Below are 118,056 nucleotides of genomic sequence, written 5' to 3'. Positions count from 1 at the left end.
GGCGTCGGCATCGTCCTCCTCCGCGTCTTGCCCCTTGCGGCGCTTGTCCACCCCCAGCAGCATCGCGCGCAGGCGCTTGGGCGAGAACCCGCCGCCCTGCAAGCCATTACACAAGGGCACAACGGTGTCAGCAACCGCTCGCATTACTCATCACCACGGACAGAGAGAATCTGGAGGAGGAAAGGCAGGGCAGCTGCAGCAGGGGGTCAGAGAAGGGAGTTCGTGCCTGGGTGGGGAACGGCTTCTCAATGCGCTCGTACTCCATGGCGGCGGCCCCCGGGAGGCGCCGGCCGCGGAGATCTGCGGCGTGGAGGTGTGGGAGTGCGGTGAAGAGAGAGAGAGAGTGTGTGTGTTAAAATGTGGTGCTCGGGAGTGTGTGTACTTTTGACCGCCTTTTGACGGGCTTCCAGATGACTCTTCTAGCCTTCCCTCTTCGCAGCAATTTACGGGAGGATGCCACTGGCCGCGAAGTAGAGAGCGCGGGGGAGCGCTGGGGGGCAAGATGGTCAATGGAGGGGCTACAGGATGAGACGTGAGGTGGTGATTACCTCACCGGCAACGGCCACCTCGCTTTCTCTCTCTCTCACTCCTCGTCATGGTTCCTCGCGCCCGGTCAAGCACGCCATCCTCTCTCACCCAGAGCTCTTCTCCCACCCACTCATGCACGCCGGGGGACCCCTTGGCCGGACCCACCTGGAGGTGGGTGCGGGTCGCGGCGCGCCGCGTGGCGGGGTGGTGGCGGACGCGGCCGCGCCATGCTGGTGGTGGTGATGTGCGGTCGCTGCCTGGTGGGCCACCGCCGCAATCATGGTGTTCTTGTTCGTATCCTCGCTTCGCAGCATGCCAGCATCCAGCAGCGTGCATGTGACCGGAATCCGGATTGGCTTCTGATCTGCTTTGATGAGTTGTGGTATGCGAAGTTGCCACAGATTAAAGGCTCTGGATCCACCGGCTAGAGTATAACACTTTGGATCTAAACAGGGCAGTTAAAATTCAGCTAAAGTTCAGCACTTTAGCAAGTTTCAACTAGCTAAACTCAAAGTAAGATGTTTAAAGACAAAATTACCCCTTCACATCCTCGATAAAAACATGCTAACCGCGCGCCTCCCTCCTTTCCTCCCGTGCGCTCATTCCCAATTCCTTTTCTTTCCCTCCCGTACCGCCACCAGGAAACCTAGCGCTCCTCCATCCTATCCCACCACGCTGTCAGCCCTCCCCTCCTCTCCATCCCACAGGTCCCCTCCTCCCGCCGCCGCCAGGCCACCTACCGCCGCGAACCCTCCCATCCTCTATGTCCCGCGGCTCCCCTCATCTAGCGGCGCAAGATGGTGCACCCTGAGATCCTCGGCAAGAACGAGGAGTTCTGGGCAACGAACGCTCCGCCTCGTACTCCGATGGAGAGGGAGTTCTTCTCCACATCGGCCCCAACTCTTGGCGCGGCCTCCTTTACCACGTTGGGCGGGTTGTGGGCGCTCTCAATCTGAACTCGCAGGCCGGCGCCGTTGACGACATGTCCTTCGTGGACATGCTAAATGCTTCGTCGGTCGAGGTGCTCGCAGCAACAGAGGGATTTGGGGCTTCGTCAGCCGAGGAGGGAGGCTTCTCTTTGGGCAGCGGTGGTCGTGCCGACGGTGGCGGCCATCTTGCTGGTGGGCACCGTGGGCGAGGTGCTGGTGGCGGCCGAGGTTGTGGATGTGCTGATAGCAGTGGACGTGGCGCCGGCAGTGGTCGTGGCGCCATTCCTGGCCGTGGAGCTGCGCCGCCCCATCCTCCTGCGGCCCAACCGTATCGTGCTACTCGACCAACCGGCCGAAACTCGAAATCGGCTGGAACAATGCTGGTAGCGGGCGTGGTCACATTCCTGCTGCTCCATCAGAGACTTTTGGCGCATCACCGAAAGAGGACGACGATGTTGAAGAGGTTAATGGCTATGGAACTCAGGTGACAAACTTTGGTAAGTTGTAGTTTGTTTGTGCTAGTTTAGTGAACTATCATGATTCATTGTTATAGTGTTGATTTGAATTGTGAAATCAGTGAGACATATGAGTGTTCTTTTGAAATGTTAAATAAGTCATCATGATTCATTGTTGCAGTGTTGATTTGAATTGTGAAATCCGTGATACATTTTAGTGTTCTATTCAATTAGCATGTTACATATGTGAGTTGTATCAAACATGTCCAGTAGCTCTCATTATTGGTTGTTTCTGTTACAAAACCTTTACTGCCTTGCAATTGTATGTTACGCAAAGTGCTCATACTATGTTAATGTCAACCTGCAATAGAGTGATAACTTTTACAAGGCTAACTAGACAAGTTTGAACAACAATGTGGTGTTATGTGAGCTTTGTGTTGAGCAAATAAGAGCTGGAAACAGGAGCAATGGAACTATGACTAATAGAGCATACAACAACATAGTCAGCGCTTTCTATGTTCGGACAGGCTTACGCCACTCAAAAAATAGTTTAGAAATAGATGGGCTCAGCTTAAGAGCCTTTTTACATTCTGGACCTATTGTAACAAATAAAGTGGGCTCGGCAAGACTCCTAATGGGGGTATCATAGCAAGTGAGCAATTTTGGAAGAACAACACTAAGGTACTTGTCTTTATTTTGTTTTTCTTCTCAATTGTGCAACATAATGCCAGTGACCTTATTTTTTTTTCAGAAACAACCTGAGAGGAAGAAGCTGACAGAGGTGATGATACCAGTCCTATGAGTATTGGAAGTTTGAAGAGTTGTTACTAGCCCGAAGAAAAGAGTGAAGAGCCCTTTGGTGAAGATTATGCCAGTCCAATATGTTGTTGTTTCGGCAAAATATAATGTTGTTTGGTCAATTATGAATATGATTGGTTATTAATCAAAGGTTCAATGGCACGTAGATGAACTCTTCTTCAAGTGATGGTGATAATTCTTCAAGTGATGTTGAGGATGATACAATTAAAGTATTGGATCAGTGGTGCCACATTCAGCAATTTGGTGAAGTTGCATGCATGCTCAGTACGTATTATTAAGCTACTTTCATGAACAAAATCAAGAAGTTAAAAACTGGAGAGACGGGAGAGGAATGGGTTATGAGGACTCTTGACCATCCAACCTCTTGCTACAATATGTTAAGGATGAGTAGAAAAATCTTTTTATATGCTTCATGATGTGCTAGTTGAATCTTATGGCTTGACTACATCAAACAAAATATCCTCAGTGGAGTCTTCAGTAATGTTTCTATGGATTATTGGTGCCCCACAATCCCTCAGACAAGCTAAAAATCGCTTTGCTAGATCCACTGAGACTATGAGTAAAAAGTTTGATGATGTTTTACATAGTGTGTACTTGCTCTCGGCAGATGTTATCAAGCCTAGAGATCCAAAATTCAAGACAATACATCCTAGACTCCAAAGTACTCGTTTCTCACCACATTTCAACAACTGCATTGGTGCTATTGATGGGACACATATACCTGTTGTAGTTCCATCTTCAAAGTTAATCCAACATACGGGGTGCCATGGATACATCTCAAAATGTATTGGCTATACGTGACTTTGATATGAGATTCACCAAGATAATCCTTGCATGCATGGCACTTCATAACTTCATCTGAGAAATTGCTCTTGGAGATGAGGACTTCGACATGTGCGATCAAGATGAAAACTTTGAACCAATGGTAACGTCCACTTCATCTCAACCAAGAGGTGTATTCAATCATTTAGGTGATAAAGATGGAAACATGAACACGTTTCGTGACCATCTTGCTGATGCTTTGTTTGCCATGAGAGAGTGAGTGTAATAGACTATTTGTATGGACTGTGGACATATTATAATTAGTTTGAATATCCATGAACTATGAACATTTATCTTGTATTGTATGTCTTTAGCCTTTGAAATCATCCTCTATTTTTTCTGTGTACTCTATGCGAGATACATAGCAAGAGCAGCTCGTGGTGTTATTGGCGATCAACAAAACAAAGCAACAGTAGCTCCTAGCATGTACAGGAAAAGAAACAGAGCAGCAGAACGTTTTGGCGCCAGCTAAAAATTAACAGAACTTGGTCCTTGGTGCCATAAATCTGCAATTAATGAAGAGTAGCATGGGAACTTATTTTTAACAACTAACATTTAGCATTTTAGCTAGTGGATCCAAACACCCCTTGCTAAACTTTAGTTAGCTTCAGGATCACGGATCACGGGCGGAGGAAGAAAAAGAGGACCGCCCATGGGGCTGACCGTGGTCCCACAAGAACAGATTATTCAGATTTTAGATCCATCTGATGATGGTCTTTCTTGCAACCCGAAACCTTGTCCACAATATGAATGGCGTCTGATCCAATCTGCATGTCTCTTGGTTAAGCTGAGCTTCAGCAGCAGGCAGCAGCGCAACGAACAAGGTGGAAACAATTGCCCTCGGTGTGTCTCGGCATTAGCTAGTGACGCAAAGTAACCCGGTGGCTCTTATCAATGGTTAGCCTGCTGTGATAGAAATGGAGTATACATGCCATTCTGTCTATTTTGGTCCCAAATCATGGCCACTTTCTGCTGCTCGGACCTTTTGGATTTCACTATCGCCACTGTTTTTCTCGTAACAAAAAAGAAACGATTTGACGCAAAGTGAATACCCCTCGTTACAAATTTCTCTAACTACTCTTTTTTCCACAAATTGCAATAAAAAGAAAAGAAAAAAGAAAACACAACAGACTATACTCGAACAGGCCTACCACTGCAGGTAGAGTCGGCCCAATAAAGAAAGCCCAACAAGCATGCGGTCAAAATTGTCTATAAACTATTTTCTGCTCCCCTTCACTAAAGAGGACCGCCCGCGAAGGGGAGCAGAAAGTAGTTTGCTAAACTAATAACAAACAAACTATTGTCAAGCCAATCGTTGTACTACAAGTCTACATCCCATGAGCAAGCCATTTATAATCAGTTAAGCTCACGTAGCTCATTCCTTATCATTTGAGTGAGTAGTATTTCCAAATTTTTTATGCATATACCCCCTATTTTGTGTAAATTCATGAATCCAAATAAGTTTGATACGAAAACAAACTTTAAAAAGCTGCAGAGCAAATAACAACCTGATATGTATCGTTGTATCTGACATTGACTTTACGGCTAATTTAACCACCTCGCTCCTCATAATGGGCAGTGCATTTCTATCAAGCCACATGACATATTGGTATGTTATTGGGTATTTGCTTGGTAATGGGATATGAGTTAATTGGATATGTGCCATTGCAACTGTGACAATTCAAAGATATGCCATTAATATTCACGATATTAGAAATATGCCATTATAATTTCATGGGTCTTTGAGATGTACTGTTACCTACCCTTTCGATGCATTTCAAAAACTTTCCTGACCAAATTAACCCTATCTTCCTCCCCCTTAGTCCCTCCACGGCGCCGCTCCCCTCTCTCATGTCCATCTAGTGGCACCGCTCTTGTTGGGAGGCCACCTCGATGAACTCGTCTCCCATGACGGCTGTCGCTAATACACCATCACGAGTGGATACGCAGCAGGTCCCTCCCTCCTCCCATCCTAGGTATTAGGTACGGCGGCGCGGCTAGCACCCGCGTGCATGCAGGGCTGCAGGCAAGCCTCCCATGTCCTCCCTCAGCTGGCACAATGGTGGTTAAATCAATGGCATCCGGCCAAACTACGAGGCCTTCCTACTTCCCTGCGGTGCAGAATTGGATACAACTTTGGTGAAAATGCTACAAAAATGCTGGAGCAGTAAAAATTCATTAAAAATGTATTTTGAAGTAAAAAAAATTAAAATTTAGCACATTCATTGTTCATCTACAGAGTAATTTGTCACAAAAGTTGAGATCTAAATTTTTTTAGGAAAGTTCTTACGAAAATAATAAATTTCTCGTGACGAATTTCGTTACATTGTTGTACGAATATACCGATTACCGAACAGGATTTCACAAGAACCACCACTCTGAATTATTCAAACTAAATGTACCATTGTTAGTGTTGAGTTTTAGCATTTTTTAGTTATGCACCATTGTTGGAAGAGTTCCCTTATCATACAACTGTGGTTTCAACATTCAATCACACTATATATAAGCTATACATGTATATACACGCACTGATGTTACAGTGTCAGCAGTTACTGCATGAGCACGATCAGTGTGTTAAAATGGTCAATACACTTGTTATGTACCTCAAAACTTCAATTTTAGAAGAAGCCTTGTTCAATCTCGAATTGCATTACAACTTTCATCTCGGCTAGTTACAACCATCTATCTACGTTGTGGCTGGTCGGTGTGGGTGGACGAGCTCGGCCGAGGCGGCGATGGCGTCGAGCCACTCCACCACCTGCTGCGCCGTCGGTCGCGCCTTGGGGTTCTCGCTGACGCAGGCGCACGCCACGCCCAGCACCTTCGCCGCCTCCTCCCGGTGCCTCCCCTCGCCGACGCTGGCGTCGATCACCTCCTCGCCCCTCCCCTCCCGCCGCATCCGCACCGCCCACGACGTCACGTCCCGGCCGACGCCCACCGGCCGCGCCATGTCCACGGGCCGCCGCCCCGTGACGAGCTCCAGCAGGACCACGCCGAGGCTGTACACGTCGCCGCGGTAGGTGGCCACCGACGAGTGCCCGTACTCCGGCGGGATGTACCCGAGCGTGCCGACGAGGTCGGTGGTCACGTGCGTGTCCGCCGGGAGCACGAGCCTGGCGAGGCCGAAGTCGGCGAGCCGCGGCTCCATGCGCGCGTCCAGGAGGATGTTGCTCGACTTGATGTCGCGGTGGAGCACGCGCGGCTCCGACGAGGCGTGCAGGTGCGCCAGCCCGCGCGCCGCGCCGCGCGCCACGCCGAGCCGCGCCGGCCACGGCAGTGCGGCGGCGGCGCCGGGGCCCGGCTGCCGCACGTGGAGCCAGTGGTCCAGGCTGCCGTTCTCCATGTAGGGGTAGATGAGCAGGCGGTCCTTGCCGGCGCGGCAGTAGCCCTGCAGCGGCACCAGGTTGCGGTGGCGCACGCGCGACAGCGTCTCCACCTCGGCGCGGAACTCGCGCTCCACCTGCCAAAACTCGCCGGAGAGGCGCTTCACCGCCGCCTCGCGCCCGTCGGGGAGCGTCGCGCGGTACACCATCCCGAAGCCGCCGCAACCCACGATGCGGGACTCGTCGAAGTTGCGCGTCGCCTTCATCACGTCCTCCACCGTCATCGTCCGCTCGCCGCCGTCGCCGTCGCCGTCATCGTCCGGGAAGAGCAGCACCAGCGTCGACTTCGCCGCCGACTCGAGGCTGCCGCTGCCGTCGTCGGCCGCCACCCTGGCGTTGTCCTCCTGCCGCTTCGACCACACCCGCCACGTCACCGCCGCGGCCACGGCGAGGAGCAACGCCGTGCCCACGCTGATCGCCGCCACGACGCCGGCACTGGTGGCGCTCCGCTCCTTGCCGCCGCCGCCATCCGCCTGCGGCGGGTCCTTCCGCGCACACCGCGCCACGTGGATTCCGCAGAGAAACGGGTTCCCCTCAAAGTCCGCGCGCGAGAACGTGGAGAACTGCCCGCCGACGGGGACCTCGCCGGAGAGGTTGTTGTGCGAGACGTCGAAGTGGGAGATGAAGCTGAGCTGCGTGAGCGACGCCGGGATGACGCCGTAGAGCGAGTTGTGCGACAGGTCCAGCGACTCGAGGCTCGTCATTCCCGACAGCTCCGGCGGGATGGAGCCCGACAGCTTGTTCCAGCTCAGGTCAACGATGTGCAGCTTGGTCAGCGCCCCCAGCGCGGCCGGCACGCCGCCGGTGAGGTTGTTGTGGCTCAGAAACAGAGACGGCGGGAAGCTGTCCACCTGGTTGTACTGCCGCCCCTGCACCGACGTGTTCCGCCGCATGAAGAACGGGAAGTCCTGCACCCTCGCGTCTTCGTCGTCGCCGCCGCCGTGGGTGCCGGCGGCGATGAACCCCGGCATCCGCGTCAGGCTGCCCGGTATCTCTCCCTGGAGGGAATTGTTCGATATGTCGAGGTAGAAAAGGCGGTCCAATTGCCCAATCCACGGTGGGATCGGGCCGGCGAGCCGGTTCCACGACAGGTCTAGCACTCTGAGCTTCCGAAGTCCGGCGATCCACGACGGGATCGCGCCGTGGAGCTCGCAGTTGGCGATGACGAGCACCTGGATGCTGGGGAAACCGGCGATGCCGGCGTCGTCCGACGGCATCTCCTCGCCGCCGTGGAAGTTCTTAGTGAGCACCAGGCTCGTCAGGTTGGGGAGGCTCTGCAGCGTCCGGAGCGCCGACGACACGTTGGAGAAGGTGTTGCCGGTGAGCGAGAGGAAGGACAGCGAGGTGAAGTTGGCGAAGGACGCCGGTATCTCTCCGGTGAGCTTGTTCCGGCCGAGGTTGAGCGCGGTCATGCCCCTGCACTTAGGGAGGCTCGCCGGGATGGGGCCCGTGAAGCTGTTGACGCCGAGGTCGAGGTAGGCAAGGCTCCTGAGCGAGCGGAAGTCGAGGCCGATGTCGCCGGCGAACGAGTTGTTCCGGAGGTTGAGCACGCGGAGGCGGCGGCACCGCGAGAGCGTGGGGAGCTCGCCGGAGAGCTTGTTGGAGGGCGCAGAGAGCTCCTGGAGATCGGCGAACGCGTCGAACACGTCGGGGAGCGGGCCGGAGAAGGCGTTGAAGGAGAGGTCGAGGCGGACGATGCTGCTGAGGTTGCGCAGGCGAGGCGACAGCTCGCCGGAGATGGCGTTGGTGTGGAGACTGAGGAACTGCAGCGACGCCGCGCCGAAGAGGTCGTCGGGGAGGGTGCCGCCGATGCCGTTCCCGTCGAGGGAGAGCTCGGTGAGCGACCGGCATTGCCCGAACCCCACGGGGAACGCACCGGAGAGCCTATTCATGGAGAGCCGCAGGACGCGCAGCGCCGGCGACTCGCCGCACAGGGCGACAGCATCGACGGGGCCCACGAAGCTGTTGCCCGACACGTCGTACTCCGTCAGGTTAGCGGCGCCGGCGAGCACCGGGTGGCTGCCGTTGAACGCGTTTCCCGAGACGTTGAACACGCGCACCGCCGGGAGCTCGATCTCCACCCCGGCGGCGGCGCCCAGCCCACCGGCGAGCGCGTTGGCGCTGACGTCGAGCACCTCGAGGCTCCGGAGCCTGAGCAACGCCGCTGGGATCGCGCCCCGGAGCGCGTTGCTGGAGAGGTTCAGCACCCGGAGCGCGGCGAGGCCGGCGAGCGACGCGGACACCTCCCCCTGCAGCGTCCGGTTGGGCAGCACCAGCCCGACGACGGCGGCCGTGCCTCCCCCCGCCGCCGCATCGCACGCAACTCCGGGCCAGTCGCAGCACCCGTCGTCCGACGCGTTGGCGATTGGCCAGCCGTCCACCGCGGCGTCGAGGCCGGCCGAGAACCCCCGCAGCGCGGCGAGGTCGCCGGCGCCGCAGCGCCGCGCGGCGGCGTTCTCGGACCGCGACAAGAGGATCACACACAGCACGAGCAGTGGTATCACCGCTCTGCTCCTGCTCCCCCAGGCCATGCCTCGAGACAGGACAAGGTGGTGGTTGGCGATCGATCGATCAGCCGGTTGCAGCTAGCTCATGATCATATAATAAAGAAGCTCCAAGAATTCACATCTTGGGATCATGGTCCAATCTAAGCTCTGTCTGCTCCTGTTCTTCAATCTTGCTTGCTCTTCCTGTTCCCTTGCAGGAAGGAGAGAGGAACAGAGCAGCTAGAGGACTGCAAGACAAAGGGAGTGAGAAGGAGAGGAGAGAGAAGAGGGAGGAGAGGTGGTTAATCACTCTAGGTTTGACTCTGCAGCTCAAGTTTAATACTTGTCCTAATTCTTCAGGTGAGTGATTATAAAGTAGTAGATGTCATGATTTGTGACCCATCTCTGGAAGAAAAAAAAATAGTATATTTTGTTGGATGCATTTGGACGCTGCAGCTAATTACAAATGCAAGAACAACTGATCTTTCAGTGTGCCATCATCTTCCACTTTGCTTGCACTGTCTCATGCTGTTAACGTTGTTAGTTTATTTAATGGCAGCTGGAGGAGACCTCCTGTAGCCGCTGATTAAGGGGGGGCTAATTGAGGTCAACGGCTGCCTGAGAGTGACACGTGGCGGTCAAGCCTACAGCTGGAGAAGGCATCTTGTCTTGCCTGGGCTTTGGACTGGAGAAGCATCAGCCGTTGATCACGAAACGGAGGGCTTTGACCGGGGGACAGGGTTGACAAAGTTAACACTGAGATGAGCAGATGAGGACAGGCAAGTCAGCAAGTCTACCGCGCATCCCGGCGCCAAATAGAAAGTCGTTAGCTAACAAAATTACCAGTACAATAACAGTGGTAGTTTAGCAGTAAACTACTGCCCACTGGTTATACTGTTTGAAATCATTTGACTTAAAAACGGAGAAACGTTACCGTCATGCTGATTCTGTGAAACAAACAATCGTAGGCAAATTTCATCTTAATTTGAAAATCAACTTGAAAATTTGAATTTGCCTTTTTTTTAAATCGAGTTTGGAAAGTTTACCGGTGCGATGGCAACCCACTCTAACAGAGAACAACTGGCAGAGATGACATTCTCAGATTACACAAGGTTAGTTAGCAGCCTTTGTCATTGCGTGCATATGATTATAAATCTGCAAGAAGTCAGATCAGATGGCATGATCTTGATAGAACTTTATCTGCAATCTAGCGTGTTTCCATGTCGGCTTATAATTGTTTGTGGTACAAGCCAGGAGCTTTCGGTTCAGGTGAAACCTAAGAATAGTTTAGCTTATGGTTGACCTCTGAATAAACAGCAATGGAACATGTAGTAGTAGGTGCAATGAACTGTTCATAATTAATCACGTTTCTGATTATTTTTTTGTAAAAAAATCAGCAATGTTATCACTAGAAACATCAGCTCCTTTTCAATTTGTTCTAGAGATTGTATGATTTTCATGTTCACGGAGCAGAAACCCTTTGACGTGATTGAAAATAATCTAGAATGGTGAATGGTCAGAAACTCAGAAGTCCAGACCCCATGTCTGGGTAGAAGGTCGCTTCCTGAAGCAACCAAGAGGTCCTTGCTTGCAATTCAAAGACTATCACAATGGACTTTCGGTGCTTGAAGAACTGTGGCCGGGCAATTGTTCCATTTCTATTCAAATGATAAACAAAAAATGAACGAATTTCAAAGTCATAAGTCTTGAGATACACGTTACTTGTTGATTGACCAAAATCAATTTATTTTTTAAGCTTAGGAATGAAATGTGTACAATCCAGTCATCACAATAGAAACTCTTACGCATGAATATTTTTCTATGTTCAAATGATGTGTTGCGTGGCCTGTGAGAGCCGACCCACCATTTGCAAAAAAAAAATAAAATAAAAACGGGTCAAGGTAAAAGAGTTTATAAATGGACTGCCAATTCAAAAATAAAACATGAATGAAGTGTATGGCAACATGTAAAATAGTTTAAGACCAAATTTGTATTGTGTAGTCTATCAAAATCCACGAGCAGCGCTTCAATTGCACTTCAGGTTCCGTCTGTACCAGCAACAAGATCAATAAGCGTTTCGCCAAAAGAAAAAAAAATCGATGAGCAGCCAAAAAAGCAGCATGTTCTAGTGCTGCACAAGTAAGTTTCAGTGTTCTTGGATCACAAGGCCAAAAGGCATGCTTCACGACTACTCTGGAAATAAAAAAGGCATGATTTGCAGCTGACCAACTCACCTCAGTAAAGTGGCGGTTAGTTATCACCATTTGGCCTCAAGATAGCTGCACTTATTGTTAACCTTTAGGTAAAACCCCTGCTTTTAACTATCTGCTGCAGCTTTATTTTCCACTCGACAGATAATTTCCAGCCACCTTTCTAATAATTTAATGAATGACCACCCATGGATTTGCAAAAGTCATCATCATCATATCAGACGGCCGAGTGCAAGGCACCACTGCAAAAAGATGCTTTTTTTTTTCAAGGATATGGTTAAAAATAGCATGATTTTTCAGGGTCAGCCACATCACTGTTGCCATGGAGGGATGAGGTATATATGGTGTTCCTTTTTTGTGTGTGTTTAACAACATCTCTGTGGTGGTGTTTTCTTTTTGGGCTCATTAGGAGGTGAGATGGTGGTGTCTTTTGCTTTGCATCCAGGGATTAGCTTTCTTTAATCTCATGATGAGCATTGGATCAGAAGCAACGGCTCACAGCATGTCAACCATTTGTACAGGCATAAAATATGTAGGTGGTGGAATCCACTTGTTGTCAAGGCTTGCTTGAGAAGCAGAGATATCAGAGGATGTTGCAAATCTTCTTGGTCACTTCACAATCTCCTGTCCATGCCTAGCTCCCGTTCCACTCAAAAAATTGGGCCAGCACTTGCCCTTTTATTTCTCTTCTTCTAATAAAACTCGTGGCAAAGCTTTTGTTGTCCTCTCGAAGAAAAAAAATGTCTGGAATTTTGTTTCAAAGTTGCCAATTGCTTTATGAAATATAGCATCTATAATTCCACTGTATGATTCTGAAAAAAGCCTACTCGTGTATATTTACATATTCGTCTATATCTCTTTTCCAATAGCACAATGGTATAGGTGCATCATAAGGTTAGTATACAATTAGGGAAAAATATTTGGGAAATAAATAAAAGCACTAAATTAGTATAGAAGATCAGAGCTAGCTCTTCATTAGCCTTGAAGTGGACTATCTTTTAATTGATTAAAGAAAAAAAAGTAAAATTTCGCTGCGATGACGAGACGCAATTAGGCGGTGCTAGTGGATCATGCATCTAGTGAGTAGCACCCAGCAATAGATAAAATTGCCCGGCACATTTCCAGGTGTTTGCAAGCCCTTGCACTCTTGTAGTTGGTGATAAAAAGGAGAGGGGAATCCATCAATTCCATTCCATCCATCCATAGAACAATTTGCTTTGTGGAATGGGGAAGGGTATAAAGCAGAGGCATGCAGAGAAAGGAATCTGCAGGAAGCACTTGGACTGATGGCAATTTCATTTTCTTTGAGGGTGAGTGGAGCTGGATGCCTCTCAGCCTCTGTGATCTCTCATATGTGTGTGTGTGTGTAGTGCATGTAGACAGGCATCATGATCAAGTGGAGGGGCAATGCAAAACACATTTGATTTGGAGGACCGAAAGTCCAAGGCCAGGAAGTTGCTCCCCTTTTTACCAGCCGAATAATCATGGGTCCCTGCAGATTAGGCCCCACTGCTGCTGCCGTTCTTTGAGGATTCGGGCCTGTTCGGCTGGACTTATAAGCTGGCTGAAAAGCTGAAATGGCTGATTTGTTGTGAGAGAAAAATACTGTTCGATGGCTGATAAGCTGGCTGATAAGCTGAAGCGAACAGAGAGATTGTGCATGCTGAAGGGCTAAGCATCTTCTAGTGGAAATTCAAACCATATCACTGTGGTTTTATATTCAACCATGTGTTTATGCTTGTGCCCTTTGTGAACCCAACAAATATATATAGGTGAATCTAGAACCAAATTCAATAAATACAAACTTGATAGATACGCAAAATGAAAAATCACTGGAGAGTTAAATTGCAAGATCACTTTTTTTTGTGCATCCAAATTCCGAAACAGTTTGAGATTTTGAATCTCTATATGGAATGCACAAAAAAAAATGTAAACATACGTCGCTGTGAGAAAAGTCAGCTCCATTTTTTCAGCTAGTCTCATGATCTGCTGAAAGGGCATCTGTTCCCTCAGGAAAAAAAAGGGGGAAAGGTAAAATGAAGGCACCAGGTAGTTTGCATGTCATGTCACACCTGATTTGGCCCACTGCAAGAAGTAACAGCCCAAAGCAACCGAAGATAATGGGCTCTAGTAAACAGCCCAATGAAGTCCAGGAAAGGCTATCGAATCCATCAGACAGGACCAGCCCACCACAGGATATCACTGTCAAGTCAGTGTTGACTCCACGTGCTGTGTGTCTGGTCGCCACAGGGCCAATCCTCCTGCATCTTTTGTGTCCCTTGTAGTTTATTATCTTAGCCATGCCACGTTCCGAGCGCGTGTTTCTTCCACACGCAGAGCCCAAGTGGGGAGTCACGTAACTTTCCTACTTTACCATCTTTACTTTATTCTATATAAAATCAAAAGGTATAGAGTATTAACTTGGTGATGCTTTCTAGAACATGTATATCTTTTTTTTTCCTTTTTAGATGTAATATCAATTGAGATAAACATACAGCAATGACGTAAAACCATCATAGTGATAAGTCATACTACATTGCCATATTTTCTTTGGTACCTTCGTGGCTCAATTTGATCACACGAAATAAGAAGGTGGCAAATAATGAGCAATATCTCATTGCACCAAACACATAAGATATACTGTTTGAATATTCGTGATGTAGTTTTATTTTTATTATTTATTGTACCACGTTATCGTATCTTCCCTATTGATGAGAGGTGGAACATATTTTTGATTTTTAGTTTTCGATGCAATTTATTATATTATTTATGGATCCATGTTCCACCGTCATATCTTCTTTAGCAACCTTTAAGAAGATAATTTGATCACGTAAAATACAAAAAGCTAGCCAAGAACAATGAGCAGGATCATTTAGCACCGAACACAAACTATCCATCTGCATAGAGAGATCAAAGGAATTTTGAAATTTTAGTTTATCATTTATATCTTTATTTCATTTTATAAAAATAAATTAGGGTTATAACTATATATAAATTTACGTTGTGCCTACATTTCATTCGTTTAATTTGCTATTTAGATACAGTAGCAATTGATAATATATAATGTTGATACAAAATATCACAAAGATAAATCATACCACATTATCATATATCTATTAACGATATCTGTAAATCGGAGCTGATTTGATCACGTGAAACCAGAAGACAGCCGGAAGCCATTAGCACTTTAGCAGAGCCGAGTGGCGTCCAACGTAGGCCATCCATCCACGGTCCAACCTTGTTCTTCACGTGATCATATCTCATCACTCTTTCCTCCATTCCAACCTCTTCCCAAACCCACGAGCTCTCCACCTACTCTGCCGAATCAGGTCCTCTAAGTTCCCAAAATTGCAAGCACACCCCTGTCCCTTACCCAAAGGAGGACCTGTTAACCAGAGAGGCCGCATCCAGGGTGCATTCTGCAAAGCGTGAGGCCCCCCATTCGTTCTCGACCTCTCGTCGCCCGACCCGCGGAACCCTAGCCGTGACCGCAGATTCCTCCGGCGCCGGACCCACGGCCGCGGCGGCGATGGACGGCTGCGTTGGCGGAGACCCCGTGGAAGATTTCCTCCTCGGTGGCGCCGGCGACGACGGAGATCTCGCCCTCTTCTGTGATGGCGTGCCCAACCTGGCCGGCGACGGAGGGTACGGCGATAGCAACCGGAACGATTCTTTCTTGTAGGTGTAGTACTAGATTGCTGTCGGTTTATGGTGTGGTTCGTAGATTTTATACTATCGCGGTCGTTGTCGCTGCGGATGGTTTTTTAATTTTGTGGGCGGTGTTAAATTATATGCTAATTGATTTGGGTGATGTAGTCTCAAAAAGAAAGGAGGCTTATGATATGGCAGGAAACAGTTTTGAGTCTCCGCAATTCTGTAACCTAATCTGCGGTCTTGGTTTATGCGAATTTGGGAATTTCTCTTGTCCTTGTGCCTGGGGGTAGATTGAATTTGATATGTGCATTTGATGCTTAGGTAACTGCGGTGCTAGTTGGTTCATAGGTGCATCTAAGCAAATCCTGTGATACTACATGTGAATGGTGATATTCTACATTACTTGTTAATTCTTGTTACAAGTCCGTAGATTTTACTGCTTATCTGCGTGCTGTTGCTGTCATCATTACAAGTCTTGCTAGCTACCTTGAAGCAAGCAATCGATGTTTGTGTGCTAGCTTGGATAGGCTCTTACGATGTTCATCATGCATTATATGATATATGGAAGTGATTTGCATAATTATGAACCTAGATGTGTGTCCCCTATCTTTCAATTGAAATATGAGCAGCAGAATCTTTTATCAGATACTTGAGCAGCCGCACTGCACTTGCACATGTTCTGTATGTATTCTCTGCTGTTGTATCCGGTACTTACCTTGTGATTGTGGCAGACTTGGGATTGATGGTGTCAGTGGAGATGCTTGTGGGTTTGAACAATCTAATTTGGGGAAAAGGTATGGTTTCTTATCCTTACTCTGAAGGATTTTTCTTGCACATATCTGAATTGTGGGAAGTCTCTATCCCTTTTTTTTGTGTATGTATTTGGGCCTCATGCCCATCCATTTCATGGGTTCAATCTCCAAATGGGTAACCAGAAACTTTACGGTTTCTAAATTGTTCAGAATGCGACTTTGGAACATTAAGCATGCAAATCTAACCAGATACTCGAGTAGTGACCCTATAGCATAAAGCTACAAAGTTTTTTCAATCTTAAAGTCCATGCAGCACAGTTTGTTTAATTTCTCATGAGTGGTATAAGTAGCACTACCAACATAGCATCGGACTTGTATTATTTTCTTGATCCACTTGTTTAACATAACCATTTCGATTTTGTGCAGGGCTAGAGATGAACCATCTTCATCTGGTCCAAAATCCAAAGCTTGTCGTGAGAAAATGAGGAGGGACAGGCTGAATGACAGGTACAGTGAAAGTGAAACTACACATCGCGGCCATTGCTCTAGGAAGAAAGGGTGCACGTACTTGCATATATCTTAGTTCTGATCTATTATTTGACTTGCAGGTTTCTGGAATTAAGTTCAGTTATGAATCCTGGTAAGCAAGCTAAGTTGGATAAAGCAAATATCTTGAGTGATGCAGCTCGTATGGTGGCACAACTTAGAGGTGAGGCAGAAAAGCTTAAAGAATCAAACGAGAAGCTGCGAGAGAATATCAAGGACCTGAAGGTATCTTGTTCATACAACTTATGCTTCTTACAAATGTTCCTCTGGATTTCAGAACCTTTGATGCTCTCCACATACTTCTTCATGTCTCTTAAAATTGTGTTGTGTGTTGAAAATGTATGATATTTTTGTTCTGCTTATACACACGAGTGTCCATGCAGGCAAGCTTAGTTCCACTGAATTCGTAGGCATGCCCACTTTGTGTATCCTGCAGCCAGCCATTGCTTAGTCCACGAATTAGTTTCTAGATATGCTATAATTAATATGCAAGTTTAGTGATCACTGGTCTAACCTCCTCTACATCTATATAGAGCCTACCAGTGAACCAATTTGTAGGTTTTAATTTACGGAATGCTATATTGTTTTTCCAGGAGGAGAAGAATGAGCTCCGAGAAGAGAAAGTGAGACTGAAGGCAGAAAAGGAGAGGCTGGAGCAGCAAGTTAAAGCAATCAGTACAGCTCCTACAGGATATGTTCCCCATCTCCCTCATCCAGCTGCATACCATCCTGCTGCTTTTGCTCCATTCGCACCACCACAGCAAGCTCCAACCAACAAAGGCGCCCCAATCCCTGCAGCATTCCCTGGGATGGCGATGTGGCAGTGGATGCCTCCTACCGTGGTGGACACAACTCAAGATCCAAAGCTCTGGCCGCCAAATGCTTAGGTGCAGCTACTGCATAATGCTGACTCATGGCGCCGTTTCATCCATTGGCAGCAAATCAGAGTGTCCGTTAGGTCCCTGGAGAGGAAAGAAGTTTGCAACTCCGGTCGTGTTTTTGCTGTTACTGTTATTCCCAGCAGCTGTTATAAACTCTTACTTGTTCCATTGAAGGGCGATGTCTGTAATTAATATGGATCTTAACCCTCTAGTTGCAAATGTTCCATTGTGACCTTGTCTCTGTCTCATCATCTGTGAGCATGATCTGCTGAAGCCTGAAGCTGTCTGGCTGATCTTGGTTTTCCAAGGTTCTGCTTTGAGCATCAGCAATTTTTGTATTGGCCTGCTAGTACTCGTCAGAGTTAGCATGTGAGCACATGCCCAGCGGAATAATAAATGTGACAAGTTAAATCATCCCTGGATCCCCATCTATGCACATACAGCTGATCAATGAGTTGGCTGTGTCTCCGATACTACAAATCAAGTTGTTCCCCCAAGAAAACATATCTGAACTTGGAGTGAGCTCACCGCAAAAAAATATATATATTGCTATGTTAACTCAGAATAGGTATCTCTTCAATTCTTGTTTCAAGTATAGCACTATCATTGATCAGTGATCACAAATAACAGGGGAAATGTATTTCTACAACTCTTTACAATATCCTTTTTGCGCAAATTAAAAAAAATCCTCCCCATTACCTCAAACTAGAACAAACATGCATAACTTTTAACAAACTCAGTTTTCTTCTCTCTCTTCCTCAGTGTGTTTTCCCCCTTCAAATTCAGGATCAGAAAGATACAACAAAGGTGCTCTAATCAAGAACAGGAACAAACCACCACTAACTGCAAACTAAAAGCGGTATGATTTGACTCTGTGTGATATTCTATTCTGCCTCCTGTTGACCATAACAACACTGAACCGATTCCCCAGCGATGAGCTTCTCCAGGGCATCTGGCGGAAGGCCAATCATCTCAAGTGTCTTCTCCCAAACCAGCTCCGACGTTTCAAGGTTGTGTGCCTCTTCAGATGCATTCATTGGATTGCAATCGTATGAGATGCAAGCACAGACAGGCCAGTTTTCAGACTTAAGCATCTCACAGTATTCTGGAACTTGGGGGTCAGATGCTGCAAATAGTGTACTCCTAGAACCTGAATTGCATACAAAACGTAATATTTATGTATATCAGAAGATGTACATGTTGTTAAATGACAGAAGGCGGCAGCAGAAGTTCAATAACTTCACCTTCTTGAGCATTAAATATGAAGTAGGGAATCAAATGATAGGCAGCTACAACAACCTTAGGAAGATCTCTTGCCTGTGTCGCATACAATGAGTGTCAACATTTTGCGAAGAAACAGACAAAAGAAAAGAAGAATGGTTTGATACATTGTACATGTGAACCACTTATCCAGTAATATATGCACCTTTTAAATAAGGTTTTTCTTCATCTGTCATTGTGTTCAATTAATCAAAAGGGATAATTCCAAGCCTTTATATATTTCTCAAATGTGAATGTTGGGTATGCAGATATGTTATAAGAATTCACCTCATGAAACAGCACAAACGATTGGAGGATTAGAGAAAAAACGAATTGGAAGTTGAACTCACAACATTCGTGTCGACGATCCCAGGGGAAGCACAAACAACATTGATGCCAGCTTCTGCAGGGATTCTCTTATGAAGCATGCTACTAAATTTTACCTGAGAGTGAAACAAAGAATAGTTCAGACCTAACCAACATGAAATAGTATGCATACATGTATAGGTTAAAGCACTGTTATGATAGAACGGATCAAGAGAAGAAAAAACAGTTGGAGAACAAAAAGGGAACGGCATTTTATTAGCAATCTATAAAAAAAATATGATACCTGCGCTAACTTGCTATTTGAATATCCCAACCAACTTCTATATTTCCGCTTTCTCAAGTTCATATCTTCAGCGTCAACAAAACCTACAGTGTGCATCTGTAATTGGAGGCATACATGTGGGATGCTGTTAGTGTACAAAAGAAAAACTGTAGAATTACAAGTTAGTTGAATTCAAATTGACATCAGAATTCAAAATGTTTGGGCTTGGATAAATATTCGATTGCATTCATGGTAGAAAACTGCACACTAGAGCAGAATTGGTGACAGAAGAACTCACAATTGAATTAACATTAACAATTCTGCTGGGAGAACCACGGAGAAGGGAGGGTATAAGCAACATCGCCAGTAATGCAGGTGCAAGATGGTTTACTTGCATGTGTTCTTCATGACCATCCTTTGAAAAACGCTGAGGTTCTACATGAAAGCGAAAGAGCTGGTTATCTCTGATACAACTCATCATCATAAACGAATCCTAGAAGGTCAACATCCAAAGGATTGTGTTAATGATGAAACATACCTCCTATAGCGAAGATTCCAGCATTGTTGATCAACACATGTAGGGGTGCCATACGAGCATTCCAAGCATCAGCAAATTTTACAACCGAATCAAGGGAAAGCAGGTCAAGCTCCATCACCTTAAAGAGTAATATTTAAGAAACATCAAATACCTTGTAGCTAAACCAAATCAATAGTTATGACAAACAAAGTTATAAGCATGCCTTTCGTCTTCACCAATAAAGGTATGCATATTTTGTGATTGATTATAGATGTCGAGTGTGAGCATAAATATAAGTCCCCCCCCCCCCCCCCCCGGCCCATTGGACAACATAAATGGTTAAGGGCATACATCTTGATACGATAAAATCAGAAGCTCAAATCAATGGCAGTGCATCAAATTGGAAAAGAAAAGCAATATGCCAGGAGGCAACAAAACAATCAGGTCACACTGTATAAAATATACTTAGCATGTTAAAAGCCCTCATCCATCAACCAGGACCCTATAGCAAGCACCTTTTCAAAATTACCTCAGCATTTAGTGGTGTTCCTGTTTCTGAATTTTCATTCTGCCATTTCTGAATCAACTCTTGCGCCACTTTGGGTCTCCTAACTGCCATAACAACATGTGCCCCAGCCTGTGCAAGTTGTCTGTTACGATCATGAAGGTAAAAAGATCCTGATTAGTATCACCTTCAGAACAAGATGCAATGCAAGCCTCTCACACTTGGAGCCTGCTTGCTGATTTACAGATTAGTACAATGTTTCGTGCAAGCACGATTTCATGTAAAAACTTCCACAGATTAAAGGAAAATGGAAGCTGGCAAGAAGACTAGTTCTCCAGTATGAAATGGAGGTGAGTAAATGGAGACACATTGCAGTTGAAAGATTGTTTTTTTCCTAATTGACTGAATGCATGAAAACAAGGTTTTAGATCAACACAACACAACAGAGCATTTTAAGCTACTACATAGCCAGATGCAGAGTAGACAAGTTGAGCGCAGTCAGATTGTGAAGTATTTGTTGCCAGGTGTCGTACCATCCTTTGTAGAGGTACCAAGAGTGTACCATCATGAAAACTACCTCGCACTTGTATTAATTTTTGGTGTACCAAGAGACTAGCATGTGCATAAAAGAGGAGACATGCGTGTACTAAAACTAGTGCACTTGTATTAATTTTTGGTTGGCACATAAGTGAATTAACGCTATTTTAAAGCCATGCAGTGCTGCTTGTTTTCCACATACATCAACAAATAAGCAACTTTTAGCACATAAGAAGAAGATACAAAAAGGTAAAATGACGGAAGGGGACCTCGCGATCTCGAGGCCGATGCCGCTGGTGGCGCCTGTGACGACGATGGAGACGCCGTCGAGCGGGGGCAGCTCGAGCGGGTTGGCGAGGTGGCTGGCGGCGATGCGCTGGAAGAGGAACTCCCCCACGATGGCCATCCAGCCGCGGCCCCACTCGAGCCACCCGAGCGCCTCCCTCTTCCCATTCCGCTCTCCCGCCCCCTCCTTGCCGTTATCGACGGCGGCGGCCGACTCCTCGGCGGGGGAGGCGCCCTCGTCCCCGTCCTCCGGCGGCGGCGCGCGGCGGTGGCGCAGGTCGCCGGCCATGAGGGGAGGAGGAGGAGGAGGGAGGGGCGACGGGAATCGAATCTTTGCGGAGAGAGGATGGCGGCGTGGCGAGGTGTGGGGGTGGACTGTGCAGTGGTGGGTCGAGATGGCGATCTCATCTGTGTGTGCTGCCGGCTGCCGCCACGGACACAGCTACGCCAGCTGTGCCGTTCGTGTCGGACCTGCCTCGTGGAGGATTGTTATATCATCTGACAGCAGGCTATTCATAAATTAATTTTTATGTCCAAATTTGGGGTGATAAAATTACTGTAGCAACAGTGTAGCGTTTCGTTTGTATTTGTGAATTATTATCCAAATATTGACTAATTAGGCTCAAAAGATTCGTCTCGCAAAGTACAACAAAACTGTGCAATTAGTTTTTGATTTCATCTACATTCAGTTCTCCATGCATGTACCACAAGTTTGATGTGATGGGGAATCTTCTTTTTGCATAGTGCTAAAGTTGGGATTTTGGAGTGAACTAAACATGGTCTTGGTCACATCAAATGCTAGAATAGCCTACGTTTGCTAATGATGAATTAATTAGGCTTAATAGATTCATCTCGTCCCATCTATATAATGAGTTTTGTAAATAGTCTACGTTTAATACTTCTAATTAGTATCTAAACATTCGATGTGACACGTGCTAAAAATAAGCAAAAACCAAACAGCCCCTATGGTTCATGGAAAGCATGTTAGCGGTCAAGTTCACCAGCTGCAGCATACTGATCAGGACAAGAAGCTGGGCATGTAGGGGGTGATCAGCTGCTGCACCAAGAATCTTCATGATCGATGTTCCCTTGCCGCATGGGCTCAGCTGAAGCAGAGCACAGCGCGAAACTCCGTGTCTGTATCGGCATTGTTGGTCTGGGGACTGGGGACTGGGGAGAAGGTACTTTGCTCAGCTGCTGCATCTTTGCTAGGTTTATCACCATGCGATTTGGTTGTTCTTGTGAACTGAAAGTATGCCGCAACGGACATGTTCATACTGTTCCCTGAACCCTGCTCGATAAGAACAGACATCTCTTTCTGTATGCGTGTTTTTTCGATTCCCCGCAACTATCCAAGAACCATGTCAAAAGATGTACGCCACGAACGGCTGGTAAATATAGGAAGTCCCTGGAGTTGACGTGACGTCCACTGCGTCTACTCGTCGCAGGCTGGTGACTGGAGCTTGAGAACCCAGCTGGCCATGGGCGGGTGGCAGTTCTTCTTGCTCACGACGGCCTCCATCGCGGGCAATGACCTGGACGGACCCAGGGGCTCTGGGCGCCAACGCCGCGGGCAGGGAGTTCAGCAGAGCCAAGGGAACGGAGGCCATGGCGGCCGTACGCTAGCTGCAACGCCGGAGAGAGCTCAAGGACGTACGCAAAGTGAACGGCCGGAACGCGGCGGCGCTCCGGCGAGCCGCGGCGTGGCGATCCCGAGGGTGGACGGCCTTTGCTGCCGCGAGCGAGCTCCGCGCTGGCCGTGCGTTCTCGATCATCTCCCGTCGTTGACCGCCCCGCCCCATTGGCCACGAAATCACCACCTGAGGGGAGGTAGGAGGATCTGGACTCTGGAGGGCCTCCTCGGCCATGGCGTCGTCGTTTCCATGGCTCCATGCTGCGGCTCCGTCAGCCCCGGGGGGATCCTGGCAGGCGGGGCGTCGGGCGGAGGCGGCCCGAGCACACGGAGATGGGCGCGGGGTCGGCAGACTCGGACGCTGGCGGCGTTCAACGTTTCTGCGAAAAGCCCCGTCGCGATCCACCCCGATCAATAGTCGCGATCCAATTATTTACGTAAACACCCCTACATATTTGCAGAATGGTCCCTCCGCCATGGCCGCCGGAGGTCTCCCCTCCCGGCGCGGCTCCGGCGACCCGCCACGCCGCCTCGCCGTCGCGTGAGGATCTACCCTCTTCCTCCTCCGGATTCCTACACCCCCCCCCCTCCCGCCGAATATCTCTCGCCTCGTCCGCCTCCCCCCGCCATTGCCATCGTCGGGGCGGCGCACGGGGCGGCCGTGGTTTGGCTGATGGATTCCAATGCTGTTGACATGGTCGTTGACTAGAACAATGATTAGTTAGCTGAGAGAAGGAAGCGGGAGCACTGCGCATCGCCCCTTCCGCCGGTCCTCCGGCCGCCCTCTGCTCAGAAAGGACACGGCGGCGGCGGCGGCGAAGGCGCGGGCCCCCACTCGCGAGCCGGTGCGCATTCCGCCATTCCCCGTGAAGCCACGTCGCCCACCGAAGCACGCATGCCCCTCGTCATCCACAGCCACAGGAAAGCAAAAAACATGCGGTGCAAAACTGTCCTGGCCCCTCCGCTCGGGATGTCCTCCGGACCCAAAACCAACCAGAAGCAGAGCGCCGCGCCGCAGCCAGCGCAGGCGCAGCCATGGCCACCTCTTCCTCCTCGCCGCTCACCACGCTCCACTCCTCCTTCCTCTCCCCCACTCCTCCTCCCTCGCCATGCAGCGTGGCGGCGCTGCCCCGCCGGCGGAGGCGGTGCGCCCGCATCCGGGCCATCGACCTCGACCAGAACACGGTAAAGACACGGAGCAACCGCGTCCTTGGTTCTCTTCTCCCCTCGCGGGGTCTGATTGATTTCTCTTTCTTGGTGGCTCCAGATTGTGGCCATATCGGTGGGCGTCGTCAGCATCGCCGTCGGGATAGGCGTTCCCGTCTTCTACGAGACCCAAATCGACAATGCCGTCAGTTCTCTTCCCATCTCGCTCTTCAATTAACTAGACTCTTTGCTTCACAAGCTCTTGTTCAACAAACGACTATGAATAGTGAAGCAAAATTTAGCTAGGAGACGATTGGCATAATTACTTGACTGTATATTCAATTTAATTCAATGAAAAAGTCAGTCTTTGATGCCTTGTTCTTCTATGCATGCAGTCAAAGAGGGAGAACACACAGCCGTGCTTCCCCTGCAGCGGCTCTGGCGCGCGTATGTCCTGATTATGCCCCAACCTTACAATTGATGCCTCGACTTTGCCCCTTACTTCTGTTTTCCATTTCAAACATACTATATGGTTAGTGTAATTGGCATTATGCATGCAGCTGAGTGTTGCAACACAATGTTGTGGTGGTGGTTACTTGAGGTCATGTGCCTACTTGGTTAAAAAAAACAAAAAAAAACCTAGTCATGGATTACATTCAGATTCAGTGAACTAGCCATGATGCATGAGAATAGATGATGCCTTGGGCATGGATTGATTGTGCAATACAACAGTACTGCCTTTTTGTAGCTATGCTGATTCTCTTTTTTTTATTACTATTTTTATTAGCATCCACCAGCAGTCCAGAATATTGAACAGAAAATCGTTGATTTTCCAGAGGTATGCAGGTTTTGCACTGGGAAGGGCATTGTTACGGTAGTACTTGGCGCAGGCGAGACTGAAGAATCAAAGTGTGTCAACTGCGATGGCATCGGCTCTTTGACATGCACCACGTGCCAAGGCTCAGGGATCCAACCACGCTATCTTGACCGCAGGTAATATGCTCTTATCCAATGGTTTTTTGATGTAATTAAGCATCTGTGTTTCCTTTTATAAATTGGTGACCTTATTGTTCGTGTTAACAAAAATGTGGGCACCATTTTTGAAATACCAAAATTAAAATCATGTTTCACACGTCCAAATTATGAAACCATACATCTCCATCACAAAAAGATGAAATTGTGCATGAGATGAGGCCCTCCATGTAGTAGAGGTGGAAAAATTTCATCTCTCAGATTAGCCCATATTGTTTGAGTGAATGGTGCGGAACTTGTCACTTCGTAGAGAAAATAAAAGCAGCTGCTGGATATTCAATTGTGGTTCATTTCCCTTTTTCCTTTGAAATGTGTCCATAAAAATTGAAGGATCCTTTATGTTCTTTCTTCTATGGCTAAAGTTTTGGTTAATAAATGATGTTCCAAATGAAAGTAGTTAAGTAGACAGTATGATGAAACTTTGATAAAGGAGATGTGTAAAGGTTTTTCACTCTTGACTGGCTGATCAGGGAGTTCAAGGATGACGATTGATTGAAGGTTTTGCTTAGTCTTGTGGTGGTGTGCCGAAGATGTTGACATCACTGCCTGATTTGAGGATGGCGTTGCTTATTCAGAAGAGGGTGTACTCATGAGGATCCATATGCATCTGATTGTTTTGTGTTGTCTTATATTTGTCCCAGTTTGGTAAATATGTATGGCAGTTAACCCTCCAGCGGCACAGATGATGCGAATACGAGTGTTGGACATTTTCCATCAGATGCAACATACCGTGCTCTTTTAACTTTTGGAGTTAATTAGCATTATGCTTGTGCTCGTGCTTATAGTTATATACTTATATGTAATGTGCATACAAATTCGAGTGACCAATATTGCCGTAATCTGTAAGTGCATGCTGGATTGCTGACAGAGAATGCTTTTACCGATCGTTTGTCAGTACGTGAAGCTTGCATTTGGGAAAAGGCATGTGTCTCAAAAAAAAAATGGCTTTGCGTGGAAATGAAGTTTGTTTTGTAGGTTCTCAAGTTGAGTGACTAAACTTCTGTTCTACGGGGTGTTGGTTATGGCTGCCTGACAACTTTGTGCCAACTGGTGCTGGTCTCATTCCAATTCATATTATTCAGGATAAAGGAGCTTCAACCATGTTCTTGTATCCTTTTTGCATTCCACTCTACTTTTTTTGTCTTCGTGTTTCTATTTTTTTTTACTTTGGTTTGTCATTTTGTTTGACAAACATGTCATATAACATTAGGTATCTAATCTTGGTATCCATGGCTGCGTGCAGCTAATTCTGCAGGAGAGTCCCTGGAACCGTGTCAGAGAAATTGCAAGTGTAACAAGGCAAGAATAGGTATTGTTCGATGAAAGGGAAAAATGTAGTAGATACAGTAGACATTCGTTCAAAAAGTATAATGGCTGACAAAACAGAAGGTATTAGGAAAAAAAGTAGAAAAACTGGCTTCGCCCGGACTTGAACCAGAGACCTTCAGTGTGTTAGACTGACGTGATAACCAACTACACCAGGAAACCCTCCTGATAAGATACTTTAAGAAGTTGATTAATTATTATACTATTAAAATTTTCGTCGCTAAGAAGGCAGCACGTACGCAGCCATGACCCTGCCAAAATTAGCAGCTTCACCACTGAACTGTAGGCATGCAGTGGACGAGATTGCATGACGACCATCCGCTTACTCGCCCTGGAAAGTGGCCACAAGAAACTCTTCATATTATTAGTTTATTATAAAAATAAAATTACAAGGGAAAAAAAATCAGCACTGTTCCTTGCAACATCTGGCTCTCAGTGCCTTGTTATGTTAACCAATGCCATTACCTTTTATTTCTTTGTTATCATTAGGGAAAGAAGTTAGAGAGACCTCTCAGCCACTAATTAACTCGATCCACTGCTAATCGTCGAATCCCCCTTCTGCATGCACTGCTCTCTCTCCTCCTCGATCAGCTCCTCCGGTTTCTTCGATCGTCCGGTCCGGCCGGCCGGGGGAATCGAATCGGACCCAATCCAATCATCCAGCAACGACACTGTTGCATTGCCGATCCAGCAACGAGGGACTAGGTGGGCGATCGATGGCGGAGGGGTCGTCGGAGGCGGCGGCGCGCGAGGCGCTGTCGACGGAGAAGGCGTTCGAGCGGGAGAAGCTCCCGGCTTGGTCTGAGCAGATCACGGTGCGCTCGGTGGTGGTGAGCACGGCGCTGGGGCTGTTCCTGAGCTTCATCGTCATGAAGCTGAACCTGACGTCGGGGATCGTGCCGTCGCTCAACATGTCGGCGGGCCTTCTCGCCTTCTTCCTCATGAAGACGTGGACCAGCGCGCTGGAGCGCTGCGGCATCTTCCCCAAGCCCTTCACCCGCCAGGAGAACACCGTCGTGCAGACGTGCGTCATCTCCTGCTCCAGCATCGCCTTCAGCGGTCGGTGCCGGCGCCGGTGGTTTTTTATCAGCATGCAGTTACATGTATGTATATTTACACATATGTATATATGCAACCATTGATGCAGGTGGGTTCGGCACGTACATCCTTGGCATGAGCAAGAAGATCGCCGAGGGCTTCGACGAGGCCAAGACGAGCATCAACGTGGAGGAGCCGTCGCTGGGGCGGATCATCGCCTTCCTCTTCCTCGTCAGCTTCGTGGGCCTCTTCTCCATCGTGCCGCTGCGCAAGATCATGATCATCAGCTACAAGCTCACGTACCCGAGCGGTTCCGCGACGGCGCACCTGATCAACAGCTTCCACACGCCGCAGGGCGCGATCCAGGCGAAGCAGCAGGTGTCCATCCTCTTCAAGTCCTTCGCCGGCAGCTTCCTTTGGTCGCTCTTCCAGTGGTTCTACTCCGCGGGGCCCGGGTGCGGCTTCAGCTCCTTCCCCACCTTCGGCATGGAGGCCTACCGGCGGCGCTTCTTCTTCGACTTCTCGGCGACGTACGTCGGCGTGGGGATGATCTGCCCCTACATCATCAACTTCTCGCTGCTGCTCGGGTCCGTCGTGTCGTGGGGCCTCATGTGGCCCTACATCGAGAGCAAGCGTGGGCTCTGGTACGACGCCGAGCTGCCACGGAGCAGCCTCCACGGCCTCAACGGCTACCAGATCTTCATCTCCATCGCCATGATCATCGGCGACGGCCTCTTCAACTTCCTCTCCATCCTGGTCCGGACGTCCTACGACATGTACCTCAAGCGGACCAAGCCCGCCGAGGCCGCCGCCAAGCCCTTCGCCGGCGTCGACATCAGCGAGCGCCAGGCGCTCAGCTTCGACGACCGCCGCCGGACGCAGGTGTTCCTCAAGGACCAGATCCCGACGTCGATCGCCGCCGGCGCGTACATCCTCCTCGCCGCCATCTCGGTGGTGGCCATCCCGCACATCTTCCGGCAGCTCAAGCCCAAACACGTGGTGTGGGCGTACGTGGTGGCGCCGGTGTTCGCCTTCTGCAACGCCTACGGCACGGGGCTCACCGACTGGTCCCTCTCCAGCAGCTACGGCAAGCTGGCCATCTTCATATTCGGCGCCAGCATCGGGTCCCAGGACGGCGGCGTGGTGGCCGGCCTCGCCGCGTGCGGGCTCATGATGGGCATCGTCTCCACCGCCTCCGACCTCATCCAGGACTTCAAGACCGGGTACCTGACCCTGACCTCGCCGCGGTCCATGTTCGTGAGCCAGGTCATGGGCACGGGGCTCGGCTGCATCATCAGCCCGGTGGTGTTCTGGATCTTCTACAAGGCGTACGACGTCGGCCTCGAGGAAGGGTACCCGGCGCCGTACGCCAAGATCTACCGCGGCATCGCGCTGCTGGGGGTGAACGGGTGGAACCAGCTGCCCAAGTACTGCCTCCGATTCTGCCTCGCCTTCTTCCTCCTCGCCGTCGCCATCTGCGCGCTCAAGGAGGTGGCCAAGGCGAGAGGGTGGTGGGTGCAGGACTACATCCCGAGCGCGCTGGGCATGGCGGTGCCCTTCTTCCTGGGGTCCTTCTTCACCATCGACATGTGCGTGGGGAGCATCGTGCTCTACCTGTGGAGCAAGTCCGACCGCGTCCGGGCCCACACCTTCGCGCCGGCGGTGGCGTCGGGGCTCATATGCGGCGACGGGATCTGGTCGCTGCCGTCGTCCATCCTGTCGCTGCTCAACATCAACCCGCCCATGTGCCTCAGGGTCTTCTCCGCGGACACAAATTACCAGGTCGAGGAGTTCCTCTGGACGCTCAGAAACCCAGCAGCCACATAGCTTTCCATTTCATTCCAAATCCTCGATTAATTTGCAGGAACGAATTGAATGAATGCGTACGTAGTTTTAGTTTAGTGCATTTTATTTGTAATTTTTATTTGCTAGTCTTGGTTGTTGTACTTGTACCTCAGTCCCTGTAGGGTTGCAGACAGCATGCTGTACTTTCTTCTTCATTTTGTTGAGCTGTTAACTGTAGAAGATGGAGATTGGTCTTTGTAAAACAGCATCATATTACTGTACTGTATGATGAAATCGGTTCGAGAAATTAACTTTATGTCTTCAGGTTTACAAATTATTCAACTCTAGGCTGAACGATTTGCTTTGCAATATGTTCAGGTTCTCTGCTTGGAAATTGCTAAAACAACTTAACCTGCAGTTAACATTATTCGATTCATGGCTGAACGATTTGCTTTACAGATTAACACTAACATTATGCATGACAAGGTTCACTGCTAAAAAAAAAATTGACCTGCAATTCAAGATCAATTTAATTTCAACTAGGAATTAATCAAATTGAAGTCTTATCTGCGAACAGAACAGACAGTGCTCAGACACGGTATATTGTGCATTGAAATTGCATTCACTTGTAAATTCGACCAGACTGAATCCCGATTACAAGTGCATGCAACACAACAGCTATGGTGTCCCCTAGGAAAAATTTACAAACATCCCAAGAAGGAAGAGGAAGCTGCTATGATATCTTTGGCAGTGTCGCCAGGAAGGCGTCCAATCTCACGTTGTCGCTGCTCGACACGAACTTGATGCAGATGGGCGCCCTGGCGTGCGTCAGCGCCACCACCGACGACAGCAGGATCCCGAGCCCGTCCCCGCAGATGAGCCCCGACGCCGCCGCCGCCGAGAACGCCCGCGCCTTGCGTGGGTCGGCACGCCTCCACAGGTACATGGCCAGGCTCCCCGTGAACATGTCGATGGGCATGTGCGCCGGCACCACGAAGGCGATGGCCACGCAGATGGTGCTCGGCAGGTACTCCGCCACGCGCCACCGCCTCCGCGCCGCCACGTCCCGGAGCACGCTCAGCGCCAGCGCCAGCGCGAAGAAGGTCCTGCAGAGCCACAGGCTGTGCATGGGCAGCCCGCGCTGGCCGGAGCTCAGCATGGCGATGCCGCGGTACACCCGGGCGTAGGGCACGTCGAACAGCTCGGACTCGTCGTCCTGCACCTTGTACAAGGCCCAGAACATGAGCGGGTTGACGACGCACCCGAGCGCCGTGCCGATCGCCTGGCTGATGAACACGGCGCGCGGCGAGGTCAGGGTCAGGTACCCCGTCTTGAGCTCCTGCATCAGGTTGTTGCTGCTGGACATGGTCCCCATCACGACCCCGCAGGAGACGAGGCCGGCAATCACGCCGCCGTTGGCACGGCCCACGACCGAGCCGACGACGAGCATAGCCAGCTTGCCGTAGGTGCTCGACAGGTTCATGTCGGTCACGCCGAAGCCATAGGCGTCGCAGAAGGCAAACACCGGGGCAGCCAGGTAGATGAGCGTCACATGGTGGGGCTTGATCTGCGGGTAGAGGTAGGGGATGGTGATGGTGGAGACCACCGCCAGGAGGATGTAGCAGAGGATGCTGACCGAGTTGGGTATATGGTCCCGGACAAACACCTGCGCCCTGCGGCGGTCATCGAAGCTCTGCATGGCCTTCTGCTGCTCAGCGGCGTTGAGGTTGTGGAACGGCAACTGCGTGTCACCGTCATCATCAACGCCACCACCTTGCATTGGCTGGCTGCGCCTGTTGTACATGGCGCACAATGTGCAGAACATGATGGATAGGAAGTTGAAGAGGCCATCGGCGAGTATCATGGACACTCCGATGAAGATCTTATAGCCCCTGATGCCGCGAAGGCTTCCGGGGCTAAGGTCAGCAGAGTACCAGACACCTGCCTTAGTTGCAAGGTATGGCGTAACAATCCCCCACGAGACAGCACTCCCGATGAATAAGGAGGCAGTGATCATGTATGGGCATAGCATGCCGATGGCGACATTGGTCATGCAGAAATCGAAGTAGAATCTGCCCAATGAAATTGAATGTTAGTTCCATACAACATCAAGGTGAAATGGCTGGCGGTGCTTGTTGCGTACCCGCGCTTATATGCCTCAAGGCCGAACGTGGGGAAGGCTCTGAAGCCGCAGTCCCTTGCAGCAGAGAAAAACCACTGGAAGACATCCCACAAGATGGTTCCCCCCAGCGATCTGAACAGCACGCGCACTTGCTGCCTGTAAGTGCAAGCACACAACTAAACATATAAGCATGCATACTTGTTCGATCCGACAAATGCATTTATTCATTTTTGAGTTCATTCAGCAGAAGATACGTGCCTTGCGTTGCTGGCGCCTTGAGGGGTATGGAAGCTATTGATAAGGTGTGCTGTGGCCACGCCACTAGGGTATGTCAACCGGTGTCTAATGATCATGACCTTCCTCAGAGGCATGAGGATGAACAGGCCAGAAAAACTGACAAGGAAGAGGAAAGTGATGGACCGGCCAATGTTTGGCTCAACAATATTCTTTGTGTCCCCTCCAGCTGCACTCTTGCCCATTGCGAGGATGTACGTCCCAAACCCACCTGAATATGAAAGCAAAACATGTTACAACCATATAATAGGATAGCGACATGAAAGAGTAACCAAAATTTTGCATGCTGTGCTTATAAACATATACCACTGAATGTAATAGCGGAGCAGGCGACGACACAGGTTTGGATGACGGTGTTCTCCTGGCGGGTGAATGGCAGGTGTGGCACCTTAAAGCTATCGAGAACACGGATCCATGCACGGGAGAGGTAGAAACCAATGAGGCCGGCTGGGATGGTGAGCGGTGGGAGGAATCCGGAGTTGAGGCTGATCTTCATGGCGACGGCGCTGAGCCCGACACCAAGGATGAAGCTAACCACCAAGGACCGCAGGGTGATGGTCTCTGACAGCGAAGGGATGGGGTCTGCCTCAAAGGCGCGCTCCGTTGAGATTCCTTCTTGGGGATCATCTTCATGCTCCATGGTGAGGACCAATATAATTAGTTCGTTTTGATGGAGCAATAAGCTCCAATTGTTTGTTTGATTCTGTGTGCATGCCTTGGTTTATTAATTTAAATTAATAAACCAAGGCATACACACAGAATCAAATGCTGGATGCAATGGGAGAGAAGGGGGGCACAAGGCTTATATAGGGAGCCTGGTAGTTAATTTTGGAGCGCTGTTCCTTCTAAGTATAGTCTGTTTGCCTTTGCAGCCTTAAAGCTTACCTTAGCCTGCCTTGCTCACAGTTGTGGCCTTCTTTGAGGGACTAATCTGCAACACACCCCAAAGCCAACAGACTAGCCATGCAACGAAAATGACAAGAATGGATGCGTCGCTACTAAAAATAGCAGGGAAATAGAGTGGAACATGTGAGACACAATTAAATTGAAATATCTCTTCTAGCCACCTTTTAATTACCTGCAACTGCACTGTACGGTTGGAATTGTCCCTCAATAAGCAACCTCGTTCTTCATATAAATAAAGATCCAAACCTTCTTAGCCAATCAAAATTCTGAAGATCGGCTTGAGCAATTGATGTCTGAAGACAATCTTCCACCATTTCACGCAGCCCATCAAACTCTGCCTGACAAGTTGTCATATGCAATTTGTTGGAGAGAGGAAAGGGAGGAATTGAAGCATGGAGTCAGTTGGCGATCCAAGGGAGGGCCCATCAACAGAGCGCGCATTTGAAGGAGAGCCAGTTCAAGCATGGACAGAGCAGATCACCGTGCGATCAGTGGTGGCTAGCATATTACTCGGCACCATATTAAGTACTGTGGGCATGAATCTTGTCTTCATGTCTGGGGGGGTGTCACCGCTCAACATCCCAGCAGCCATGCTAAGCCTCTTTCTCCTTAAGATTTGGACGCACATATTACGGAGATTTGATGTGTTCCACCAGCCCTTCACTCGCCAGGAGAACACCATCATCCAGACATGTGTGGTTGCCTGTGCCAGCATGGTGTCCAGTGGTGAGTATATAGATGCATCTGAAAAACTGGATGACAGCTTGTAGCAGTTTCTTCATTAACGCGATCATCATTAAATAAAAACGGATGCGACCATGGCTCACCTGTATGCTAACAAGTTATCAGGTGGTTTTGGATCGTTCATGCTCGCAATGAGCCCAAGAGAAGCAACGGAGACCAAAGCTGGACCGGATGAAATAAATGTCAGTTCACCGAATCTAGGAAAATTGATAGTCTTCTATTTTCTCATCAGCTTTGTTGGCTTGTTTGCCATTGTTCCCATGAGGAAGGTAATAATAACTCCCACTGCAATATCAGCTACCATATTAGCTCATACAAAATAATCAAATCAATATCAGTTCAGTTAATGAATAAACGCAGGCAAGGTTACAAACTTGGCAGCTGGGCTCCTCTCTAAAAAAATTCTTGATTTTTTTTGCATGTTCCTAGGCCATGATCATCCGCCATCGGCTAACATATGCAACTGGCACAGCTACAGCACACCTCATCAACAGCTTCCACACCCCCCAAGGAGCCCAGGAAGCAAAGTGAGACATTAACTGCTATAATTTGGCTAACGAACTTGTAATCGTATTACTAAATTGCTTACATTTCTGCACTTTCTGGTTGCAGAAGGCAAGTGTCTGCCATGTTTACATCCTTAGCAGGAAGTCTGTGCTGGGATATTTTTCAATGGTTCTACACAGGTGGACGTAACTGTGGACTTGCTGCCATCCCAACGTTTGGACTCAAAGCATACCAAAAAGGGTAAGGGATAAGTAAAACAAAATTTAAAAATATGAGGGAGGGAAATCGAATCTGATGTGTATCTTACTAGGAAACTAGCAATCATATGTGCAATTTTATTTGACAGAAACTAAGGAAGATCCTTTCAAAGACATTTCAGTAGTAATGCTAATAAAAATGAAAACCAATTCTAAAGGCACATATTTTTTTTTCGGAAGCATATGGCATACCTTCCAGTAACACACAATCTGCATGAAAATTTTAATTAATCATGAGATTGTTTTATATTCTTGCAGCTTCTACTTTAATTTCTCTGCAACTTATGTTGGTGTTGGAATGATCTGCCCAACAGTAGTAAGTATGTCAATGCTCGTTGGTACCATCCTCTCCTCGGCAATCATGTTGCCTTACATTGAATCCAAGAAAGGAGTATGGTACAATGCATTTTACAAGGAAAACAGTATGATGGGCATCTATGGGTACAAGGTAACAATGTTACTTACTTTACCAACATAATAGCATTGTTAACAATTTGACAGCCAACTAGTTTTTTTTCCTGTTAGGGATTTGCCTTCAATGTTTACCTATGGAAATCTCATTCATGTGAAACAGGTGCTGATAACCATAGCAATGATGCTTGGGGATGGTCTATTCCAGCTTCTCATGATACCATTCAAATCAATGAGCAATTTGCGTAAGAAACAACAGCAGTTAGCAGCAACAACCAATGCCTTCAGGAGTGTGGATGCCATAAGACACCCTGTCCTTAGCTTTGATGATCGCCGCAGGACACATATATTTCTCAAAGATAATATTCCCTTCTCGTACGCCATCATTGGCTACACTATACTGGCAACTGTTTCCACAATTGCGATTCCACACATCTATAGCCAGATAAAATATCAGCACATCATCGTTGCTTACATGTTTGCCCCTCTCTTGGCATTTTGCAATGCCTATGGTACTGGTATCACAGACCTAAACCTCTACACTCAATACGCAAAGATTGTGATCCTGATATTTGGGTTCTGGATCACTGCTGCAAAGGGTGGGGTGATCGGTGGCCTTGTGATTTGTGCAATCATGACGATAATCATTGCCACAGCTGGGAACTTCATGCAAGATCTCAAGACAGGCTATCTCACACTCACCTCGCCAAGGTCCTTGTTCCTAGCTCAGGTGATTGGAACAGCGATAGGTTGCATCATCAACCCAATTATTTTCTGGGTGTTCTATTATTGCTACCTAAATGACTCCATGGGAAGCTACCCAGCACCATTTGCCAGGGTCTACCGCATCATAGCCCTGGTCGGTGCTGGAGGCTTCATCAAACTACCAAAGCATTCCCTTGCACTCAGCATACCCGTCTTCTTCATAGCAATAGCCACGAGTGCTATCAAGGAGGTCGCCATACATAAGAAGTGGCGCATCCAACACTACATCCCGAGCGTCGCCGCAATGTCAGTGGCTTTCCTCATACATCCTACCTTGTCCATAGACATGTGCGTTGGCAGTTTAATACTTCTAGCGTGGAACAAGGTCGACACTGAAAGTGCAGAGCTTCTTGCACCAGTAGTGGCATCAGGACTGATCTGTGGTGAAGGGATATTTGCAATACCATACTCATTGTTGGGGATCTACCATGTCACTCCACCAATGTGCATAAGGTTCTTGGCTTCGGATGTGAACTCGAAGGTAGACGCGTTCCTAGCAAAACAAGCTCCCTGAAGGTCATAAGGAAACAAATTGACAGACAATCCTTGTCTAAATTCTCCTCCTTATTCCATTTTTGTAGTGAGGTTACTGACCATATGTAAATGCCCCGTTCCTCTTGGATTTTTGTAACGAGGTTAACTGTAGTTACCAGCTACTGTAAATACAGAATAATTTTTCCCCAATTGTGGTTCAGATCGAGACCAAGGATTTGATGACCGATGCGAAGCAACATCGGTTGGCGAGGACTGGGGAAAAGAGGAAAAATTCTAGGTTTTGCGATTTCCCCTACTGATTACTGCCCGCGTCTCGAGACCATCTAGACGGCAACGCATTGGAAGTAGTGAACAAGATTACAGGAAAGATGGGGAGGGATTTTCTTACTGTTCAGCGCACGCCGCCTGTCGCCGCCGGTGTACGGACACGGGGGACACGCCGAGCATCGCCGGTAGGCAGGGAGAGGCCGAAGCGAGGTAGATGGGCTGGTGGGCTTCATCCTTGCAAGAGGGAATCAGAAATGGGGGCCCAGATGTTGTCATACGGCCGCACGTGAGAGAGATTAAGGTAGGCTTTCGGCCCACAACGGCCCAGGCCCATCTGACCTCTAGGGTTTTCGAGGTGACCAACCACGTTATGAAAGAGAGCCTCCCTCCCCTCTCCCATTCGCCGCCGCCGCCACCAGGCTCTGGTCGCTCTCCACTCCATTCTCACTCAAGCTGCAAATTGCAAGCGAGGCGAACGCCGGTGTGCTCAGACTCCAAATCCGAGGTGAGCATCACCCGCGTCTTCCTCGATTCGCTCGCCGATCTCGTTGGTCGTAGTAGTCTCGGGTTTGCCTGTGTTGTTGTATGTCTCATTGATCTGGCTGCTAGCGATGGTAATTTGAATCCCTGTTACTGAAATTGATTGTGGGTGGTGAAACAACGATGAAAGAAGCTGCAGATCGTCTTTATTAGCCTACTAGGTCGCTTTGTAGTTGTTGTTGTTTTCCCAGTAATCTCAGCTATAATTCCAGGTGTCGCCGTTCGAGAGAGCAAGATCATAGACCTGGACAGATTATGTTGCCTTGAGGAGACGGGGAGGTAGATGAATAGAAGCATTTGCCACCACTTTCTCGCCCAGTGCAAAACGCTAAGAGAGCTCCAGAAAATCCACGCCCAGGCCGTTGCGCATGGTCTCCACCCACATCACCAGTCCGTTTCCTGCAAAATCTTCCGCTGTTATGCTGACTTTGGCCGAGCAGCTGACGCCCGCAAGTTGTTTGATGAGATCCCCCGCCCTGACCTTGTCTTCTTTACTAGCCTCATGTCCCTCCACATCCAGTTAGAGCACCACCGTGAGGCTGTATCCTTGTTCTCACGTGTTGTTGCTGATGGTCCCCGCCCCGATGGCTTTGCTGTTGTTGGTGCCCTCGCGGCTGCTGGTGGGGTTGGCGACCAGCAGGTTGGTAGTGCGGTGCATGGCCTGATTTTCCGGCTTGGATTGGACTCTGAGGTGGTCGTTGGAAATGCGTTGGTTGATATGTATAGTCGATGTGGGAGGTTTGAGTCCGCGGTAATGGTGTTCGATAGAATGTTTCAGAAAGATGAGATCACTTGGGGTAGCATGCTGCATGGTTACATCAAGTGTGCTGGTTTGGATTTGGCATTATCATTCTTTGATCAGATGCCTGTGAAGAGTGTAGTCTCTTGGACAGCACTGATCACTGGTCATGTACAAGGCAGGCTGCCCGTACGGGCTCTAGAGCTTTTTGGTAGGATGGTACTGGAGGGCCATCGTCCTACTCATGTCACAATTGTAGGTGTACTCTCAGCTTGTGCTGACATTGGCGCTCTGGATCTAGGACGTGTCATTCATGGATATGGAAGCAAATGTAATGCCAGCACAAACATAATTGTTAGCAATGCTCTCATGGATATGTATGCAAAGAGTGGAAGCATTGAGATGGCATTTTCCGTATTCCATGAAGTTAAATCAAAGGATGCTTTCACATGGACTACTATGATCTCATGTTTCACTGTCCAGGGGGATGGGAGGAAAGCTCTTGAACTTTTTTGGGACATGATTAGGTCTGGGGTAGTTCCAAACACTGTAACCTTTGTCTCTGTTTTGTCTGCGTGCAGCCATGCTGGATTAATAGAAGAAGGTAGAGAGTTGTTTGGTACAATGCGTGAAATATACAATATAGGTCCCCACCTTGAGCACTATGGATGCATGGTTGATCTGTTAGGACGGGGAGGACTGCTAGAGGAAGCAGAAGCTCTAATAGCTGATATGAATGTGGAACCTGATATTGTTATATGGAGGTCACTTCTTAGTGCTTGCCTGGTTCATCGCAATGACAGGTTGGCTGAGATTGCTGGAAAGGAAATTTTAAAGAGAGAACCAGGGGATGATGGGGTTTATGTCCTTCTTTGGAACATGTTTGCCTCGTCAAATAAATGGAGAGAAGCTCGAGAGATGAGGAAGGAAATGTTGTCTAGGAAGGTCTTCAAAAAACCAGGGTGTAGTTGGATAGAAGTTGATGGTGCTGTCCATGAGTTCTTGGTAGAGGACAAGACACACCACGCTCGAAGGGAAATTTACGAAACCTTGGAGTGCATGACCAGGCAGTTTAAGATGGATCTTAGATCATACTCTGTTGATGGAGAAATAATAGTCTAGATTCTATAATCATATACTGTCCATTTCTAGCGTGACATATGGGTCGTCGCACTAAATAGCCTTTTTGTTCCTATATTGTGTTTCACAATCTTATTGTACTTGGTATCTTATCAATTTGTCTCCATGTGACTCTAGATCAAAATTGTAGAGATTCAGTGCTTGTACATTGATGGCAATATGTTGCAATTGTTTCAGTTATTGGGTGTTTTATTGCGAACACAATGTTTTCAGAGAAATTTCTTCTAAATAGCATGCTGTTCTCCTTTAGTTTATGAATCTGGTACAGCTGTATTTCATTAGTTGTGTAAAGAAGAGCAGGACAGCTATATACACGAGTTTTATTTATTAACTTGATTCCTCTTATTTTATTTTATTGCATTGTATTCTTTATCTGGAAATGTTTCGTTCAGCTGCTTCCTACATTACGGCACATGATTATGCATGCCACCTATTTTTTAATTGTGATTCTCTTATTGTTAGATGTGTTCTGGAGATGAGATCGATGGAGATGCAAGTGTCGGGCAGAAGGGTTTCAAGGATATAAGGCGCTACAAGTGTGAATTTTGCACTGTTGTCAGGTCAAAGAAATGCTTGATTCAAGCTCACATGGTTGCACATCATAAGGTACAAGCATTCTGTGATTTACTAGATGCATGTGCCAGTACATGCCTTTAGCCTTAATAAAGACTATTGATATCCATATCTTGTTTGTATTCTAGTATCCGTTTGCTCTCTTGAGTTATATATATTGACATCATTTTAACTTTGTAGTGCCTACCTTTGTATTATCATTGTTTTGTAGCATTGCAATAATCTCCAGAGTTTTCTCCAAAATTTACCTGCAGGATGAACTGGACAAATCAGAAACATACAACTCAAATGGAGAAAAGATAATTTGCGAGGAGGAACATAGGTGCCCAGAGTGCGGAGCTTGTTTCCAGAAACCGGCTCATCTGAAGCAGCACATGCAAAGTCACTCTAATGAGGTTGGTATTCAATGTTGAATTGTTCATCCTCTGTGAGTCCAGTATGGGCAGACTTGTTTCATTGTGTAGGCATTGATGGACTAAAACATGTCCGATTTTTAAATTTTACAAGGAACATGCTTTAAACATACGATCTGCATTTATGAGGCTAACTGTAGCATCATTACTTTTTAACGTATGATTCACTAAATAAAGTTGTTTTGCAGGGTATAGATAGTTAACAGCGTGAAGCATTGGATCCCATTTAAAGAACTCCAAAATGCGATGAGGCAATTTTTCATCTTGTCTGAACTAGTAGCAGGTTGGGATGACCACCTGTGAAGCTTCAACAAGGTTGCCTCCTTCACGCTCATTGAGTAGGTTTGTCCTTGTACAAAATTTCGTTTTCTTTTTACCATGATGCTCCTTGGATAAACATTGCACCCCTTAATATCTAATGAAGGAATTACTTCTCTTCTCGCATGACTGTTTTATGGTTGACGGTGCTATTTTACGTTGCACATTTTGTTATGGATCAGTTCAGTGAATTTGGGAGTTCATTTCCTCCTATGTTGCCTTATTCTCTATTTATTTATTTGGGTTTCTAACTTTGGGGGACTTTGACAATCTGGTGATCCTACATCAAGATATCATCTCAGAAAGGTTGGGTCGCTAAATGGGCTCCTTTAGCTTGTTATGGTGTCGAGTTTTGTTCCTTGACATTAAGCAGTTTTGTGCTGCAAATATTAGATGGGTATGGATCTTTTGGAGATAAGGCTGGAAATATCCTCCCTTCAGTCTGCTATATCTTCATGGGCTTCCTTATGGGAGCTTTGAGAAGATGCTTGAGGATCCGATATCGAAATGTCATCTCAGAAAGCTAGGGCCATTCTTCATTGGTTTTCAGCTCGCTATGGTGACAATAGTCCTTTTACATTGTCACCATGCAAGGAAAATAGTGTACTGATGCGAAGTGCTGAACTTGGTCTAGTGCTGTGATATTAGGTGGGTTATGGATTCTTTGGAGATAAGGGTGGAAATATCCTCCATTCTGCCATGTCTTCACAGGCTTCCTTGTGGGAGCCTTAAGCAGATGCTTGAGGATCCAATATTGAAATGTCGTCTCAGAAAGCTAGGACCATTCTTCATTGGTTCTCAGCTCGCTATGGTGACAATAGTCCTGGTATAGTAGTAGTCACAATTCACAAAGTTGACATTTATTTTTTTTGCTTTGTTATGTTACTTCTGCTCTCATCACATGATGTTACATAGTTTAGAAGCATATGCTTTTTACCTATTTTGTTTGAACAGCTTTTCTTCCATTTTCTGTGTCACACCGTTTCTTCTGGATGCTATTCTCAACATGATGGTACATTCCATTTTAACGGCCACAGTGAAATGATGTTGCTAACAGATCCTGTGTGTTTAGAATTCTGAGTTGTTTTAGATAATCGATTAGTTAAAATGTTCGAAGCATCTAGCACACCTACAAACAAACCAACATGGAAATATTTTGTTCTTAATCCATATTCTTGTTTTGATTGTAGAGACTCTTCATTTGCCCACTTGAAGACTGCCCCTTCAGCTACAAAAGGAAAGATCACTTGAATAGACATATGCTTAAGCATCAGGGCAAGTTGTTTGGTTGTACTGTGGATGGTTGTGATAGGAGGTTCAGTATCAAGGCAAATATGCAACGGCATGTTAAAGAATTCCATGAGGATGAAAATGTCACTAAGAGCAGCCAGGAGTTTATTTGCAAAGAGGAGGGCTGTAACAAGGCTTTCAAGTATCTCTCAAAGTTGAGGAAACACGAGGAGTCACATGGTATGTTGGTACTGACAGAAATATAACTAGGATATTAAATTGAATGAACTGAAACTTAGTTGCTGTTAAGTTCATGAGGTCTGCAGTTTTTTTCCCCCAGCTTTTTGGGATCCCCAAATTTGAGTGTTTTCTTTGTGATATTTTCTTGCAGTTAAATTGGACTATGTGGAGGTAGTGTGCTGTGAACCAGGCTGCATGAAGATGTTTACAAATGTTGAATGCCTGAAGGCTCATAACCAATCTTGCCATCAGCATGTTCAGTGTGAGATATGTGGGGAAAAGCACCTGAAGAAGAACATCAAGCGGCACCTACAAGCCCATGATGAGGTGCCCACTGGTGCAAGGATGAAATGCACCTTTGAGGGTTGTGAGCGCTCCTTTTCCAATGTAAGCAATATTTATAGATCCCAAAATGTATCTGGCAATCTTTTCAGCCCAATACTTCACCATTTTGCAGATTTTGAATTGAGATATTCATTTATGTGTTTGTTTGCAGAAATCAAATCTGACCAAGCATATGAAGGCATGCCATGACCAACTGAAGCTTTTCATATGCCGAGTTGCTGGGTGTGGCAAGGCGTTCACCTACAAGCACGTCAGGGACAACCATGAGAAATCCAGCGCTCATGTATATGTTGAAGTGAGTCCCACTACTGACCTATGTTATTTTTTAAAAAAGATTATAAGTGGCCTTTGCCACTGTGCCTGTCTTTAGAGTTAAGCCCTCAATTGACCAAACTACCAGCTGGTGAATTGTATGTTGGGAGCATAATTGCTCATGTTTTGTGCTCAAATCATGTGAAATTGTCAGTAACAAGCTACCACGTGCAGGGAGACTTTGAGGAGATGGACGAGCAGCTGCGCTCGCGTCCGAGAGGTGGGCGAAAGAGGAAAGCATTGACGGTGGAGACATTGACACGCAAGAGGGTGACCATTCCTGGAGAGGCGTCGTCATTGGATGACGGAGAGGAGTATCTGCGCTGGCTGCTATCGGGCGGTGATGATTTAGGACAAGCTCAGTAGTGGTGGCATCTTTTTCCTATGTTGGGGAGGTGTGCCATGCTGTTCTGTACATGTGTGTATATTCTAGGCTATATGTAAGTTGGTGTAGTTAGATGAGAATGGTGTGTGTGTGTGTATGGTAATGCAACTGATCTAGTCTTGATAGTACTATAGTAGAGTGGTGCTCGAGTTTTATAGGGAACTTGTTATCTGTGTTGTAGTTTGTGGTAGTCAATGTAATGTCCTTATCCTATCAGTGTATTTTGACGATGGCACTTTTTAATGGAAAGTCTGATCTGGACCATTTTTGTTGGTAGAATGTTAGTTAATGCTGTCTCTTGCAAGATTCTTGCCTTTGAATGACATATTTTCTTTTTCTTTTTTGAGTCCTTTTATTATTATATAATATATAATAATCCATTTAGTGGTTGTGAAGAACTTTGGAAGAATCCTCGCAAAAAAAAAAAAACGAGAAAAACTCTGGAAGAAGGAAGTTTCTCTGCTCCGAGACTGTTGCTGAAGCCGTGTCCTGCTCGGAGTAGAAACATGGAGCGTATCGCGAACATAGATACAGGAAGTCCATGTATGCTGTACGCTTGCCCTTGCTGCATCCATGTGTAACGCCATGAAACTGCAGAAGACGGGCATGAAGCGGAAGAAGGGCAGCATTCCAAGGCGGCGGACTCCTGAATTGTCCGAGGAGATCCTGGCGCGGCTGCCTGTCAAGTCCCTGGTGCGTTGCAAGTCTGTCTGCAAGGCCTGGCGAGCCACCATCTCCGACCCCGTCTTCATCCGCGCGCACCTCCAGATGGGAGCAGGACCCGAGCGTGATCATCACCCTCGACACCCTGGACTACCTCATCCCGGGGGAGCGCTGGCCAAGCACCTTCTCCAACCACGTCCGCTTCTACCAGTGGCAGCCGTCCAATGGTCAGGCGGCAAAGTTCCTCCATGCCAAGGACTTTAGTGGTGACTTCAGCCGGCTGTGCTACTTCACCCACTGCGATGGCCTGGTGCTCGTCCCCACGACACCAAGCTCTACCTCTTCAACCCGGCCACCAGGGACGCCATCACGCTGCCTGACAGCCGCAACAATCCAATGCGAGAAGAAGAAGAAGCCTGCCATTGCTCCGGTCTGGACCTGGACCCGCGCACCGGCAGGTACAAGGTGGTTCAGGCATTCTTCCGGTCAATCGACGCCGACGCGAACATCTACCGTATGGGCATGGAGGTGTTCACCGTCAGCGGCGGCGCGTGGAGGGAGACGCCGGATGATCTGCCGTGCCCCATCAAGAGATGGCAGGCTGGCCTTATACCATCAAAGGGTTTTTGTTCTGGCGCATCGACAAGTCTCGCCACCACCAGCAACAGACTGCACGGGGTGGCCTCCTCCGCTTTAACCTGGCGGACGAATCGTTCAGCGTCACCGCGCTGCCGGACTGGGATCGGTGACGCCTGCTTGATCGACGAGCTGCGCGGGGAGCTCTGCCTGACGGCCCCTACCGGTGGGACGCCTGCTACCATGACTGTGTGGGCGATGGCGATCGATGACGATGGGAGGCACGGCCAGTGGGAGCGGCGCTACTCCTACCACTTCCCGCGCCTCTGCCACCCGATGGGGCTTCTTCCCGGTGGCCAGGTGTTGCTCTGGAACCAACTGGATCTCTACAGCTACGAGGCACCGAGCTCGGAGCTCAAGGTGCTGTGCGAGATGGGTTGCATGAGGTACGAGGGCGCGCAGGGCGCGGAGGTGGAAGAAGCTCTGGAACGTCAACGTCAGGCCCTACACCGAGAGCCTCGTCCGGATCACTGCTTGATTGATGGGGTCCCTTTCGCTCCACTCCATGAGAAGGATGCAATTAAAAATTATAATGGCTTCCTGTTCTGCCATTGTGCACATTACTTCTTTGATCCTTCACACGTGTACTACTGTAAAAGGATCTCCGGCCTGTTCGGCTGGACTTATAAACCGGCTGAAAAGCTAAAACGGCTGATTTGTTGTGAGAGAAAAATACTATTCGGTGGCTGATAAGTCGGCCGATAAGCTGAAGCGAACAGAGGTTTCAGTTTTGTTCATCAGTTTTGTTCTTTTCAGATATTATATTACTCTACATTACTTTGAATGCTTTTGCTGATGAATCCTGGCATATTATCCTCTTCCGGGCCACTTCTAGTCAAATTCACTAATCTCGTGTCAACCCTCTGAAAATTCACTCAAATGCATGGATGCTTTTCCCAATGATTGGTAGCCTGCATGCTAAAGATCCATTTCAAATTGGGAAAAAAAAACATGGTGCTTCAGCTTCAAATCAAATAATACGAACAGCACGTACTCCCGCAGATCAAATTCATAGACTAATACTGCACATGATGACACGAGCAACAACGGGACGGACGGCTTGAGGGCATAGAACAAAAAGCCGAACGGGTTCATCGTTTGAACCGGAAAAACCATGAACGTGTGACCAGATCTGTTCAGTTAAATCAAAAGATCGGTCATGCAATTGGATGGGCGTGAACAGGTCAAACCGGCCACTTTTGTGTCAAACCGGTGAACTAGAACCGTTTTTTAGTGAATCAGCAAATAGTTCAGCGTTTGGACATTATTTTTGGAATTTTGGACAATAGACTATTGCATTATTTCTATGTTATCCCATCTTATTATGTCATATGTGGTATAGTTTGGTAATAAAACATGCAAATTACTGGTATAAATCATGAGAAATAAATATTATATTAATAAATAATGAACCATTGGTTGGACCGTTGGACCATTATTCTGATCGGTTCGATCTTCGTCCGACTTTTTCATTTTATGCTCGAGGGACACCACAATTATATTAAACTTAGTTTTCCCAAGAAAAGCTTAGTTTTGCGGGATGTATGTCATTAATGGGTCCAATAATAGTAATTTCATATTTTAAATATTGTTAAGTTTTTCTACAAGCTTATAGTTAAACTAAAGATGGATCCACTTCGGATAAATTAGAGGTGCTCATTATTTTGGAATAGAGCAAGCAATATTTTAAAACTACTCCATTTGTTTCAAAATGTAGGATAAAGTAAAATCTATATATTTAGAAAAGCTAAAACGATCTACATTTTGGAACTGTAACGGAGGGTGTACTTGTAAAAAAATCGGCATGTACCATTTTTCTTAAGCTCTTTTGAAATAATCAAGTAAATATCCGACTAAAGTACAAATATATTGGATGCACATGTCCAAAATGACAGCGGGAGTAGTATGAGAAAAAAGGGCAAATTAGAGAAAAAGAAAAACACGACATCGGAGCACCGAATGATATCATGCCACGCGATCCAAAAGCTTTACAAAGTCTGTCTGTTCGGCAACCTAGAACATGCAGTGGAAATGCTTTCCTTTTAGCAACATCTGGTCTATCAGAATCCCCTGTAAAAGCGAGATCAGATCAAGTTAAAAGTATCTTAAAATTTTCAACCGATTAATCGATATTTTGTTGACACTGGCGCATGTGACGAGCCCCGGGCCCACGTGTCAGCTGGCTGGTAGCAGCACGCGCCACGTGTCCCGGCCATTCCGACGCCGCCACCGTGCGAGAGGGCCTGTGCCACGCGACCCCAACCAATCCCACAACTCCGCGCGTCGGAGGCCATCCGGGCCGTCGGATGCGCGGCACGGACGGCCGCCGCGGCCCCAGCACAGAGTCCACCGCGATTGGCTCGGGCGTCCACGCGTCGCACCCCTACTGGTCCAGGTCGGACTCATGACGTCCCGGCCAACGCGACGGTCGCAGCGGGATCCCGAGCCCCGCTCACGGCACCCCCACTTTATAAGCCTCTCCCCCTCCTCTCTCCTCCATCAGACTCGTCAGGCGCAGTTCGAAACGCGGGGATCACAACAGAAGAGGAGAGAAGCTTCCAGAGGAGAGGAAAGGGAGCGCGTTGGTGGTGTGCGGCCATGGATCGGGTTCGCGGATCCGCGTTCCTGCTCGGCGTCCTGCTCGCAGGTACGATGCGGCGCGATCTCGCCTCCCGCCTGCGGTTTTGTCTGGGGGGTTTTTGCTTGTCTGTTTGTGTTCATTCATGTGGGATCTGAGATTGGGTCAGATTTAGTGGTGCTCTCGCCTCGATCTGGGGTGTTTACATACGAATTGATTTGGGTTGTGAATTGAGGAGGTATGCTTGGTGGTGACACTGATGGATCAGGAAAGTTGGTCACTCGGGGTTCTAGGAATGGGCGTTCACTGTTCAGTTTGAATTGGTAGAATAGGATCCCGTACCCTGTTCCTGTGATCTAGGGCTCTAGGCCTTTGTTTTTAGTTCCGCTTTGATCTAATACCTGTAGGTTGTTCTGTTCCGCGAGGAATGGGTGTAGCTGTGCGATTTGTTCCCCCGAAACTCAGTTGCACTGTCTCTGACTGACAGTAGCTAGCGATTTCATTTCATTTAATTACATTGGTGCCTCGATCTGTGATTGGCTTGATCGTAACCGTGTGAAAGTTGTAAGGGTATGAACCAAACCCGGTGATTTCATTCAACTCCTAAACATCAAGGTCATACAATTTGTACTTAATTCATCAGAGTTGGACTAACTTTAGAGAATCGTTCAGCTTCAGTGGAATGATTGGAATGTATCTGAATCAACTCTTTACTGGTGTCAGTATTGCGTCAATTGCATTTCAGTTTTAGCTGCTGGTAACATTTAGAGCGATTGGGTGAACAATGTCGATTAAATCATTCTTGTCCTGTATGCAGGATCCCTGTTTGCATTCTCAGTTGCAAAGGAGGAGACCAAGAAGCTCGGCACCGTGATCGGTATCGATCTCGGTACCACCTACTCCTGTGTTGGTGTCTACAAGAACGGTCATGTCGAGATCATCGCCAATGACCAGGGTAACCGTATCACACCCTCATGGGTTGCCTTCACCGATAGTGAGAGGCTCATTGGTGAGGCTGCCAAGAACCAGGCAGCTGTCAACCCTGAGCGGACCATCTTCGACGTCAAGCGTCTCATCGGAAGAAAGTAATACCTCTAGCCCACAATCTCATTATCTAATTTCTTCTTCCTATGGATATCTGGTGTCCTAACTGTAATGCCAATTGTCTAGGTTTCAGGACAAGGAAGTCCAGAGGGACATGAAACTTGTTCCCTACAACATTGTTAACAAGGAGGGCAAGCCCTACATTCAGGTCAAGATCAAGGATGGAGAGAACAAGGTCTTCAGCCCTGAGGAGATCAGTGCCATGATTCTTGGCAAGATGAAGGACACCGCTGAGGCGTACCTTGGCAAGAAGATCAATGATGCTGTCGTCACTGTTCCTGGTCAGTAACCATTCTGCAGGTTGCTTGTAGTGATTGTTGTATCAATGTCATGGCTTACATCTTTCTGTCCTTGTTTTCAGCGTACTTCAACGATGCGCAGAGGCAGGCGACCAAGGATGCTGGTGTCATTGCCGGCCTCAATGTTGCTAGGATCATCAATGAGCCAACTGCTGCTGCTATTGCCTACGGTTTGGACAAGAAGGGTGGCGAGAAGAACATCCTTGTCTTTGACCTTGGTGGTGGTACTTTCGATGTCAGCATCTTGACCATTGACAACGGTGTGTTTGAGGTGCTTGCCACCAACGGTGACACCCATCTTGGAGGTGAGTGAAATGTTTTTGTCAATAAGCTAGCTGACTAGTGACTACCAACGCATCTAAGCTGCTGATTACTGCTGTCACCTTATTAGTTGATTGTATTTTAACATTGACATAGCATAAAATCATGACAATGCCATACATTCATAGGCTTATGCTATGATTTCAGACATCATGATAATTGTATGCAAACTACCTGCATTGAAATAGTATTATGATACATGCACTGATTTGAGATAAATTCATCATTCGTCATCAATACATGTTGTATTTACCTTGAATCTGAGCAACTTGTCAGCTCATTTGCTGTGTGCTTGCATTGTTGTTGGCATGATTGATACTGAGTTGTACCATCTCTTCAGGTGAGGACTTTGACCAGAGGATCATGGAGTACTTCATCAAGTTGATCAAGAAGAAGTACAGCAAGGACATCAGCAAGGACAACCGTGCTCTTGGAAAGTTGAGGAGGGAAGCTGAGCGTGCCAAGAGAGCCCTCAGCAACCAGCACCAGGTCCGTGTTGAGATTGAGTCCCTCTTCGACGGGACCGATTTCTCGGAGCCGTTGACCCGTGCCAGGTTTGAGGAGCTGAACAATGATCTGTTCCGCAAGACCATGGGCCCTGTCAAGAAGGCCATGGAAGATGCTGGCCTTGAGAAGAGCCAGATCCACGAGATTGTCCTTGTTGGTGGAAGCACCAGGATTCCCAAGGTCCAGCAGCTCCTGAGGGACTACTTCGACGGCAAGGAGCCCAGCAAGGGTGTAAACCCTGATGAGGCTGTTGCCTACGGTGCTGCGGTGCAGGGAAGCATCTTGAGCGGCGAGGGTGGTGATGAGACCAAAGGTTTGTCTCTCTTTTTGTGCTCCCTTTTCTGACTGCTAGCAGATTTTTCAGTTCATTAGTGATCATTGCTTACACAAGTGTGGTTTTGCCTTTGGTGCAGATATCCTTCTCCTTGATGTGGCTCCCCTCACCCTGGGTATTGAGACTGTTGGTGGAGTCATGACCAAGTTGATCCCCAGGAACACTGTCATCCCCACCAAGAAGTCGCAGGTGTTCACCACCTACCAGGACCAGCAGACCACCGTCTCCATCCAGGTAACAATTAGCATCCTGCTCTCTCCTCTGCTGGAACCTCCAGTATCAGCTGTGGTCCACCTTTTTTTAGAAGTGTAATAACTTGTGTTGTCTGTGATCCATGCAGGTCTTCGAGGGTGAACGCAGCATGACCAAGGACTGCCGTCTTCTCGGCAAGTTCGACCTCTCTGGCATTCCACCAGCTCCAAGGTGCGTTGCTGCTATCCGGAGTAGTGTGTTTGTTGAACTAGTGAATGAATGAATGCAGTGTTGCCTGACCAATGATGAAATGTGAATTCTGCAGGGGCACTCCCCAGATCGAGGTGACCTTTGAGGTTGACGCCAATGGTATCCTAAACGTGAAGGCCGAGGACAAGGGCACTGGCAAGTCAGAGAAGATCACAATCACGAACGAGAAGGGCCGCCTGAGCCAGGAGGAGATTGACCGCATGGTCCGGGAGGCGGAGGAGTTCGCCGAGGAGGACAAGAAGGTGAAGGAGAAGATCGACGCCCGGAACCAGCTTGAGACGTACGTGTACAACATGAAGAACACGATCGGCGACAAGGACAAGCTGGCGGACAAGCTGGAGAGCGAGGAGAAGGAGAAGGTTGAGGAGGCCCTCAAGGAGGCCCTCGAGTGGCTGGACGACAACCAGTCGGCCGAGAAGGAGGACTACGAGGAGAAGCTCAAGGAGGTGGAGGCCGTGTGCAACCCCATCATCTCGGCGGTGTACCAGAAGTCTGGCGGCGCCCCGGGTGGTGGTGCCGACGAGGAGGGCGGCGTCGATGACGACCACGACGAGCTGTAGATGATGCCGGAGAAGCCAAATTTTTGTAACAGTGTTTAGGGGGCTTATGAATGACTCTTGGGGGCCGGCGGTGACGGAGACTAATCTTCTTCCTCTGAATGGGTGTATCGCTGCTCTTTTAGCTGCTGAGTGTAGAACTCTGGTTTTTTTTTTTTTAAACTTCCTTGTGATTTTTCTTGTTATTATAGCGGATTCGCATCGGAATTTATGTGAAGAAAAGAAGATGCTTCGGGATTTATCTCTGTTGCTGCCTCTGCTAGTTAAGTAGTGGCAGTTTATGAATCTGGGGGAAATGGCGATGCGGTTGGGGTAAAACTGGCTGCTAGGAACGCATCCGAACTCTAGTTCAGAATTGGAACAAGTCTTCTTTCCCCTGTGAGGACCGAATCTGTCACAGAATGAAGTCACAAGGATAAGCCAACAGAGATTGCAGATGAAAAAAAGAGCAAATTAGCCTGAAGCCAAGGCGAGCTGATGGTAGAGAGGCAAGGATGAGCGCGGATCGGCGACTCATTTTGAAACAAAAAAGTAGATAAATCAAATTGAGAATTTGGACAGTTAAGTTTGAACTAAAGATGTGCCATGCATCTCCTGTGTGAGCGAGCGACCATCTTGCTATCTCGTCCGCGTCGTGAACCAAAAAAAAAAAAAGGAGTAAGAGGCCGAGCCGACCCAGAACGTACCTTACGGATGGCCCAGATGTAGTAGATGGGCTGGGCCTTCTTTCTTAAATGACTATGTGTTTGTTTCCTCCACTTTCCAGGGCGCCAGTCCGCTCGCATGGAGCAAGGCACCCCTGGCAAGGTGAACACGCGTTTCCATGGCCCAGCATCTCGGCGTACGTTTTACAGCCGACCTAGAAAATGCTACCTCCGCATGCATGTGCAAACGATTACTAGTACGTGCGTAAGGTCTAGTTATTGGATTTTTTTTAAACGAAATCAGCTGGAGAGCTGCCCGCTGTATTAAAAAGAGGAAAGATCAGAAAAACAATATAAGAACAAAAAATTACATCCTATTTACAAGGCTGCAAAGGTGTTTAGCTCCCGTATTAATCCAATTAGCCGCTTCATCCTTAGGCCAGCACTGATAGGGGTGGTAAAGAAAATGCGCTCCTTCCATACTTCCCAACCAATCAAAATGAATGCTCTCTGAGAAGCTAGACGGCACCAAGAGCCGCAGTGACCAGCTAATTAAGCTAGTCTCCTAATGAGACGACGAGGCCAGGTCTCTTTTCAGACGGAGGGACAGGTTTGTCCGTGCGCTCATTCTTCCAAAGCCAGACCATTCTTCCAAATGCCAGCAACGAGAAGACAATCCAATTAAGGAGAAGAAAAATCTTGAGCTGAGTAGATCGATCGATGGAGGAGATGGCATGCACACATATGCTTTCTTAGAAATCTCCATCTCGATCAGCTCAGCTAGCTAGCTTGCTACCTGTACGTACTGTGTAGGGTAATACAGCTAGCTGCACGTACATATCAGCCCTGTTTAGAGCATGCATGTTTTTTTATTATTGCTACTATACCAGCCCTTACGTAGTGTGTAATGTTTTGCACATGCATGCATGCATGCGAGGCATTTTCAAGGTCGGCTGTTTTGGGTTCATCGGAGCATGCATGGATGGATGAAGGATGCAAGCAAGGAGATATTTCTGGGTCCTCATCATCTTATCCCGTCCCGTTCATCTTTTGGATCCGTATAGCATGCAGTCACCCATCGAGGCTGGCATCCTTGTCATGTACCCGACAGACACGAATCTCACGTCACCTAGGTAGGCAGCTACCACCACTATCCACTGCTGCTAGTCAAGCTCGTGCGTGGACCTGCACAAGCCTGCTCATCTCCACGCTCAGCTGCTCCTCCGATCCGATCCCATCCAACCTAGCTTTCCTGATCGATGAATCGTGTAATTTCTCTCCAGTGTTCCTCTCGATCACCGCAAAATAAAATATCTGATCCACTGCACCACGATGGAAACATGCATGCACTGCACCTGAGTGGCTGGTGGGTACATGATTGCCCACTTTTCTTATGCAATGATAATACGGCCTCAAATTCAATAATTCGAAAAATTAACACTTGAAATTCAAGCCAATAATAAAAAAAAACAATACCAGTACTGCCTTATTGATGCTGTGCCTGCATATATGTACATACGAAAATCATTCAGATCTTGTCAGCATGCTATTTTGCCTTTTGCATTGCTAGCTAGGTCCACTCGCTCGCTCGTCAGCTCCATCAGAGGAATAAGGGCATAACCATGCATACAGGACGAAAGGCCTTGCACTTTCATCAGTACAGCCTGATACCAAATCTGCTATACACGACGTACGATCATCGGTCGATGCTCCATAACTGTTATGCTAAGCGCCACTACTCTCTGTAAGTAGACGCTAGCACATGTGATCGAGCTAGTGAAGTGACACCGCACCACACGCCACGCAAAACAATCAAAGGGTCATCGCTATGATTCTGTGCTCGAGCCTCTCATTGGTTTGTGGCTTCTTGCCTCTCCAAAATCCAGATTAGTTGATAGGTGATCATCAATCATCATCAGCCCTTTTGTTGGGGAAAAAATATAAATTTGAATAAAATAGTACTGTCTTTCCCCCAAGATCGAGTTAAATATGAGTTTTTAGCGGCGAATTCCAGCATCCCTGAGTCACAGACGCACTACGAAATACGAATCCATCCCTGGCCCAATCATGCATGTAATACTAGCTGCGCCAATTACATTAGCACACATGGCGCATGATTATCACCACCGGCGATCCTCTTATCCTCTCCAGATTTCACCTGGCCCACTCGATCAATTACCGTAGCAGTAAAACGCAGCGCACCCGGTCGTACTCGTACACCGTAGGCGGCCTAGGAGTAGTATGTTTTTTCCACACGGCCACCTCATCCGTTCCCCATCTTCCTGCTGGGCCCGCCTGCCATCCCTGCGAGCTCACCGGGAGGTGACGCCACCGCTCGCCTCGCCGCTATTTAACGAGCTAGCTAGCTAGGAGATGAGCAGCAAAAGATTCAGACTCGAGAGGGAGTGAGCAAGCCACACTGCAAGTTCCGCTCCTACTCGCAACCATGGATCCCACCAAGGTGAGTGAGCTGCTGTTTGCATCTTCTGATGATTTCGATCTCATGTTCCTAGCTAATTAATTCCTACAGTCACATCGAGTTAATAATTAATGAGCAATTAATAGAATCATATGTTTTAGCAGTACTGAATCTAAGCAGGAGCCATGCATGGCTGATGAATCTCAGTAACTACTATACGTATTGCAATTGCAGTTCCGTCCGTCGAGCAGCCACGACACCACGGTGACGACGACGAACGCCGGCGCCCCGGTGTGGAACGACAACGAGGCGCTGACGGTGGGCCCGCGCGGCCCGATCCTCCTGGAGGACTACCACCTGATCGAGAAGGTGGCCCACTTCGCGCGCGAGCGCATCCCGGAGCGCGTCGTCCACGCCCGCGGCGCCTCCGCCAAGGGCTTCTTCGAGTGCACCCACGACGTCACCTCCCTGACCTGCGCCGACTTCCTCCGGTCCCCGGGCACCCGCACCCCCGTCATCGTCCGCTTCTCCACCGTCATCCACGAGCGCGGCTCGCCGGAGACCATCCGCGACCCGCGCGGGTTCGCCGTCAAGTTCTACACCCGGGAAGGGAACTGGGACCTCCTCGGCAACAACTTCCCCGTCTTCTTCATCCGCGACGGCATCAAGTTCCCCGACGTCATCCACGCGTTCAAGCCCAACCCGAGGTCCCACGTCCAGGAGTACTGGCGGGTGTTCGACTTCCTCTCGCACCACCCGGAGAGCCTCCACACCTTCTTCTTCCTCTTCGACGACGTGGGCGTGCCCACCGACTACCGCCACATGGAGGGCTTCGGCGTCAACACCTACACCTTCGTCAACGCCGCCGGCAAGGCGCACTACGTCAAGTTCCACTGGAAGCCCACCTGCGGCGTGCGGTGCATCCTCACCGACGAGGAGGCGGCGCTGGTCGGCGGGCGCAACCACAGCCACGCGACCCAGGACCTCTACGACTCCATCGCCACGGGGACCTTCCCGGAGTGGAAGCTGTTCGTGCAGGTGATGGACCCGGACACGGAGGAGCAGTACGACTTCGACCCGCTGGACGACACCAAGACGTGGCCGGAGGACCTCCTCCCGCTTCAGCCGGTGGGGCGGCTGGTGCTAGACCGGAACGTCGACAACTTCTTCAACGAGAACGAGCAGCTGGCGTTCGGCCCGGGGCTCGTCGTCCCCGGGATCTACTACTCCGACGACAAGATGCTGCAGTGCCGGGTGTTCGCGTACGCCGACACGCAGCGCTACAGGCTGGGGCCGAACTACCTGATGCTCCCCGTGAACGCGCCGAGGTGCGCGCACCACAACAACCACTACGACGGCGCCATGAACTTCATGCACCGGGACGAGGAGGTCGACTACTACCCGTCCAGGCACGCGCCGCTGCGCCAGGCGCCGCCGGTGCCGATGCCGGCGAGGCCGGTGGTGGGGAGGAGGGAGAAGGCCACCATCAGGAAGCCCAACGACTTCAAGCAGCCAGGGGAGAGGTACAGGTCGTGGGACGCCGACCGGCAGGAGAGGTTCGTGAGGAGGTTCGCCGACTCGCTGGGCCACCCAAAGGTCAGCCAGGAGCTCAGGTCCATCTGGATCGACCTCCTCTCCAAGGTCGGTAACAACTTACTTGCGATTATATTCTTCAGTGATTTGATCGATCGATCATATCACACTGATGATTACTAAGTAATTAACATGATCTTGGATGGGAATTAATCGCAGTGCGACGCGTCGCTGGGGATGAAGATAGCCACACGGCTGAACGTGAAGCCAAGCATGTGAGTTTCGAGTGTCATGGTCCTGCGACCTGCAGCAGCAGCAGGCAGAGGCCGAGACGTGTACGAGTTGTTGTTGAGTCCTCGATAGATGCAATGCCTTATTGGGTCCTTTTCCTTATCGAGCAATAAGACGAGAGAAAAGACGACGCGAGCTGAGCCTGCACACTAGATGATGGTTATTACGTCGTCGTTACTGTGTCAAAGTCTGTAGCATGTTACATGCATGCATGTGTACTACCCTAATATAAGCTACTACCTGAATGCATGTGTGTATCGACGACATATTCTCACTTCCTGGATGGGTCGTCTTCAAATTATATTGGCGCTGTTATTTTTGCCAGATGTTCAGAGATGCCCATCACTTGATCCAACTCCGCCGAGCTAGTTGGGCCATTTTTTTTTAGGAGCTCTAGTTGGGCCAATTAGACCGGACCAACCAGTTAGCCAACTCATCGAATTTTTTTTATTTTTTATTTTACGAATTTGTAGAAATAAATAGTGATCCAAAAATTTGCCCGTGAAATGGCGGCTGGAGCGGTGGACCTAGCTACCGCCATTTGAAATGCCGGTAGCCGGTTATCGCCGCTTGCTGGCTACCGTTGTTTCAAGCTAGCCAATCCGCTGCAACGGCCAGTTGCGTTGTGCGGAGCCAGCTATAGTCGGTTCAAACAGTATTTTATTTTCGTATAATTTTGTCTCCAAGTGAAAAATTATCCGAGTTACATTGGAAGCACTTAATATTCAGATATGTCACTATTAGTTACAATATAAAACTTCATAATTTGAGAGAGAGGTAGAGCGCAACTAAAGCTTGGCAGCGAATGATAAGAATCCGAGCCCGGTGCTATGTATTCACAGCTCCAAGGTACATGAGGTAAATATTTGCCCACTGTAGCTCTATCAAAGATAGGCTAGAGGCTCAACATCCTGTGGATCAAAAAACAATGCTCAAGGCCTGCTTGCTTCTGAATTGATTGACTACATAGCACCTAATATACTGACAAAACATTAACATTAGCGAGATATATAAACCTATTGTTGCAACATGGTTCTACAATATGTAATCCTACATCTTTAGAGTGCAAATTTATCTAGAAACCAAAAGTAAATTACGTACGTGTTGGAGTCGATCGGTTCCAGTGCAAGGATGCTGATAAAAGTGATGATCCATAGCAATGCCCAGCAACGTACTGTCCAATGAAAGCCAAAATATTCTAGCTAAATTATCCCATAGCTGCACACATACGATTTTTATTAATCCATTTACTTCTCACAAAATCACAATATCTCGATTAAGGCAGTATCAAATAATATATTTTCCTAACAAAAATTACCGCCAATGCCAATCGAATTACTGAAGGCTCAGAGAAGGAAGAAGAACACACCTTTATAGATCTGATACTCCACGATCCGATTGATGTAGACCTCCTCCGCTCTCCCCAAGAATCCCGTCAAAACCTAGAACACAGACAAGGGTGAGGGTTTGCAGTAAAGATTGGGGTGGAGACAGAGGGAGAGGGGTGTGGGTGGTCCTCTCCGGCGAGGATTCGGTGGAAGCAGTAGTCGCCGGCTGCTGCGGATCTCTTCGTGTACGAGGGCAAGCTCGTGAAGAACGCCAGTGCACCCAGGTCTCTAAGCAGCGGCATGGTGTGGAACAAGGACTGGACAGTCACCTCTGATGAGCTCTGGACTGATGATCGCCTCCCGCGCGAGGTTCCCATGTTCCCCCAAGTGAACATCGACAGGCCACATCTAGTGCATTTCCTTATCAGCGACTTCACATACGTGATGAGGAAGATGTGGCTGGTCACCATTGACATGAACACCAGGACCGTCGAGTCATTTTATCAGTATATCAATGGTGAGGATGAGTTCTTGACCAAGGAAAGGTCCATGTGTCCCAGGCCCTTCCTCCCCAGTGAGTTTCTCCAAGTACCTTTAATTTCCTCAAGGTAATACTAATTGCTAGCTGCTGGCATTATTTATCCAAAAACATTGTTAACTATGATGAGCCGTCCAATGAATTTGTTATGCATTAAAGAGCAATATGGAAAGCAATAAGCATACCAGTGTTTCAAAGAAGCAATGCTCTTCCTGCGGCCATTTCTTCTCAAGGAGTTGAAAAAGGACCACTAATCATTTAGATTACCTCTCAATTGATCACTGTTGCTAATTGTTGTTAATTCAATTGAAATATATGGAGGCGTCATATACATAAGCTGAGTGCACCTCCGATATATTTGAGACTGGAGACTCCTTGTAACCACGTGCACGTCATCATGGATTGAGATGATGGATTCAGGTATGGAGGAGGAGTCCTGCAGCTGGCCATCCATTTGTTGAAATCAGCTGCTGGCAGATGGAACTCCATGTCCTCCACGCTGAGGGTATCAGGCAATTTTGGTTCCTCTTCCCTCTGGACATGCTCACAACCGCAGCTGGGCATCAAATAGGTGATGATCGAAGAAGATATGGCTGGTCGTCGCCATTGACATGAGCACCAGGACGGTGGAGTCATTTGCTCAGTATACCAATGGGCAAAAATTACTAACCTTGTTGGCATTATATTTCACTACTGGGAGAGCAGCCTATTGCTCCAACCAGAACCAGTTAGCAAAAGATAAGCAATGGGCTTATGAGTGATGAATTATATGCAAGCTAGCCTTCTCTTGCTAATACTAGATGCAAGTTAAATTTGAACATCATCCATCTAGAATTCGAGATCGTTTTTGACTTTTTGTACTGCTGGAAGAGGCAGGATATGCCTTTATGCCAACTCGTGGAAACATAGGATATTTTCTAAATCCTATGGTTCGTAGATGTGACAACACGTAGCGTAAGAGACAGGTTGTCAATGATGCATGTGTACCATGATCTAGCTAGCGAACGGCATGCATTCATTTTCTTCCAGCTAGCAAATCAGCAAAACATTCTGCCATCATATCATCCCCTCACTCACCCCTGCCCTCTATCAAACTTGTAAGATCCGGGGGAGGCCTCCACAAACATATAACAATATAAGCCAATCCCGAGAGAACATATACAGCATAAAAGAACGAAACGCATTTCCGAACAGCCTCAGTATTTCTGTACAGACAGACCTATGCAATTCCTCCAAAAAAGAAAAGAAAAGAAAAGAAAAGAAAATAGGAAGAGAAAGCAAAAGCAAAACAACATGATTCTCAAACTATCTTGGGAGAACAAAGAAAATTGGTCCCGTCCAATGCGCAGCACCGAGATCCTAGCTAATCAGCTAACCCTATTTGTGCACGTCAAAATTGCCTCCTTCAACCGCTCTTTGTCCAGCGTCGTCTCCACCATCACCTGCGCAGGAAAAAAAAATACACATTCACCATGTCACCAACTACTCTTTTGAATCTATGGAAACGATATTGTTTTCAATCTACTTAGCAATTGTGCTCATGTAAACCTGCTTGTGACCTTAAAAGTTCATACCTCTTGCACATTGTTCCCGTATCGTGCGAGGAGCTTGTATTTTGGACCAATCACTGGTGCCATGTAAACCTGGCGAAAGAAACCAATTTATTCAGAAAACAAAAGATTTCAGTGCAGGGGTTCCAAGAACCAAGTTGCAGATGTTACCTGAAAGGTTGGAGCTAACCCTGGGCTTTGGAAGAATCGTCCTTTATAAACATCTCTTACATCCTCTATTTTCCGCATCTCCTCCATAAGGGCATCCACCTCAGGCCACTAGAAATATTTCAAATCGTGCATCAAAGGGTGAGTCCAACTTTGCAGAACAAGTGCACTTGTTGAAGGAGAAAGGAAACATGAAACGAACAAAAGTAGATCAGTACAATGCCTTATACTTGATACATACAAGTACAGAATCATTGCAGGACCCGAGTTATCTAGGCATCCGTACACTCAACACATATTCACATATCTCTGAAATGAACATGTGACTTTGATCGAAGACAAACAAAGAAAAGGACTCTATGATTCTAAGACTCAAGAATCACAAGTAGGAAGGTCCCAAGCTTCTTTTTTTAATCGAGTTCATGTGTGGTGTGTGCAATACAGATCCCACCAGTGCAGACAGAGTAACATGTGCCATTGCAGGAAGGAAGGCTTGGTCCTCATGGTGCACAATGATTTTGCAAGACAGAATTTCAATCTCTCAAAAATATCCACATTAAAAGAAAGATGAGCTCGTGCAAACCTCGAAATCTGCTTGTACAGGTTCGAGAGCTTCACCTAGTGATAAATCCTCACCAATGACTGCTTCCAAAGCACCTACCGATGGATTTGGCTGCATAGCACAGGAAAGGGCAAGAATTAACAAAAGAAATTCTGAAACCACCAATTTAACATGCTGAAAACTTATGAGATAAAGGGATAAGCCCCAGTACCTTTACATCTTTAAGTGACAAAAATATGCGGTTATTATTATAGTCCAGTTGAATAACTTTAGCATCCACAACCTGCAAATGAAAAAATGTATCTCAAAAACTATAGCATCATGAGCATTTTTAGCAGTATTAAACAAAAAAAGTATAGCCATTTCAGTGAGATTTGAAGGTAGAAAGATAAATCAGAAAAAAGATGACAAAATCTATGAGTTATTCTCTCACATTTTGTCGAATAATTGTATCTCAAAATGATTAGAGGCAATATTTCCAAGCAAAAGATATTCATCTGAAGTACCAACAAAAAAGGGAAGAAGATCAATAATGAGAGCATCACAACTGCAAACTGCCTACCTGACCAATTTTGTAAGAAACTGCTGGATCTAAGGTATCATCCCAAGACACTTCCCATTGCTGAATCAATGCAGGAACCCCTTCAACCTTTGAACGCAATAGTCAGCTGCCAATACTTGATAAAAAAAATCATACATCGATAGACGGAACTGGACCTACCTCAACAAATATCCCAAAGTAAACAAATCGCTTGATAGTGCATTGAACAATATCTCCAACATTAAGCTTAGCCTGCATAATAAGGCAGCAGTGAATACTGTGCAAGCTAATTAGAGGAATAGAGAAAGCATATTTCCGTTTCAGCTACAAGTACGACTACAAAAACATTATGGATTTTAGTCATGAGCTCAAGATGAGCAAAGACTGAAAGAGTTATATATTCCGTACAAGACTTCTCAATTCCCCTCCTACTTGCTGTTGGATATCAGTGCTTTGCACTTAGTTTAAAAAAGTCATTATGCTTTGCACTTAGATAGTTTAAACTTTTGCTGCTAATTTTTTTAATGTTCGGTGACATAAATATATTTGTAAAAGTTGGAGCATATAAACAAGAGGAAAGTACCATCAGACTTTTCTTTTTCTGAATCAATTCTTCACTCTCTTTTGGCTTCATAGAGAAAAATATCCGCTTTGAATTTCTGTCAGCCAGGACAACTGATACTCGGAGTCTCTGTGAAACAACAGCATAATAACTACAATAATATAAATGCAACAGAATGATAGGAAAATAAATCTGGATGCATACTTGACCAATAAATGAAGATAAAAACTTGGATTTCTCTTGGTTGTATGCCCGAAGAAGATCTTCCAACTTCGGCTTAGATGGAAGAGATCCTTGATCCTCACCAGCTACTTCTGAGATGGAGCTAGATTCTGGTTCTATATTCCTGTCAGGAACCTCAAGGCCATCTTCTAATCCCAGACTGTGCTTGTACAAGGAAGGATCACCACCCTTCCTTCTTAACCAAGTCTCAAAAGCTAAGAATTTCCATTTCGTAGCAAGATTTCGGTATGGCAAGAAACCTATCAGTGAGTCAAGTGACACCTGGCAAGGAAGTTGAAACAGAGATCAGAGAAGAACAATGCCACAGGTTAATAAAATAGGCGAATATGCAAAAACTAGCTAAAAACTTACAACAAATCCCTTTGGACTGCAATTTATCAGCTCCACCTCAACTTTTTCCCCAGTACTTGCATAATGCTCTAACCTAGTCCAGTCACTCTCGGTGATGTCCTGCATTAGTGACTCAGTAACTTAAGATTCATATAAATGTCAAGTCCAATCCTATAGGGAGAACATCTCATCACTGAAGCCACATCCACTCTAAGAAGTTATGGTGTTCTGAAAAACATTGAGGTGCTGAAGCTAAAATATCAGTAAATTACCTCTAGTTTTGATGGTAACACATTTCCCCCGTCATCAACATAATTCCTGTTACCAGTAGCATTCATCTTTTCATCAACTGGAGATGGCAAAACTTCAGCAGATTGATTTTCTCTACAAAGTAATAATCACCATGTTAGTTTTAAGGTGACAGCATGCACGAAACCTTAATGATATGATATTTCAAAAATCACAAGAGCAGGGAACAAAGAAATGTTCAAATTATTCCAACCACATGATGTTCTTAATAAGTTAAAAAGTGATACATGTGTACATGTCATAACCACCTATCTAGTATGCAACTGCAAGTCTATGTACGGAGTAAGCAACAAAATGTGCACGAAACATGGTAAGGAACATCTTAACTTCCTAGAAGTAAGTTTTTAGGACATAAGCACAACAATAGCAAGATGCATGTGTATTAGATAATTTTGTAACCTTATGATTAGCACGTGAATACTAATGAAAAAAATACAGGCATGAAAAAGATCTTTCATAACCACTGTAAAAATCCCTACTTTTCAACTATCATCCCAGTAATATTTCCATGTGAGCTCCAAATAAGGATCCAGATAATATCAACTGGTCTGGTACAAGTTATATGCTAAAATATAATTGCGCTGTCCCAGTTCCAGAAGTACCTTTTAGGTCTTCCTTGTAAGAAAGCCTGCATAGAGAAATTGTTGCTAGTTGCTGATTGGTTATCCACTGAACCAGCAGAAGTATTAGTTTCTTGCATGACAGTTTGACTGGATGGCTGTGGTCCTTGAAAACACCAACATTATATTAGCATAATAGTTGAAAAGAAACAAACTACAGCTTCTTTATGCCTTCCTTACCTGCACTGGAATTATCATCAAGCCCAGATGATTCATGAAAGTTTTCAGTCACTAATTTTGCGTCAAGACCTGAAATTTGGAACATATGCACAGCATCAGCTTCAAAAGAATAGTTTTCGTTTTGAGTCAACATTTGGGGGCATTGCAACTCACCCTTAGTTTCTGGCTCAAATTCGATGTTATCCTCTGCAGAAGAAATTGTGGTAGAGCTAGCGGAGGCATGGTCCTGGTCTGGATTAGCAATATCTTTTGCAACATCTGGCTTTTGAAGAAGAGAAATTTTTGTTAAGTCCTCATTCATATCTTTCCTCATTTTCAGGTCAATGTTTGGCTTCATTTTCAGCTTTGACTTCAAATCATCATCCTCACTCTGATACACAGTGGGTTTCCGCAAGGTGACATCCACATCACTTGTTCTAGAGATGCTCCCCACCTCACTGTCATCTGTTGCAGCAGCTAAACTCTCTTTGCTAGGCCAACTATCTTGTACCACAGTGCCCCTTACTATTGGCTTGCTCCCAATTGGCCGTGACAAGGTCAACAGGGGAATATCTTCCTTTGCCTTGCTTCCTACTGGTCGCAACTGAGCCAGAGAAGGCTCATCTTGCTTAGGTTTGCTTCCTGCTGGTCGCAGTAAAGTCAACGGAGGCCCGTCTTGTTTCGGTTTTCCCATTACAGGCCTTGAAATATTCAAAGAACTCTTGCCTTCAACTGGCTTGCTTATTGTTGGTTGTGGGGATACACTTTCTGGTGTTTTGAAATCCTGATCCTTCTTATTAGCATCCATGAACTCCCTCAAAATATCATCTAGCTTGTCCTTTTTAGTGGCGATCAGTTTCTCTACATCGAGGGATGAGGCATCTGGGTCAGACTTCTTAACCAGAATCTGAAAGAATGATCGCGGGAGAAGCAAGTCATGCTAATTGTGGCGAAAAAAAGATGAAGCAATATACTTTCATACATGGGTGGTGTCACAGTGTACATCGGATAGTAGCATCACGCATAACATTACTGTGAAGCGAAATTTAACCATTCGTCTATTCCAATAAGAGAAATCCATAATGAAGAAGACAGACATTTTTAATCCTACTCAATACTCATAGTACTATCTAGGCATGAGATAATTTGCAAAAGGAAATACATAGAAATGGGGCGACCTTTGCGAGGGTGAGCTTGGGGTCCTCCCCGAGGAAGCGTCCGAAATCCAGCTCCATCATGTCCCACTTGTCCAGCGGCGGCAGGTCCCCTCCGTTCCCGCCGCCTGCTGCTCGAGGCGGCGGCGCCCGGAGGAGGCGTACCCGGCCGGTGGCGGAGCGGGAGGCACCGCCGCGACGGCGGAGGATGAAGGGGCGCGCCGCGGCGGTCCCGGAGCCCGCGAAGACGCCGGCCGCGGGGGCGGCGCCGGCGAAGGCTTCCATGGCCGGAGCGGGTGGGGGAAGGCGGAGTGGGGGGTTTAGCGGAAATGGAAGCCGTAACGGATAAAAAGCGCGTGCGGGCTTTCCGGGTGCGGGCATCAATGGCTGGATGTCGGACGCGTGGCACTATCTAAGCCGTCCGAGGGGCAAACAAAGGTTATTTGGAGCTCGTGTATTCTTCCAATTGCATGGATAAGAAGCTCTTTTTATCACTGCTGACTCACCTATACATCATTTTTTTTTAACGTACCACAACACTAAACTCCTCTATCTGCCACTTGTAGGTACCATTGGCCTTGTCTCTCCTAAAACTTGCCCATCATCACCATTTTGTTGATGTTGGTAGGTTTCATTGTTCAACAAGAGTCCGAATGGCCTATCATATGACATGGGCCTTAGTTTGTGATTTTATAAAAAAAACATGTTTTTCTCAAAAAACAAAACAAAGAACATGCACTTCTATATGTATATGAAATGGAGATCAGCAAGAATTGTTTTTTGGTTTAGCCTTTTTTTATTAAAATAGCAATTAGCAAGTGCAAAGCTAAAATTTGAAAAAGTAGTTGTTTCTGTCACGCCAATCAATTTGGCGTGACTTGTGAGGTGGTTCACGTGAAAAAGAATCAGCATGATATTCAATATTGTCACCCCAAGTATTACGGAGCGATGACTTGCATAATAATTTGAGGGTTGATTCTTTTTGTAAGAAAAAAAAGGAAGCATATCATAGATATTATTATACACCTAGACATACACTATATCTAGATGAATAATAATATCTATGAATCTAAAAAATCTAAAACAACCTATAATTTGGAACGAAAGAATGCCCATTCCCCCGCTTCTCCCCTCCCATGCGACTCGGGGGCGACCAGTGCGCCGCCACCAGCCTCCCCTCCATCGGGCCGTCGACCGGCGGGTGGCGGCGGCGGCCCCACCCTCCGCCCCCTACTCTCCTTTCCTCCTCTCTACCCCACCCCTCAGCCCTAAATCCCGGTGAACACCGGTCGCTTCTCCGGCTGACGCCGGCCATTGGAGGTTAGATCCGCACATCCCATGGCCGGATCTACCTTCTCCACCACCGAATACGGGCTGGGCTCGTCCTTGCTCCTTCCTACCACCGCCATGGATGCACTGCCCACCTAGCGGCACTCCTCGCCGCCCCCCTTGGCTGGGGCTTGGCGGGCACCGCTCGGCCTTGCGCAGCACCGTTGTCCCGTGCGGCCCCCCACCGTCGGTTTGCCCGGCTGGCCACCGGTGCTGCCGCGACCATGTCGACGAAGGACCGACGGTTCGGCCGAGGGCAGGGGCTGCCAGTCGTTGCCGTGCCCAGATCCACGTGAAGGGGCCTCGGTGGTAGCGTCCCAAACTTGCCGCGGTGGTCTCAGCAGCTGCCACCGCTGTGGGTCTTCGCTGTTGCCGGATTTTGGGGAAGACGAGTCCACCATGGTGGATGGTGTACCGTGCTGGTCATTGACCTGCGCCCCACTGATTGCCCTCTTTGGTGCGTGGCGGTGGCTCTGGAAGGTTGACGGCGTGCTCGGGGGTGGGTGAAAGGCGAAAGCCTTTGCTTGCTCGCGAGCATATGACGGCAACGCCCTCGAGTGCCGTTTACCTCCTTGGAGGCGTCATTCTTCTGCCTCCCCCCATCCTATACCAACAAGCTTCCTGGGTGTAAACCCTGACCGTGTAGGTCGGGCGATGGCGGCGACAGTGGCGTCGTCTCGGAAGTTCATGCAGTTTGCAGTTGTCGTGGTAGTGGTCGTCATCAACTCTCCAACATAATTTTTTCTTTTGTGCCTGCCTTTACTTTGAATTGTTCATCGTCGCCTTGGTTGACACTGTCGTGCTGTTGGTGCTTCCTCTGACGGATGCTTCGCCGCTCAGGTTGTGATCGTTGGGTGGATGCTTTGCCACTGTTCTTCGTTGAGGTGGATGCTTTACCACTGTGTGCTTGGGCGGATGCTTTGCCGCCATGATGTTGTTTGGGTGGATGCTTTGTTACCACTGATGCTGTGTTGATCGGGTGGATTTTGTGCCACCGCTGGTTGGTCCGGATGGATGCTTTGCCACTGCTCTTCTGCTCTGGCGGATGCTTTGTCGCCGTGGTCGTGCTGTTCAGTGGATGTTTTCGCCATCGTTTTATGCTTCGAGCTTCCTCTCCTTAGGCATCTTTGATGACAGTGTATCTCTTTTGCAGGTTCTGCTCTTAGGGTAGCCTGTTAGGGTGGCGGGGGTGGGAGTGTCCTCCCCCTTCGTGCTTCTTCTGTTGTCGGTTTGTTGTGGTTGTCGCTTTGGTCGCTTGCCTGCTATAAGTTTGGTTGTACGTTTCTTTGTTTTTAGTCCTTTCACTCCTTTGTGCCCTTGTGTTGGTCAAACCTTGTTTGGCTGCATGAACATCTGTGTCTGTAATTTGCTTTCCTCTTAATGAAATATATGCTAAGTACAGCCGTAGGAAAAAAAAATTGGAACGAAGGGGGTACCATATATCCTGAGGTCTGAGCTGAGAACACCGCGGCAGTGGACTTACGAGCGCCGACGGCGGGCAACTTGCTTGGGAGGTTATACGTACGGAGTACTGCTTATAAATAGCCTAGCTAGCTCCGCCCGACGACGGCGACCGGCGACGGCGAGGTGGGAATGTTCATTCGAGCGTACGTGGCGCGAGACCATCCACGTACGCGTGCAGGTGACGGAGCATCAGGACTGACCGGCCGGCCCGGCACAGCTAGCTCTGCATGCAGCTGCTAGCTGGATGCTGGTGAAGAGCTAGTACTGTGTCTATTGATTAAATTACTCCACTACGAGTACACTTTGAAAATGTTTTTTTTTTTGATACTACCAACGCCCCAGCAGGTCCAAGTCATGCATGATGAACTGACGACGTACGTGCCAATCCGGCCGGAGTACGACCGACCGCCGCCGCAGCTCATCTCTTGTCGTCGGTCAATTTCAGCTTAATCAGATCGTTAAGTTTTCACTCCCACTGATTCGCCGGCCCGCTTGTTTTCAATCTAAATCATTTATTTAATTGCATTTATTTATATATCTACTGCAAATTAAGTTTTTATCAAGGGACACATCTTTTTCGTGTCTCGATCACGTTGGTGTACCATGTGGTTAAACAGAGGAATGAGATTAATGGAATCGACAAACAAAAACTTTAGTGCATGCAGTATATGTACCATTAGGTTGCTGCAGGTAATAAGGTGCTGGCGATCCAGCTGACAGCTGCGGCCGTTAATTCGATCCTTCTGAGGTGAGGATGAATGAATGTGTGGTCCACCTTGTGGCACGTGCGCAGCAGCAAAAGAGAAGAATGACCCGGCAGGTACCAGTGTGTAGTCTGCGTCGTCTCTCCTGTTATTCTCAACTGTTTGCTGGCTGCATCTCTTGTGCATGTAAATAGTATGTGCCCAATTGTGCCAACTGTTAATATGTACCACGGCTAATTAACATTTTTCACCACAACTAACATATTAACGTTAGTTGTTATATGTAGCTAGGAGCAAGCAAGAGGACCAGAAAAAGAAAGAAACTTTTGTATTGTATTTGGTGAAAGGTCATTGAGCGAGAGTGTCCAAATCAGCACGAGTTTGGAAAAGAAATATCCCCGGAGAAAAGAACGGGACCGTTGCATTGCTTTATTTCCCCATTCATCATTGATTAATGACTTATTTGGTGTGGATGACATCGACTCGATAATGCCACAGAGTTTTTTTTTTAATCATAAGCTGCAGATTTTTTTTTAAAAAAAATAAATAAATCATAAGCTGCAGATGGAGCAAAATAAGGGACGGCCACAGAGTCGAGGGGGCAGAGGGGATCATCGATGTGGTGGATGCCTGGATGGAGATCTGCAATTGGGCGGGGTGCATGCACGAGCGGCGTACGTGAGCACACGTAACCACACCACTGACCACCATTTTCTCTCCTCCTCTCCTGATTCATTCATTCATTCTCTGTCTAATCCGGTTGCATTGCAGGTGAACCCTTCAATAGTCTATTTGGTTCACTAATTAGGAGTATTAAATATAGATTAATTACAAAACCAACCGATGCAAACTAAACTTTATAATTAGCTTATGTTTAATTTTTATCGAAGATTTCACGTAACAAAGATACAAACAGCTTGTTAAATCCATCGATAACTGGATGGCGTGGCCTGCTGCATCGATTCGACGTTGCAACGGCATCTGATCCGAGTCCCCTTCTCATCGAATCTTGCACTGCACAGCCTTTTCTCCTCCAAGTGTCAGTGTGTGTGGGCCACTGCATGCCCCACAGGTCCACTTCCTCTCTCTCACCCTATCTCTTCTTATCCACTCTGACATCAATTGCATGCAAGCTTATTAGTTACGTCGTCTGTGGCATCGAGGATCAAGCTCAGCCATGCATGTTGTGATACAATATCAATATGAGTTACTCCGAGTTCATGTTGCATGCATGGATCAGCTCACAGAAAATGGATCTAGTCCAAGTCCATACACACCGTCGTTTCAAAAAAAAAAAGTCCATACACGCCCACTTAGCTGCCGTACGTCGACAGTGTTAGTGGGCCTGTTCGCTTCAGCTTATAAGCCGGCTGGAAAGCTGAAACGACTGATTTGTTGTGAGAGAAAAATACTGTTTGGTGACTGATAAGCCGGCTGAATAAGCTGAAGCGAACAGGGCGAGTGTCACCACCCAAAACACTTGGACGCATTCGGATCTCATATCTAAACGTAACTTAACCATACTTATGCCCTATATACGTGCGGCTATCTTGTACATAGAAATAACATATTAATTATCTTCATTAATTTGCACAACAAGATTATTCATGAGACATGCACATAAGTTACTTTTGTTTTTTTTCTTAAAAGAACCTTCGTGCATGGAGTCTATTTAACCCCTTAAAATGATCTCCTTTTTTGAATAATTGAATAAAAAAGAACAAAAAGAATAAAAAAGAATCAGAATTTGCTCTCGTAATCAGCTAAATGTCAATGTTGACAGAATTAAGTCATGCAGTTTGCACCTGCTTCTTCTTTTATTCCACATGTTTGCCTTTTCTTTTCATATTAAAGAAAATACATATACTCGACGACCTACCTATCACTGACAGACCTTTTAAAGGATCATCAATCCAATACCACAAACATATATGTAAAAAAATTGTAAAAATCTCTAAACAAAATAAACCAGTAGACAATATTAATGATCCGAATTAATCGGAGCACACGACTTCTTAATTCTTCCAGCTGCTGGCTAACCTAACTAACTAAACAGCCACGTACGGCAAGGCTAGCTGTATCTCTTCCTCTCCACTTGCATTGGTTTGCCGCCACTATTTGCAATTGCAGCCACGACATGACCACAGCTCCAACCACAGAAACCATCCAACCTCCCAAAACCTCTCCGTGTCCTCCCATTGGCCGGCTAGCTCCTGTGGCTGCCCACTGCACCACACATCTCTCTTCCCATCTCTCTCTCTCTCTACCTCTCTGCTGTCGATGCTCATCTCCCTCCCTCCCTCTCTCTCTAGGCTGGGCCGTTTGGGTAGGGAGCTAGTACTTCAAGTAATTAAAGCAAAGATTAGCCCCGGTCCAGCCCCCAAAACTAACAAGAGGTACCAAACCAAAACCAAGAAAAAACCAAACTTTCTCATGCATTGTTCAGCTAAGATTGTAGTAGCACAGACGACACAGCATGATGAAGAGGAAGCAGAGCTGGTAGCTAGATATACACAACAATCCAGCTGCAATGCTCGCCTATGAGGAGCTCTAGTCCATGAGCAACCCCTCTTCTCCGGCCTCTTCCCGCGCCGCCGCACAGCACCAAGAAACGACGACCTTGCAGTTGCAGCAGCAAGAGCAAGCCGCCGGAGCCAGCCAGGCCGCTGGCATTATTACTCTTCCCCCTGCTGCAGCCGCCGCCGCCGACAGGGACGACAAGGACGACAACGGCGAGCTGTCGCCTCCGCGGTGCGAATGGGAGTTCCGGCTGGCGGCCACCGTGCCGTCCACCGCCCTTCCGGGGGCGTCGGACGCCATCGGCAGCGTCGACTTCGACCCCACCGGCTGCCTCCTCGCCACCGGCGGCATCGCCCGGAGGATCCGGATGTACGACGTGGCCTCCCTGCTGGCGGATGTGGATAGCGGCGGCGGCGGCAGCGTCACCGGCGTCCCCGCGTCGTGCATCTGCGTGCCGGCGAAGCTGAGCAGCGTGCGGTGGCGCCCGTGCGGCGCGCCGTCGCCGCCGGTGGTGGGGTGCGGCGACTACGACGGCGTGGTGACGGAGTACGACGTGGAGCGCGGCGTGGCGGCGTGGGAGCGCGACGAGCACGCGGGGCGGCGCGTGTGGTCGCTGGACTACGCCCCCGGCGCGGCCATGGCGGCGTCCGGGTCGGACGACCGGACGGCGCACGTGTGGGACCCGCGCGCCCCGTCGGCGGGCTGGGCCACCGCGCGCGCCGGCGGCGCCGTGCTGTGCGTGGAGTTCGACCCGTCGGGCGCGCCGCAGCTGGCCGTGGGGTCGGCGGACCGGCGCGCCGTGGTGTACGACGTCCGCGCGCTGGGCCGCGGCGCCGTGGCGTGGATGGACGGGCACGGGCGCGCGGTGACGTACGTGCGGTGGGCCGGGGCGGCGCCGGCGCGGCGGGTGGTGACGTCGGCGGCGGACGGGACCCACCGGCTGTGGGAGTGGGAGAGCGCCGCCGCCGCGGCGGCGGCGCGGGAGGTGCGGTCGTACAGCGGCCACGCGAGCGCGCGGAGCTTCGTGGGGATGGGGGTGTGGCGCGCGGCGGGCCTCGTGGCCAGCGGCTCCGAGTCCAACCACGTCTTCGTCTACGACCTCCGGTGGGCCAAGCCCATCTGGGTACACCCTTTCGTTGTTGGTGGGGCCCACAGCCCAGTCACCACCACCAGCACCTCTCCCTCTTCTGTTGGCGAAGCTGCTGCTGCTGCTGGTGGGTTCGTCAGCGCGGTGGCGTGGCGACAGGGCAGCGACCACGACGGCGGCGGCGCGCTGGTCGCCGGCGGGTCGGACGGCGTGCTCAAGATGTTCACGTGCCACCGGCGGAGGGCAGCGGGCGACGGCGATGATAATGCTTCTCTTCTCCTCTGAGTGCTTTGAGCCGACGGAGAAGAATGCTAAGCATCGACCGCTTTCATTGCTGTGCACCTCTATTGCTTGTTTTTTCCCCTCTTTTTTATTATTTGTTTTTCCTTTTCTTCAGACAACGAACAGAAGAATTAAGCAACGACGGTAAGTACATGTTAGACTGAAATTGAGGGGAGAAAAGGGAGGAGGACAGAAGAGAGATTGATGATGTTGAAGATGATTCTTTTTCTTTTTTGATTTTCTGAGGTGATGATGCACGAATCCCTGACGGTGTACTGATCTATTTTTTAATGAATAATAAAAATCCATGATGACTCGATTGTTTATATGCCTGCTGTAATGTGTTGTACGCTTGCACTTGCATTGCACGGTCTCATCATTCATCAGGCATTTTCGCTCTGTTGTTAATTGCACATGCCTTGTACCGAGCGAGGTTCTACACAAACAAGAAGTCTCGAACTTCAAATGGACACGGCCCAACTGAGTAGTACGTCCAACTTCTTTTTTGAAAGGAAAAGGTCCTTTTGACCCCTCGTCTATCATCGTAGTCTAAGTATCGTCCCTCATGTGCAAAACCAGGTGTTGGTCATCCCTTTAAAATCTGTTTATTTTTTCCCCTCAGCTATTTTGAGAGTGGTTTCGCATGACATGGCGTTAGGTCACACACGTTTGACGGTGGGTCCAACATGCAGGCAATGCAGGTGCCTTTCTTCCTCCTTAACCTCTCTTGATAGTGTTCCGATATCACCGTGCAGGTTTCGGGGGACGCAACGGAGCCCGGCATGGTAGCCGCGCCGACAGCGAGGCTCGGAAAGCACGGACGCGGAGGCCGATGCCTCGGGCAAGGCAGCGAGCTTGGAGATATGCTTCAGGGTCTGGGGAACCGTGTTGGAGTCGAAGCGGAGGAAGGCCACGAGGTCGGACGTGACGCAGGCGTCCGCGAGGGAGGCCAACGTTTGTGCCTGCCTAGAGGAGCTAGCGATGAAGGTGGTACATGGCGGCCGGTGGTCAAGGGTGGGTGGGGTGGAGTGCGGACGGGGAACACGCGGCGCCGACAAGCGCCGACAGCGTCGCGCCAGAGCTGTCTAAGCCCAAGGTGCATGACTCCTCCATCTGTGAGCTCGATATAGGGGGAAGGAGGAAGAGAGAGGAGGAAAAAAGCCACCTGGTATATGGGATCCACCATCAGGCATGTGGGATCTAGTGTCACATCATGCGAAACCACTCTTAAAACAGCTGAGGGATAAAAATAAAGTTGGGATGGCCGATACCTGATTTTGCAACGAAATTCAGAATTATGAGGGCATTTCGAAAATGAATATGGCCAACTTCTCATTCACACAGGCCTCAATAACTAAAAGGCCCAACCCAATCGCCGTTCCAGTCGCAGGCCCAATCTTCTAACCTCCTCACAGCCAGCTGCATCAGACAAGGCCCAAACTCGAAACCCTAAGGCTCGCAATCCCCGGCGCCACTTCTTCCCTCTCTCCCACCTCGGCGGCGGCCTCTCCACTCTTCCTCTTCCCCCACGCGCAGGTCATCGGAGGTAAGCTTACTGCGCCTGCGCCATCCCAAGCCCTAGAGCGCGCGCGCGGACCTGAGGCGGCGTGTTGTTGTTCTGCGCAGATGTCGGCGGCGGAGGCGAAGGCGGCGGTGGTGCCGGAGTCGGTGCTGCGGAAGCGCAAGCGCGAGGAGCAGTGGGCGGCGGACAAGAAGGAGAAGGCGCTCGCGGACAGGAAGAAGGCGCTCGAGAGCCGCAAGACCATCTTCGCGCGCGCCAAGCAGTACGCGCAGGAGTACGACGCGCAGGTGAGCGACCCCCCTTCCCCGTCTCGTGTCCGGGTCCCTTCGTTTCTGCGCTACGCGCCCTCTGGTTTCTTGCGACTGATTTGATCCGACGGTGCGCCATTTAGTTTTGGAAACGATTTGGTGGATACTGAATACCTTGTTGATTAGCAGTGCTGTGATCTAGTAATGAATTGCTGTTTCTTGAATGAGATAAGGCTGCCGATTTTTAGACCAGTTATCAATTGGACTTTGTTTACTGAATTAGGAACTTGTGGGGAATCTGTCCTGATGGACTTGCGCTTTGTGTGCAGGAGAAGGAGCTTGTGCAGCTCAAGCGTGAGGCCCGGTTGAAGGGTGGGTTCTATGTGAGCCCTGAGGCCAAGCTTCTGTTTGTGATCCGCATCCGTGGGTATGGCGCTGTCTCATCTCATATTAGTCGCTTGATTCGCTTGCCGTGCTAAAATGCTAATTTCTGGCGACTGTAGTATCAATGCCATGCACCCCAAGACCCGCAAGATCTTGCAGCTCCTGCGTTTGAGGCAGATCTTCAATGGTGTTTTCCTCAAGGTTAACAAGGCCACCATTAACATGCTGCGCAGGGTGGAGCCATATGTTGCGTATGGGTAAGTTCAAATCTGTTTGGCTTCCATGACTGAGTGTATTCTTTTTTCAAATTTAGCCACGTCAAGCTATATATGTGTAGGAATGTGGTGCATTTCAAAGATGCAGAAAAGGAACTGTCGCAATCCTTCACACCATACATCAGAAATAACTGCTAGAGTGGCTGTGGCACACTTAATGACTATGATGTGAAAACTGCCTGGTTTCTTTAACTGGTTGTGTTGTATGTACCATGGTGTTGTGATATCATGAGTTCAGTAGAAAGATTTGAGGTCTTTGTGAATCTTCTGCTTCTAGAGAAAGCTGCCATTATTCTTGTCCTTATTTATCCAGTTAGTGGTTCGGATTGGTAAACATGATTGTCTATTTGTTTAGTCACAACTCCTTTAGCGGACTACTTACCTTGCTACTGGCATATTGACATGATGTTTGTACACTTGTACCGAGTTAGATTGATTACTCATAATGTGACGTGGCTCAGCCCAGTTGTGCCAAATCTAGTTCATATTCTTTAACGGCTTGATCATAAAGCTGAGTGACCAGGGGCAAGAATAATATTAGATACCAGTTGTCATAAAGTGTTGTTTCAGCTCCTCTGTATTTTAGGTCTCAATGATTTTTATTTTTTATGCTGCTATTCTATGTAGCCTGAAACATATATTATTATTATTTTCAGGTACCCAAACCTGAAGAGTGTAAGGGAGTTGATCTACAAGAGGGGCTATGGGAAGCTGAACAAGCAGAGGATTCCTCTGAGCAACAACAATGTCATTGAGGAGGTTAGCCATAGCCCATGCTGATTCTGAAGATATATGGGTTGCCTATGCTGATTCTGATGATACATGCGTTTCAATTAGAATATAAGTAATTTTTCTCTGCTTCCTGCCTGTCAGGGCCTTGGGAACCACAACATCATCTGCATTGAGGATCTTGTCCATGAGATCATGACCGTTGGCCCACACTTCAAGGAGGCCAACAACTTCCTATGGCCATTCAAGCTGAAGGCACCTCTGGGTGGCCTGAAGAAGAAGAGGAACCACTATGTTGAGGGTGGTGATGCTGGTAACCGTGAGAACTACATCAATGAGCTCATCAAGAGGATGAACTAGGCTCTTCTATCGTCTAGGTCTGAGAAGTTGTTTTACTCTAGGGAGTCATGTTGGGTAATGACAGATATGCAACTTTGACATTCCAAACAGAATGTTGAACTTGGCTCTTTCACAGCGAGACTTCCAGTAGGAAATCTGTACTGTTTATGCATCTGGAGATATTTGTGTTTATCCACTCATGTTGCCATTGCTGTGTGTGTTGTGCTTTTCGATTCACTCTGATCCAGGATCCAAGTCAGTCGTCATGATGTTAAGCAGCAGAACTGATTTGCCTTTCGTGCCCAGTTTCTAATATCAGCCATTGGTACTAGTTGGTTTGTGTAAATTTGCCCACGCAGTTCACCAAGATTTTTTTTGATTGGTGTGGTTACAGCTTTGGAATTTCATGTAAATCTTTGGCCAAACTGTGGGCAAGCAAAATTTCTGTTGGACAAGTTTGAACAGGAACTGAACAGACGGTGTTAGCAATGTACATCAGCGTATAATTGCATCGGAACTTGCACTGTCAGTCTGTCACTGAAAGGTCAATGTATTTAGAGATGGTTTCTTGGCGAAATCGACTGACTCCACCACATGAATCTACATCCACCGCTTACAAATGATCTCTCAAGTTATCACTGGTGCAAAAGGCCGCGTAGTTGCAGTAAGAGGCCTCTGTTCTGTCATGGCCAATTGGTTTGATTCCAAAAGATGTAAACTCGTTCGTCATGGCTGACGCACAATCGGAGCACTCGTGTGGCTACTGAATAATAGTTATGATATCTCCCCCTTTTTTTTCTCTCGGATATATATAACAAGTAGCATTATGCGATCTGCATTTTTGGCTTCACACTGGCTTGAGAACTTGTGAGCAATGAGCCTGCTCATACATGGATGGCCTCATCTCCTCCACTTTGGGCTTTGGGCACCGCCCCTGGCACTGGCAGGCATGCTAGGATAATGCACCTGCGCACACTTGGATAAGCTTTTCTTTGCAGGACAGCTCCACATACATGGTATAAACATGCCACTATGCCAGGGGTTCCTTTTTTTCTGAGACCAGAAACATGACATTCTTAAAAAGGCATAATCACCGAGGCAATCTCGATATGCTATTTCCTAGCTACTATGATCCATCATTAGATGAACAAAACCACAGGGTCAATGGCAACAATTTCCTATTTTTCAGTTCTCCATGAAGTTTTGCGTGATTTCCCCCCTTTTTCAGAGGATCCAGGATTTTTTTACTAATAGTCTAATACATAGGGCAAAGAGCATGCATAAGTAATTAAGTAGGGATGAAAGCGGATCGGATCGGAGTGGATAATACCTTTTTCATATCCTCATCCATTCTTTTTTATCGGATGCGGAGCGGAGTGGATATTACATGGATGCGTTTACGGATGCGGATTTTCTCGGATGTCGGAATTGGTGTAGAGTCGGATCAGTGTCGGAGTGTCGGAGCGGACGTAGATTAAAATAGTCGGATAATACATGCTCACGTTTAGTTTTTATGGTGGTCAATAATTCCTAAAACAAGTAGGAACATAATATGAAAAATATTTGTCTTTATTCACAAATCATGACATGGTTCACAAATCGTATCAAAGGTGACCTTAACTATTGACACCGACACATCACGCTTGACATCGAATAAAAATTATTACAAGTTCCCAATTCGTTCAATTATCAGATAATTCATATCCATCGGATTCCACTAAAACCATACCCTACTCCGCATCCACACACAATCGGATTCGGATTATCCATATCCGCATGGATATCAAAAACATCTTCCCCGTATCAGCAAAATACGGATCTGAATCGGATTGGATGCAGAAATTATCCTTACCATTTTCACCCCTACAATTAAGCATGTTTTCTTTTTGACGAACAAACCAACATCACAAACCCAAACTGTCATTAAAGTGTCACTTGTTCTTCATGATACAAGCACAATACCATCATGATACAAGCAAGATGACATAGTTTTCTCAGCACCCCCCTACTTAATTCTGCAAAGATATACTGACAATTTGCAGTGAGGCCGCCCTTGATTATTCGGCGCGTATGTCCTCGTATGAGCTGGACCTGCGTATACAATCCCCCCATCTCACCTGTCCCTCTGTGGATTATAATTCTTAAGCAAGGAAGCATTGACTTGCATCCCATCATTGCAAGTACAGATGAGCCCTAGTGCATGTTCCTAGTGGCATTGTTTAGTCCCCAGCATATTTTGCACATCACCATCGTTTCCGTGTTCTTTTAATCGTCGGTGAGCTTTTAATTAAATCGTTTCTCGTATTTACTTTACGTTCTAGATGGATGGATGTGACAAGAAGAACAAAAAGTCCTGCTGCTCAGGAAGTTGTTTACTGGGTTGTGGAGTTCAGACTTCAGAGGGCTCCCATTCAGACAAAAGATTCCTTTTATCATCCCTCCATTCAGAGCAACGCAGATAGTTTAAGCAGTTGCTCATAATTTTATAGCGCAAGATGTGAATTTGTATGACAATTAGGTGTTTGTCCACATGCAGCTGTGCCCAAGTCAATTTGCCAACAAATATAGTTTTGCATAGCTCCTACTAGTTTATAGCTGTCGGCTAATGTTGAGAAAGAATTGTTTTGATTGTTCTCGTAAGCGAATCGCCGTGTTTGGTGCTGAGGCAGAGAAGAATAGGGGATTAGGACACCCCTTGAGTTGAGATCACATGGAATTGTCCTCTCTCGTAGGACATGGTTGCTTATTAAAATAGGACAGAGATATCAAGCATGATAGGACCCTCACTCATGGCATATTATTAGCTACCTCTAATTTCTTTCCAAGGGGATAACAAATTCTGCTAATATATGTCTCCCTCTCTTGTGGGGGCAAACTATAGCTACGCACTGGATCATGCCTCTTTGTTTTCGGTTCGCGTGCTGCGCGAGCTTGAGTGCATGTTGGCTCCTTTTGATTTCAGTTTTTCAGAGGAAGTGTAGTTGCCAGGTATATACACTTGTTGAAGTTTACTGTACCGGTCTAGTGGTGGCAATGTGGCCCGATCTATAATGTTTCTGAATAATTTACAGTAGGAAAGGAGACTATTGGAGTGATCTCATTTGATTCAACTTGGTCAACCTTCAGAGGATTCAAATAATTTATGTTATTCTTGCAGTAGAAAATCCTATAGGAATTATGGACCATAAATGTCAGCAGTGTAAGAACATACAAAACCTCCCAATCTAAAGATTTACGGGTAATTGTGGTTGAACTTCATCATGTAGCAGAGTTGGCATCGGTTCATCTGTCGTTATAGAGGTGGTCTTTTCTTTTTCCTAAGTGAGGAACTTAAAAAGGAAAGAGAAAAGTAGTGCCTGCACTTAGATTCCAAAACAACTACTGCCAGGAAAGGACAAGAACATCAAGAATTCATTATGTTTAAGTTGTCAGACTGAAGCCATTAGTTATCCTGGAATTGAGCATCACATCATCACGTACCAGTACTCAAGCCAAGTTCTTGAAACAGATCGATGTATCACCAAGAGGAAGAGGACACGGGTTTATGCACTATATGAAATTATGAACACACAAAAACGCGTAAACCGACCTGATTAGGATCTCTGAACAAGCTATTCTGCCAACTCAATTGTTCTGACATTGGGTGAAAACAGCGCTGCGATTGGCATCCAAGCTTCCCATCATTGCTGGTATGTTCTTTCAGAGGTCATTGTTTATGCATATACCCAAGGTGCAGTGCATTTCACCATCTTGATCCTTGCAACGCAAATCCTTCTGGATCCCAACTAGGCTGTCGTTTCTTGTGGCCATGGCTCCGGTTCATCCTTGGCCTTCTCTAGACAGATGCCTCCCAATGATTGCCATCAGAAGAGGGATGGATTAGTCAGTCGGGTCCTGTCATTGCCAATCCAAGTGTCCGTTCATTGCAAGAACAGCTCATGTCAATGCTCTCCACTCATCATTGGTGGAGACAGTCTGACCTTCATCACGCTGATTATTGGATAACGGTGCTCTTTACTAAAAAAATGGAGTTATTACCTGATCACTACATCTGAAACTAGGACTTTTAGTTACAGTCTCTGAAAGTGAAAATACTGTATCTGAACTGCTGTGCCAGTAAGTAAAACTCAGATAACTCCACACCGAGTGACCGATATTGGCACCAGTGACAGCAGTATTTTATTGCTGAATGCTGTAACAAAACAATATGTGATCCTAGTGCCAGCAAGCATTTATATTTCATATCATCATTAGATGATTAGAACGAAGCCAAAGTTTTAGCGAGGTACTCTGAGAATCTTCCTTGTGTAATGGCGAGATAGAGGTGACATCCTCTGACCAAGCTCCCCCCTCATAATCTCGAGCATGTGCAGGCCGCCACCTACTCAATTCCCCTCAATTAAACTAAACCGAGAAGCAAAATGTGACAGCCCTTTAAATCACAAGGGGCACATGGTGCCGAGGGACTGCTACTACTGCAACAGCTCATCTTCAGAGACACAAGAGGCACAAGAACAAGCCTGAAGAAGGAAGACGACGGCGACGGTGGCGGCGATGGGGTGCCGGTCCTGCGAGAAGCCCAAGATGAACTACAGGAAGGGGCTGTGGTCACCTGAGGAGGACCAGAGGCTGAGGGACTACATCCTCAAGCATGGCCTTGGCTGCTGGAGTGCTGTCCCTGCAAAGGCTGGTGAGAAGATGCTCTGATTTCTCCTATCCTTCCATGCACATTGCAGCATTCATGCTCATGCATTCAGAGCAGCTTGCTGCTGAGCTGAATTCTAGTCTCGTCTGCAATCAGCATGTAGGTCTTCCCGCAGCACCATGAAAAATTGGTTCAAATTCGGCTATGTTTCATTTGGAAAACCTTTCGTTTGACTAGGAACAGCCGAAGAGCTGAGCAATTCATAATTTCATCAACTGCATTGTTTCTGACTTTCCTTTATCTTTTTGGAATGCAATTTGGATTTGGTTCCTCAAAGGTCTTCAGAGAAACGGCAAGAGCTGCCGCTTGCGTTGGATCAACTACTTGCGGCCCGGATTGAAGCGTGGAATGTTCTCTCAGGAGGAGGAAGACGTCGTCATCAACCTTCAGGCCAAACTGGGCAACAAGTAATTCTCTTCAGAGCTAATGTTTTTCTTTTCTAAGGAAAAAAAGATTTAGTTTTAAAAAGAAAACAACAACAATTCACAGTTATACCAAGCATGTACATGTCGCTGATGAATTGGGATCTCAGGTGGTCTCAGATTGCGATGCATCTACCCGGGAGGACCGACAACGAGGTGAAGAACTACTGGAACTCGTACCTGAAGAAGAGGGTGATGCAGGCCCAGGGCGGCTCCAACCCCAAGAGCCCACCCGAGCTCACCTCCATGAGCACCACCGAGCCAGCCATGTCCATGTCCATGCCCCATCATCACCACGTCAAGAACAGCAGCGGCGGCAGCACCACCACGTCGCACGACCAGGACGCCACCAACATCAGCAGCAATGGCGGCGGCAGCCATGGCCTCTCAGCCCCTGCGCCTCTGCTGACGGCCCAGCAGCCTTTCGATCACCAGGCCCAGCAGCAGCCCAAGAACTTCGTCTTCTCCGACTGGGGGGTGCCGGCGCCGGCGCCGGCGCCGGAGAGTTACTCCGTGTCCGCGCACTGGCCCGCCTCCACGGCGAGCTCCGGCAACGTGACGCCGTCGCACGGCGGCGCCTTCGGGGACCGGATGAGCGGCAGCTACGGTGCGCTGCCGCTGCACCAGGACCACCAGATCGGCGCTGCCGCCGCCGGCCATGGCGCGGCCACCGGAATTGCAGGCAGCGGGTACTTCGATCTGCTCAACATGGGGGACATCTACGGCGGGTTCAGCTCGACGAACGATGATCTGCTCTTCTGATGAACTGATGGTGTTGGTGGGAGGTGCAATGTGAACAGTGTTTTGTGTCGTGCATGTGTAAGCATGAAATGCCGCGGTATACTTGTTCGATTTGATTCTTCTTCTTTTGTCAGAAATTAATTGTGATGTAGAGAGCACACCCTAGGCTGGACATAATTCTTTGGTTTCTTTTCTACAATAAAAATGCGTATCAATCTGTTTGTGCAAGTGTAAAAATGCTTATATGATAGAACTTTCCAGTGTAAAGAAGTCATTATTCAATTACTACTTCCCAAAAGTTCTGCAGGTACTTATTTTGACTCATATGTTTTAGTTAACAGACATAAATATTGTATAAGCCCGATGGAAATAACCGTAGATTAATGCTTCCCAGAGACATCTCCTGTGCTCAAGTGAACCAACTCATTCCAGCTGAAAAATGTGCAGTAGTAGCATAAGAACCTTACATAGATGTCGCAAAAACTGCATAGCTTACATGCTTTCTCACAACCACGAAAAAGTAAGTCTGGATCACATACTCTGCTTCAACTCATATAATGGGACTAAGGTATCGTAGGTAGATGAAAACGAACAAAAAGGCAGATGAAAGCTTCATCTCAGTGCTTCTTGCGTGAAAAGTGGTTGTCGTTTGGATTTCTTTTCCCACTGAACATCGAAAGGGCCTTCCTAACAGGAGGTTTCAGCGGTGCCTTCTTGTCACCACTGTGCGAAAATATGTCATCGACGCCCAAGAAATCGTCCTCCTACAACAACCAGCGAGTGTCATTTGAAGTACTTGTAACAAAGACCAAAGGGGAGAAGTCATGCACCCACAACTTCACAACTATGATATATAATATACAAGTACTAGAAAGACCCCACAGTAGCATAGGAAACTTAATTGTGTTCATTAAATTAAGCACCGCAAGTATGTCCAGTATCCTACTGTGATTGAAATATGCTTTTCATTTACGTTAAGAATGCTAGGGTACTGACCAGCTTGCTGGACTTCTTTGATTTAGGATGAAGAACCTTCTGAGGAAGTTGGTCTTCTCGTAGAATGGGGTTCTTAGTTATGGCATCTCTTCCACCTTGGGGCATTGGGAGTGAAAACTGCAAGAGAGGAGGCAAACTGTTAATAGCAGGAAAAGACTTTTTCAAATGGTCAGGTTGACACATGGAAAGAGCATGCATGGAAGACACCATACTGCAAGAAATGTAGAGCTTAGGAAGGCATCATACTGCAAGATGTGTCTGCCTATTAATATCACAGTAGATTTCCAACTATCCTTCAAACCTAATTGAAGGAAACTATTCTTCACTACTGCACTACTGAACGTCATTGACAATTAGAAGCATGAAAAGAATTCCCACAAAAACGTATGTAAACTGGCAAGTAATTGACCACCCAACACTTCAAGATTTAGGAACACACATCTAGGCCACATGAAAGAAAAGCAGCAAAGTTGTGTAGCTACACTCACCTTTGTGCCTCGAAGTGTGACGCGTGGGCGTCGTGAGGCCATAGTGATCCCATTTTCACCAACTGTTACTGACACTTTCCGCAAGGTTCCCCCGTTGCCACACTTTGGACAAAATATTTTGCCAACCTCTTGGGTCACCTTATAGCAAGCATGACACCTCAAAACCCACCTGTTACATAAAAATCCAAATACATGTTTAAGAGACCTAAAACAATATAAAATGGATATGGATTTGAATAGATCTGGTGTAGCCAAACAGGTCTGAGAATGTTAAGTTCACATACCTATGCATCTGGCGTATTTGCATGCCACCTGGTGCCAAGAGACGAAGGCCAATTTGCAGGATGACATTTTGCATGGCATAGTCACTAGTAACACATGCTACACTAGATTCAGATAAAGACCTCAGAGCCCAACTCTGCTCACTGCTCTCATCATCCACAGAATACGCATCATCACCTCCCTCAGCCTCGCTTTTTATGTCCAGGTTATCCAATTCTTTAGTGCATGCATCAGTTTCATCATCATTGGCTTGATCAGAATGCAAATGTTCTCCAGCAATTTCAAGTTCATTCTCTACTTGATGTTCTAATCCATCGGTACTTGAATTGATTTTCTCAGGGACAGAAGAAGGGCCATCTGTTGGAGTCGAATCATGCTCAACTCCACCATTTTCAGAGAGGACTTTATCAGCATCAATTGATGGAGCAACAGAGCTTGTCTCAAGACTTTGTCCAGATTCCTTAAGGGCGTCACGCCTTGCCTTCCTCCGCAGATATCTTCTGTGTGTGCTGCGGCTAACAGCAGGTGTCCAACCTTCATTATTTTCATCATCTTCCCAAGCAGTGCATGCATCTTTGTTAGGCTGGTGTCCTGCGCCCTCTTGTGCCTCACAAACAACGTTGGTCTCACTCATGGGAATATCTTGATTCTCAAGATCCTTCAGTGGAAGTATCCGAGAATTGATATCTCCACCTGCTTCAGACATCTGATCCAACTCTTCCCACTCTTTCAAGTTTGGCACGTTAGAGCCCCAACCAGGCAGTGGAGCTTCTGACAGCTTTCTGACATTCACCTCACGCAGAGGAGGAGGGTGCTCCCGCAAATGGCTAGTCCCATGTATCTCGGCTTCTAACATGTAAGCCAAAGCAATAATCTTGATATCAACATCTGAAAGTGTTTGGATGTCACCTGTCTCCCTGGCAAATTTTGTAACTGCAGGCAATAAGGATACATAAGTTAGCTTCCCATATGGATACACAATTACACAGTGCTCAGATCAGGACAATTTGTAATAGAAGACTAATAACTATATCAATGTGATTTCTAGTTTGGCAAAGCTAAAGACATTGCAGTAAGAAAGCAAACAATAACAACATCAGCAAGAAAGGATGATATGCCAAAGCTGGAAAGGTTTCAGTCCGTCAGGAATCAGACAACACATAACCTGAAACGCAACTAGCGGTTCAACAAGCATGCTATTTCAGCAATCAAAATGCAAATTAACGACCACGAGCACAAAGCTTAGGGGAGATATCAGATATAACTCAGATTTTTTTTTGTATCTACAAAGAGCTAACAGGCATATGGGCAAAAATTTGTGACCTTTCTTGACGAACTCCGGCGGAGGCTCAACGGTCTCGACGGGGACAGGGAGGAGCCCCAGGCGCCGCCGCGCGGCCGCGTCACGGACCTCCTCGAGCACCTCCGGCACGGTGACCAGGCGCCCGGCGGTCGTAGAGAGAGCAGAGCCGCCGGCGATGACGGCGTTGGCGTCCACCACGGCCACGGCCACGCCGCTGGAGTTGGCGCAGCTAGCCACGAGCCGGCTCACCGCCTGCGCCGCCGACTCCTCCGTCACGGCCTTCCTCTGAGCCGTCGCTGCGGCCCCCCACGCCCAGGCGGCGGGAGCGGGCGGAGGGATCGCTGCATCGTCGGAGGCCGCGGCCGCGGCAGTGGGGGTGGCGGCGGGGGCGAGAGGCGGCCACGCTTCCATGGGGTCTAGGGTTTGGGGCTCACTTTTCTCTTTCGCCCCCTTTGGTTTTGTGGTTTAGTATTCCCGCGGGATGAGGCTCGCTAAATATATATTGCAGTTTTACCTTTCAGTACTCAACTTGACATTTAATTCGATAATCTCCGCACTGCAAGGCAGGACAGTCACAACAACCGGGCCTGATTAGAATATCATGGAGTTAAAGGGACTACTGGTGAATAATCACATCGTCCTCACCAGCAATAAAGAAGAGCGCCCCCTCGCAGCCCATTCCCCTCCTCGCCTCCGCATCTGGCCCCGGCTCTCGCCGCCGCCAACGGCCGCCGGCCGAAACCCTAATCCCTTCGCCGCCGCCGCCGCCCCTCACCAGATCCGGGGTTTCCTGATCCCCTAATCTGTCTCCCAGGCCACCGTAGCTCTTGCCGCTCCCCCGCCCAAATCTGTCCCATCCACCCACCCGCCCGCTCCTGCTTGTCTTCAGATTCGGCGCGCCGCAGCGTGTGATTCGTTATTTTAATGGTATTGTATCGTATACTTATCGGTGGATGGTGTATTCTCTTTCGTTCATTGTCGCGATTAGCCAGCTAATTTCGAGTATGAACTAGTGGCCCTACTGCATTGGAAAGCTTGATTTTAGGACTAGTGAGGTGTAGATTTATTTGTTTCATTGTCGTTTTTGCGCTGGAATTGCTGTGATGACTTACCAAGGACGGTATCTGAGCGAGGCATCTATCCTCGCATGATTATACCTGATCTGAGACAAAATGTCTGAGCAAATTTAATGAAAACTACAATACTAGTTCTCTTGGGAAGTTTCATGCTTCCCCGTTAACTTGTTTGCTGTGATGACATCTACAAGGACGGTATCTGAGTAAGGTGGCACTTAATAAGATGCCCCTTCAGTGATTACATCCAATCTGAACGAGATTCTGAGCAAACAGGTGCAATCTGCAATTGAAGAGCGTGTGCTGCGCTAGTCGAGCTAACAGCAAAATGCTACCCCTGCCTTTTTTTAAAAAAGTTTTGCACCCCTTTGGTCACTTATTATACAACTTATAGCTGTTAAGCATGGGTGGCTATGCAAGTTCAGATTTTATTTTCCCTTGCTTGCGGTGATGACTTGTACAAGGACGGTATCTGAGCGAGGTGGCTCTTGAAATGCCATTCCTTGCATGATTACATCCAGAACCGAGACTGATATCTGAGCAAAATTGAATATGTGAACAGAATACTTAGAATTGTCGTTCCATGTAGCTGTGTTCTCCTTTTGCTGCTTGTGTTTTATGATTGGGTCAAATGTTTTGCAGCAGTTTACATCTTTTTGGTTCATGATGTGTATGTGTGAACACAAGCTGTTTCTTTTTACAACAATTGTGTGCTGTGATGACTTGTACAAGGATGGTGTCTGAGTGAGTTGGATTCGCTTTCCTTGCTTGTTTACATCCAAAACTGAATAGTCTCTCAGCAAAACCATTTTTTCAATCTGATCATTGTTTGTCCTTAAGATCCTTTCCGTCTTTGAAACTTGTGATTGTTCTGTAATATTTTGATTATTGTAGGTTGTCTATGGATGATTGCTGTGATGACTCCTATTAGGACGGTATCTGAAGGGAGTGACTTTAAGTGCACCCCATCTGATTATACCAAAACTGAATATGGTTTCTGAGCAAATTCAGGCATATCACCAAAGAACCCAACCATGGATTTACCTTTTTTTGATAAACCCTGATTAATAACCAAGGCCTACATTATTATAGCATTGGATTGCCCTTTTCTTTTACTTCCTAGCACAGTTTTATCTTGTGTCCACTTCTGGGTCATGCTTGGTCTGTATATTTGCTGTGATGATTCCTGTTAGGACGGTATCTGAAGGGGTTGATGTCTAAGTGCACCCCCATCTGATTATACCAAAACTGAATATGGTTTCTGAGCAAGTCCAGCCATATGACCAAAGAACCCAACCCGTGATTTATAATTTTTGATTGACCAGATTGGTGTAATTACTTTACTAATGTTGTGATCATTATAGCATCCCTTTTCTATCCCCTTCTGCACCCTGTTTTGGATCATGCTTGTTCTTTTTATTTGCCATGATGACTCCTATTAGGACGGTATCTGAAGGGGGTGACTTTTGAGCGCATCCCTTCTGATTATACCAAACTCAATGTGGTTTCTGAGCAAATCCAGCAATACCACCAAGGAAGCTTTTCTCTTTTTGTCTCGTCTGATTGATGTAATTGCATCCTTTTGTTTTTCCAATGCCAATCTTACTATAGAATTGTGTTAGACCTTTTCCATTTTCATTCACTGTTTGTCGTCTTCTCTGTCCTAATTTGGGTCATGCTGGTTTTATCTGAGTGAAGTTGTGCTGGAAAAGCCTTTCTCCTAATGATCCAAACTGACAAGGAATTCTTAGTATAATTTGACAAAGTAATAAAGCAGGGAGTCATAGTTTGTTTTCTGCAAAAATACTATGTTGCTACAGTTTTCTCTATTGTTACTTCATTTATCCATTTGTAGCATTCTTGTTTTCCTGTGTGCTCAATTACATTTATATTTATATTCAGAAAATAGTAATGAATTTCCATGCGAGCTTTGCTAGCATTGCCTGTTATCAGGTATTAATCCTTAGAATATTGAGATATTCTGAAGTATTTTCACTTAGCCATTTATACTTTGTACCTGCCACTCTAGCAGTGTATCATTACTTGGATCTGCTTCCTCACTGTTTAATAACATTTTCTCCTTTGAACTTTGTAAACATTTTTCTTAGTAGTTGGTTATCGCACTTACAATCTCATATGGTACATGTTGTCCATGAGCTGAACTGCTTAAAGCTGAACTTCTTTCTAACTGATGAGAAATTTCTCATGCTAACATGTCATGTTGGCTATATTAGGAAAAGTTAATTTCTGTAAGCTTCTTTCTAAATGATGTGATTGCATTTTTTTCCTTACTGAATTGATCGCATCAGAATGCCACTCTGATTTGCCTTTTTATGCTAGCACTGCATAACTTGTAACGCTCTTTATTCTGTCAGGATGATCAACCACCACCAAAATAGTGCATCTTGGAAAGCTGTCCATTAGAGTCATGGAATCTGCTCCTGGTCATACCCCTCTTATACATGGTCTTCCTGATGAGATTGCTCTCATTTGCTTAGCAAGGGTTCCTCGTCGGTTTCATAATGTTCTCAGGTGTGTCTCAAAGAGATGGAGAGAGCTGCTATGCAGTGAAGAATGGCGCACTTGCCGCAAGAGGAACAACTTGGATGAGTCCTGGATCTATGTAATCTGTAGAGAATCAGGCATCAAATGCTATGTATTGGCTCCAGATCCTTCAAGTCGGTCCTTGAGAGTCATGCATATCATTGAACCCCCATGCTCAGCGAGGCAAGGTGTGACCATCGAGGCCTTAGACAAGAGGCTATTTTTTCTTGGTGGGTGTAGTTGGCTAAATGAACCTACGGATGAAGTTTACTGTTATGATGCATCCTCAAATTGCTGGAGCACAGCAGCTCCAATGCCTACACCTAGGTATTTCTAATGACAATGTTCATTGGCATCCCATGTTTTCCTTTAATTGATATTTATATATGACATCACATATTTACCTTAAGCAGTATCCATATGTACCTTCTCAGTACCTATATATAGCATCTCATGTTTTATAAGTTGTATATACAGCATCTGATACAAAATTGGCGACCACTTGCTGATGCGCTGTTACTTTATTTTCAGGTGCTATTTTGTGTCTGCATCTCTCACAGAGAAACTATACATAACTGGTGGACTTGGTTTGACAGATAAGTCACCAAATTCATGGGACATCTATGACTCAGCCACAGATTCCTGGTGCGCACACAAGAACCCAATGCTCACCCCTGACATAGTCAAGTTTGTTGCATTGGATGAGGAGCTGGTGACCATTCACCAGGCTGCCTGGAACAGAATGTACTTTGCTGGCATATACGATCCACTGGACCGCACCTGGAGGGGCACAGAGAACGAGATAGCACGCTGTTTCTCTAGCCCAACAGTTGTCGTGGATGAGACACTGTACATGCTGGAGCAGAAGCTCGGTACGACGCTGATGATGTGGCAGAAGGACACCAAGGAGTGGGTCATGCTTGGCAGGCTCTCGGACAAGGTTACAAGGCCCCCATGCCAGCTCGTGGCTATCGGCAGGAAGATTTACGTGATTGGAAGAGGGTTGAGCGTAGTAACAATCGATATGGATACAGCGGCCAGAGTTGATGGGTTCGTGGTCACCTCTTCCACTGGTCCATTGGTGGAGCAAGACTTGTCTCCCGAGAGATCCAGGGTTATCACCATCTGAAGGTGGCCTATGAGCTTGATATGACTGACACTGATTACCATCCATGTTGCCCATATTTTTGGGTAACAGGAATCGTTCATGCACATATACCGTGAATTCAAATATTCAATAAGGCTTGACACCACACAGTCAGTTTCTTTTGGTTCTTTTGTAGTTTGTGCTCTTTGTTCCTGACTGTAAGAAAAAGATCTGAGCTTGTTTGTTGAGCATCAGCTATACATGCTGTGATACTTGTTAATAGATGAAAGGATTGCTACCTATTTATTGCTGATTATCGTGATGATTGATACATGTTTATAGCGGATGATATGATGCATGTTTGTGGTGAAAATCTTGACTCTAGTCCAGCACCGGTGGGCGTATATAGTATGTAATAAAGATTTGGCTTCATGCGGTCTTATGGTGATTAGCAGATTCTACTCTGTAGATGACTTGAGCAAATATTTTTCCTCCTGAAGGATGTTGAGATTTGGTTGACTGTAGAGCCATGATGCATGTGCTTGTGCTCATACTTAGGATGCCACTTGTTAGTAGATTCTTTTCCACTGGCGATGGCGATGTGCATTTCCATCTATGCTGTTTTTGGTATAACCGTGGATTGGATTGCGACTGCGATGCATGAGTATGTTGCAGAGGATCCGTCGAATTTGAGGGCAGGGAAAACGTGGATGGATATGCCAAGTGGAAGCAAAATTGTAGAGAGAAAAAAAAAACCTAAAAAAAGAACAGCGAAACTATCAGAGCCAGGTTTCGATCCTGGGACCTGTGGGTTATGGGCCCACCACGCTTCCGCTGCGCCACTCTGATTATTTTGTCCGTTATGAAGATATAAATTACTTATAGTTTATGCTCCGTCCGAAGCATATGGACGGCAGGATTCAGGAGGCATACTAGCGGTAGCGGCTACTGGAACCCGGGAGGTACGTACATTTTTCACGTCTCCGAAAACGAAATTGGCAGTCCGTTTGGCCAGGTCCGCAACAGGACAGAAAGAAAGAAGTAGGTTGTTGGTAGGCAGGAAGGCTAACAAACAAATCCATCCAACGACAGTGATGCCTCCTTGTTCACAGCAATGTCATCCGCATCGCGTCGCCTCACGTCTCTTCTTTCTACCCTTGTTAGGAATCAATGCAGTCAGTCAGCAGGGTGGGTCGAGTCTGGCCACCTCCCTCCTCCCATATTCCCATCCGAATCAGTTCAACAGTCATGGAGTCGGCAGGCAGATACCAGTTCACGTCACCGCCTTCATTGCTCCTACTCATACAGTAGTAATCCTTCTTCCATTCACATTTCACAGCCAATCAATCAGCCATTCTCACACCTTGAAATTTTTGAATTTCAGGATGTGATTAGAAAGAACAATTAAACAATGATTTTCTCATAATTTTAAAATTTCCCAAAATATTTATTTTCTTTACAGGAAATTTAGTATAGGAAAATAATTGTTTATTTTTCGTAATTAAATAATATTGTTCTGTGTCTGTGCATCCATACCGATGCATTTGGGTGTTTAATGAATGCAAATATTTTAAAATGCATTTAGATGACGACCAGGTTCTTCTGAGAATTTTCTAGCTTTTTCTGGAATTTATTCTCATTTTCCAAGAGGTTTTTTTATTCGAAGGCTCTAGAATCCTTTTCACGAGCTCCAAATATTTTATTTGGAATCCTCATGTCCCAAACTATCTCTAGGAGTTTTTTTTTGGAATTTTTGGATTTTCTGGATATTTTTCGTGCTTTAAAAACATTATCTAGAATTTTCTAAATTTGTTTTCGCACTGGAAATTATATTCCGGAAAATAACAAAATCCTAAATCCTTATCGGACCGGATCCAACCAAACTCGACCCAACCCACATTAGTCCAATCCAACCCGGTTCCCTCTCTCTATCTCTCTGACAGTGGGTCCCGCACCACCTTCCCTCCGGGCTGAGCCCGTGAGGCCCAACTCGGGCCCAACTAGGCCCAGCTGCTCAGCATAATCCCGCATCTGCACGGCGTGCGCCGCCGCCACCGGCCTAGGCGTGCGCGCCACGCCCGTGCCCCGTCCTCGCCCCTATATAAGGCGAGGACCGAGGCCTCGACCTTGCCTCAGCAGCCCACTGTCCATGCCTCACCTCTGCGCAGCGCCATCGCCAGTAGTCGCCGGAGCTGCGGAAGCAGAGCGCCACCACCGAAGCTTCGCCGGCTCGTTTTGGTGGGACCTGATGCTGGAGGAGCTGGGGAGTACCACCAAGAGCTCCGCGATGTTGAGCCGCCGCTCTGCTGCCGGTCACCATCCTTGCTCCACCACTAAACCGCCGCAAATCGAGCTCACCGTGCTGGGCACCGCTAGGGTGTGATCGTGCCTTGGACTGCCTGATTCGCTAGCTCCGTCGCCCGCTGGAGGAGACCGCGGCCACGGGGAGCTTCGCCAGGACATTGCGCAGCTCCACTGCCGGTTGCCGTTGTCGTTTCATCGCCGGGCAGCTCCATCGCCGTGAAGATCGGCCACCATCTTCTTCATCCGCTGTCAGTATTTGGCCGTCTCCGACCACCTCTAACCCCGACAAGCACACCCCCGGACTCTCGTCGACCTTCTCTCTCCAATGCGCCACCAGCTCGAGACCCTAGGCCACGGTGCACCGATGATTTGGCCGCCAGAGCCATTGTTGGCCACCAGCTCGAGACCCTAGGCCACGACCCTCCGCTTTTGCGTTAAGGCCCTTGAGGAACTAGCTAATCTCAGTTTGTTTCTTGTTGCCTTGGATCTTCTATAGATAACCCCCTGTGTAGACTAGGTTCTCACAAACAGATCCAATCCGTGGCCTTATGTAGATCTAACCCTAGTCATTTGCAAGCATTATTTATAGTGTCTTGTTAATCTTATCTGCTAGCCCTTTAGATCTACGGTTAATTCTATTTAGGTCCTTGAAACCTTGTTTAGTTCATAGAACCTTTGTTTTAGATCTGTTTAGATCCGTTCAACTTACGTTAGGTTCATGATAACATAAATTATACGTTAGTGGTGATTTTTTTCCATCATGCATATCTTTAAAAATAAATTTAATATTAATTTTGCTAATGACGGTTAAACATGTCTTCTCTAAATAAAAGGTACTTATAGTTATACACCGATTTTCATAATAAATGTTAATTTGATTAATGCTTACTCTCAAATGTTTTTTCTAATTAAAAGCTAATTAGGTTTATACATCGGTTTTCTTTAAGCAAGTGTTAATATGATTAACATCGACATGAATGAGTTTCTAATTATAACTTGTCTAGTTCAATACGACATATAAATATAATGATTGGATGTTATTGCATATAGTCTATTTTTCCAAAGTTAAATATTTAAATGGCATAATTTGTACATAAATATTTATAAATAAAAGTTGACTAGGTTTCACATCCTATTTTCAGATACAAATGTAATTTGAATTAAATCTAACTTAGGGTTTTTTCTAAAAGTATCTTTTACATATATTTTCTAATTAAAAATAAACGCAGTATATAGCTCTTGTCTTTTCCTTTACAACCAAAGTTTCCTCGATAGATGTGTGTCTTCAACGATAGTATCGTTCTTAGTGTTTCACGCACCTTCGTGATCTTAGAATTGAGCCCTATCGTACGTTCTTTTAAAGCTTTTCTTTGATTGGTGTACTGTTCTTAGTTGTAATTGTTTGTTTGTTTTGTTTCCTTTTGCTGATGTTTGCTTCGAGTAGAATGATTGCGGTTCGAAAGCTTTGAAGTTTAAGAGTTTCAAGAGAGTAAGAACTGAAGAGCAATAAGAGTAACTTTTCGTTGGAGAAAGGCAAATGTCCCTAACCATCCTTCTATCTATGCTTATTTACAAGAATACCATGTATTAATTGGAACATAGAGCGACCACACAGGAAAAGAAACCACAAGAACTACATGGCTCTGGTCTTGGCTAATTAATTAGAAACTCTAGTTTGTGGTAGCTTTACCTTAAAGAGGTAAGAGGGGGAGGCAGTAGCTGGTGTATAGCCCGACCCTCGAACTGATCTGCTCTATGGTAGCTTCGTAGTTTGAGAGAGGTTTATGCATTGCGCTGATAATGAAACCTTAGCGAGCTATCCTTACTAGGGAATCTTTGTAAAGGTCCCGTAGCGTCCCTATACAGTCACACCTTGGTAGTGTGATAAGTGCCTACTTTTGCATAGGATGGTTGGGTCTAAAGTTCTACTGAACTTTTACACGACTTATGGTGAAAGTGTACAACTTCTTCAGAGTGTAAAACTGATATATCAGCCGTGCTCACGATCAAGAGCGGCCTGAACCCTCACATGATTAATAAACTTGAAGATGGACTTAAATCGCTATTCTGGTTATTTCTTGTGACCTTGCTGAGTACCAACCATCAACCATAAGTGTGCTCACCCTTACTTACTGCTGCTCAGAAGAAGAAGGTGTGTGAAGTTTTCTGAAGATGATGCTGAGTTCTAGGTGTACGTAGCCCCCAGTTGATTGCCTGTGAAGTTTGGAGTCTTCGTTTGTAGGATTAAGCGTAAATCTCTGACATATCCTCTTGTTCTTTACTAGCAGAAATGCCCATACGTTGCTACGGGTCATTTACTTGCTCTCACATTATTATACGTTTGTTCATAATATGTTAACTTTGCTTCATAATATGTGGTAGACAATTCATCAAAGATGAGTGGCAGAAAAGACCATTACTCCATCACCATTATGAAGGAAACAACAATTACCACCCAAATATAAAACTTATAGGAAGATATCAACAAATACTACATATCAAATAACAGTGACATCATCAGTAATACTGAATGCCTGAACAGATATCTAAGTGCACAACACACGCATCAACTGCAGTAAACTACAGTAGAAGTCGTGGTAGGGCACAAGTGCAGTGAAGCACAGTCATCCATCCACCGACCACCGTCTGCTTTCTCCATTTTTTCCCCGACATGGCGACAACCAAGCCTACCCAAGGATAATAGACAGCCCAATAGGGCATTCAGTAGTCCCTAAAGGCCAACAGCTCAATACCAAACTATCGATCCTTGCCTTGCTCCTAGCCAGAAAGTCGTATAATCACAGGCTACGTTTTATGCTGCCTTGGCTTATCTTATATCTACCTTACAGGGCAAACTCATGGCATGTACAGAATAATCTGTTAATGCTAAGATTCACGTATGGCCTACACATCCTCATGTCTGTCTGACCGCTTGAACTGTGCTGTGTAACTGGGAATCGGCAAAACTGTGGATCAATTTCGTCACCTGGGAGTCACGGGTATCACGAAGCGTAGTTGATCAGCCACTCTAAGCTTTGCATGAAAGAAGATTGCACGGGGTAATGAATGTTAGATGGTGATAAAAGTAGATTTCTGCCTATTGCTGGAACTGTAAGAGCATGATTCATGGTGATTTGTGCCCAGTAACTTATAAAAAATCAGAGGAGAAAAATGTACCATTAGGCATTCAGGTCATCCTGCGTCCTCATGTGAGTCTACATACATGCAAAGAGCTACTCTTTAGGCATTTCCAGTCTAGCTAGAATCAGAACATGTAAAATTGGAGTTGGTGTATGTTTAGAAGCTGACTGACTGCCGCAAAAGGTAAAAAAAAAACCATTGCATATTCAAGTCCTCTGTTGACCACTTGGATAAAGCATCAAAACTGAAACAAAACCACCATGACGCTGCTGCCAAATCAATACATTTAACACCGTCCCCTATTATACCAAATGCCTTCGATTAAATCTCTGTACCCGAATCTCAATACATGTTAATGGGGCCGCCAATTTTAACCAACTACTGCTTCGAATTCATGCCAATGGTATGAAAGGCGAACAATTCAATCCACCACAAACTACCCTTGTCCCACATCCGAACGCATTCACTTCGCTAAATCACCGAGATGGTATGGCGAGATCAAGTTGCGCCGCTTCTAGAGCGAAATTAAAAGGGATCTGAGGCGAAGACGTCGAAGGGGAGAGAAACGAGGGGGTGATGATACGTACAGATCTCGGAGAAGAGGAGGAGGAGGATGGCGAGGGAGGAGAGGATGGTGATGAGGCCGCCGGAGAGGGTGCGGCTATAGAAGTCCTCGTTCATCTTCGGGTAGGCGTCCAGGTTCCGTAGCTTACTCCAGAGCTCCATCGCTTGAGCTCATGCCGCCGGCGAGACCGCCGGAAACCTGGGACGAGGTAGCTCCGCTTGGATCCGGCGTGCCTCCAGTGCCCACAGCCATGCTCCCCCGACGGCGCCTTCCCAAACGCCGACGAGCTCCGGCTGAGGCCGCGCGCAGGGGTAGCGCGGGGGAGCGTCGGGGCGTCCCGCTCCGCCCGCCGCCCGCCAGTCCACTGCCGGGCGGCGCCGGATGGCCGGACGGAGTGCGGCGGATCTCGATCCCCCGAGGGAGGGGGACGAGGGAGCTAAAGCTCTTTCCCTTTGATCCCCCGCTTTCCTCTTTTTTTTCCACCCGAGCCCCCTATATTCACAATTGGACTGCGGGTTGATTTCACGAAAGTCTGAGGGGTTTTTTGCGAAATGAGCGCGACGGACGAAAATTGCTGGCAGAGACGTTGCTTGCTTTAATAATGATACTGTTCACTTAGCATATCATTATATGTATAAAACTAGATCCTACCGTATACATATACGTAGCACTTGGTTTTGTTTTAAAACCAGTGCTATCAAATCAAATCAACGTCGGTCAACAGAAAAACAACCATTGTCAATTCTTCTCAACACAAACACGACCACTAATCCGTCCTCTTCCTTGAGCTCTGCAATCAATCTGGTGGCGTGCGTGCCCGTGTGTGTATTCTGCTGTACCACCCGCATGACCTTCCTTCTCCCACCATCGCCGCCGTCCTAACGCAAACGTTTCCAATTCTACGTCCTCCGCATCTTTCACGTCCCCCCTCCACACGGATCCAATCCGTACCAGCGCCTGCCGCATGCGACTCGGAATCGGATCGGACCCGTACCCTGCACTCCTGCTCCGATTCTTCTTCCTTGCCCACGCCTCTGCTTCCAGTCTCCGACCAGGTCCTCTGCTCGTGCCGCCCGCCCCATATAATCGCCGTCCAGCCACCTACGACCAGCCTCCTCGGCAGTTCAACAAACGCAGCAGCCACCGCCGAGCGCCACCATATAGCCGACGCCCGCGTCTCGCCAAGTCGCAGCCTTTTTCTTCCCCCCTTCCGTTCCGAGGCAGGCCTCACCGCGGCGCAGGGCGACAGACACCTAGAGCCGCCGCCGCGCCATGGCCGTGCCGCCCGCCGGCGCTGAGGCCGAGGCGTCGCCACTGCCTCCGCCGCCGGGCTGCGCGCGGTTCCCGCCGGTGCACGAATACGACCCCTCCGCGCGCCCGCGCCGCACCGTGGCGGCGGACCTCGACGGCACGCTCCTTGCCTCCTCGTCCGCGTTCCCCTACTACTTCCTCGTGGCGCTGGAGGTGGGGTCCTACCTCCGCGCCCTCGCGCTCCTCCTCGCCGCTCCCCTCCTCCTCCTCCTCTACACGGCCGTCTCCGAGGCCGCCGCCATCGCGCTGCTCGTCTTCATCACCTTCGCGGGGCTCCGGGCCCGCGACGTCGAGGCCGTGGCGCGCGGCGTCCTGCCCAGACACTACGCCGCGGGGGTGCGCGCCGACACATGGGCGGTGTTCCGGGGCTGCGCCGAGCGGAGGGTCGTGGTCACCGCATCCCCGGCCGTCATGGTGGGCGAGTTCGTGCGCGAGTTCCTCGGCGCAGAGGTCGCCGGCACCGAGCTCGAGACGTGCGCCGGGGGGAAGAGGTTCACGGGGCGGATCAAGGCCGTGCTCGTCGGGGAGAGGAAGAGGGAGGTCGTCGAGAGGATGTTCCCCGCCGGCGACATGCCCGACGTCGGGCTCGGCGACCGCGAGAGCGACCACGACTTCATGGCCATCTGCAAGGTACTCATCCGTCCAACTACCTACCATCCATGACCCATGCTTTTGCTTAGAAAATTAGTTGATTTGATTGCAAAATTGATTGAACTTTGTTGTGGGATTAATTAACTATGACTACTGCTCCAGTCAGAGTAAGTAAGCACTAGGGAGGGATTTGCTATTCTTCCAACCAAACCTTTCTAGAAAACATGTATAAAGAATTCTTTTTGTAGAGAAAAGACTTTTTCAAAAAGATATTTTTTTCGAAATAGCAGCAGCTAATTAAACAATCACCCAACTGTCGCAGGAAGCTTACATGGTGCCGCCCGACCGCCGCGCCCCGCGCGCCGCCGCGGACACGCTGCTGTCCCGCGCCGTCTTCCACGACGGCCGCCTGGTCCGCCGCCCGGACCCGGCGCACGCGCTCTTCGCGCTGGCCTACCTCCCGCCCGGCCTCCTCCTCGCCCTGTTCCGCGTCTTCTTCAACCTCCTGTTCCCGGTGTGCCTCGTCCGCCACACGTACCGCCTGACGGGCATCAACCTCACCGTCCGCGGCACGCCGCCGCCGGCGCCGCGCCCGGGCTCGCCGGGGTCGCTCCTCGTGTGCAACCACCGCACGGCGCTGGACCCGATCATCATCTCCATCGCGCTGGGCCGCCCCGTGACGTGCGTCACCTACAGCGTGAGCCGGCTCTCCACGGCGATCTCGCCCATCCGCGCGGTGGCGCTGACGCGCGACCGGGCGGCGGACGCGGCGCGCATTGCGGAGCTGCTGGAGGAGGGCGACGTGGTGGTGTGCCCGGAGGGGACGACGTGCCGGGAGCCGGCGCTGCTGCGGTTCTCGGCGCTGTTCGCGGAGCTCACGGACCGGATCGTCCCGGTGGCGCTGGAGGCGCGGCAGGGCACCTACTACGGGTCGACGGCGCGAGGGTGGAAGTGGCTGGACCCCTACTTCTTCTACATGAACCCGCGGCCCGGGTACGAGGTGGCGTTCCTGCCGGCGCTGAGGGCGGAGGAGACGTGCGGCGGCGGAGGGAGGAGCGCCGTGGAGGTGGCCAACCACGTGCAGCGGGTGATCGCCAAGGAGCTTGGGTTCGACTGCACCACGCTCACCAGGAAGGACAAGTACATGAAGCTCGCCGGCAACGACGGCACGGTCGTCGTCGGGAAGAAGGGCTGCAGGGATGATGACGATGCTGGCTCGGGATCCAAGAAGCTTGCATGAAGAATAATGTGTATTGTCAAGCTGCTGGACTCATTGGAACAGTTCTGTGACAACATGTAGTTAGGCTTAAGTGTTTTTAAAGATTACGGATGGGAGCTGATCTCGATGGTATGAATCTTACTGTTTTTTTTTAAAATGAATGATGAAAGGAAACTGAGAAGAAACATTGTTGTAGCAGTTGTTTGTTTTACTTAGCTGTATGTACACAGAAGAATTAGGGCGCGTTTGATTTCTCGAGCTAAAGTTTAATCCGTGTCACATCGAATATTCGGAGGCTAATTAGGAGAACTAAATATAAGTTAATTATAAAACTAATTGCACTTATAGAGGCTAAATGACGAGATCAATCTATTAAGCCTAATTAATCCATCATTAGCTAATGTTTACTGTAGCAACACATTGTCAAATCATGGACTAATTAGGCTTAATAGATTTATCTCGCCGTTTAGCCTCCACTTATGTAATGGGTTTTGTAAATAGTCTACGTTTAATACTTCTAATTAGTATCTAAACATTCGTGACGGGGGCTAAAATTTACGGGGAGAAACCAAACACCCCCTTAGCATAGTAACAAATTAAATCGTTAGCTAGTCACACCATTAGAGGCAACTAAAAGCCCAATGGCCCAAACTGCAGATGGCCTGCCTCGTATATATATAGAAGCACCCGCCGCTCGGCCTCTCTCGCACGCCTCTTTCTCCTTGCCGGCCGCCGCCTCTTTCTTGATCTGTCCCCTGTCTGAGAGAGATTACGTCGCCATGTCCACCGGCAGCGGCTTCCCCAACTGGGTGCTTCTAGAGCCCTTCGTCTTCCGTAGGGACGACGACGAGTCCTTCACCATCAAGTTCGTCGATGTCGCCCGCGACGATGGCATTGGCTATGGGGCACTCAAGCCCGGTGCTGCCTTCACCATCACCTGCCACACCCTCACCCTCCCGTTATTAGGCAGCATGGAGTCGAAGGGCACGTAAGCAGCATGGTGTGGAACAAGGATGGCCCGGCCATCACCTCGATCCGGTGAGCTCTGGACCAATGCTCGCCTCCCGCGCGAGGTTCTCATGTTCCCCCAAGTGAACATCGACAGGCCAAATGTAGTGCACTTCCTTGTGAGCTCAGACGGATACGTGATGCTGAAGACGTGGCTTGTCGCAGTTGACATGGAACACCAGGGCTGTGGAGTCAGTCACTCAGTATATCAACGGGGAGGAGGACATTGGAACTGAGGACGCTGACTTTGTAGGAAACTACATCACTGAGTCTTAATCTATACAGGATCTTACGCATCTAAGAACATGAACACCACTTAGAGTAGGGATGAGACATCCAACCAACAGCCATAGTTTGCGACGATCCGGCCATGATTGTCGTGGACGAGGCCGGGATGGGAGCTGCCGTAGATGTACTCGCCGTAGGTGTACAAGCTTGACGTAGATCACACCTGCCTTCGGGCCTCCACCTCGTCTGTCTAGGGACGGTGATGGTGGTGTGGCGGTAGCCTTCAGGCGATTCCAGCGCTGCCACGATCGGGTTGGCGTGTAGGGGGAGTTCTCTGGAGGTTTTGGTGCGTTAGCAGTCAACCCAAAACCCGCCAGCCCCCCCACTTCTTATAGCGCAGGGTCGCTCGGGGCCACAACCATAGTTCGGTTGCACCTCCGATCGAGGTGCGAGGTGGACGTTCGCGAGGGAAACGTAGTCGGGCGTCACCTTATCCCTCCTATTTTTCCTCTCTGTTAGTTTCCCTTTTGACCACCTTCAAAGTATTTCCAACAGACTTGACCGATGACAGGTCCAGCTGCCCCATGCCCTTTCTCTCCTATCAGTTCTCCAAGCACCTCCGTTCCTCAGTTCCAAGGTCCTACACCCCATTGTTCATCACTTTCATCCTGTTGGCATTTCACTATTGCTTATAGTGAAAGATAAACATTAACGACCTGCTAATGACCCCTAAGACAACAATCATGAAGGTCCAGGCCCACTTGCGATACTGACGATTGCCGTCGGCCCAGCATGGGCAGGGAACATCCTGCTCCGTCTTGCCCGACCCAAGGCCCCGGGGTCGGATACTCATGACCCCTCGATGGCAAAACTCCGCCTCGCCCGACCTCTGGCGTAGGGGGTCGGACTCATTCGGACCCACAAGACAAGAATCCGCCTCGGGCGCAGACTGGCAGACGAGGGCACGGATCTCGTGGGCCCCTCATCGATCTTGCCATAAATGCACCGCGGCTATGACGCGCAGAAAGGCACCCGCGCCCCTTGACATGACCGCCACAAGTACCCGGGCGGAACACTGTAGCCGCGACCGCATAGGCTACAGTGGCTGCCGCTCCCCCTGATTCGTCAAGAAGCACTCATGGCCTGCACCGTCCGGCGCAGGAGGGAGTTCCATCCGCTCTCGCGCCCCGCATATCTACAGACAGGGACATGACGTCCGTGTTCCACGGGCCGCAAGCAAGACAACAGGGGTTAGCCGTCTTCCCTGACACGCACAGTTGCCATAACCGAACACCATCATCATGCTTGGCGGCAGCGGTCGCCAGGAGGATCGTCGACAGGATCCAAAGGCAGCCGCCCTCCTCTGGTGGACGCGCTGATAGGGGCCGAAGGCTAGAGCAGCGGGCGGTGACCCGGGGACTTGGTCCCTCTCCTTGTATTTTACTTTACTTAGCTTATCTCTTTTACTTCTCCTCACACCTGACTCATCTGTAACCTTGAGCTCTCCTTGCGCTATAAAAGGAGAACCGGGAGCCCTGAGATAGGGGGACTCTCAAGCCAACAGAACTCACATACACTCTCCTCTAGAGCATCAGTGCACACCCAAGAGACTTGGGACCGGCTCCCTCTCTTGCCCGTTTGTAACCCCTACTACAGACCCCGCGTGGGCAACACGAGCTGCACCTCATACTGGACGTAGGGCCTTCCTTGCCCGAACCAGTCTAACCCCGTGTCTTCCCACGCCACCATCCAAAGCCTTATGCGCATAAAAGAAATTTACTAGCCATAGTCTCGATCTGTAAATCTTGACAACGACAGTTGGCGTGCCAGGTAGGGGACCTTTGCGCGTACATCACTGACTTCAGATGGCCACACCAGCTTCGCTCCGGGCTCCCACGTCCGCTTCGGGAGCTTGGACTTCCTCGCCACGGGGGAAGGGATCGAGCTGATCCCTCTCCTTGTCTTGCCCGCTCGCCCCATCATCTCTGGCTCCGCCGCCAGGATAGTGGCGAGCGGCCGGGCGCGCACTGAGGGGCCTCCTTCGGAGGAGCGGCCGTTTGGGCTGCGCAATGCCGCGGCGACCTACGGTCGTCTCCTAGTACGGTCCATGACCGTGCCACCCGTGAGCAACGAGCTCGTGGGCGTGGCGAGGACCACTTCCGATGCCGGCTCCAACAACGGGAGCCACCACCCCTCGCGCGAGTGCTTCATGGCCGACGCGCACTCTAAGGGGTCCAGTTGTGACAACCGACCCCTAATCTCCCGAGTTAATCTTAATCGGAGCCCTTGATCATAGTCATCTGCCTTGTTTTTACCGCGCCTGAGTGCTCAGCCTTCAGCCCGATCCCGACCCCTGAGACCCGACCCCTCCCCGCTTCGCTCCGATCCCGACCCCGGCAAATCCAGTTAACCGTCGGATCCTTCTAAGTCTCCCTCAAACGTCCGTTCTATCCGCCCGGTGGACCCGCGAGATCTTTTTCCCCAGATCCTCCGTGACAGGCGCACTCGAGTTGCATGCCCGCTTCAGAGTCTCCCTGCCGCGTGGCTCGTCTTCTCCGACGCCGCCGCTCAGTTTTGTCTCTGGCTCGCGACCGAGTGGATTCTCGCGCCCCCTTCCCCAATGGCGGCGGAAGCCCCTCTGCAACCTTTCTGCAGAGCCTCGCCTCCCGCGCCCATCATCACGCCGCCAGATCCCGGCCCTAGAGCCCGATGTCGCCCGTCTTTTCCGTCACTTCGATCTCAGTCGCGCCGCCTGATCTCCGCTACACGACGATTCCTGCACCGCCAACCCCGTCCACGGCAGCGACATCTCTTTTCCCCGCCCTGTCAGAAGTCGCCCGACAATCTGTTGCTCCGCGCTTGCCCGCGCGCCCGCGGCTCCTGTCTTCTCACCTGTGCGCCCTCGATTCTAGCGCCGTTTAACCGGTCGCTTCTATCAAATCTTCCGCACGGCGACGCCCGCCTCCGCCAAATCTCAAGCACCGGCATACCCGCTCCTGCGCCGCCCTGACGGCAGAACCCAATGACATCTGGCGTCACCCCCGGAGTCCTGCACCACCGCCCTCTTCGCTCAATCGCCGCCCCGGCAGAGCACTCCATTGCTTCTCCCCGGCCTTCACGCCGCTCCCCTTCTCTCTCTCTCCCACGCCGCTTACTTTCTCCGTTCCAGCAGCTATAAAAGGGATGCACCAGCCACCGGAGTTCCCTCCGCCATTGTTGCCTTCAGCCATTCTCTCGCTCCCTGCTCAAGCTCCTAGCGCCACACGCCAAGTTCCTTGAGGAACTCTTCTCTCAGCTTCTCCCTCAGTTTTCTCCAAGTCACCCAGCCGCTTGCTCCTCCGTGCTGCGTAAAAGCTTACTTGTGATCTGCAAGAAGCATCGCCACCGCCGGAGCATTGCCAGTCTTAGCCGTTGTTCAAAGCTTTAGTCCCTCCGCCCAAGTCTGCCTCTTCCCGACCCCAAGCCTTCCTTTCAGGAAGAAGGTAAGCTGCCGACCCCAGTCCGCTTCGCCCGACCCCTCTTATCCGCCCGACCCCGGTCCCGTCTCGCCCGACCCTATCTGTTCCGCCGACCCTTATCCGCCTCGCCCGAGGGCTCGGCTGTGATCTTTTTCTTCAACCCGAGGGTGTATGTGTAAAATTTAGGAACCCTTCAGCGCTTGCGTCTGAGGATTCCTAGTATACCACATCCTCTAGTTCAAGGATCAGATCATAAGTTCCTTTCCGACCCTTGCCTCTTGATCATCACCAGCTCTCTTGAACCTCCCTACCCCCCCTGCTCCTTGTCGCGAGTTTCTGGGCTCAGGCGAGCCAGTGTTGCTGTTGAAATAACCGTCTATGCTACCTCTTGCATTGCATTCGTGTAGAGCTGCACCTCGCCGACGGCTTCTACGAGCTACACTCGGCGCCAGAAGACGAAGCTGTAGCTGAGCTCCTGCCCGCTGAAGCTGAAGCCACCCCAGAAGTCGAGCAGTTCTCCTCCTCTTTGCTCGAAGGCAAGCCCCGGTTGCATAAAAACCCTGTGTGTTTTACCAGACTTGCGCATGCCTTCTGTAACATGCTTGTGCATTTACGTATAGGAGTTGTCTGAAACCCTAGATGCATGACTTAGTTATCCCCATGATCTGAGCACTAGCTGTTGGACCGAGTAGTTGCCTTGCTTAACTAGAAGACGGTAAAAGCCGAGTGATTTCCTGTCACTCGCGAGCTGTAGGAGTTGCATGTCTACCCCTTTCTGTTATAACTATAAGGACGATGGACGGGGCAGGGTTTTGGTAACTCTTTGGTGGATGGATGGTCGCCCCGTCTGTCTATGAAATCTTGCTAAGGCCCGACAGTGGTGGTGTTCGTGATCAAGTGTTTGAAAGTACTAACCTCATACTTAGTATGGGATAAGGAAGCCTAGTACCGGATTGAACCTAGACGTGAGCGGTCGCCCCATTGTTCTTGGAACGGAGTTTCCCCTGCTGGATGTCGCACGTGGTGGCAAGCGTGGTCACAGAACGGCAGAGGCCGGGTCGGTGGAACCTTGCACCAAAGGAAATGGGCCCGACACGGGTTAGGGGATTGATGGGGAAGGCCGACACAGGAAGCGACCTCCGGGTGCGCGGATGTCGTGAGGTTAGGTTCACCATGCATGGTTAAAGAACTCGAATCGATTCATCTGCCTCTCACAGTTTGAGATTGCTTGATCGCTATGTCACCCTGAGTAAATGAGGAATCTGATGATGACATGTGTGTTGATATATCTACACATCTTGTTTGGCTCTATGATTGCTTAGAATAGGTTGCAAAACCTAGACCGGCTAATGAACTTAGAATCGGAGCTAAAACTTGAAAATAGGGTTTTACTTAGTGCTTTTTGGCAAACAAACCCCCCCGCCAGCCAAAAGCCCTGCATGTCTAGAAGTGGGGAGTAGCTTACTCCTATCGGTTAAGTCTTGTTGAGCTTAGTAGCTCAGCCTTGTTGTGGCTCCTGTTTTTCAGGTGAAGCTGCTGCTCCCGACCCCGCTCTTGCTGGCGCTTGGCCGCCCCAGCTTCCGTCGGGCTGGACGGTCGAGTGGGATCCCTCCTCGGACGGCGAGGAGAGGAATCAGTGATGTCCCGGCTGGCCTCACCAGGACATCCGACCCCGACGATTGCTTCCGCTAGTGTTTACCTCTGTTGTTTTCTGGACCTTGTAAAACTCTGATGTTCTTTCGAAATTTAATCAAGTGGTTAAGTTGTTAACTCGGTGGACATGTTGTATTCTCTGAAACCCCTCACCTTCGTGTGAGTTTGCTAAAGCGGTCCTGTTCAAGTGGTTAAATCGGATGAAATCCGACGGCATCTCGTGTTAACTTGGCTAAGGCATCGGTGTCGCATGTTAGGCGACTTAACCATGTTAAACCAAGCTAATCCGAAGTGGATCCGCCACAGCTGGTACCAGAGCCGGTTTAGCAGTACAGAGAACACAACAAGCCCTAAACACTTCTTTGAAAAGCTAAAAGTTGCAAGAAACTTTTTGAAAAATCTCGTACGATCGTTAAGGAGGGTTTTAGTGCGAGAGGCCCTAGGGGATTTTGGGGTTGTTTTAGGTGACTAATAATTACTTGGTTATCTTGCTAACCCTTCCAGCACTTCGCCACGTCTATCATACGTGTGCCGAGTTCCGCATCGCGAGCATGCGAAGGTTTATAGGGAGTTCTATTCAAAGGACCCTATCATCGTGGTTGTTCTCGCCCACGTCTGTCACACGTGCGCAGGTTCCGTATGTACTCCATACGAAGGTTGGTACGGTTCGATTCCAACGAACCTATCAGCACGGTTGGTTCGCCACGTTTGTCATACGTGTGCTGATTTCGCATCACGAGTATGCGAAGGGTTATATGGTTCCATTCAAAGGGAACCTATTTCCACGGTTGAGTGCTATCCATGCAGCCTTAAACGCATGGGTGCCGTTCCTATAGTGAGCGGTAATGTTTGGGAACGCTTTCGTGGGTGCTGGCACGAAAGGTTCGTGTGTGGGTGTTTCTCTACAGGTACGCTAACCGCGTTCGTTTAGGGGACGTTGTTAGAACCGACTAGTTATTATAGGGAGAGACGTAATTGTTGCCTTGTCACCGGCACTGACCGCGTAAGACCCAAAGTTTCGGGCAGTTGTTTTTGGTTAAGTGTAAGGTAGGCCGTGCATGCGTCATAACTAGGAAGCTGTAAGGTTTCCTTCTCAACAGCAACCTTATTCGGAGGAGTTCTTTTTGGATCTAAGGATTTCTAGTTTCTTTCAGTTGCTCTCGGTTAAAGCCGAATGCATCTCTGTCCGACCCCTGACCCTTGGAGTCTATCTCACGTGGTTTCGGTTTCTTGGTTCCAGATGGCTGTTCCCGGGCATGTTATTTTTGGAGTGGATGGTACTTTCCAGTCGACATGTCTGCATTTCGAGGGATTTCCCGCGATTCTGTGGGACATGTTGAAGTGGTTTGGGTACCAGTCCCCACCCTTGTATGCTGGACGGCTATATCTGGAGCAGGGTATCCAGACATGCCAAGTGCAGGCGGTGGTACCTCCTCCCCCTGTGCGGCCCGACTGGCCCTCTTTCGGCATAATAGCCTATGGCCTTGCTCCTGAGGACACATGGGAGTCTGCCGCCCTCCAGCTTCTCACCCAGTTCTGCCAGCTGCATCCCTTGGAGATCACGCTCGACCCGATCGGCCTTTTCCCCGTCAGGAACCGGCTGGACCCGGCATGGCTCGACCGTGTCGGGAATATTGAGGTGCTAGCCACCACATGCGCCATGGTCACCATCTCCACCAATATCAGGTGCATGGCAGCTCTTTACCGGCTGATAGAGCTTCAAGGGAGAGCTATGACCCTCTTCGCCCGGACAGCAGCGGATGCTCACGGGTACCTCCAATCGGCAAGGAGAGATATGGTAGGCCAAACCTACCAGCTTATTCAACGGGGTATCCAGATCCACGACATGCAAGACCGGATCTCCGAGCTTGAGGGAGAAGTCGCCGACCTAGTGGACGGCATGATAGAGCTATCGGAGGAGAAGATGGAGATAGAAATGGAGTTGGCAGTTGCCAATGCCCATTTGGAGGAGCATCAAGCTGAGCTCGATGATATGCATGCCCTCCACATGCAGCTCGAAGCTCAAGAGGACCCTGAGGAAGACGAAGGAGTGTCCAGCATGGATATCGAGGAAGATGGTGCCCCTTCTCCTACTCATAGTGTCCATTGGTAGATTGAGGGTTCTCAGGGAATCATTCTTTTGTTGTACTCCTCGGCAGCCTAAATTTTTGGAAAGGTTGTAATAGGTTAGCCTTGAGTCGAGTACTCCCTGTGATTGGAACACCGTGGTATATAAAGTCAATTCTGGTGTCTGGCCTTTAATCCTTGCACAGTGTTGGATGCTAGGCTAAGTGAGTTGCGCCATGACCATATGCTGTTTTTGGGGAGCCTGTTCAGTTGGCCGACCCCAGTTTGTGAGACCGAGTGCGCCGACCCTTGAGGCAGTTTCCGCCTCGTCCGACCCTTTTTAAGTATGGATCGTTGCCGACCCCTTTTTCTCGGAAGGATCGCCTAGCCCGACCCCCTTGGCTTGAGTTGGATCATAGGTGACATGTTTTGCCTGAAGTTGAGTACCAGGTCAAGATAAATGTTATCTACAATGAGAATGAGAAAAGTGTGTTTTCCCTATGAGGACGTGTGTTGCACCATTGGCAAGAGTTGCATTGGAGAATTTAAATTATGCGATCCATTTGTTGGAGTACATCTAAGGTTATGAATTTAATGGAGCGTTAACTCTTGCAGATGGCGCACTGCACCAGGTCTGGTTCTGTGCCCGACAGTAGCGAACAGCGACAGGATCTTCCCCCACCCCCGCCCTCATCGCCACTGGAGGCAATCCTAGCAACTCAAACTGAGCTGCTAAGGCATCTGGTACAAGGGCAACAGCAACAGCCCCATGGTGGAAGGGCTCAGCAGCAGCCGCATATCGCTCGGTATGAGGACTTTCTGGGGACACAACCCCCTTTGTTCCAAAAGACACAAGAACCGCTCGATGCTGACGCCTGGGTTCGTACGATCGAATCCAAGTTTGAGCTTCTCACCGCCCCATGCCCCAACAACAACAAGGCTCGGTTTGCAGCTCAACAGCTGCGTGGCTCCGCACGGCTTTGGTGGGATCACTACCATGCCATGTTGCCGGCTGGCCATGTGGTCAGCTGGAATGAGTTCAAGACGGCGTTCAAAGCGCATCACATTCTAGAAGGTCTCTTGGAGCGCAAGCTCAACGAGTTTCTGGCCCTTACCCAAGGAACCCGAGATGTGCTGCACTACGCTCAAGCTTTCAACGACCTGTGCCGTTATGCCGGCTACCATGCAGACACAGACGAGAAGAAGCGGGACAGATTCCGCCGAGGACTGAGCTTGGAGCTCAGGGAAAGGTTGAACCCCATCAAGGTGGACACCTACAATGAGTTGGTCAATCTGGCCATCTCTCAAGAGGATTGCATGCAAGCTCTCAAGGCCGACCAGAAGAGGAAAGCCTCCGTGGCATTTCCGAGTCAGCCGACTCGAAGGTTCCGGATGGTTCCTCCACAAGCCCCTGGCCGACCCCAACAGTCAGGAAGGTGGATTGCCCGACCCCCGCCAGTAACAGCGCCTCGTTTTCCAGGCTTCCAACCGTAGGTGCCCCGGCCGACCCTGCCAACACCACCCCGCCCGACAGCCAGTAGCCGTTGTTCTACCTGCGGCAATGAAGGGCATTTTGCAAAGGACTGCCCCAGGAACAAAAATCAACAGCAAGGTCAGAACCCCATGGCAGCCAGAGGAAGAAGGCCCAAGGTGCAAGTCCGACAAGGCCGACTCAACTACACCAGCTTGACCGAGCTCCCCGAAGGTGCGCCAGTAATGACGGGTACTTTCCTTGTTTTAAATCAAGCTGTTGTTGTGTTGTTTGATTCGGGAGCCTCTCATAGCTTTATCGGGAGTAAGGTTAGGGAAAGATGTGAGCTGGATGTCGGTCACACTAAGGAACCTTATGTGATCGCCACTCCTGGGGGAAAGATAACATCGGATCAGATTGTTACTCTTGTACCTCTCCAGCTAGGCCCCACCCTCTTCAAGGAAAACCTTATCATCCTTGACCTAGAAGGCATAGATGTCATCCTTGGTATGGATTGGATGGCCCGACATCATGTGGTTCTAGATACAGCAGCCCGATCCCTCTACATCAGCTCACCCTTCCATGGCAGTTCTGTCTTATCCTTGAAACATCCTAAGTCTACACCTCCTTGTGCCTACCCTCTGTCGGGAGCCCGTCTGGAAAGCCTTCCCGTTATCTGTGAGTACCCTGACGTGTTTCCGAAAGACTTGCCAGGTATGCCACCTGATAGAGAAGTGGAGTTTTCCATAGAGTTGATCCTTGGCACAACACCAATATCTAAGAGACCCTATCGGATGCCACCCGCTGAGTTAGCCGAGTTGAAGACCCAGTTGCATGACCTGTTGGAAAAAGGCTTCATCCGACCTAGCACCTCATCTTGGGGTTGCCCTGCCCTGTTTGTGAAGAAGAAGGATGGCAGTCTACGTATGTGTGTGGATTACCGACCCGTCAATGCTGTGACCGTCAAGAACAAGTACCCACTGCCACGCATTGATGTCTTGTTTGATCAGTTAGCCGGAGCAAAAGTGTTCTCCAAGATCGATCTTTATTCTGGTTATCACCAAATCAAGATCCGACCCTGCGACATACCTAAGACAGTTTTCTCTACCAGATATGGACTGTACGAGTATCTAGTCATGTCCTTTGGACTCACCAATGCACCCGCCTATTTCATGTACCTCATGAACTCGGTATTCATGCCCGAGCTGGACAAGTTTGTAGTAGTGTTCATTGATGATATCCTAGTGTACTCGAAGAACGAAGAGGAACATGCCGACCATCTTCATGTAGTTCTCCAACGGCTAAGAGATCACCAACTCTATGCCAAGTTCTCCAAGTGTGAGTTTTGGTTAGATAGTGTTAAGTTTTTGGGACACACTATCTCCAAGGATGGTATCGCCGTTGACCCCAGTAAGGTGCAGGAAGTCATGGAATGGAAGCCTCCTGCCTCGGTGCACCAGATCAGAAGTTTCCTTGGACTGGCCGGCTACTATCGGCGCTTCATACCAGATTTCTCTAAGATAGCTAAGCCGATGACCGAGTTGTTGAAGAAAGAGGTCAAATTTGTGTGGGACAACAAGTGTGAAGAAGCCTTCAAGACCCTGAAGCACTTGCTGACCACAGCCCCAGTTTTGGCTCAGCCCGACCCCTCTAGGCCGTATGACGTATACTGTGACGCCTCTGGCACTGGACTTGGGTGTGTTCTTATGCAAGACAATCGAGTCATTGCCTATGCCTCACGGGCGTTACGACCTCATGAGCTGATCTACCCAACCCATGACCTTGAGCTAGCGGCAGTGATACATGCCTTGAAGATATGGAGATACTACCTAATGGGAACCCACTGCAACATCTACACCGACCACAAGAGCCTCAAGTACATCTTCACTCAAGCCGACCTCAACATGCACCAAAGAAGATGGTTGGAGCTGATAAAAGATTATGATTTGGAAGTGCACTATCATCCCGGCAAAGCCAATGTGGTAGCCGATGCCCTTAGTCGCAAGCACCATTGCAACTGCTTGTTGTCAACAGCTTTCACCAAGACTCTGTGTCACGAGATGGGAAAACTCGGTTTGGAGATTATTTCTCAGGGAACCCTTGGTCACATCACCCTTGACTCAGTTTTGGAAGACCAAATCCGGTCAGCACAAGTAAGAGATAAGGAAATACAACGGATCATCAGGAAGATCTCAGTAAAGGATGAGGGATATAAGCAATTCTGGCAGGACAAAACTGGAGGTGTGCATTATGGAAACCGACTAGTAGTACCCGCCGACCCCGAGCTGAGGAAGCAAATCTTAGACGAAGCTCATCTCTCCAAGTTCTCAATCCATCCTGGCAGCAATAAGATGTACCATGATCTCCGTCAAACCTTTTGGTGGAGTGGAATGAAGCCGAAAATTGCCCGGTATGTTTCAGAATGTGACACCTGTCAACGCGTCAAGGCCAGTCATTTAAGGGTAGCAGGTACCCTGCAACCGCTACCTATTCCCTCTTGGAAATGGGAAGACATCGGCATGGATTTCATAGTTGGATTGCCCCTTACATCGCAGAGATATGACTCAATCTAGGTTACAGTGGACCGTTTGACCAAGACCGCCCACTTCCTTCCTGTCCGCACCACCTACACAGTCAAGCAGTATGCAGAGTTGTACCTCGACCGCATAGTTTCCCTACACGGTGTACCCAAGACCATCGTCTCTGATCGAGGAGTTCAGTTTGTGGCACGTTTTTGGGAACAGCTACAAGCATCCATGGGCACCAAGCTCATCCGAAGCTCAACATATCATCCTCAAACCGATGGCCAAACCGAGAGAGTCAATCAGATCCTCGAAGACATGTTAAGAGCTTGTGTCATCCACTATGACAAGAATTGGGACAAGTGTCTGCCCTTGGCAGAGTTCTCCTACAACAACAGCTACCAGGCCAGTTTGAAGATGGCGCCGTTCGAAGCCCTGTATGGCCGGAGATGCCGGACACCCTTGAACTGGTCCCAAATAGGAGAAAGACAGGTCTATGGCCCCGACTTGGTGGCAGGAGCCGAAGAGCAAGTAAAGGTAATTCAAGCTAATCTCAAGGCTGCCCAATCTCGACAAAAGAGTTACTCCGACCGGCGGAGAAGACCCCTGCAGTTCGACCTTGGTAATCATGTGTATCTTCGAGTCTCCCCGACCAAAGGAGTACAACGGTTTGGAGTAAAGGGCAAGTTAGCTCCCCGTTACATTGACCCTTATGAGATTGTGGAGATATGTGGACCCGTCGCTTACAGGATCCAACTCCCGGAGCAGCTATCGGCCATACACGATGTTTTCCACGTGTCTCAACTGAAGAAATGTGTCCGAGTTCCAGCAGAAATCTTAGAGCAAGAACAGCTTCAGGTAGAGCCCGACCTGACCTACGCCGAGTACCCAGACTGAGTTCTTGACCAGAAGGAAAGGCATACCCGACGCCAAGTGGTAAAGATGTACAAGATCCTCTGGAGAAACCAAGCCGAAGATGAAGCAACATGGGAAATGGACGAGTATCTGAACAAGCGCTTCCCCGGTTTTCTATCTCGTCAAGGAGGTAAAAACGGCACCTCGCTTTTGATGCCTGAATCTCGGGACGAGATTCTTTTTAAGAGGGGTAGGCTGTGACGACCGACCCCTAATCTCCCGAGTTAATCTTAATCGGAGCCCTTGATCATAGTCATCTGCCTTGTTTTTACCGTGCCTGAGTGCTCAGCCTTCAGCCCGATCCCGACCCCTGAGACTCGACCCCTCCCCGCTTCGCTCCGATCCCGACCCCGGCAAATCCAGTTAACCATCGGATCCTTCTAAGTCTCCCTCAAACGTCCGTTCTATCCGCCCGGTGGACCCGCGAGATCTTTTTCCTCAGATCCTCCGCGACAGGCGCACTCGAGTTGCATGCCCGCTTCATAGTCTCCCTGCCGCATGGCTCATCTTCTCCGACGCCGCCGCTCAGTTTTGTCTCTGGCACGCGACCGAGTGGATTCTCGCGCCCCCTTCCCCAATGGCGGCGGAAGCCCCTCTGCAACCTTTCTGCAGAGCCTCGCCTCCCGCGCCCATCATCACGCCGCCAGATCCCGGCCCCAGAGCCCAATGTCGCCCGTCTTTTCCGTCACTTCGATCTCAGTCGCGCCGCCTGGTCTCCGCTACACGATGATTCCTCCACTGCCAACCCCGACCACGGCAGCGACAGCTCTTTTCCCCGCCCTGTCAGAAGCCGCCCGACAATCTGTTGCTCCGCGCTCGCCCGTGCGCCCGCGGCTGCTTGTCTTCTCACCTGTGCGCCCTCGATTCTAGCGCCGTTTAACCGGTCACTTCTATCAAATCTTCCGCACGGTGACGCCCGCCTCCGCCAAATCTCAACCACCGGCATACCCGCTCCTGCACCGCCCTGACGGCAGAACCCAATGACCGCTGGCGTCACCCCCGGAGTCCTGCACCACCGCCCTCTTCGCTCAATCGCCGCCCCGGCAGAGCACTCCATTGCTTCTCCCCGGCCTTCACGCCGCTCCCCTTCTCTCTCTCTCCCGCGCCGCTTCCTTTCTCCGTTCCAGCAGCTATAAAAGGGATGCACCAGCCGCCGGAGTTCCCTCCGCCATTGTTGCCTTCAGCCATTCTCTCGCTCCCTGCTCAAGCTCCTAGCGCCACACGCCAAGTTCCTTGAGGAACTCTTCTCTCAGCTTCTCCCTCAGTTTTCTCCAAGTCACCCAGCCGCTTGCTCCTCCGTGCTGCGTAAAAGCTTACTTGTGATCTGCAAGAAGCATCGCCGCCGCCGGAGCATTGCCGGTCTTAGCCGTTGTTCAAAGCTTTAGTCCCTCCGCCCAAGTCTGCCTCTTCCCGACCCCAAGCCTTCCTTTCAGGAAGAAGGTAAGCTGCCGACCCCAGTCCGCTTCGCCCGACCCCTCTTATCCGCCCGACCCCGGTCCCGTCTTGCCCGACCCTATCTGTTCCGCCGACCCTTATCCGCCTCGCCCGAGGGCTCGGCTATGATCTTTTTCTTCAACCCGAGGGTGTATGTGTAAAATTTAGGAACCCTTCAGCGCTTGCGTCTGAGGATTCCTAGTATACCACATCCTCTAGTTCAAGGATCAGATCATAAGTTCCTTTCCGACCCTTGCCTCTTGATCATCACCAGCTCTCTTGAACCTCCCTAGCCCCCCTGCTCCTTGTCGCGAGTTTCTGGGCTCAGGCGAGCCAGTGTTGCTGTTGAAATAACCGTCTATGCTAACTCTTGCATTGCATTCGTGTAGAGCTGCACCTCGCCGACGGCTTCTACGAGCTACACCCGGCGCCAGAAGACGAAGCTGTAGCTGAGCTCCTGCCCGCTGAAGCCGAAGCTGCCCCAGAAGTCGAGCAGTTCTCCTCCTCTTTGCTCGAAGGCAAGCCCCGGTTGCATAAAAACCCTGTGTGTTTTACCAGACTTGCGCATGCCTTCTGTAACATGCTTGTGCATTTACGTATAGGAGTTGTTTGAAACCCTAGATGCATGACTTAGTTATCCCCATGTTCTGAGCACTAGCTGTTGGACCGAGTAGTTGCCTTGCTTAACTAGAAGACGGTAAAAGCTGAGTGATTTCCTATCACTCGCGAGTTGTAGGAGTTGCATGTCTACCCCTTTCTGTTATAACTATAAGGACGATGGACGGGGCAGGGTTTTGGTAACTCTTTGGTGGACGGATGGTCGCCCCGTCTGTCTATGAAATCTTGCTAAGGCCCGACAGTGGTGGTGTTCGTGATCAAGTGTTTGAAAGTACTAGCCTCATACTTAGTATGGGATAAGGAAGCCTAGTACCGGATTGAACCTAGACGTGAGCGGTCGCCCCATTGTTCTTGGAACGGAGTTTCCCCTGCTGGATGTCGCACGTGGTGGCAAGCGTGGTCACAGAACGGCAGAGGCCGGGTCGGTGGAACCTTGCACCAAAGGAAATGGGCCCGACACGGGTTAGGGGATTGATGGGGAAGGCCGACACAGGAAGCGACCTCCGGGTGCGCGGATGTCGTGAGGTTAGGTTCACCATGCATGGTTAAAGAACTCGAATCGATTCGTCTGCCTCTCACAGTTTGAGATTGCTTGATCGCTATGTCACCCTGAGTAAATGAGGAATCTGATGATGACATGTTTGTTGATATATCTACACATCTTGTTTGGCTCTATGATTGCTTAGAATAGGTTGCAAAACCTAGACCGGCTAATGAACTTAGAACCGGAGCTAAAACTTGAAAATAGGGTTTTACTTAGTGCTTTTTGGCAAACAAACCCCCCCCTCAGCCAAAAGCCCTGCATGTCTAGAAGTGGGGAGTAGCTTACTCCTATCGGTTAAGTCTTGTTGAGCTTAGTAGCTCAGCCTTGTTGTGGCTCCTGTTTTTCAGGTGAAGCTGCTGCTCCCGACCCCGCTCTTGCTGGCGCTTGGCCGCCCCAGCTTCCGCCGGGCTGGACGGTCGAGTGGGATCCCTCCTCGGACGGCGAGGAGAGGAATCAGTGATGTCCCGGCTGGCCTCACCAGGACATCCGACCTCGACGATTGCTTCCACTAGTGTTTACCTCTGTTGTTTTCTGGACCTTGTAAAACTCTGATGTTCTTTCGAAATTTAATCAAGTGGTTAAGTTGTTAACTCGGTGGACATGTTGTATTCTCTGAAACCCCTCACCTTCGTGTGAGTTTGCTAAAGCGGTCCTGTTCAAGTGGTTAAATCGGATGAAATCCGACGGCATCTCGTGTTAACTTGGCTAAGGCATCGGTGTCGCATGTTAGGCGACTTAACCATGTTAAACCAAGCTAATCCGAAGTGGATCCGCCACAGTCCAGTGATGACGGCACCGAAGGGAGGCAGCGGACTCCCCCACCGCGCACCGCCGCTACGACTGGGGCCCTCGCAAGGGCCCCAGTGCGACCATGACAGCCGGAGGCGCGCGCGGCGCCCCACCAGGAGGTCGAGCGCCCCCGCAACGAAGGCGAGGCACGACAACGGGCGCGCGATGTCCAGCAAGGCATCTGCACGGATGAAGATCGCCCTCAGCTCTTCGCCCGCGCCAGCTAGAATATTGCCGCAGCGGCGGCCCTACTCCGACGACTCCCCGAGCCGGCGACGCCCAAGGAGCGTCAGGCACACCAGGAGGTGCGCAACCTGCTCGAGTGCGCCACCGTCCAGCAGGCGGAGAGCTCCGCGTCCCGGTGACGCGGGCAAAACACCAGCAGGGCAGCTCCTACCGCACCTCCCGAGAGGCGGGTGTAGTCTATCCACTAGCCTCCCCTAGGGCGAACAAGGCCGCGCCCGCTCGACGGACTCCGCCGCCCGCAGGAGGCAGGGCTCAATCCGTTCACCGGCACGGCGGCCCCATCCGCGATGCCAGTGACACTCTGGACGCGCGGAGGTGCTCCCGCGCGGACAGGGAGGAGGGGGTGGACCGCGGCTATCGCGTCCGCCGTGGTGGTCGCTACGACAGCGAGGGAGATCGCAGCCCGAGCCCCGACCCAGTGGGGCCCAGGGGCTTCTCCGCACGCATCCTAAACGCGCCATTCCCGGCGCGCTTCAGGCAGCCTACAAACATGGCCAAGTACTCCGAGGAGACGAACCCCGGACTGTGGCTCGATGACTACCAGCTTGCATGTCAGGCCGGTGGAGCGGACGATGACCTGTTCATCATCCGCAACCTCCCACTCTTTCTGGCCGACTCGGCGTGAGCCTGGTTGGAGCACATCCCTTCGGGTCGTATCCGTAGCTGGAACGACCTAAAGGAGATCTTTGTGGGGAACTTCCAGGGCACGTACATGCGCCCTGGCAGTTCTTGGGACCTCAGGAGCTGCCACTAGGGGTCAGACGAGTCCCTCCGGGACTACATCCGACGCTTCTCAAGGAAGTGCACCAAGCTCTCCAACATCGCGGACGCCAACGTCATAGGAGCTTTCGCGGCAGGAACTTCCTATCGGCCTCTTGTCCACAAGCTGGGACGCCGGGGCCCGCGGACCACGGAGGAGCTCCTCAACATCGCCACCAGCTTCGCCTTGGGCGAAGAAGCCATCGGGGTGATCTTCGACTGCTCGAAGGGCAAGGCGAAGTGGGAGGAGGACGCCGACGAGGGCACCTCCAACCGCCAACAGAAGAAGAAGAATAAGTAGCTGCGCGAGGCTCCCCTCGCGGCCGTTGCTGAACGCAAGCGGGGACAGCCGCCCCCAGAGGGCACCCCCGGTTTCTTCGACAAGCTGCTTGAGGGACCGTGCCCGAACCACAAGTTCCCCGTGAAGAAGGCCTACAAAGACTGCAACCTCATGAAGAGGTATTTTGTAGGCAACCCGGTGAAGGGCGACCGGAGACGGAAGCCCGAAGAGGAGAAGAAGGACGATGAAGAGAAGGAAGACGGCTTCCCCAAGGTGGACGGCTGCTTCATGATCTTTGGCGGACCGACGGCTTACGACTCCAAGCGCCACCGGAAGCTGGAGCGCCGCGAGGTCTACACGGACGAGCCTGCTACACCGGCCTTACTCGACTGGTCGGGATCCGCCATCACCTTCGATCGGTCCGACCACCCGGGGCGCGTCCTGCAGCCAGGACGCTACCTGCTCGTCGTCGACCCCTTCGTCGGCACAACGCGCCTCACCAAGGTGCTCATGGACGGAGGCAGCGGCCTCAATGTCCTCTACGCCGAGACTCATGACACCATGGGGATCGACCGCTCCCGCCTCCGCCCCAGAAAGGCGCCATTCCATGGCATCGTGCCGGGGAAACAGGCGATACTTCTCGGGCAGATCGACCTGCCCGTCACTTTCGGGACTCCTTCCAACTACAGGAAGGAGGTCCTCACCTTCGAGGTGGTGGGTTTCCGTGGAACCTACCAAGCCATCTTGGGGTGGCCCTGCTACGCCAAGTTCATGGCCATCCCCAACTACACCTACCTCAAGCTCAAGCTACCGGGGGCCAACGGGGTCATCACCGTCGGCACATCATTCCAGAGGGCGTACGAGTGTGACGTAGAGTGCTGCGAATATGCCGCAGCCATCACCTGCATAGAGGATCCTGCGGTCCAGCTCATGGAGAGTGCCGAGGACCAGCCCGACTCCAAGCAGTCAGACACCTCCTTCGAAGCCACCGAAGGCGTCAAGGAGGTCCCCCTCGACCCCAGCAGCTCCGACGGCCGGACCGTACAGATCGGCGCTTCCCTATCTCCCAAATAGGAAAGCGCACTCGTCGACTTCCTCCACACGAACAACGACGTCTTCACGTGGAAACCCTGGACATGCCCGGCATTCCGAGGGAAGTCGTCGAGCACTCCTTGAACATCAAGGCCAGCTCCAAACTGGTGAAGTAAGGCGCGCTACCCGCAGATCCAGAAGCTCATCCATGCCGCCCTCATCACGAAGAGGAAGCTGCACCACTACTTCACCTCCCATCCCGTGACGGTTGTCTTGTCGCTCCCCCTCGGTGAAGTGATCCGGAATCAGGACGCCACGGGACGAATCGCGAAGTGGGCACTCGAGCTCATGGACCAGGGCATCACGTATGCCCCCTGTACAACCATCAAGTCCTAGGTACTCGCCGACTTTGTCATAGAGTGGACGGAGATCCAAACGCCATCCGCGCCGAAGAAGCAGGAGTACTGGACAATGTACTTCGACGGGTCGTTGATGAAGGCCCGTGCCGGAGCGGGTCTGGTCTTCGTCTCTCCTCTCGGCGTGCGCATGAGGTACATGATCCGCCTCCACTTTCCTGCATCTATTAATGTCGCTGAGTACAAGGCTGTCCTCAACGGGCTTCGCATCGCCATCGAGCTGGGCATCCGACGGCTGGACATCCGAGGCGACTCTCAGCTAGTCGTCGAACAAGTCATGAAGGAGTGGAGCTGCCACGAACCCAAGATGGCAGCGTACTGCAACGAGGTCCGCAAGCTCGAAGAAAAGTTCAACGGACTGGAACTCAACCACGTCGCAAGATGTTTCAACGAGGCAGCTGACGAACTGGCGAAGGCGGCATCCGACCGAAAGCCCGTCCCCAACGGCGTCTTCGTCAGCGACCAGTACAAGCCCTCCATCTGCTACAAAGAGCTGGGAAGGGTCGGCGATGCGCCACCTGCCCCAAACTCGGACGCCGACCCTGGGGAGGGGGGGTCGGCAACGCGCCACCTGTCCCGGGATCGGGTGCCGACCCTGAAAGGGTCGGCAGCTCTCCATCTACCTTAGATCCGGAGGCCGATCCCTCTGTCCCCGAGGTCATGGAGATCGACGCAAACCCAGTAGAGAGGCCCAACCCTCCGTCTGACTGGAGAACTCCGTACCTCGACTAGCTCATCCGCAAGACGCTCCCGGCGAACAAGACGGAGGCACGTAGGATTGCGCGTCGCGCCAAATCCTTCGTCGTCATTGACCAGGAGCTCTACAAGCGGAGCCACACCAGCATCCTCCAGCACTGCATCCCGATCGAGCAGGGAAAGGTGTTGATTCAGGACATCCACGCCGGAGCCTGCGGCCACCACGCGACGCCAAGAACCCTTGTTGGGAACGCCTTCCGGCAGGGATTCTACTGGCCAACGACGGTCACCAACGCCACCCACGTGGTACGCACCTGTGAAGGGTGCCAATTCTTCACGCACCAAACTCATCTGCCCGCACAGGCGCTCCAGACCATCCCCATCACGTGGCCCTTCGCAGTCTGGGGTCTGGACCTCGTCGGGCCCTTCAAGAAAGCACTCGGGGGCTTGACCCACCTGCTTGTCACCGTCGACAAGTTCTCCAAGTGGATCGAGGCACGACCAGTAGCGAAAATCAAGTCCGAGCAGGCGGTACAATTCTTCACCGACATCGTCCATCGCTTCGGAGTCCCCAACTCCATCATCATGGATAACGGCACGCAGTTCACCGGGAAGAAATTCTTCCAGTTCTGCAACGACCACCACATCCGAGTGGACTGGTCGGCCGTGGCGCATCCCCGCATGAACGGGCAGGTTGAACGGGCCAACGGCATGATACTCCAGGGTCTCAAGCCACGGATCTTCGACCGCCTCAAAAAGTTCGACGGCCGGTGGGTTGCGGAGCTCCCCGTGGTGGATTGAGGTGCTGCAGCTCGAGCCCATAGTAGTGCAGCAGCCCATGGAAGAAATGGCTCGGCGAGGATGCGAACCCCTTCTCGTGGAAGTGCGCGAAGGAGATGATGTAGCCGTCGCCCGGGCTTGGCACATCTTCATTCCCGGGGAACCACCATTCGCCCCTGTCGGTCCTCTCACAGAGGAGGCCCTTCCTCACAAGGCCGTCAGCGCACGAGGACCCGAAGTTCGAGCGCGACTCCATCGCTAGGGGGTGGAAAGCTCGACGGTGGAGGGCAAGGGAAGCTACGGTGCTAGGTAGAGGAAGGCGAACGGTGCGCAAGAAGGCAAAGGGCGCGCAAGAAGGCGAAAAGACTTGGGAGTAGTTGCGGGCGGAACCGGCGAGGCGGACTCCCCGTCTTATAGGGAGACGCGTGGGAAGCAGAACAGGCGGCCCCATCGCAGTAAATGTGGTGCCAGGTACGCCCCGTCACGCCCGCCTTTTTTGGATGTTGTTCGCACGACCTGGTGCAGGAAACATCCCCTCCTCCCTCGTTTCACGGGCCAGCGTCTTCTGCCAATTCGCTTCCCGGAGAACGTACGCGCACAACCTCCTCCATGTTCGGCCCAAGGCCCACCAAAAGGTAAAAATGGGATACGGGGCTGAAAACGCCCCTACGGCCTACGGTCCAGGGGTTCGAAGGCTGGCCCACTACGGATTCGACAGCCGCCCCAAGACACCCCCGAGCGAGGGGTGAGAAGGGACGGGTCTGCTAGCGATGATCACCTGGGCAAGCGACAGCCTAGGGCGTCCCAACCTCACATTCGAGTCCGGATCGGCACCAAAGTTCATGGTTTTTCCCCGAAGAAAGGCAACGAGCCCCCGGATCCGATCGAACGGACTCGAGAACTATATGGACTGGCCGGCCGGAATCTGGGGTACGCCACCAGCTTGGCCCAA

At 49.1% G+C, this 118,056-nt stretch overlaps 17 protein-coding genes, 1 long non-coding RNA gene and 2 other non-coding genes across 21 annotated transcripts; 12 read left to right on the top strand and 8 right to left on the bottom strand.

Annotated features, from left to right (window-relative positions):
* Nucleotides 1-6,017: 6,017 nt before the first annotated feature.
* On the bottom strand, nucleotides 6,018-10,363 carry LOC101778686 (phytosulfokine receptor 1). Its single transcript, XM_004952108.2, has one exon. It carries the CDS (start codon nucleotides 9,465-9,467, stop codon nucleotides 6,240-6,242), a length of 3,228 nt encoding a protein of 1,075 aa, XP_004952165.1. The 5' UTR covers nucleotides 9,468-10,363; the 3' UTR covers nucleotides 6,018-6,239.
* Nucleotides 10,364-14,899: 4,536 nt separating this feature from the next.
* LOC101778287 (transcription factor ILR3) lies at nucleotides 14,900-17,713 on the top strand. Its single transcript, XM_004952107.3, has 5 exons — nucleotides 14,900-15,277; nucleotides 16,018-16,080; nucleotides 16,465-16,545; nucleotides 16,647-16,809; nucleotides 17,178-17,713. Exons 1-5 carry the CDS (start codon nucleotides 15,162-15,164, stop codon nucleotides 17,469-17,471), a joined length of 717 nt encoding a protein of 238 aa, XP_004952164.1. The 5' UTR covers nucleotides 14,900-15,161; the 3' UTR covers nucleotides 17,472-17,713.
* Nucleotides 17,714-18,019: 306 nt separating this feature from the next.
* LOC101777889 (retinol dehydrogenase 12) lies at nucleotides 18,020-21,615 on the bottom strand. The gene is made up of 8 exons (XM_004952106.2): nucleotides 21,143-21,615; nucleotides 20,361-20,481; nucleotides 19,853-19,970; nucleotides 19,613-19,749; nucleotides 19,336-19,431; nucleotides 19,076-19,168; nucleotides 18,710-18,782; nucleotides 18,020-18,615 (listed from the first exon to the last, which is right to left on the bottom strand). The coding sequence occupies exons 1-8, from the start codon at nucleotides 21,445-21,447 to the stop codon at nucleotides 18,350-18,352; spliced, it is 1,209 nt and encodes a 402-aa protein (XP_004952163.1). The 5' UTR covers nucleotides 21,448-21,615; the 3' UTR covers nucleotides 18,020-18,349.
* Nucleotides 21,616-23,753: 2,138 nt separating this feature from the next.
* Nucleotides 23,754-25,836, top strand: LOC101777059 (protein SPA, chloroplastic). The gene is made up of 5 exons (XM_004952104.3): nucleotides 23,754-23,976; nucleotides 24,059-24,142; nucleotides 24,333-24,384; nucleotides 24,774-24,930; nucleotides 25,440-25,836. Exons 1-5 carry the CDS (start codon nucleotides 23,827-23,829, stop codon nucleotides 25,459-25,461), a joined length of 465 nt encoding a protein of 154 aa, XP_004952161.1. The 5' UTR covers nucleotides 23,754-23,826; the 3' UTR covers nucleotides 25,462-25,836.
* Nucleotides 25,837-26,383: 547 nt separating this feature from the next.
* TRNAV-AAC lies at nucleotides 26,384-26,457 on the bottom strand. Its single transcript has one exon. It is a non-coding gene; the product is annotated as a tRNA-Val (tRNA).
* Nucleotides 26,458-26,941: 484 nt separating this feature from the next.
* Nucleotides 26,942-29,160, top strand: LOC101765191 (probable metal-nicotianamine transporter YSL8). Its single transcript, XM_004954709.2, has 2 exons — nucleotides 26,942-27,354; nucleotides 27,443-29,160. Exons 1-2 carry the CDS (start codon nucleotides 27,012-27,014, stop codon nucleotides 29,158-29,160), a joined length of 2,061 nt encoding a protein of 686 aa, XP_004954766.1. The 5' UTR covers nucleotides 26,942-27,011.
* A 561-nt stretch (nucleotides 29,161-29,721) lies between these two features.
* LOC101777474 (probable metal-nicotianamine transporter YSL7) lies at nucleotides 29,722-36,111 on the bottom strand. Its single transcript, XM_022823294.1, has 7 exons — nucleotides 36,008-36,111; nucleotides 33,268-33,469; nucleotides 32,613-33,143; nucleotides 31,841-32,465; nucleotides 31,499-31,745; nucleotides 31,262-31,396; nucleotides 29,722-31,190 (listed from the first exon to the last, which is right to left on the bottom strand). Exons 4-7 carry the CDS (start codon nucleotides 32,172-32,174, stop codon nucleotides 29,852-29,854), a joined length of 2,055 nt encoding a protein of 684 aa, XP_022679029.1. The 5' UTR covers nucleotides 32,175-32,465; nucleotides 32,613-33,143; nucleotides 33,268-33,469; nucleotides 36,008-36,111; the 3' UTR covers nucleotides 29,722-29,851.
* LOC101764787 (probable metal-nicotianamine transporter YSL18) lies at nucleotides 33,259-35,638 on the top strand. Its single transcript, XM_022828049.1, has 4 exons — nucleotides 33,259-33,453; nucleotides 33,797-33,870; nucleotides 34,207-34,396; nucleotides 34,523-35,638. Exons 1-4 carry the CDS (start codon nucleotides 33,259-33,261, stop codon nucleotides 35,636-35,638), a joined length of 1,575 nt encoding a protein of 524 aa, XP_022683784.1.
* A 167-nt stretch (nucleotides 36,112-36,278) lies between the features above and the next one.
* On the top strand, nucleotides 36,279-42,405 carry LOC101776384 (transcription factor IIIA). Of its 2 annotated transcripts, XM_004952102.3 has the most exons (7): nucleotides 36,279-36,391; nucleotides 38,768-38,911; nucleotides 39,133-39,273; nucleotides 40,800-41,079; nucleotides 41,231-41,466; nucleotides 41,576-41,719; nucleotides 41,911-42,405. In XM_004952102.3, exons 2-7 carry the CDS (start codon nucleotides 38,768-38,770, stop codon nucleotides 42,100-42,102), a joined length of 1,137 nt encoding a protein of 378 aa, XP_004952159.1. In that variant the 5' UTR covers nucleotides 36,279-36,391; the 3' UTR covers nucleotides 42,103-42,405. The 2 variants fall into 2 exon arrangements, with proteins under 2 accessions (XP_004952159.1, XP_022683369.1); XM_022827634.1 differs by lacking the exons at nucleotides 38,768-38,911; nucleotides 39,133-39,273; nucleotides 40,800-41,079; ... (1 more) ...; nucleotides 41,576-41,719; nucleotides 41,911-42,405 and adding an exon at nucleotides 36,639-38,485.
* A 3,505-nt stretch (nucleotides 42,406-45,910) lies between these two features.
* On the top strand, nucleotides 45,911-49,826 carry LOC101775309 (luminal-binding protein 3). Its single transcript, XM_004952099.2, has 8 exons — nucleotides 45,911-46,067; nucleotides 46,816-47,083; nucleotides 47,169-47,383; nucleotides 47,464-47,706; nucleotides 48,063-48,542; nucleotides 48,643-48,797; nucleotides 48,904-48,986; nucleotides 49,081-49,826. The coding sequence occupies exons 1-8, from the start codon at nucleotides 46,019-46,021 to the stop codon at nucleotides 49,583-49,585; spliced, it is 1,998 nt and encodes a 665-aa protein (XP_004952156.1). The 5' UTR covers nucleotides 45,911-46,018; the 3' UTR covers nucleotides 49,586-49,826.
* A 2,694-nt stretch (nucleotides 49,827-52,520) lies between these two features.
* LOC101775718 (catalase isozyme 3) lies at nucleotides 52,521-54,770 on the top strand. Its single transcript, XM_004952101.2, has 3 exons — nucleotides 52,521-52,687; nucleotides 52,880-54,286; nucleotides 54,398-54,770. The coding sequence occupies exons 1-3, from the start codon at nucleotides 52,673-52,675 to the stop codon at nucleotides 54,455-54,457; spliced, it is 1,482 nt and encodes a 493-aa protein (XP_004952158.1). The 5' UTR covers nucleotides 52,521-52,672; the 3' UTR covers nucleotides 54,458-54,770.
* A 242-nt stretch (nucleotides 54,771-55,012) lies between these two features.
* On the bottom strand, nucleotides 55,013-57,174 carry LOC101775021. Its single transcript, XR_002676233.1, has 3 exons — nucleotides 55,839-57,174; nucleotides 55,571-55,687; nucleotides 55,013-55,450 (listed from the first exon to the last, which is right to left on the bottom strand). It is a non-coding gene; the product is annotated as an uncharacterized LOC101775021 (long non-coding RNA).
* Nucleotides 57,175-57,471: 297 nt separating this feature from the next.
* Nucleotides 57,472-62,861, bottom strand: LOC101774630. The gene is made up of 15 exons (XM_004952098.2): nucleotides 62,558-62,861; nucleotides 61,554-62,286; nucleotides 61,401-61,469; nucleotides 61,203-61,326; nucleotides 60,564-60,675; nucleotides 60,313-60,411; nucleotides 59,923-60,222; nucleotides 59,740-59,847; nucleotides 59,337-59,408; nucleotides 59,178-59,264; nucleotides 58,827-58,898; nucleotides 58,637-58,726; nucleotides 58,057-58,164; nucleotides 57,910-57,978; nucleotides 57,472-57,777 (listed from the first exon to the last, which is right to left on the bottom strand). The coding sequence occupies exons 1-15, from the start codon at nucleotides 62,816-62,818 to the stop codon at nucleotides 57,703-57,705; spliced, it is 2,379 nt and encodes a 792-aa protein (XP_004952155.1). The 5' UTR covers nucleotides 62,819-62,861; the 3' UTR covers nucleotides 57,472-57,702.
* Nucleotides 62,862-68,587: 5,726 nt separating this feature from the next.
* LOC101763569 (WD repeat-containing protein RUP2) lies at nucleotides 68,588-69,922 on the top strand. Its single transcript, XM_004954706.3, has one exon. The coding sequence runs from the start codon at nucleotides 68,588-68,590 to the stop codon at nucleotides 69,920-69,922; it is 1,335 nt and encodes a 444-aa protein (XP_004954763.1).
* A 1,388-nt stretch (nucleotides 69,923-71,310) lies between these two features.
* On the top strand, nucleotides 71,311-73,747 carry LOC101773958 (60S ribosomal protein L7-3). Its single transcript, XM_004952096.4, has 6 exons — nucleotides 71,311-71,465; nucleotides 71,546-71,728; nucleotides 72,019-72,116; nucleotides 72,193-72,330; nucleotides 73,005-73,107; nucleotides 73,222-73,747. Exons 2-6 carry the CDS (start codon nucleotides 71,546-71,548, stop codon nucleotides 73,435-73,437), a joined length of 738 nt encoding a protein of 245 aa, XP_004952153.1. The 5' UTR covers nucleotides 71,311-71,465; the 3' UTR covers nucleotides 73,438-73,747.
* Nucleotides 73,748-76,868: 3,121 nt separating this feature from the next.
* Nucleotides 76,869-79,512, top strand: LOC101773546 (transcription factor LAF1). Its single transcript, XM_004952095.2, has 3 exons — nucleotides 76,869-78,106; nucleotides 78,399-78,528; nucleotides 78,654-79,512. The coding sequence occupies exons 1-3, from the start codon at nucleotides 77,971-77,973 to the stop codon at nucleotides 79,303-79,305; spliced, it is 918 nt and encodes a 305-aa protein (XP_004952152.1). The 5' UTR covers nucleotides 76,869-77,970; the 3' UTR covers nucleotides 79,306-79,512.
* Nucleotides 79,513-79,690: 178 nt separating this feature from the next.
* On the bottom strand, nucleotides 79,691-82,803 carry LOC101773138 (RNA-binding protein NOB1). Its single transcript, XM_012844666.2, has 5 exons — nucleotides 82,374-82,803; nucleotides 81,053-81,983; nucleotides 80,769-80,937; nucleotides 80,281-80,397; nucleotides 79,691-80,048 (listed from the first exon to the last, which is right to left on the bottom strand). The coding sequence occupies exons 1-5, from the start codon at nucleotides 82,762-82,764 to the stop codon at nucleotides 79,902-79,904; spliced, it is 1,755 nt and encodes a 584-aa protein (XP_012700120.1). The 5' UTR covers nucleotides 82,765-82,803; the 3' UTR covers nucleotides 79,691-79,901.
* Nucleotides 82,804-85,802: 2,999 nt separating this feature from the next.
* On the top strand, nucleotides 85,803-87,408 carry LOC101772728 (F-box/kelch-repeat protein SKIP4). The gene is given in 3 exon segments (XM_014805874.2): nucleotides 85,803-85,820; nucleotides 85,822-86,297; nucleotides 86,502-87,408. Coding segments are annotated over 3 exon segments (1,092 nt in total). The 3' UTR covers nucleotides 87,100-87,408.
* A 426-nt stretch (nucleotides 87,409-87,834) lies between these two features.
* TRNAM-CAU lies at nucleotides 87,835-87,906 on the bottom strand. The gene has a single exon. It is a non-coding gene; the product is annotated as a tRNA-Met (tRNA).
* A 5,951-nt stretch (nucleotides 87,907-93,857) lies between these two features.
* On the top strand, nucleotides 93,858-96,399 carry LOC101763164 (glycerol-3-phosphate 2-O-acyltransferase 6). Its single transcript, XM_012843415.3, has 2 exons — nucleotides 93,858-95,008; nucleotides 95,292-96,399. The coding sequence occupies exons 1-2, from the start codon at nucleotides 94,340-94,342 to the stop codon at nucleotides 96,207-96,209; spliced, it is 1,587 nt and encodes a 528-aa protein (XP_012698869.1). The 5' UTR covers nucleotides 93,858-94,339; the 3' UTR covers nucleotides 96,210-96,399.
* Nucleotides 96,400-118,056: the final 21,657 nt, after the last annotated feature.

The sequence above is a fragment of the Setaria italica genome, chromosome I (assembly GCF_000263155.2).
Source record: "Setaria italica strain Yugu1 chromosome I, Setaria_italica_v2.0, whole genome shotgun sequence".
NCBI lineage: Eukaryota > Viridiplantae > Streptophyta > Magnoliopsida > Poales > Poaceae > Setaria > Setaria italica.
This window is presented reverse-complemented; position numbering and strand designations above follow the sequence as displayed.

Coding starts and splice junctions, on each gene's coding strand:
- LOC101774630 (XM_004952098.2), bottom strand. CDS start 62,818: ATGGAAGCCTTCGCCGGCGCCGCCCCCGCGGCCGGCGTCTTCGCGGGC. Junction 61,470..61,553: donor ATTTGAGCCAGAAACTAAGG/GTGAGTTGCAAT, acceptor TCCAAATTTCAG/GTCTTGACGCAAAATTAGTG. Junction 59,409..59,739: donor AGAAAAAGAAAAGTCTGATG/GTACTTTCCTCT, acceptor CTTATTATGCAG/GCTAAGCTTAATGTTGGAGA.
- LOC101775718 (XM_004952101.2), top strand. Junction 54,287..54,397: donor GGATCGACCTCCTCTCCAAG/GTCGGTAACAAC, acceptor AATTAATCGCAG/TGCGACGCGTCGCTGGGGAT.
- LOC101764787 (XM_022828049.1), top strand. CDS start 33,259: ATGGCTCACCTGTATGCTAACAAGTTATCAGGTGGTTTTGGATCGTTC. Junction 33,454..33,796: donor CCATTGTTCCCATGAGGAAG/GTAATAATAACT, acceptor TTCTGGTTGCAG/AAGGCAAGTGTCTGCCATGT. Junction 33,871..34,206: donor TTTTCAATGGTTCTACACAG/GTGGACGTAACT, acceptor ATATTCTTGCAG/CTTCTACTTTAATTTCTCTG.
- LOC101778686 (XM_004952108.2), bottom strand. CDS start 9,467: ATGGCCTGGGGGAGCAGGAGCAGAGCGGTGATACCACTGCTCGTGCTG.
- LOC101773546 (XM_004952095.2), top strand. CDS start 77,971: ATGGGGTGCCGGTCCTGCGAGAAGCCCAAGATGAACTACAGGAAGGGG. Junction 78,107..78,398: donor TGCTGTCCCTGCAAAGGCTG/GTGAGAAGATGC, acceptor GGTTCCTCAAAG/GTCTTCAGAGAAACGGCAAG. Junction 78,529..78,653: donor CAGGCCAAACTGGGCAACAA/GTAATTCTCTTC, acceptor TTGGGATCTCAG/GTGGTCTCAGATTGCGATGC.
- LOC101777889 (XM_004952106.2), bottom strand. CDS start 21,447: ATGGCCGGCGACCTGCGCCACCGCCGCGCGCCGCCGCCGGAGGACGGG. Junction 19,169..19,335: donor CAAATAGCAAGTTAGCGCAG/GTATCATATTTT, acceptor TTTCACTCTCAG/GTAAAATTTAGTAGCATGCT. Junction 18,616..18,709: donor CATATTTAATGCTCAAGAAG/GTGAAGTTATTG, acceptor TATGCAATTCAG/GTTCTAGGAGTACACTATTT.
- LOC101777059 (XM_004952104.3), top strand. CDS start 23,827: ATGGCCACCTCTTCCTCCTCGCCGCTCACCACGCTCCACTCCTCCTTC. Junction 23,977..24,058: donor TCGACCTCGACCAGAACACG/GTAAAGACACGG, acceptor TGGTGGCTCCAG/ATTGTGGCCATATCGGTGGG. Junction 24,931..25,439: donor CCACGCTATCTTGACCGCAG/GTAATATGCTCT, acceptor CTGGCTGATCAG/GGAGTTCAAGGATGACGATT.
- LOC101765191 (XM_004954709.2), top strand. CDS start 27,012: ATGGCGGAGGGGTCGTCGGAGGCGGCGGCGCGCGAGGCGCTGTCGACG. Junction 27,355..27,442: donor CTCCAGCATCGCCTTCAGCG/GTCGGTGCCGGC, acceptor CCATTGATGCAG/GTGGGTTCGGCACGTACATC.
- LOC101776384 (XM_022827634.1), top strand. CDS start 36,710: ATGAATAGAAGCATTTGCCACCACTTTCTCGCCCAGTGCAAAACGCTA.
- LOC101775309 (XM_004952099.2), top strand. CDS start 46,019: ATGGATCGGGTTCGCGGATCCGCGTTCCTGCTCGGCGTCCTGCTCGCA. Junction 47,707..48,062: donor CGGTGACACCCATCTTGGAG/GTGAGTGAAATG, acceptor CCATCTCTTCAG/GTGAGGACTTTGACCAGAGG. Junction 48,798..48,903: donor AGACCACCGTCTCCATCCAG/GTAACAATTAGC, acceptor TGATCCATGCAG/GTCTTCGAGGGTGAACGCAG.
- LOC101773138 (XM_012844666.2), bottom strand. CDS start 82,764: ATGGAAGCGTGGCCGCCTCTCGCCCCCGCCGCCACCCCCACTGCCGCG. Junction 81,984..82,373: donor GCCGGAGTTCGTCAAGAAAG/GTCACAAATTTT, acceptor TATTGCCTGCAG/TTACAAAATTTGCCAGGGAG. Junction 80,398..80,768: donor TCACACTTCGAGGCACAAAG/GTGAGTGTAGCT, acceptor CCTCTCTTGCAG/TTTTCACTCCCAATGCCCCA.
- LOC101773958 (XM_004952096.4), top strand. CDS start 71,546: ATGTCGGCGGCGGAGGCGAAGGCGGCGGTGGTGCCGGAGTCGGTGCTG. Junction 71,729..72,018: donor CGCAGGAGTACGACGCGCAG/GTGAGCGACCCC, acceptor CTTTGTGTGCAG/GAGAAGGAGCTTGTGCAGCT. Junction 72,331..73,004: donor GAGCCATATGTTGCGTATGG/GTAAGTTCAAAT, acceptor TATTATTTTCAG/GTACCCAAACCTGAAGAGTG.
- LOC101777474 (XM_022823294.1), bottom strand. CDS start 32,174: ATGGAGCATGAAGATGATCCCCAAGAAGGAATCTCAACGGAGCGCGCC. Junction 31,746..31,840: donor CTCCGCTATTACATTCAGTG/GTATATGTTTAT, acceptor TTTCATATTCAG/GTGGGTTTGGGACGTACATC. Junction 31,397..31,498: donor CAAGGCGCCAGCAACGCAAG/GCACGTATCTTC, acceptor TTGCACTTACAG/GCAGCAAGTGCGCGTGCTGT.
- LOC101778287 (XM_004952107.3), top strand. CDS start 15,162: ATGGACGGCTGCGTTGGCGGAGACCCCGTGGAAGATTTCCTCCTCGGT. Junction 15,278..16,017: donor AACCTGGCCGGCGACGGAGG/GTACGGCGATAG, acceptor TGATTGTGGCAG/ACTTGGGATTGATGGTGTCA. Junction 16,546..16,646: donor AGGGACAGGCTGAATGACAG/GTACAGTGAAAG, acceptor TTTGACTTGCAG/GTTTCTGGAATTAAGTTCAG.
- LOC101763569 (XM_004954706.3), top strand. CDS start 68,588: ATGAGCAACCCCTCTTCTCCGGCCTCTTCCCGCGCCGCCGCACAGCAC.
- LOC101763164 (XM_012843415.3), top strand. CDS start 94,340: ATGGCCGTGCCGCCCGCCGGCGCTGAGGCCGAGGCGTCGCCACTGCCT. Junction 95,009..95,291: donor ACTTCATGGCCATCTGCAAG/GTACTCATCCGT, acceptor CAACTGTCGCAG/GAAGCTTACATGGTGCCGCC.